Genomic DNA, 144179 nt, shown 5'->3' with positions numbered 1-144179 from the left:
GTGACCATACCTCCTGGTGGACAGATGGTGTAATTACTATTGTTGTTTAGTGACCATACCTCCTGGTGGACAGATGGTGTAATTACTATTGTTGTTTAGTGACCATACATCCTCCTGGAGGACAGATGGTGTAATTACTATTGTTGCTTAGTGACCATACCTCCTCCTGGTGGACAGATGGTGTAATTACTATTGTTGTTTAGTGACCATACCTCCTCCTGGTGGACAGATGATGTAGTTACTATTGTTGATTAGTGACCATAACTCCACCTGGTGGACAGATGGTGTAATTACTATTGAGGTTTAGTGACCATACCTCCTGGTGGACAGATGGTGTAATTACTATTGTTGTTTAGTGACCATACCTCCTGGTGGACAGATGGTGTAATTACTATTGTTGTTTAGTGACCATACATCCTCCTGGAGGACAGATGGTGTAATTACTATTGTTGTTTAGTGACCATACCTCCTCCTGGTGGACAGATGGTATAATTACTATTGTTGTTAGTGGCCATACCTCCTCCTGGTGGACAGATGGTGTAATTACTATTGTTGTTTAGTGACCATACCTCCTCCTGGTGGACAGATGGGGTAATTTCTGTTGTTGTTTAGAGACCATACCTCCTCCTGGTGGACAGATGGTGTAATTACTATTGTTGTTTAGTGACCATACCTCCTGGAGGACAGATGGTGTAATTACTATTGTTGTTTAGTTACCATACCTTCTCCTGGTGGACAGATGATGTAATTACTATTGTTGTTTAGTGACCATACCTCCTCCTGGTGGACAGATGGTGTAATTACTATTGTTGTTTAGTGACCATACCTCCTCCTGGTGGACAGATGATGTAGTTAATATTGTTGATTAGTGACCATAACTCCACCTGGTGGACAGATGGTGTAATTACTATTGATGTTTAGTGACCATACCTCCTGGTGGACAGATGGTGTAATTACTATTGTTGTTTAGTGACCATACCTCCTGGTGGACAGATGATGTAGTTACTATTGTTGATTAGTGACCATAACTCCACCTGGTGGACAGATGGTGTAATTACTATTGATGTTTAGTGACCATACCTCCTGGTGGACAGATGGTGTAATTACTATTGTTGTTTAGTGACCATACCTCCTGGTGGACAGATGGTGTAATTACTATTGTTGTTTAGTGACCATACATCCTCCTGGATGACAGATGGTGTAATTACTATTGTTGTTTAGTGACCATACCTCCACCTGGTGGACAGATGGGGTAATTTCTGTTGTTGTTTAGAGACCATACCTCCTCCTGGTGGACAGATGGTGTAATTACTATTGTTGTTTAGTGACCATACCTCCTGGAGGACAGATTGTGTAATTACTATTGTTGTTTAGTTACCATACCTTCTCCTGGTGGACAGATGATGTAATTACTATTGTTGTTTAGTGACCATACCTCCTCCTGGTGGACAGATGGTATAATTACTATTGTTGTTTAGTGACCATACCTCCTCCTGGTGGACAGATGGGGTAATTTCTGTTGTTGTTTAGAGACCATACCTCCTCCTGGTGGACAGATGGTGTAATTACTATTGTTGTTTAGTGACCATACCTTCTCCTGGTGGACAGATGATGTAATTACTATTGTTGTTTAGTGACCATACCTCCTCCTGGTGGACAGATGATGTAGTTACTATTGTTGATTAGTGACCATAACTCCACCTGGTGGACAGATGGTGTAATTACTATTGATGTTTAGTGGCCATACCTCCTGGTGGACAGATGGTGTAATTACTATTGTTGTTTAGTGACCATACCTCCTGGTGGACAGATGATGTAGTTACTATTGTTGATTAGTGACCATAACTCCACCTGGTGGACAGATAGTGTAATTACTATTGATGTTTAGTGACCATACCTCCTGGTGGACAGATGGTGTAATTACTATTGTTGTTTGGTGACCATACCTCCTCCTGGTGGACAGATGGTGTAATTACTTTTGTTGTTAGTGGCCATACCTCCTCCTGGTGGACAGATGGTGTAATTACTATTGTTGTTTAGTGACCATACCTCCTCCTGGTGGACAGATAGGGTAATTTCTGTTGTTGTTTAGTGACCATACCTCCTCCTGGTGGACAGATGGTGTAATTACTATTGTTGTTTAGTTACCATACCTTCTCCTGGTAGACAGATTATGTAATTACTATTGTTGTTTAGTGACCATACCTCCTCCTGGTGGACAGATGGTGTAATTACTATTGTTTTTTGTGACCATACCTCCTCCTGGTGGACAGATGGTGTAATTACTATTGTTGTTTAGTGATCATACCTCCTCTTTGTGGACAGATGGGGTAATTACTGTTGTTGTTTAGTGACCATACCTCCTCCTGGTGGACAGATGGTGTAATTACTATAGTTGTTTAGTGACCATACCTCCTCCTGGTGGACAGATGGTGTAATTACTATTGTTGTTTAGCCTCTTGGGGCTAGGTGGGACGCTAGCGTGCCACCCGTGGTGCACTCCATCAACAGCAGGTGCATTTCAAGAGCGGCAAATTTGAATCCAAATAAATGTCAAAATTCAAATTTTTCAAAAATACAACTATGTTACACCATTTGAAAGATAAACATCTCCTTAATCTAACCACGTTTTACGATTTCAAAAAGGTTTTACGGCGAAAGCATAAATTTAGAGTATGTTAGGACAGTACATTTACAAGAGTTGTGTGTAATGTTTTGTCAAGTCAAAGACAGGGTCACCAAAACCATAAAACCAGCTAAAATGATACACTAACCTTTTACAATCTCCATCAGATGACACTCCTAGGACATTATGTTAGACAATGCATGCATTTTTAGTTCTATCAAGTTGATATTTATATCCAAAAACAGCGTTTTACTATGGCATTGATGTTGAGGAAATCGTTTCCCTCCAATAACCGGCAGTCAAGTCAGCGTCACAAATTAAATAATTAAAATTAGAAAACATTGGTAAAATATTATATTGTCATTTAAAGAATTATAGATTTACATCTTTTGAACGCAATCAACTTGCCAGATTTAAAAATAACCTTACTGGGAAATCACACTTTGCAATAATCTGAGCACTGTGCCCAGAAAAATACGCGTTGCGATACAGACTAGACGTCATGTTGGGGAGATCTAAAATCGAAAATACTATGTAAATAATCCATTACCTTTGATTCTCTTCATCAGATGTCACTTCCAGGTATCACAGGTCCATAACGAATGTAGTTTTGTTCAAAAAAGCTCATCATTTATGTCCAAAAATCTCCGTCTCGTTAGCACATGATGTAAGCCAGCCGGACTTCTCGTCATGAACGAGGGGAAAAAATATATTTCCGTTCGTTCAAACATGTCAAACGTTGTATAGCATAAATCATTAGGGCCTTTTTTAACCAGAACATGAATAATATTCAAGGTGGACGAATGCATAGTCTTTTATAACGTATTGGAACGAGGGTACCCAACATGAAGTAGCGCGCCAGGTGTCTAATGGGACATCACCGTTCCATGGCTCTTGTTCGGTCAGATCTCCCTCCAGAAGACTCAAAACACTTTGTAAAGGCTGGTGACATCTAGTGGAAGCAATAGGAAGTGCCAAAATATTCCTAAACCCCTGTGTTTTTCAATGGGATAGGTTTAAAGTCAATACAACACATCAGGTATCCACTTCCTGTCAGAAAATGTCTCAGGGTTTTGCCTGCCAAATGAGTTCTGTTATACTCACAGACACCATTCAAACAGTTTTGGAAACTTTAGAGTATTTTCTATCCATATATAATAAGTTATAAATTTTTATCCAGACGTGCAAATGCTGCCCCCTAGACCCAACAGGTTAATGACCATACCTCCTCCTGGTGGACAGATGGTGTAATTACTATTGTTGTTTAGTGACCATACCTCCTCCTGGTGGACAGATGATGTAGTTACTATTGTTGATTAGTGACCATAACTCCACCTGGTGGACAGATGGTGTAATTACTATTGAGGTTTAGTGACCATACCTCCTGGTGGACAGATGGTGTAATTACTATTGTTGTTTAGTGACCATACCTCCTCCTGCTGGACAGATGGGGTAATTTCTGTTGTTGTTTAGAGACCATACCTCCTCCTGGTGGACAGATGGTGTAATTACTATTGTTGTTTAGTGACCATACCTCCTGGAGGACAGATGGTGTAATTACTATTGTTGTTTAGTTACCATACCTTCTCCTGGTGGACAGATGATGTAATTACTATTGTTGTTTAGTGACCATACCTCCTCCTGGTGGACAGATGGTGTAATTACTATTGTTGTTTAGTGACCATACCTCCTCCTGGTGGACAGATGATGTAGTTACTATTGTTGATTAGTGACCATAACTCCACCTGGTGGACAGATGGTGTAATTACTATTGTTGTTTAGTGACCATACCTCCTGGAGGACAGATGCTGTAATTACTATTGTTGTTTAGTTACCATACCTTCTCCTGGTGGACAGATGGAGTAATTACTATTGTTCTTTAGAGACCATACCTCCTCCTGGTGGACAGATGGTGTAATTACTATTGTTGTTTAGTGACCATACCTCCTCCTGGTAGACAGATGATGTAGTTACTATTGTTGATTAGTGACCATAACTCCACTTGGTGGACAGATGGTGTAATTACTATTGTTGTTTAGTGACCATACCTCCTGGTGGACAGATTATGTAATTACTATTGTTGTTTAGTGAACATACCTCCTCCTGGTGGACAGATGGTGTAATTACTATTGTTGTTTAGTGACCATACCTCCTGGTGGACAGATGATGTAATTACTATTGTTGTTTATTGAACATTCCTCCTCCTGGTGGACAGATGGTGTAAATACTATTGTTGTTTAGTGACCATACCTCCTCCTGGTGGACAGATGATGTAGTTAATATTGTTGTTTAGTGACCATACCTCCACCTGGTGGACAGATGGTGTAATTACTATTGTTGTTTGGTGACCATACCTCCTCCTGGTGGACAGATGGTATAATTACTATTGTTGTTAGTGACCATACCTCCTCCTGGTGGACAGATGGTGTAATTACTATTGTTGTTTAGTGACCATACCTCCTCCTGTTGGACAGATGGGTAATTTCTGTTGTTGTTTAGTGACCATACCTCCTCCTGGTGGACAGATGGTGTAATTACTATTGTTGTTTTGTGACCATACCTCCTGGAGGACAGATGGTGTAATTACTATTGTTGTTTAGTTACCATACCTTCTCCTGGTGGACAGATTATGTAATTACTATTGTTGTTTAGTGACCATACCTCCTCCTGGTGGACAGATGGTGTAATTACTATTGTTTTTAGTGACCATACCTCCTCCTGGTGGACAGATGGTGTAATTACTATTGTTGTTTAGTGACCATACCTCCTCCTGGTGGACAGATGGTGTAATTACTATTGTTGTTTAGTGGCCATACCTCCTGGAGGACAGATTATGTAATTACTATTGTTGTTTAGTGACCATACCTCCTCCTGGTGGATAGATGGTGTAATTACTATTGTTGTTTATTGAACATTCCTCCTCCTGGTGGACAGATGGTGTAAATACTATTGTTGTTTAGTGACCATACCTCCTCCTGGTGGACAGATGATGTAGTTAATATTGTTGTTTAGTGACTATACCTCCACCTGGTGGACAGATAGTGTAATTACTATTGATGTTTAGTGGCCATACCTCCTGGAGGACAGATGATGTAATTACTATTGTTGTTTAGTGACCATACCTCCTGGTGGACAGATGGTGTAATTACTATTGTTGTTTAGCGACCATACATCCTCCTGGAGGACAGATGGTGTAATTACTATTGTTGTTTAGTGACCCTACCTCCTCCTGGTGGACAGATGGTATAATTACTATTGTTGTTAGTGGCCATACCTCCTCCTGGTGGACAGATGGTGTAATTACTATTGTTGTTTAGTGACCATACCTCCTCCTGGTGGACAGATGGGGTAATTTCTGTTGTTGTTTAGAGACCATACCTCCTCCTGGTGGACAGATGGTGTAATTACTATTGTTGTTTAGTGACAATACCTCCTGGAGGACAGATGGTGTAATTACTATTGTTGTTTAGTTACCATACCTTCTCCTGGTGGACAGATGATGTAATTACTATTGTTGTTTAGTGACAGTACCTCCTCCTGGTGGACAGATGGTGTAATTACTATTGTTGTTTAGTGACCATACCTCCTCCTGGTGGACAGATGGTGTAGTTATTATTGTTGATTAGTTACCATAACTCCACCTGGTGGACAGATTGTGTAATTACTATTGATGTTTAGTAACCATACCTCCTGGTGGACAGATGGTGTAATTACTATTGTTGTTTAGTGACCATACCTCCTGGTGGACAGATGATGTAGTTACTATTGTTGCTTAGTGACCATAACTCCACCTGGTGGACAGATGGTGTAATTACTGTTGATGTTTAGTGACCATACCTCCTGGTGGACAGATTATGTAATTACTATTGTTGTTTAGTGACCATACCTCCTCCTGGTGGACAGATGGTGTAATTACTATTGTTGTTTATTGAACATTCCTCCTCCTGGTGGACAGATGGTGTAATTACTATCGTTGTTAGTGGCCATACCTCCTCCTGGTGGACAGATGGTGTAATTACTATTGTTGTTTAGTGACCATACCTCCTCCTGGTGGACAGATGGGGTAATTTCTGTTGTTGTTTAGTGACCATACCTCCTCCTGGTGGACAGATGGTGTAATTACTATTGTTGTTTAGTGACCATACCTCCTGGAGGACAGATGGTGTAATTACTATTGTTGTTTAGTTACCATACCTTCTCCTGGTGGACAGATGATGTAATTACTATTGTTCTTTAGAGACCATACCTCCTCCTGGTTGACAGATGGTGTAATTACTATTGATGTTTAGTGACCATACCTCCTGGTGGACAGATGGTGTAATTACTATTGTTGTTTTGTGACCATACCTCCTGGTGGACAGATGATGTAATTACTATTGTTGTTTAGTGACCATACATCCTCCTGGAGGACAGATGGTGTAATTACTATTGTTGTTTAGTGACCATACCTCCACCTGGTGGAAAGATGGTGTAATTACTATTGTTGTTTGGTGACCATACCTCCTCCTGGTGGACAGATGGTATAATTACTATTGTTGTTAGTGGCCATACCTCCTCCTGGTGGACAGATGGTGTAATTACTATTGTTGTTTAGTGACCATACCTCCTCCTGTTGGACAGATGGGTAATTTCTGTTGTTGTTTAGTGACCATACCTCCTCCTGGTGGACAGATGGTGTAATTACTATTGTTGTTTTGTGACCATACCTCCTGGAGGACAGATGGTGTAATTACTATTGTTGTTTAGTTACCATACCTTCTCCTGGTGGACAGATTATGTAATTACTATTGTTGTTTAGTGACCATACCTCCTCCTGGTGGACAGATGGTGTAATTACTATTGTTTTTAGTGACCATACCTCCTCCTGGTGGACAGATGGTGTAATTACTATTGTTGTTTAGTGACCATACCTCCTCCTGGTGGACAGATGGTGTAATTACTATTGTTGTTTAGTGGCCATACCTCCTGGAGGACAGATTATGAAATTACTATTGCTGTGTAGTGACCATACCTCCTCCTGGTGGACAGATGGGGTAATTACTATTGTTGCTTAGTGACCATACCTCCTCCTGGTGGACAGATGGTGTAATTACTATTGTTGCTTAGTGACCATACCTCCTGGTGGACAGATTATGTAATTACTATTGTTGTTTGGTGACCATACCTCCTCCTGGTGGACAGATGGTGTAATTACTATTGTTGTTTAGCGACCATACCTCCTGGTGGACAGATGATGTAATTACTATTGTTGTTTAGAGAACATTCCTCCTCCTGGTGGACAGATGGTGTAAATACTATTGTTGTTTAGTGACCATACCTCCTCCTGGTGGACAGATGGTTTAATTACTATTGTTGTTTAGTGACCATACCTCCTCCTGGTGGACAGATGGTGTAATTATTATTGTTGTTTAATGGCCATACCTCCTCCTGGTGGACAGATGGTGTAATTACTATTGTTGTTTAGTGACCATACCTCCTCCTTGTGGACAGATGGGGTAATTACTGTTGTTGTTTAGTGACCATACCTCCTCCTGGTGGACAGATGGTGTAATTACTATTGTTGTTTAGTGACCGTACCTCCTGGTGGACAGATTATGTAATTACTATTGTTGTTTAGTGACCATACCTCCTCCTGGTGGATAGATGGTGTAATTACTATTGTTGTTTATTGAACATTCCTCCTCCTGGTGGACAGATGGTGTAAATACTATTGTTGTTTAGTGACCATACCTCCTCCTGGTGGACAGATGATGTAGTTAATATTGTTGTTTAGTGACTATACCTCCACCTGGTGGACAGATAGTGTAATTACTATTGATGTTTAGTGGCCATACCTCCTGGAGGACAGATGATGTAATTACTATTGTTGTTTAGTGACCATACCTCCTGGTGGACAGATGGTGTAATTACTATTGTTGTTTAGCGACCATACATCCTCCTGGAGGACAGATGGTGTAATTACTATTGTTGTTTAGTGACCCTACCTCCTCCTGGTGGACAGATGGTATAATTACTATTGTTGTTAGTGGCCATACCTCCTCCTGGTGGACAGATGGTGTAATTACTATTGTTGTTTAGTGACCATACCTCCTCCTGGTGGACAGATGGGGTAATTTCTGTTGTTGTTTAGAGACCATACCTCCTCCTGGTGGACAGATGGTGTAATTACTATTGTTGTTTAGTGACCATACCTCCTGGAGGACAGATGGTGTAATTACTATTGTTGTTTAGTTACCATACCTTCTCCTGGTGGACAGATGATGTAATTACTATTGTTGTTTAGTGACCATACCTCCTCCTGGTGGACAGATGGTGTAATTACTATTGTTGTTTAGTGACCATACCTCCTCCTGGTGGACAGATGGTGTAGTTATTATTGTTGATTAGTTACCATAACTCCACCTGGTGGACAGATTGTGTAATTACTATTGATGTTTAGTAACCATACCTCCTGGTGGACAGATGGTGTAATTACTATTGTTGTTTAGTGACCATACCTCCTGGTGGACAGATGATGTAGTTACTATTGTTGCTTAGTGACCATAACTCCACCTGGTGGACAGATGGTGTAATTACTGTTGATGTTTAGTGACCATACCTCCTGGTGGACAGATTATGTAATTACTATTGTTGTTTAGTGACCATACCTCCTCCTGGTGGACAGATGGTGTAATTACTATTGTTGTTTATTGAACATTCCTCCTCCTGGTGGACAGATGGTGTAATTACTATCGTTGTTAGTGGCCATACCTCCTCCTGGTGGACAGATGGTGTAATTACTATTGTTGTTTAGTGACCATACCTCCTCCTGGTGGACAGATGGGGTAATTTCTGTTGTTGTTTAGTGACCATACCTCCTCCTGGTGGACAGATGGTGTAATTACTATTGTTGTTTAGTGACCATACCTCCTGGAGGACAGATGGTGTAATTACTATTGTTGTTTATTTACCATACCTTCTCCTGGTGGACAGATGATGTAATTACTATTGTTCTTTAGAGACCATACCTCCTCCTGGTTGACAGATGGTGTAATTACTATTGATGTTTAGTGACCATACCTCCTGGTGGACAGATGGTGTAATTACTATTGTTGTTTTGTGACCATACCTCCTGGTGGACAGATGATGTAATTACTATTGTTGTTTAGTGACCATACATCCTCCTGGAGGACAGATGGTGTAATTACTATTGTTGTTTAGTGACCATACCTCCACCTGGTGGAAAGATGGTGTAATTACTATTGTTGTTTGGTGACCATACCTCCTCCTGGTGGACAGATGGTATAATTACTATTGTTGTTAGTGGCCATACCTCCTCCTGGTGGACAGATGGTGTAATTACTATTGTTGTTTAGTGACCATACCTCCTCCTGGTGGACAGATGGGTAATTTCTGTTGTTGTTTAGTGACCATACCTCCTCCTGGTGGACAGATGGTGTAATTACTATTGTTGTTTTGTGACCATACCTCCTGGAGGACAGATGGTGTAATTACTATTGTTGTTTAGTTACCATACCTTCTCCTGGTGGACAGATTATGTAATTACTATTGTTGTTTAGTGACCATACCTCCTCCTGGTGGACAGATGGTGTAATTACTATTGTTTTTAGTGACCATACCTCCTCCTGGTGGACAGATGGTGTAATTACTATTGTTGTTTAGTGACCATACCTCCTCCTGGTGGACAGATGGTGTAATTACTATTGTTGTTTAGTGGCCATACCTCCTGGAGGACAGATTATGAAATTACTATTGCTGTTTAGTGACCATACCTCCTCCTGGTGGACAGATGGGGTAATTACTATTGTTGCTTAGTTACCATACCTCCTCCTGGTGGACAGATGGTGTAATTACTATTGTTGCTTAGTGACCATACCTCCTGGTAGACAGATTATGTAATTACTATTGTTGTTTGGTGACCATACCTCCTCCTGGTGGACAGATGGTGTAATTACTATTGTTGTTTAGCGACCATACCTCCTGGTGGACAGATGATGTAATTACTATTGTTGTTTAGAGAACATTCCTCCTCCTGGTGGACAGATGGTGTAAATACTATTGTTGTTTAGTGACCATACCTCCTCCTGGTGGACAGATGGTTTAATTACTATTGTTGTTTAGTGACCATACCTCCTCCTGGTGGACAGATGGTGTAATTATTACTGTTGTTTAATGGCCATACCTCCTCCTGGTGGACAGATGGTGTAATTACTATTGTTGTTTAGTGACCATACCTCCTCCTTGTGGACAGATGGGGTAATTACTGTTGTTGTTTAGTGACCATACCTCCTCCTGGTGGACAGATGGTGTAATTACTATAGTTGTTTAGTGACCATACCTCCTGGAGGACAGATGGTGTAATTACTATAGTTGTTTAGTGACCATACCTCCTGGTGGTCAGATGATGTAATTACTATTGTTGTTAAGTTACCATACCTCATGGTGGACACATGGTGTAATTACTATTGTTGTTTAGTGACCATACCTCCTGTTGGACTGTTTATGTAATTACTATTGTTGTTTAGTGACCATATCTCCTCCTGGTGGACAGATGGTGTAATTACTATTGTTGTTTAGTGACCGTACCTCCTGGTGGACAGATTATGTAATTACTATTGTTGTTTAGTGACCATACCTCCTCCTGGTGGATAGATGGTGTAATTACTATTGTTGTTTATTGAACATTCCTCCTCCTGGTGGACAGATGGTGTAAATACTATTGTTGTTTAGTGACCATACCTCCTCCTGGTGGACAGATGATGTAGTTAATATTGTTGTTTAGTGACTATACCTCCACCTGGTGGACAGATGGTGTAATTACTATTGATGTTTAGTGGCCATACCTCCTGGTGGACAGATGGTGTAATTACTATTGTTGTTTAGTGACCATACCTCCTGGTGGACAGATGGTGAAATTACTATAGTTGTTTAGTTACCATACCTCCTCCTGGTGGACAGATGGTGTAATCACTATTGTTGTTTAGTGACCATACCTCCTCCTGGTGGACAGATGGTGTAATTACTATTGTTGTTTAGTGACCATACCTCCTCCTGGTGGACAGATGGTGTAATCACTATTGTTGTTTAGTGAACTATACCTCCTGGTGGTCAGATTATGTAATTACTATTGTTGTTTAGTGACCATACCTCCTGGTGGACAGATGATGTAATTACTATTGTTGTTTATTGAACATTCCTCCTCCTGGTGGACAGATGGTGTAAATACTATTGTTGTTTAGTGACCATACCTCCTCTTGGTGGACAGATGATGTAGTTAATATTGTTGTTTAGTGACCATACCTCCACCTGGTGGACAGATGGTGTAATTACTATTGATGTTTAGTGGCCATACCTCCTGGTGGACAGATGGTGTAATTACTATTGTTATTTAGTGACCATACCTCCTGGTGGACAGGTGGTGAAATTACTATAGTTGTTTAGTTACCATACCTCCTCCTGGTGGACAGATGGTGTAATCACTATTGTTGTTTAGTGACCATACCTCCTACTGGTGGACAGATGGTGTAATTACTATTGTTGTTTAGTGACCATACCTCCTCCTCGTGGACAGATGGTTTAATCACTATTGTTGTTTAGTGAACTATACCTCCTGGTGGACAGATGATGTAATTACTATTGTTGTTTAGTGACCGTACCTCCTCCTGGTGGACAGATGGTGTAATTACTATTGTTGTTTAGTGACCATACCTCCTCCTGGTGGACAGATGATGTAGTTACTATTGTTGATTAGTGACCATAACTCCACCTGGTGGACAGATGGTGTAAGTACTATTGATGTTTAGTGACCATACCTCCTGGTGGACAGATGGTGTAATTACTATTGTTGTTTAGTGACCCTACATCCTCCTGGAGGACAGATGGTGTAATTACTATTGTTGTTTAGTGACCATACCTCCTCCTGGTGGACAGATGGTATAATTACTATTGTTGTTAGTGGCCATACCTCCTCCTGGTGGACAGATGGTGTAATTACTATTGTTGTTTAGTGACCATACCTCCTCCTGGTGGAACGATTATGTAATTACTATTGTTGTTTAGCGACCATACCTCATCCTGGTGGACAGATGGTGTAATTACTATTGTTGCTTAGTGACCATACCTCCTCCTGGTGGACAGATGGTGAAATTACTATTGTTGTTTAGTGACCATACCTCCTCCTGGAGGACAGATGATGTAATTACTATTGTTGTTTAGTGACCATACCTCCTCCTGTTGGTCAGATGGTGTAATTACTATTGTTGTTTAGTGACCATACCTCCTGGAGGACAGATGGTTTAATTACTATTGTTGTTTAGTGACCATACCTCCTCCTGGTGGACAGATGGTGTAATTACTATTGTTGTTTAGTGACCATTCCTCCTCCTGGTGGACAGATGCTGTAATTACTATTGTTGTTTAGTGACCATACCTCCTCCTGGTGGACAGATGGTGTAATTACTATTGTTGTTTAGTGACCATACCTCCTCCTGGTGGACAGATGGTGTAATTACTATTGTTGTTTAGTGACCATTCCTCCTCCTGGTGGACAGATGCTGTAATAACTATTGATGTTTAGTGACCATACCTCCTGGAGGACAGATGATGTAATTACTATTGTTGTTTAGTGACCATACCTCCTGGTGGACAGATGGTGTAATTACTATTGTTGTTTAGTGACCATACCTCCTGGTGGACAGATGGTGTAATTACTATTGTTGTTTAGTGACCATACCTCCTCCTGGAGGACAGATGATGTAATTACTATTGTTGTTTAGTGACCATACCTCCTCCTGGTGGTCAGATGGTGTAATTACTATTGTTGTTTAGTGACCATACCTCCTGGAGGACAGATGGTTTAATTACTATTGTTGTTTAGTGACCATACCTCCTCCTGGTGGACAGATGGTGTAATTACTATTGTTGTTTAGTGACCATTCCTCCTCCTGGTGGACAGATGCTGTAATTACTATTGATGTTTAGTGACCATACCTCCTGGAGGACAGATTATGTAATTACTATTGTTGTTTAGTGACCATACCTCCTGGTGGACAGATGGTGTAATTACTATTGTTGTTTAGTGACCATTTCTCCTCCTGGTGGACAGATGGTGTAATTACTATTGTTGTTTAGTGACCATACCTCCTCCTGGTGGACAGATGGTGTAATTACTATTGTTGTTTAGTGACCATACCTCCTCCTGGTGGACAGATGGTGTAATTACTATTGTTGTTTAGTGGCCATACCTCCTCCTGGTGGACAGATGGTGTAATTACTATTGTTGTTTAGTGACCATTTCTCCTCCTGGTGGACAGATGGTGTAATTACTATTGTTGTTTAGTGACCATACCTCCTCCTTGTGGACAGATGGGGTAATTACTGTTGTTGTTTAGTGACCATACCTCCTCCTGGTGGACAGATGGTGTATTTACTATTGTTGTTTAGTGACCATACCTCCTAGAGGACAGATGATGTAATTACTATTGTTGTTTAGTGACCATACCTCCTGGTGGACAGATGGTGTAATTACTATTGTTGTTTAGTGACCATTTCTCCTCCTGGTGGACAGATGGTGTAAATACTATTGTTGTTTAGTGAACATACCTCCTCCTGGTGGACAGATGGTGTAATTACTATTGTTGTTTAGTGACCATACCTCCTCCTGGTGGACAGATGGTGTAATCACTATTGTTGTTTAGTGAACTATACCTCCTGGTGGACAGATGATGTAATTACTATTGTTGTTTAGTGACCATACCTCCTCCTGGTGGACAGATGGTGTAATTACTATTGTTGTTTAGTGACCATACCTCCTCCTGGTGGACAGATGATGTAGTTACTATTGTTGATTAGTGACCATAACTCCACCTGGTGGACAGATGGTGTAATTACTATTGATGTTTAGTGACCATACCTCCTGGTGGACAGATGGTGTAATTACTATTGTTGTTTAGTGACCATACCTCCTGGTGGACAGATGGTGTAATTACTATTGTTGTTTAATGACCATACCTCCACCTGGAGGACAGATGGTGTAATTACTATTGTTGTTTAATGACCATACCTCCACCTGGTGGAAAGATGGTGTAATTACTATTGTTGTTTGGTGACCATACCTCCTCCTAGTGGACAGATGGTATAATTACTATTGTTGTTAGTGGCCATACCTCCTCCTGGTGGACAGATGGTGTAATTACTATTGTTGTTTAGTGACCATACCTCCTCCTGGTGGACAGATGGGGTAATTTCTGTTGTTGTTTAGTGACCATACCTCCTCCTGTTGGACAGATGGTGTAATTACTATTGTTGTTTAGTGACCATACCTCCTGGAGGACAGATGGTGTAAATACTATTGTTGTTTAGTTACCATACCTTCTCCTGGTGGACAGATGATGTAATTACTATTGTTGTTTATTGACCATACCTCCTCCTGGTGGACAGATGGTGTAATTACTATTGTTGTTTAGTGACCATACCTCCTGGAGGACAGATTATGTAATTACTATTGTTGTTTAGCGACCATACCTCATCCTGGTGGACAGATGGTGTAATTACTATTGTTGCTTAGTGACCATACCTCCTCCTGGTGGACAGATGTTGAAATTATTATTGTTGTTTAGTGACCATACCTCCTCCTGGAGGACAGATGATGTAATTACTATTGTTGTTTAGTGACCATACCTCCTCCTGGTGGTCAGATGGTGTAATTACTATTGTTGTTTAGTGACCATACCTCCTCCTGGTGGACAGATGGTGTAATTACAATTGTTGTTTAGTGACCATACCTCCTCCTCGTGGACAGATGGTGTAATTACTATTGTTGTTTAGTGACCATACCTCCTGGAGGACAGATTATGAAATTACTATTGCTGTTTAGTGACCATACCTCCTCCTGGTTGACAGATGGTGTAATTACTATTGTTGTTTAGTGACCATACCTCCTCCTGGTGGACAGAATGTGTAATTACTATTGTTGTTTAGTTACCATACCTCCTGGAGGACAGATGATGTAATTACTATTGTTGTTTAGTGACCATACCTCCTGTTGGACAGATGGTGTAATTACTATTGTTGTTTAGTGACCATTTCTCCTCCTGGTGGACAGATGGTGTAATTACTATTGTTGTTTAGTGACCATACCTCCTCCTGGTGGACAGATGGTGTAATTACTATTGTTGTTTAGTGACCATACCTCCTCCTGGTGGACAGATGGTGTAATTACTATTGTTGTTTAGTGGCCATACCTCCTCCTGGTGGACAGATGATGTAATTACTATTCCTTCAACAGTATAATGATACTGTACTACATCTACACTGAGTGGACAAAACATTAGGAACATATTCCTAATATTGAATTGCACTCCCTTTTGCCCTCAGAACAGCCTCAATTCATCAGGGGATGGACTCTACAAGGTGTTGAAAGCGTTCCACATGAATGCTGGCCCATGCTGACTCCAATGCTTCCCACAGTTGTATCAAGTTGGCTGGATATCCTTTCGGTGGTGGACCATTCTTCATCCACACAGGAAACTTTTGAGAGTGAGAAAAAAAATCAGCAGCATTGCAGTTCTTGACACACTAAAACCGGTTTACCCGTCACCTACTACCATTCCCCGTTCAATGGCACTTGAATCTGTTGTCTTGCCCATTCACCATCTGAATGGCACACAAACACAATCCATGTCTCAATGGTCTCAAGCCTTAAAAAACCTTCTTTAACCCGTCTCCTCCTTGATTGAGGTGAATTTAACATGTGACATCAATACGGGATCAGCTTTCACCTGGTTTCACCTGGTCAGTCTGTGTCATGGAAAGAGCAGGTGTTCCTAATGTTTTGGACACTCAGTGTACATGAGAGATCAGAATGGTATTTTCTTTCCATTTGATATATGACCATCTTGATTTCCCCAACAGACAACCTGATAAGCAGTTTGTAAACAGGAATTGTCATGGAATTCACCAACGCTATATTTACAGAAGAAAGGCTACATTAACGTCAAGTTGAAGGGAACTATCAAATCCACTCCTTCATATCAAATAAAAACCCATTTCACGAAAACAGAACTTGATATGGGATTGTGTAGAATGACTTCAACCCAGCTAATTATTCTGGAAGTGAAGAGTAAACAACTTCAACCGAAGCCAATCAGCTGTTTACATCTTGTTATAAACAAGGCTTTGAAGTCTGGAGATTTGTTCAGTCCTACATTCCATTATATCTCCCATAACAGAGGACAGAGTTACAGAGACATTATATCTCCCATAACAGAGGGCAGAGTTACAGAGACATTATATCTCCCATAACAGAGGACAGAGTTACAGAGACATTATATCTCCCATAACAGAGGACAGTTACAGAGACATTATATCTCCCATAACAGAGGACAGAGTAACAGAGACATTATATCTCCCATAACAGAGGACAGAGTTACAGAGACATTATATCTCCCATAACAGACCACAGAGTTACAGAGACATTATATCTCCCATAACAGAGGACAGAGTTACAGAGACATTATATCTCCCATAACAGAGGACAGAGTTACAGAGACATTATATCTCCCATAACAGACCACAGAGTTACAGAGACATTTTATCTCCCATAACAGAGGACAGAGTTACAGAGACATTATATCTCCCATAACAGAGGACAGAGTTACAGAGAATGCACTGTATGTATATATAACCACTCTTCAGCTACCCTCAACCCCTCCCATCTATCTCTGAACACCATCCAGTCCCATCCTTCAGCTCCATCCAGTCCCATCCTTCAGCTCCCCTCAACCCCTCCCATCTATCTCTGAACACCATCCAGTCCCATCCTTCAGCTCCCCTCAACCCCTCCCATCTATCTCTGAACACCATCCAGTCCCATCCTTCAGCTCCATCCAGTCCCATCCTTCAGCTCTCCTCAACCCCTCCCATCTATCTCTGACCACCATCCAGTCCCATCCTTCAGCTCCCCTCAACCCCTCCCATCTATCTCTTAACACCATCCAGTCCCATCCTTCAGCTCCATCCAGTCCCATCCTTCAGCTCTCCTCAACCCCTCCCATCTATCTCTGACCACCATCCAGTCCCATCCTTCAGCTCCATCCAGTCCCATCCTTCAGCTCCATCCAGTCCCATCCTTCAGCTCCCCTCAACCCCTCCCATCTATCTCTGAACACCATCCAGTCCCATCCTTCAGCGCCCCTCAACCCCTCCCATCTATCTCTGAAGACCATCCAGTCGCATCCTTCAGCTCTCCTCAACCCCTCCCATCTATCTCTGACCACCATCTAGTCCCATCCTTCAGCTCCATCCAGTCCCATCCTTCAGCTCCATCCAGTCCCATCCTTCAGCTCCCCTCAACCCCTCCCATCTATCTCTGACCACCATCCAGTCCCATCCTTCAGCTCCATCCAGTCCCATCCTTCAGCTCCATCCAGTCCCATCCTTCAGCGCCCCTCAACCCCTCCCATCTATCTCTGACCCTCAACCCCTCCCATCTATCTCTGACCACCATCCAGTCCCATCCTTCAGCTCCATCCAGTCCCATCCTTCAGTGCCCCTCAACCCCTCCCATCTCTCTCCGAACACTAGCATCCATTACATTTCTATTTGCCATATTTTCTTTCAACTGTGCTGTGATGTTTCACACAAGTTCTGAAACGTTCTATTCTCATAGTTTCTACAGATTGTAAATGAAAGATAAAACAACGCTTGGCCATACATTAAACTCTATGGTGAATAAAATACTAAAGATGCTAAACAATAAAACGACATGTAATTTTCATTCTTCTGTTATGAGTGTTGCTACTATGTAGCTATACTGACTACTGATTAAAACCATTCACTGACATTCCACACACAGGCTGTACAAATAATTTGCTTACCGCCCCGATAGATCCACAGACGATGCAATCGCCATCACTCTGCCCACTGCCTTATCCCATCTGGACAAGAGGAATACCTAGGTAACAATGCTGTTCACTGACATGTAATTTTCATTCTTCTGTTATCAGCGTTCAACACCACAGTACCCTCCAAGCTCATCATTAAGCTCGAGGCACTGGGTCTGAGCCCCGCCCTGTGCAATTGGGTCCTGGACTTTCTGACGGGCCGCCCCCAGGTGGTGAAGGTAGGTAACAACACCTCCACTTTGCTGAACCTCAACACTGGGGCCCCACAAGGGGACGAGACAGCCTACAGGGAGGAGGTGAGGGCTCTGGGAGTGTGGTGCCAGGAAAATAACCTTTCATTCAACGTCAACAAAACAAAGGAGATGATCGTGGAAACAGCACAGGGAGCACCCCCATATCCACATCTACAGGACCGCAGTGGAGAAGGTGGAAAGCTTCAAGTTCCTTGGCGTACACATCACTGACAAACTGAAATGGTCCACCCACACAGTGTGGTGAAGAAGGTGCAACAGCTTGGCACCTAAAACCCTCAGAAACTTTTACAAATGCACAATTTAGAGCATCCTGTCAGGCTGTATCACCACTTGGTACGGCAACTGCACCTCCCGCAACCGCAGGGCTCTCCAGAGGGTAGTGTGGTCTGCCCAACGCATCACCAGGGGCAAGCTACCTGACCTGCAGGACACCTACAGCACCTGATGTCACAGGAAGGCCAAAAAGATCATCAAGGACATCAACCACCTGAGCCACTGCCTGTTCACCCCGCTATCATCCAGAAGGCGAGGTCAGTACAGGTGCATCAAAGCTGGGACCGAGAGACTGAAAAACAGCTTCTATCTCAAGGCCATCAGACTGTTAAACAGCCATCACTAACTTAGAGAGGCTGCTGCCCTGTATACATAGACTTGGAACACTAGTCACTTTAACAATGTGTACATATCTTGCATTACTCATCTCATATGTATATACTGTATTCAATCCTATTCTACTGTATCTTAGTCTATGTATTACTCATCTCATATGTATATACTGTATTCTATTCTACTGTATCTTAGTCTATGTATTACTCATCTCATATGTATCTACTGTATTCTATTATACTGTATCTTTGTCTATACATTACTCATCTCATATGTATATACTGTATTCTATTCTACTGTATCTTAGTCTATGTATTACTCATCTCATATGTATATACTGTATTCTATCCTACTGCTTTACTCATCTCATATGTATATACTGTATTCTATACTATTCTACTGTATCTTAGTCTATGTATTACTCATCTCATATGTATATAGTGTATTATATTCTATTCTACTGTATCTTAGTCTATGCTGCTCTGACATTGCTCATCCATATATTTATATATTCTTAATTCCATTCCTTTATGTCACGGGTGTCGTAATGTAGAGACCAAGGCTCATCATTATTTATTTAATAGTGAACACGAAAAAACAAGAAGACAAAGAGGCGACAGAATGACAGTTTCGCAGGCTATACTAACAGCAGTGCAAAGACAACTACCCACAAAGGGACAGGTGGAAAACAAGCTCCTTAAGTCTGACTCTCAATCAGAAACAACGATGTACAGCTGTTCCTGATTGAGAGCCACACAAGGCAAACAAAGAAATACACAACATAGAAACCCTAGAATACAAAACAAGAACATAAACCGAAAACCCCGGAACACATAAATCTAACACCCCTCTACATACACACACACCCTGAACCACATAAAACAAATACCCTCTGCCACGTCCTGACCAAACTATAATAACAAATAACCCCTATACTGGTCAGGACATGACACTTTACTTAGATTTGTGTGTATTGGGTATTTGTTGTGAAATTGTTAGGTATTACTTGTTAGATATTACTGCTCTGTTGGAGCTAGAAACACAAGCATTTCGCTACACCTGCAATAACATCTGCTAACCACGTGACCAATAACATCTGCTAACCATGTGTATCTGACCAATAACATCTGCTAACCACGTGACCAATAACATCTGGCTAACCACGTGACCAATAACATCTGGCTAACCACGTGACCAATAACGTCTGGCTAACCACGTGACCAATAACATCTGGCTAACCATGTGTATCTGACCAATTGTATTTTATTTAAAGGGTTCCACCCATAGATCTAGTTTGAGATCAAACAAACATGAACAATCTTATGTTAATAATTTGTCCGTAGCTGTGGCTGTTAATAATCCAGACAGACACGTCTGCTGTCAGCCGTCTACCCACCCTAACCCAGAGATATTACCCAGTGTTCAGACAGACACGTCTGCTGTCAGCCATCTACCCACCCTAACCCAGAGATATTACCCAGTGTTCAGACAGACACGTCTGCTGTCAGCCATCTACCCACCCTAACCCAGAGATATTACCCAGTGTTCAGACAGACACCTCTGCTGTCAGCCATCTACCCACCCTAACCCAGAGATATTACCCAGTGTTCAGACAGACACGTCTGCTGTCAGCCATCTACCCACCCTAACCCAGTGATATTACCCAGTGTTCAGACAGACACCTCTGCTGTCAGCCATCTACCCACCCTAACCCAGAGATATTTATCAGTTCCAGTTTACAGCTGAATTTTCATCTTATTATAACCTCAGATCAACCTGAAGCCTTGTAGTCGGTGTAGATGACAAACAGACGGTAGAAGTTCAGAACGACCACCAGGAAGTTCTTGATGGCGAAGAAGATGAGCATCTGGTGTATGACGTGGAAGTGGAGGACGAGGGTGAGGCGGACCACCAGGAAGGGTCCGTCCTGGATGAAGAGGCTCTCCACCATGCTCCAGATATCTGTCCTTAGTCTGGCCAGCAGAGACACACCCTGATCCCCCTCTGAATATTCATCAGGTCTGGAGGTAGACACTGGGGAGAGAAGAGACATTGGTCAACTGGTCATGTGGGATAAGTTAGTGACATTGAAATCCACATCTGTGTCTAAATATTGCCGCATACATACTGACTGAATAAAATAAATATATTTGCGTTGGGGTCCCAAGAAATTCTGGTGGAAAAATATTGTCATTACCATAATTCCCTGTATAACAGAGCAATAACATTATGGTTACCGTAATTCCCTGTATAACAGAGCAATAACACTATGGTTACCATAATACCCTGTATAACAGAGCAATAACATTATGGTTACCATAATTCCCTGTATAACAGAGCAATAACATTATGGTTACCATAATTCCCTGCATAACAGAGCAATAACATTATGGTTACCATAATTCCCTGTATAACAGAGCAATAACATTATGGTTACCATAATTCCCTGTATAACAGAGCAATAACATTATGATTACCGTAATTCCCTGTAAAACAGAGCAATAACATTATGGTTAGCATAATTCCCTGTATAACAGAGCAATAACATTATGGTTACCATAATTCCCTGTATAACAGAGCACTAACATTATGATTACCGTAATTCCCTGTATAACAGAGCAATAACATTATGGTTACCATAATTCCCTGTATAACAGAGCAATAACATTATGGTTACCATAATTCCCTGTATAACAGAGCACTAACATTATGGTTACCGTAATTCCCTGTATAACAGAGCAATAACATTATGATTACCGTAATTCCCTGTATAACAGAGCAATAACATTATGGTTACCATAATTCCCTGCATAACAGTGCAATAACATTATGGTTACCGTAACCATAAGAAGAGCCAGTATAGAAACACACAGTACCTGACAGGTGGAGAGGAAACTGGATCATGCTCCACGTCCAGACTCCTAGGATGACGTACACCATGCTGGGACTGACATTACATTATTGTAGCCGCAAGCTCAGCAGAATATGACAACATGGAAACAAAGGAAACCGTATTGTAGTCTACATTGTTTCGGTGTACTCTTCTCTTTTACTCTTTTTTTGTTGTTGTACTTTTACCCCTTTTTTTTCCACAGTTTCATGATATCCAGTTGGTAGTTACAGTCTTGTCCCATCGCTGCAAATCCCGTACGGACTCTGGAGAGGCGAAGGTTGAGAGCCATGCGTCCTCCGAAACACGACCCTTGACCCTTGGCCAATTGGCTACTTGGCCAATTGTGCGTCGCCTCATGGGTCTCCCGGTCACGGCCGGCTGTGACACAGCCTGGGATGAAATCCGGGTCTGTAGTCACGCCTTAGACCACTGCGCCACTTGGGAGGCCCTTTTCTTTTCCTCTTTAATTGAAAACATGAGGCATCGGCTGCTTTACAAATTGGAATACATACATTCTCATGTATGTTTTTCTGCACTGCTACTGTAGCCTGGGTCCAGTCTGTTTCTGTTCCTTATGGAATTGTCATGCTACTGTAGCCTGGGTTCAGTCTGTTTCTGTTCCTTATGGAATTGTCATGCTACTGTAGCCTGGGTTCAGTCTGTTTCTGTTCCTTATGGAATTGTCATGCTACTGTAGCCTGGGTCCAGTCTGTTTCTGTTCCTTATGGAATTGTCATGCTACTGTAGCCTGGGTCCAGTCTGTTTCTGTTCCTTATGGAATTGTCATGCTACTGTAGCCTGGGTCCAGTCTGTTTCTGTTCCTTATGGAATTGTCATGCTACTGTAGCCTGGGTCCAGTCTGTTTCTGTTCCTTATGGAATTGTCATGCTACTGTAGCCTGGGTTCAGTCTGTTTCTGTTCCTTATGGAATTGTCAAGCTACTGTAGCCTGGGTTCAGTCTGTTTCTGTTCCTTATAGAGTTGTCATGCTACTGTAGCCTGGGTCCAGTCTGTTTCTGTTCCTTATGGAATTGTCATGCTACTGTAGCCTGGGTCCAGTCTGTTTCTGTTCCTTATGGAATTGTCATGCTACTGTAGCCTGGGTCCAGTCTGTTTCTGTTCCTTATGGAATTGTCATGCTACTGTAGCCTGGGTCCAGTCTGTTTCTGTTCCTTATGGAATTGTCATGCTACTGTAGCCTGGGTCCAGTATGTTTCTGTTCCTTATGGAATTGTCATGGTACTGTTGCCTGGGTCCAGTCTGTTTCTGTTCCTTATGGAATTGTCATGCTACTGTAGCCTGGGTCCAGTCTGTTTCTGTTCCTTATGGAATTGTCATGCTACTGTAGCCTGGGCCCAGTCTGTTTCTGTTCCTTATGGAATTGTCATGCCAAGAGTGCAGAAAGACTGGCATCCAGGCTACATATAATGTCTACTGACTTAAAATATCTACATCAGACAGTATCTCTGAGGTCAGGGGTTAGGGGTTAGGGTTAGGGTACTGACTTGACATCAGACAGTATCTCTGAGGTCAGGGGTTAGGGGTAAGGGGTCATGGGTTAGGGGTTAGGGTTAGGGGTTAGGGGTTAGGGGTTAGGGTTAGGGGTTAAGGTACTGACTTGACATCAGACAGTATCTCTGAGGTTAGGGGTTAGGGTTAGGGGTTAAGGTACTGACTTGACATCAGACAGTATCTCTGAGGTTAGGGGTTAGGGGTTAGGGTTAGGGTACTGACTTGACATCAGACAGTATCTCTGGGGTGAACTCCAGGATGTCAGGTTAGGGGTTAGAGGTTAGGGTTAGGGGTTAGGGTTAGGGTTAGGGGTTAGAGGTTAGGGGTTAGACGTTAGACGTTAGGGTTAGGGGTTAGAGGTTAGGGTTTAGAGGTTAGGGGTTAGAGGTTAGGGGGTAGGGGGTAGGGGTTAGGGGTTAGAGGTTAGGGGTTAGGGGTTAGAGGTTAGGGTTAGGGGTTAGGGGTTAGAGGTTAGGGGTTAGGGGGTTAGGGGGTAGGGGTTTAGGGGGTAGAGGTTAGAGGTTAGAGGTTAGGGGTTAGGGGTTAGAGGTTAGGGGGGTAGGGGTAGGGGTTAGGGGTTAGGGGTTAGAGGTTAGAGGTTAGAGGTTAGGGGTTAGGGGGTTAGGGGTTAGAGGTTAGGGGGTTAGGGGTTAGAGACTCACTTGACATCCAACAGCGTCTCTGAGGTGAACTCCAGGATGTCAGCGGCTGTGCCTACGAAGATGAGGAGGAGCTGGGAAAGTTCATCCCTGGTCACCCCTCCTGCTACAGGAAGCAACCACTTCCCTATAACCAGCAGGATCAACAGGGTCTGGTGGAGGCCTAGGATCCTGTCGTTAGCACACACTGACGACAACAGAGATACTGAACCCTGTTGGGCCAACCAGAGAGACACATAGTGGTTAGTATAACTGATTAGAGGTTATTACTGGCTAGGTAACTCCATCCAGAGAGACACATAGTGGTTAGTATAACTGATTAGAGGTTATTACTGGCTAGGTAACTCCATCCAGAGAGACACATAGTGGTTAGTATAACTGATTAGAGGTTATTACTGGCTAGGTAACTCCATCCAGAGAGACACATAGTGGTTAGTATAACTGATTAGAGGTTATTACTGGCTAGGTAACTCCATCCAGAGAAACACATAGTGGTTAGTATAACTGATTAGAGGTTATTACTGGCTAGGTAACTCCATCCAGAGAGACACATAGTGGTTAGTATAACTGATTAGAGGTTATTACTGGCTAGGTAACTCCAACCAGAGAGACACATAGTGGTTAGTATAACTGATTAGAGGTTATTACTGGCTAGGTAACTCCATCCAGAGAGACACATAGTGGTTAGTATAACTGATTAGAGGATAATACTGGCTAGGTAACTCCATCCAGAGAAACACATAGTGGTTAGTATAACTGATTAGAGGTTATTACTGGCTAGGTAACTCCATCCAGAGAGACACATAGTGGTTAGTATAACTGATTAGAGGTTATTACTGGCTAGGTAACTCCAACCAGAGAGACACATAGTGGTTAGTATAACTGATTAGAGGTTATTACTGGCTAGGTAACTCCATCCAGAGAGACACATAGTGGTTAGTATAACTGATTAGAGGATAATACTGGCTAGGTAACTCCATCCAGAGAAACACATAGTGGTTAGTTTAACTGATTAGAGGTTATTACTGGCTAGGTAACTCCATCCAGAGAGACACATAGTGGTTAGTATAACTGATTAGAGGTTATTACTGGCTAGGTAACTCCATCCAGAGAAACACATAGTGGTTAGTATAACTGATTAGAGGTTATTACTGGCTAGGTAACTCCATCCAGAGAGACACATAGTGGTTAGTATAACTGATTAGAGGTTATTACTGGCTAGGTAACTCCATCCAGAGAGACACATAGTGGTTAGTATAACTGATTAGAGCTTATTACTGGCTAGGTAACTCCATCCAGAGAAACACATAGTGGTTAGTATAACTGATTAGAGGTTATTACTGGCTAGGTAACTCCATCCAGAGAAACACATAGTGGTTAGTATAACTGATTAGAGGTTATTACTGGCTAGGTAACTCCAACCAGAGAGACACATAGTGGTTAGTATAACTGATTAGAGGTTATTACTGGCTAGGTAACTCCATCCAGAGAGACACATAGTGGTTAGTATAACTGATTAGAGGATAATACTGGCTAGGTAACTCCATCCAGAGAAACACATAGTGGTTAGTTTAACTGATTAGAGGTTATTACTGGCTAGGTAACTCCATCCAGAGAGACACATAGTGGTTAGTATAACTGATTAGAGGTTATTACTGGCTAGGTAACTCCATCCAGAGAAACACATAGTGGTTAGTATAACTGATTAGAGGTTATTACTGGCTAGGTAACTCCATCCAGAGAGACACATAGTGGTTAGTATAACTGATTAGAGGTTATTACTGGCTAGGTAACTCCATCCAGAGAGACACATAGTGGTTAGTATAACTGATTAGAGCTTATTACTGGCTAGGTAACTCCATCCAGAGAAACACATAGTGGTTAGTATAACTGATTAGAGGTTATTACTGGCTAGGTAACTCCATCCAGAGAAACACATAGTGGTTAGTATAACTGATTAGAGGTTATTACTGGCTAGGTAACTCCATCCAGTGGTGTTATTATTAAAGATCAGTATCTCAAAATCTCCTTAAAAAACATGAATGAATGTTTTCTAAGAGGTTAAGGGAGAGAAGGGCCCCAGTTCAGACCAGGGGAGGGTACTAAAGCCAGCAGCAGAGTAGGCCAGATGAATAAAAGTCCTGTGTGAGACTAAGCTTGTAATTGTTTTTATTAAGGGTTGTTGTGTTTAAAAAAGCACTTCTGCAGATGTATTTTAGTTATAAAAAAGTCCCAGCTCACAATAAGAGTCTTTGAGGTGCACGAGCAGCATTACTAAACAAACTGGTGTTAATAAAGAGAGCCTCTGTCTAGACAGGCCTGTAGGAAAAACCTGCAGGACACAGGAAACACTGTGGATTCTGCCTACCTGGAATAACGTCTTGCTGCCATTGGTGGAATTCCCTCTCCACATATCACATATCAGGCTCTTTATGTTTTCAGATGAATCCCGTTTGTCACACTGATGAAGATGAACAGACATACAGTACACGAGTTACATTGATACTATACTATGTGTTCTAGCCTACAGTGTGGACAATAGAAAATAAACAACATAATTTACACACAGTATATGATAACATTCAGCATTATTTACACAGAGTACAGTATATGATAACATTCAGCATTATTTACACAGAGTACAGTATATGATAACATTCAGCATTATTTACACAGAGTACAGTATGTGATAACATTCAGCATTATTTAAAGAGTACAGTATATGATAAAATTCAGCATTATTTACACAGAGTACAGTATATGATTTCCGCTCATTATGCAAGTTACAAATAAATGTACAACTAAAGTGAAGGAATAAATGATTAAAAAGCCTAAACAAAACAGAAAATCAAAGCCCTTACCCTGGAATCAGTAGCTTTGTTCTCTTGATGATGTAACTCTAGAATCCATAGAGATGGTATGATACTGATGAGGAACAAGAAGATGGCAGGAGAAAACCTGGAGACATGGAAAGATAAAATGAAAAGGTAAAATGAAAAGGTATTTAAAAAAAAACATATTTTAAGGCTACTAAACTTTAAGAAAAAAGTAATTTCACAGTTGTATGTTATTTAGATTTACCATTTATAATCCTGTAATTTCACAGTTGTATGTTATTTAGATTTACCATTTATAATCCTGTAATTTCACAGTTCTATGTTATTTAGATTTACCATTTATAATCCTGTAATTTCACAGTTCTATGTTATTTAGATTTACCATTTATAATCCTTTAATTTCACAGTTCTATGTTATTTAGATTTACCATTTATAATCCTGTAATTGTTTTCTCTTCAGGGTTAAAATCATCTCGACCACCAGAGGAAGATAAAGGATCGTTAAGAACCAATAAAGAGCATTATTCTTAACCCAGACCACTCTCCATACTCCTATCAGAGAGATGAGGAGGAATAGGGACCGGGTAATAACCGCACAGATAAACTTCACTATCATCTTTTTTTTGTCTGGGTGGGAGAAATCCTATCCAAATAAATTCAGCCGCCACATTAATGGGGCATGTTTCCAGTCTGCTCGCTTTCAGCCGCTTCAACACACCGGTGAAAAAGTGAACGTTTAGACACGCCTCGCACAAGAAATACCCGATGGCTGCTGCCGGTGGCAAAATCCTGCGCTTGACGCGCGACAAATGCAAAGCAATTAGTTGAGTAAAAGTCAATTTGACATTTTTAAGGGAGTTGCATGTAGGAAGTATTATTATACAGTGTATTCGGAAAGTATTCAGACGCTTTTCTACACTTTGTTACTTCACAGCCTTATTCTGAAATTGATACAATTCTTTTTTTTCTTCTCATCAATCTACACACTATACCCCATTATGACAAATCGAAAACAGTTTTTTAATTTTAGCAAATGTATAAAAAATTTAAACAGAAATACCTTATTTACATAAGTATTCAGACCCTTGACTATGAGACTCAAAATTGAGCTCAGGTCCATCCTGTTTCCATTGATCATCCTTGAGATGTTTCTACAAATTGATTGGAGTCCACCTGTGGTAAATTCAATTGATTGGACATGATTTGGAAAGGCACACACCTGTCTATATAAAGGTCCCACAGTTGAAAATGCATGTCAGAGCAAAAACCAAGCCATGAGGTCAAAGGAATTGTGCGTAGAGCTCCATCAAAGCATGTTCACCGAAATTCACAAATTACATTATGCTATAGTGACCTGTGATTATTCACTGTTAAGGGTTTATACACGTTTTCCATGACTTCTCCATGACTTCGAACAACATGTTCATGACTCCCATTATAGCCTACATGAGAATGTAAGCATTACTGACACTGGAAGGCTGCTGTGTGTGATCCCATGTAGACCTACCATCTCCTGCCGTTGTGCCCTTGATCAAGGCACTTAAACCCCCCACAAATCAAATCAAATGTTATTGGTCACATACACATGGTTAGCAGATGTTAATGCGAGTATAGCGAAATGCTTGTGCTTCTAGTTCAGAGAGTGCAGTAATATCTAACAAGTAATCTAGCAATTCCACAACAACTACCTAATACACACAAATCTAAAGGGATGGAATAAGAATATGTACATATAAATATATGGATGAGCGATGACCGATCGGCATAGGCCAGATGCAATATATACATATGAGATGAGTATGTAAAAATATGTAAACATTATTTGATAAAGATAAAGCAAAGCAGTTCGACACATACAACAAAACAGTTACACATAGAATAATCAAACATACAGTCAATAATACAGTGTAAAAAGATATATACATGGGTGTTAAGGGATTTATATGTTTGAATGTAATGATTAAATAATTCTACCCTGAAACTTAACTAGTAGGGATATGGTCTATATAGCATGTAGAATGAGTAACTAAAGGGTTAAGCATAAATCTAACGAGGTTGAACTGGGAAAGAGAAGGATGTGTGTCTGTGTGTTTAAGTAAACACCAAGAACTGTTCAACTGTGGTTGATCTGACCTAGCTTGAACTCTGAGGGTTTAAGATATGAGAGGGAGGACCCCTCAAGGTTTCCCTAATCTCAGAGGAATGAAACTGTCTGCTGGGTAATGATATACAGTGTTAAGAGATCTGGGGCCTTAATGTTTGTGTGTATGTGTGTGTGCTGAGTAAGGAGTGACCTATAAAAATGATGTCTCTGTACAATGGACTTCAGAACGTTCTCGTGAATAAACATTCTGCCTCTTGTAAGCTGGGACCCTGTCTGTGTTATTCAACCAGAATTTTACCAAATCCGGGTTGCAGACTGAGCATTTTAATTGTAGTTAACATTGAGAACATAATTCTCATAACAATGGGACACGACAGGACAAAGACATCTGACTGCTACGCCATCTTGGATCAAAGCTTCAACCCCCAAGCCATAAGACACCTGAACATCTAATCAAATGGCCACCCAGACTATTTGCATTGCCCCTCCTCTTCTACGCTGCTGCTAATCTCTGTTATTATCTACGCATAGTCACTTTAATAACTCTACCTACATGTACATATTACCTCGACACCGGTGCCCCTGCACATTGACTCTGTACTGGTACCCCCTGTATATAGCCTCCACATTGACTCTGTACTGGTACCCCCTGTATATAGCCTCCACATTGACACTGTACCGGTACCCCCTGTATATTGCCTCCACATTGACTCTGTACCGGTACCCCCTGTATATAGTCTCCACATTGACTCTGTACCGGTACCCCCTGTATATTGCCTCCACATTGACTCTGTACCGGTACTCCCTGTATATAGCCTCCACATTGACTCTGTACCGGTACCCCCTGTATATAGCCTCCACATTGACTCTGTACTGGTACCCCCTGTATATAGTCTCCACATTGACTCTGTACAGGTACCCCCTGTATATAGCCTCCACATTGACTCTGTACTGGTACCCCCTGTATGTAGCCTCCACATTGACTCTGTACCGGTACCCCCTGTATATAGCCTCCACATTGACTCTGTACCGGTAGCCCCTGTATATAGCCTCCACATTGACTCTGTACCGGTACCCCCTGTATATAGCCTCCACATTGACTCTGTACCGGTACCCCCTGTATATAGCCTCCACATTGACTCTGTACCGGTACCCCCTGTATATAGCCTCCACATTGACTCTGTACTGGTACCCCCTGTATATAGTCTCCACATTGACTCTGTACCGGTACCCCCTGTATATAGCCTCCACATTGACTCTGTACTGGTACCCCCTGTATATAGTCTCCACATTGACTCTGTACTGGTATCCCCTGTATATAGCCTCCACAATGACTCTGTACCGGTACCCCCTGTATATAGCCTCCACATTGACTCTGTACCGGTACCCCCTGTATATAGCCTCCACATTGACTCTGTACCGGTACCCCCTGTATATAGCCTCCACATTGACTCTGTACCGGTACTCCCTGTATATAGCCTCCACATTGACTCTGTACCGGTACCCCCTGTATATAGCCTCCACATTGACTCTGTACTGGTACCCCCTGTATATAGCCTCCATGTTGACTCTGTACTGGTACCCCCTGTATATAGCCTCCACATTGACTCTGTACCGGTACCCCCTGTATATAGCCTCCACATTGACTCTGTACTGGTACCCCCTGTATATAGCCTCCACATTGACTCTGTACCGGTACCCCCTGTATATAGCCTCCACATTGACTCTGTACTGGTACCCCCTGTATATAGTCTGCACATTGACTCTGTACCGGTACCCCCTGTATATAGCCTCCACATTGACTCTGTACCGGTACCCCCTGTATATAGCCTCCACATTGACTCTGTACCGGTACCCCCTGTATATAGCCTCCACATTGACTCTGTACTGGTACCCCCTGTATATAGCCTCCACATTGACTCTGTACCGGTACCCCCTGTATGTAGCCTCCACATTGACTCTGTACTGGTACCCCCCCTGTATATAGCCTCCACATTGACTCTGTACTGGTACCCCCTGTATATAGCCTCCACATTGACTCTGTACCGGTACCCCCTGTATATAGTCTCGCTATTGTTATTTTACAGCTGCTCTTTAATTACTTGTTACTTTTTTTTTCATATTCTTATTGTTGACAGAAGTGAGCGCTATGGGCAATAATCATTTAGTTGTTGTCTTTGCCTTTTTGGGTACAGGAACAATGGTGGCCCTCTTGAAGCATGTGGGGACAGCAGACTGGGATAGGGAGAGATTGAATATGTCCATAAACACACCAGCCAGGTGGTCTGCGCATGCTCAGAGGACGCGGCTTGGGATGCCGTCTAGGCCGGCAGCCTTGCGAGGGTTAACACGTTTAAAAGTTTTACTCATGTCAGCCACAGTCAATATGGAGTCAACATACAAGAGTAAGTAAAAACAAATGTAAATAAGTAAGAAATTGTGCTACTAATGCACAAACACGTCTCATAAATGTAACAATGTTTTTGTTAGTTTTTATATATATAATATATATATATTCTTTTTTTATAATTATTCTTTAAAAAAAAAAATCTTTTGTAAATTGTAGAAATAAAACATTTTCCTTCATCAGAAGTTCCTGCTAGGAAGTAATTAATTTACTAGTTATCATACAGTAGGCGTATATTAATAATTATATAGTTAATATAAGTAGACATGCAATCATAATTGACTGTAGCGCATATAAAGCGCCCATAAACTACCGGTGGCTGAAAACACTTTCGGCAGGTCCATTTAAAAATCCTTCCTGCCTCCTTCGCCCCTTGACCTGCAAGTGTATACTCATCAGACGTTATGAAACGTTCACTTAATTTGAGGGCTGAGGGGACAAGGTGTGTCTTTTCAGTGTTTGGACCGCAGACCCCTACCCTAAGCAAATATATTTCTACAAAGCTGAATCAGGAAATGAATGTCCACTCTTCATTCCTATTTGATCATTTTTTCACGAAATATAAAAGCACAACATAGATTTAAGCTAGTGTCTTAAGTAGTTGAACATGTTATTACTCCAACCGAGTGAAAGGGAGAAAAATTACACGTTTTCATTTTCATCAAAAACAACATTATATCGAAACGAATGCCTTTTGAGTTGACGGCGTGCACATGCGCAGTTCGGTGCGAGACAACCGGTAACCCGGAGATGTTTCTACCCATGAGGTCAGCCAGGCAACACCATGGCAACGCCTTCAAGTGCTGTGGTCGAGGTTTTCTACTGGAGAAGCAGCTTCTGCCTGTCTTCATACTGGACTTTCATTGACTTTGTTTTATAGAGGAGACGGTATGCAATTCGCCCAAAATTATTAGTATCAAGTACGGCGCTCCGGACATCACTGGTTACAAGTTGACTACACAGATCTAGCACAGTGTTGCCAACTCCTCAGTAAGGAAAGTAGCTATTGGCTATCCTTTTATTTTTATTTTTTTAAATGTGTCGCTAGATGGGGTCTGAATACTCGCAAAATATAGCGACAAAAGTCGCTAAGTTGGTAACGCTGAGATTCTTAGCATCAGATTTATCCATCTCGATAGACCAGACTGACCGGAAGCTGGACGGAAGTGGCCCGTCCACTGCGGAAATGCTGTCATGGTAACGCAGGTGACAATAACATGTCTGCAAAAGCGAAACAAAGCAACAAGTCAGCGGATAAAAATACAAACGACAGAAATGACGCTGCGTCCAAAGTAGGAAGATACGTTAAAACCCTATTAATAGTTGATATTATTTGACATATTTACTACATCATTTGTCTGGTTATTTGGATTATTTGACCAAACCGTTATCATAGCTAGAGCTAACCTAGTTTGGCTAGCTAACCAAACTCACTTGTGTTCTGAATCCAATTATTACAGGAAAATTATGCTGAAAAAGCCAACCCTCAATGGAAACTTATTTCCCATGAACAAATCAACACGCTGTTGGATTTGACAGTGGAACAAGTGCAATTGTAAGTAACAAGGATATATCGGTCAAGTAGCCATTTTATTTTGGAAGTGTTGCATGTATGCTAAACTTTTGTTTTTACTACAGCCAGTTTGAAGAAATACTTGTTTTGAAGAACTACCAGACATGTGTGAAGGAGGCAGCCCTGTTGGACTACTTTGTCTCTGGCTTCTGGTGGGCCAGGGAGATGAACTACAGCTGTCAACAGATCTCATTCGTCATGGCTCTACTGCAGTTGTTACTGGACAATATCAGGGGTATGTCATAAGATCTATAGGTGACAGACAGTATCAAATCACATTTTATCGGTCACATACACGTGATTAACAGATGTTATTGTGGGTGTAACGAAATGCTTGTGTTTCTAGCTCAGACAGTGCAGTAATATCTAACAAGTAGTATCTAACAGATTACACAACATATACCCAATACACACACATCTAAAGTAAAGAAATGGAATTAAGACTATATACATATGGACGAGCGACTTCAGAGCGGAACGGACTAAGATACAGTAGAATAGTATAGAATACAGTATATACAAATGAGATGAGTAATGCAAAATATGTAAACATTATTAAGTGAATGAGATACCGTAGAACAGAATACAGTATATACATATGAGATGAGTAATGCATAGACAGATAGAGTAGAATAGTATAGAATACAGTATATACATATGAGATGAGTAATACAAGATATGTAAACATTATTAAGTGACTAAGATACCGTGGAATAGTATAGAATACAGTATATACATATGCGTTGAGTAATTTGCTGTGCAACCTATAATTTTGATTTGTTACCACGAGTGTGCCCCAAGCAGGGATGGAGAAACTTTGATTGGGGTGGGGGCCACAAAATCTGAACTCATCATGACCGGCCACAGTGGCTCGCAGGCCTGCATATCCACATCTATACCCACACATGCAGACAGCCCTTTTGTGGGCCCTAATTAACATTTCGTTGGGCTCCCACCCCACCTTGCGAGAATTTTTAAGTGGCCCCCCTCTTGACAACAGAGCGAAGAAAATAGACGTTTTAGAGTTCATTTCCTCCAATATTTCACAATCTGAGATAAGGTTGCAGTTTGAAAGTTTGCTGCAATTCTACACATTTTGCCCTTCATTAGGGACTGTGTTCACCACCTAATCATCAATACCTTCATTAGGGACTGTGTTCACCACCTAACCATCTATACCTTCATTAGGGACTGTGTTCACCACCTAATCATCAATACCTTCATTAGGGACTGTGTGTTCACCACCTAATCATCAATACCTTCATTAGGGACTGTGTTCTCCACCTAATCATCAATACCTTCATTAGGGACTGTGTGTTCACCACCTAATCATCAATACCTTCATTAGGGACTGTGTGTTCACCACCTAATCATCAATACCTTCATTAGGGACTGTGTGTTCACCACCTAATCATCAATACCTTCATTAGGGACTGTGTTCTCCACCTAATCATCAATACCTTCATTAGGGACTGTGTGTTCTCCACCTAATCATCAATACCTTCATTAGGGACTGTGTGTTCACCACCTAATCATCAATACCTTCATTGGGGACTGTGTGTTCACCACCTAATCATCAATACCTTCATTAGGGACTGTGTGTTCACCACCTAATCATCAATACCTTCATTAGGGACTGTGTTCACCACCTAATCATCAATACCTTCATTAGGGACTGTGTTCACCACCTAATCATCAATACCTTCATTAGGGACCGTGTGTTCACCACCTAATCATCAATACCTTCATTAGGGACCGTGTGTTCACCACCTAATCATCAATACCTTCATTAGGGGCTGTGTTCACCACCTAATCATCTATACCTTCATTAGGGGCTGTGCTAGTTGTAAGAATCCTACTAGCCGTTTATTACTTCTCTCTGTAGCCGGAGCGGAGCGGTGCCAGAATGTGGACACCAGGGAGCCGGCGTGAGATCTGGCTCAGAAAACGTACCTCAATCCATGAATGGGAGATGGCGCTGTATTCCTAATTATCCCAACTGAAAAATCGAGAAGATTGAAATACTGCTATTTTTTTTTAATGAAACTGCTTTTTTTGTCGGCATGCTAGGCTAGCTAATGCTATATACAATACCCATTGAATTCCATTTAAATGCAATGCCTTGCGTTGTGGCGAGTATCTTACCGAAAGTGTTGTCGAATCTAATGGGTTGCTTTAGCATTAGCTAGCCTAGCATGCTGACGAAAAGCCAATTTCATTAAAAACTAGCAGTATTTCAATCTTCTCGATTTGACACGTCTCACGCTCCTCGCTGTCCTGATCTTGGCACAGCATCCGTTCCTGCTAGAGAGAAAAGTAATGAACGTCCAGTCAAGATTTTTATGGCTAACGTCAATATGGACTGGCTGTGGCTAATATCTGTATTCATATCTGTCCTTCATGTCCCAGAGAAGCAGATGCCATTTGGTGATAACCTGAACGAGTTTGCCAAGTTGATATCAGGAACACGCCAGTCTCTTTCTCCAGAGGTTGACTCACTGTTTGATGCTGAACAGGCCATGTCCATCACTGACTACCTGAAGTGCAGGTAGCAAGACTCTTCTCTATTAGCCTTTTTTTAGTAGGGTCTACATGATTAATATCACATTAACACTGTCCTTACTTACCTGGTGATAATCCATTCAGAGCAGTGAACCTCACTCATAGTGGATGTTGATGTTCTGATCTGTTGGCTACTAATCTTGGTTCACCTGTTTTACGATAGTCTCTTTCAGAACTACCGACTCTATGAGTTTCTCTTCAACCAACCTAGAGAGGAACTGCTCCTTGGAAAGAAGGTGAGGCTGTGTGTTGAGGTTTCCTTAAGGAAGCTAGTGAGTAACTTGGAAGGGTAGTGACCATAAAGAGAGTCCTTTCCTGTCATTGTCCCTAAGAATTTATTTATCTGTCATCTCTGACTAACTCACCATCAGGAGAGCATTTATCTGTCATCTCTAACTAACTCACCATCAGGAGACCATTTATCTGTCATCTCTGACTAACTCACCATCAGGAGACTATTTATCTGTCATCTCTGACTAACTCACCATCAGGAGACCATTTATCTGTCATCTCTAACTAACTCACCATCAGGAGAGCATTTATCTGTCATCTCTGACTAACTCACCATCAGGAGACCATTTATCTGTCATCTCTAACTAACTCACCATCAGGAGACCATTTATCTGTCATCTCTGACTAACTCACCATCAGGAGACCATTTGTTTGTCATCTCTAACTAACTCCCCATCAGGAGACCATTTATCTGTCATCTCTAACTAATTCACCATCAGGAGACCATTTATCTGTCATCTCTAACTAACTCACCATCAGGAGACCATTTATCTGTCATCTCTAACTAATCAGGAGAAGTCAAACTAGTGGAAGCACCTTTCTGTAAATGTACCGGCCCTATACTGCATGTACTGTGCTGAAACAAAAGTCAATCACAACAGTTACATTTACATTTTAGTCATTTAGCAGACGATCTTATCCAGAGCGACTTACAGTAGTGAATGCATATATTTCATACATTTTTTTCCGTACTGGTCCCCCGTGGGAATCGAACCCACAACCCTGGCGTTGCAAACACCATGCTCTACCAACTGAGCCACACGGGACCAGTTCACTCTGTTCCTCTCACAGCATTTATCTATCCTATAATAACATCAGATCTCATTATCACAGCATGTATGGAGCCTATAATAACATCAGATCTCATTATCACAGCATGTATCTATCCTATAATTACATCAGATCTCATTATCACAGCATGAATGGAGCCTATAATAACATCAGATCTCATTATCACAGCATGTATGGAGCCTATAATAACATCAGATCTTATTATCACAGCATGTATGGAGCCTATAATAACATTCAAAATCATTATCACAGCATGTATGGAGCCTATAATAACAGTATATCTCATTATCACAGCATGTATGGAGCCTACAATAACATCAGATCTCATTATCACAGCATGTATGGAGCCTATAATAACAGTGTATCTCATTATCACAGCATGTATGGAGCCTATAATAACAGTAGATCTCATTATCACAACATGTATGGAGCCTATAATAACAGTAGATCTCATTATCACAACATGTATGGAGCCTATAATAACAGTAGATCTCATTATCACAACATGTATGGAGCCTATAATAACATCAGATCTCATTATCACAGCATGTATGGAGCCTATAATAACATCAGATCTCATTATCACAGCATTTATCTATCCTATAATAACATCAGATCTCATTATCACAGCATGTATGGAGCCAATAATAACATCAGATCTCATTAAATAGATTTGTTCAACCAGAGGTATTTTCTAGGAGCTGCAGCGTTCCAGGATGTTACATAATAAACAAACTCATAATTTCCAGACAGAGAGCTGTAGTACAGCGACTCCTCCCTGGCAGTTTGGTTGCCATTATGAGTCTGTTTGATTTCCCATTGATATCTTTACAAGCTCTGTTACCAGGTAATATGATCCTTGTCTTAATATATTCACAAATGTGAAGGCAAACATCCAACATATTCTACTGTAAGATCATGGGTGAGATTACAACCTCTATGTTTCCTGACTAACTGTATTCCAGAGGACCATAGAGGTGATCAGCTCAGCAGACTTTGTAGCTCCGCTGGAAGAAGGCATGAATACTGATGTCTACCTCCATTACATGACTCCTGTTGAACACCATGAAGAGGTACTGTACTGTAGGACTACTGATGTCTACCTCATTAAATGACTCCTGTTGAACAGCAGGAAGAGGTACTGTACTGTTGGACTACTGATGTCTACCTCATTACATGACTCCTATTGAACAGCAGGAAGCGGTACTGTACTGTAGGACTACTGATGTCTACCTCATTACATGACCCCTGTTGAACAGCAGGAAGAGGTACTGTACTGTAGGACTACTGATGACTACCTCATTACATGACTCCTGTTCAACAGCAGGAAGAGGTACTGTACTAAAGGACTACTGATGTCTACCTCATTACATGACTCCTGTTGAACAGCATGAAGAGGTACTGTACTGTAGGACTACTGATGACTACCTCATTACATGACTCCTGTTGACCAGCAGGAAGAGGTACTGTACTGTAGGACTACTGATGTCTACCTCATTACATGACTCCTGTTGAACAGCAGGAAGAGGTACTGTAATGTACTGTAGGACTACTGATGTCTACCTCATTACATGACTCCTGTTGACCAGTATGAAGAGGTACTGTACTGTAGGACAACTGATGACTACCTCATTACATGACTCCTGTTGACCAGCATGAAGAGGTACAGTACTGTAAGACTACTGATGTCTACCTCATTACATGCCTCCTGTTGACCAGCATGAAGAGGTACTGTACTGTAGGACAACTGATGACTACCTCATTACATGACTCCTGTTGACCAGCATGAAGAGGTACAGTACTGTAGGACTACTGATGTCTACCTCATTACATGCCTCCTGTTGACCAGCATGAAGAGGTACTGTACTATAGGACTACTGATGACTACCTCATTACATGACTCCTGTTGAACACCAGGAAGAGGTACTGTACTGTACTGTAGGACTACTGATGTCTACCTCATTACATGACTCCTGTTGAACACCAGGAAGAGGTACTGTACTGTACTGTAGGACTACTGATGTTTACCTCATTACATGACTCCTGTTGAACACCAGGAAGAGGTACTGCACTGTACTGTAGGACTACTGATATCTACCTCATTACATGACTCCTGTTGAACAGCATGAAGAGGTACTGTACTGTAGGACAACTGATGTCTACCTCATTACATGACTCCTGTTGAACAGCATGAAGAGGTACTGTACTGTACTGTAGGACTACTGATGTCTACCTCATTACATGACTCCTGTTGAACACCAGGAAGAGGTACTGTACTGTACTGTAGGACTACTGATATCTACCTCATTACATGACTCCTGTTGAACAGCAGGAAGAGGTACTGTGCTGTTGGACTACTGATGTCTACCTCATTACATGACTCCTATTGAACAGCAGGAAGAGGTACTGTACTGTACTGTACTGTAGGACTACTGATGTCTACCTCATTACATGACTCTTGTTGAACACCAGGAAGAGGTACTGTACTGTAGGACTACTGATATCTACCTCATTACATGACTCCTGTTGAACAGCAGGAAGAGGTACTGTGCTGTTGGACTACTGATGTCTACCTCATTACATGACTCCTGTTCAACAGCAGGAAGAGGTACTGTACTAAAGGACTACTGATGTCTACCTCATTACATGACTCCTGTTGAACAGCATGAAGAGGTACTGTACTGTAGGACTTCTGATGACTACCTCATTACATGACTCCTGTTGACCAACAGGAAGAGGTACTGTACTGTAGGACTACTGATGTCTACCTCATTGCATGACTCCTGTTGAACAGCAGGAAGAGGTACTGTACTGTACTGTAGGACTACTGATGTCTACCTCATTACATGACTCCTGTTGACCAGTATGAAGAGGTACTGTACTGTAGGACAACTGATGACTACCTCATTACATGACTCCTGTTGACCAGCATGAAGAGGTACTGTACTGTAGGACTACTGATGTCTACCTCATTACATGACTCCTGTTGACCAGCATGAAGAGGTACTGTACTGTAGGACTACTGATGACTACCTCATTACATGACTCCTGTTGAACAGCAGGAAGAGGTACTGTACTGTAGGACTACTGATGTCTACCTCATTACATGACTCCTGTTGAACATCATGAAGAGGTACTGTACTGTAGGACTTCTGATGACTACCTCATTACATGACTCCTGTTGACCAACAGGAAGAGGTACTGTACTGTAGGACTACTGATGTCTACCTCATTGCATGACTCCTGTTGAACAGCAGGAAGAGGTACTGTACTGTACTGTAGGACTACTGATGTCTACCTCATTACATGACTCCTGTTGACCAGTATGAAGAGGTACTGTACTGTAGGACAACTGATGACTACCTCATTACATGACTCCTGTTGACCAGCATGAAGAGGTACTGTACTGTAGGACTACTGATGTCTACCTCATTACATAACTCCTGTTGACCAGCATGAAGAGGTACTGTACTGTAGGACTACTGATGACTACCTCATTACATGACTCCTGTTGAACAGCAGGAAGAGGTACTGTACTGTAGGACTACTGATGTCTACCTCATTGCATGACTCCTGTTGAACAGCAGGAAGAGGTACTGCACTGTACTGTAGGACTACTGATATCTACCTCATTACATGACTCCTGTTGAACAGCATGAAGAGGTACTGTACTGTAGGACAACTGATGTCTACCTCATTACATGACTCCTGTTGAACAGCATGAAGAGGTACTGTACTGTACTGTAGTACTACTGATATCTACCTCATTACATGACTCCTGTTGAACAGCAGGAAGAGGTACTGTACTGTTGGACTACTGATGTTTACCTCATTACATGACTCCTGTTGAACACCAGGAAGAGGTACTGTACTGTAGGACAACTGATGTCTACCTCATTACATGACTCCTGTTGAACAGCATGAAGAGGTACTGTACTGTACTGTAGGACTACGGATGTCTACCTCATTACATGCCTCCTGTTGACCAGCATGAAGAGGTACTGTACTGTAGGACTACTGATGACTACCTCATTACATGACTCCTGTTGAACAGCAGGAAGAGGTACTGTACTGTAGGACTACTGAGTCTTCCTCATTACATGACTCCTGTTGAACACCAGGAAGAGGTACTGTACTGTACTGTAGGACTACTGATGTCTACCTCATTACATGACTCCTGTTGAACACCAGGAAGAGGTACTGTACTGTACTGTAGGACTACTGATGTTTACCTCATTACATGACTCCTGTTGAACACCAGGAAGAGGTACTGTACTGTACTGTAGGACTACTGATATCTACCTCATTACATGACTCCTGTTGAACAGCATGAAGAGGTACTGTACTGTAGGACAACTGATGTCTACCTCATTACATGACTCCTGTTGAACAGCATGAAGAGGTACTGTACTGTACTGTAGGACTACTGATGTCTACCTCATTACATGACTCCTGTTGAACACCAGGAAGAGGTACTGTACTGTACTGTAGGACTACTGATATCTACCTCATTACATGACTCCTGTTGAACAGCAGGAAGAGGTACTGTGCTGTTGGACTACTGATGTCTACCTCATTACATGACTCCTATTGAACAGCAGGAAGAGGTACTGTACTGTAGGACTACTGATGTCTACCTCATTACATGACCCCTGTTGAACAGCAGGAAGAGGTACTGTACTGTACTGTAGGACTACCTCATTACATGACTCCTGTTGAACAGCATGAAGAGGTACTGTACTGTAGGACTACTGATGTCTACCTCATTACATGACTCCTGTTGACCAGCATGAAGAGGTACTGTACTGTAGGACTACTGATGACTACCTCATTACATGACTCCTGTTGAACAGCAGGAAGAGGTACTGTACTGTAGGACTACTGATGTCTACCTCATTACATGACTCCCGTTGAACACCAGGAAGAGGTACTGTACTGTAGGACTACTGATGTCTACCTCATTACATGACTCCTGTTGAACACCAGGAAGAGGTAATGTACTGTACTGTAGTACTACTGATATCTACCTCATTACATGACTGCTGTTGAACAGCAGGAAGAGGTACTGTACTGTTGGACTACTGATGTTTACCTCATTACATGACTCCTGTTGAACACCAGGAAGAGGTACTGTACTGTAGGACTACTGATATCTACCTCATTACATGACTCCTGTTGAACAGCATAAAGAGGTACTGTACTGTAGGACAACTGATGTCTACCTCATTACATGACTCCTGTTGAACAGCATGAAGAGGTACTGTACTGTACTGTAGGACTACTGATGTCTACCTCATTACAGGCCTCCTGTTGACCAGCATGAAGACGTACTGTACTGTAGGACTACTGATGACTACCTCATTACATGACTCCTGTTGAACAGCAGGAAGAGGTACTGTACTGTAGGACTACTGAGTCTTCCTCATTACATGACTCCTGTTGAACACCAGGAAGAGGTACTGTACTGTACTGTAGGACTACTGATATCTACCTCATTACATGACTCCTGTTGAACAGCATGAAGAGGTACTGTACTGTAGGACAACTGATGTCTACCTCATTACATGACTCCTGTTGAACAGCATGAAGAGGTACTGTACTGTACTGTAGGACTACTGATGTCTACCTCATTACATGACTCCTGTTGAACACCAGGAAGAGGTACTGTACTGTACTGTAGGACTACTGATATCTACCTCATTACATGACTCCTGTTGAACAGCAGGAAGAGGTACTGTGCTGTTGGACTACTGATGTCTACCTCATTACATGACTCCTATTGAACAGCAGGAAGAGGTACTGTACTGTAGGACTACTGATGTCTACCTCATTACATGACCCCTGTTGAACAGCAGGAAGAGGTACTGTACTGTACTGTAGGACTACCTCATTACATGACTCCTGTTGAACAGCATGAAGAGGTACTGTACTGTAGGACTACTGATGTCTACCTCATTACATGACTCCTGTTGACCAGCATGAAGAGGTACTGTACTGTAGGACTACTGATGACTACCTCATTACATGACTCCTGTTGAACAGCAGGAAGAGGTACTGTACTGTAGGACTACTGATGTCTACCTCATTACATGACTCCTGTTGAACACCAGGAAGAGGTACTGTACTGTAGGACTACTGATGTCTACCTCATTACATGACTCCTGTTGAACACCAGGAAGAGGTAATGTACTGTACTGTAGTACTACTGATATCTACCTCATTACATGACTGCTGTTGAACAGCAGGAAGAGGTACTGTACTGTTGGACTACTGATGTTTACCTCATTACATGACTCCTGTTGAACACCAGGAAGAGGTACTGTACTGTAGGACTACTGATATCTACCTCATTACATGACTCCTGTTGAACAGCATAAAGAGGTACTGTACTGTAGGACAACTGATGTCTACCTCATTACATGACTCCTGTTGAACAGCATGAAGAGGTACTGTACTGTACTGTAGGACTACTGATGTCTACCTCATTACAGGCCTCCTGTTGACCAGCATGAAGACGTACTGTACTGTAGGACTACTGATGACTACCTCATTACATGACTCCTGTTGAACAGCAGGAAGAGGTACTGTACTGTAGGACTACTGAGTCTTCCTCATTACATGACTCCTGTTGAACACCAGGAAGAGGTACTGTACTGTACTGTAGGACTACTGATGTCTACCTCATTACATGACTCCTGTTGAACACCAGGAAGAGGTACTGTACTGTAGGACTACTGATGTTTACCTCATTACATGACTCCTGTTGAACACCAGGAAGAGGTACTGTACTGTACTGTAGGACTACTGATATCTACCTCATTACATGACTCCTGTTGAACAGCATTAAGAGGTACTGTACTGTAGGACAACTGATGTCTACCTCATTACATGACTCCTGTTGAACAGCATGAAGAGGTACTGTACTGTAGGACTACTGATATCTACCTCATTACATGACTCCTATTGAACAGCAGGAAGAGGTACTGTACTGTAGGACTACTGATGTCTACCTCATTACATGACTCCTGTTGAACACCAGGAAGAGGTACTGTACTGTACTGTAGGACTACTGATATCTACCTCATTACATGACTCCTATTGAACAGCAGGAAGAGGTACTGTACTGTAGGACTACTGATGTCTACCTCATTACATGACTCCTGTTGAACACCAGGAAGAGGTACTGTACTGTACTGTAGGACTACTGATATCTACCTCATTACATGACTCCTATTGAACAGCAGGAAGAGGTACTGTACTGTAGGACTACTGATGTCTACCTCATTACATGACCCCTGTTGAACAGCAGGGAGAGGTACTGTACTGTACTGTAGGACTACTGATATCTACCTCATTACATGACTCCCGTTGAACAGCAGGAAGAGGTACTGTGCTGTTGGACTACTGATGTCTACCTCATTACATGACTCCTATTGAACAGCAGGAAGAGGTACTGTACTGTACTGTAGGACTACTGATGTCTACCTCATTACATGACTCCTGTTGAACACCAGGAAGAGGTACTGTACTGTAGGACTACTGATATCTACCTCATTACATGACTCCTGTTGAACAGCAGTAAGAGGTACTGTGCTGTTGGACTACTGATGTCTACCTCATTACATGACTCCTATTGAACAGCAGGAAGAGGTACTGTACTGTAGGACTACTGATGTCTACCTCATTACATGACTCCTGTTGACCAGCATGAAGAGGTACTGTACTGTAGGACTACTGATGACTACCTCATTACATGACTCCTGTTGAACAGCAGGAAGAGGTACTGTACTGTAGGACTACTGATGTCTACCTCATTACATGACTCCTGTTGAACACCAGGAAGAGGTACTGTACTGTACTGTAGGACTATTGATGTCTACCTCATTACATGACTCCTGTTGAACACCAGGAAGAGGTACTGTACTGTACTGTAGTACTACTGATATCTACCTCATTACATGACTCCTGTTGAACAGCAGGAAGAGGTACTGTACTGTTGGACTACTGATGTTTACCTCATTACATGACTCCTTTTGAACACCAGGAAGAGGTACTGTACTGTAGGACTACTGATATCTACCTCATTACATGACTCCTGTTGAACAGCATGAAGAGGTACTGTACTGTAGGACAACTGATGTCTACCTCATTACATGACTCCTGTTGAACAGCATGAAGAGGTACTGTACTGTACTGTAGGACTACTGATGTCTACCTCATTACATGACCCCTGTTGAACAGCAGGAAGAGGTACTGTACTGTACTGTAGGACTACCTCATTACATGACTCCTGTTGAAAATCAGGAAGAGGTAATGTACTGTAGGACTACTGATGTCTACCTCATTACATGACTCCTGTTGAACAGCAGGAAGAGGTACTGTACTGTAGGGCTACTGATGTCTACCTCATTACATGACTCCTGTTGAACAGCAGGAAGAGGTACTGTGCTGTTGGACTACTGATGTCTACCTCATTACATGACTCCTATTGAACAGCAGGAAGAGGTACTGTACTGTAGGACTACTGATGTCTACCTCATTACATGACTCCTGTTGAACACCAGGAAGAGGTACTGTACTGTACTGTAGGACTACTGATATCTACCTCATTACATGACTCCTATTGAACAGCAGGAAGAGGTACTGTACTGTAGGACTACTGATGTCTACCTCATTACATGACCCCTGTTGAACAGCAGGAAGAGGTACTGTACTGTACTGTAGGACTACTGATATCTACCTCATTACATGAATCCCGTTGAACAGCAGGAAGAGGTACTGTGCTGTTGGACTACTGATGTCTACCTCATTACATGACTCCTATTGAACAGCAGGAAGAGGTACTGTACTGTACTGTAGGACTACTGATGTCTACCTCATTACATGACTCCTGTTGAACACCAGGAAGAGGTACTGTACTGTAGGACTACTGATATCTACCTCATTACATGACTCCTGTTGAACAGCAGGAAGAGGTACTGTGCTGTTGGACTACTGATGTCTACCTCATTACATGACTCCTGTTGACCAGCATGAAGAGGTACTGTACTGTAGGACTACTGATGACTACCTCATTACATGACTCCTGTTGAACAGCAGGAAGAGGTACTGTACTGTAGGACTACTGATGTCTACCTCATTACATGACTCCTGTTGAACACCAGGAAGAGGTACTGTACTGTACTGTAGGACTATTGATGTCTACCTCATTACATGACTCCTGTTGAACACCAGGAAGAGGTACTGTACTGTACTGTAGTACTACTGATATCTACCTCATTACATGACTCCTGTTGAACAGCAGGAAGAGGTACTGTACTGTTGGACTACTGATGTTTACCTCATTACATGACTCCTTTTGAACACCAGGAAGAGGTACTGTACTGTAGGACTACTGATATCTACCTCATTACATGACTCCTGTTGAACAGCATGAAGAGGTACTGTACTGTAGGACAACTGATGTCTACCTCATTACATGACTCCTGTTGAACAGCATGAAGAGGTACTGTACTGTACTGTAGGACTACTGATGTCTACCTCATTACATGACCCCTGTTGAACAGCAGGAAGAGGTACTGTACTGTACTGTAGGACTACCTCATTACATGACTCCTGTTGAACAGCAGGAAGAGGTAATGTACTGTAGGACTTCTGATGTCTACCTCATTACATGACTCCTGTTGAACAGCAGGAAGAGGTACTGTACTGTACTGTAGGACTACTGATATCTACCTCATTACATGACTCCCGTTGAACAGCAGGAAGAGGTACTGTGCTGTTGGACTACTGATGTCTACCTCATTACATGACTCCTATTGAACAGCAGGAAGAGGTACTGTACTGTACTGTAGGACTACTGATGTCTACCTCATTACATGACTCCTGTTGAACACCAGGAAGAGGTACTGTACTGTAGGACTACTGATATCTACCTCATTACATGACTCCTGTTGAACAGCAGGAAGAGGTACTGTGCTGTTGGACTACTGATGTCTACCTCATTACATGACTCCTGTTGACCAGCATGAAGAGGTACTGTACTGTAGGACTACTGATGACTACCTCATTACATGACTCCTGTTGAACAGCAGGAAGAGGTACTGTACTGTAGGACTACTGATGTCTACCTCATTACATGACTCCTGTTGAACACCAGGAAGAGGTACTGTACTGTACTGTAGGACTATTGATGTCTACCTCATTACATGACTCCTGTTGAACACCAGGAAGAGGTACTGTACTGTACTGTAGTACTACTGATATCTACCTCATTACATGACTCCTGTTGAACAGCAGGAAGAGGTACTGTACTGTTGGACTACTGATGTTTACCTCATTACATGACTCCTTTTGAACACCAGGAAGAGGTACTGTACTGTAGGACTACTGATATCTACCTCATTACATGACTCCTGTTGAACAGCATGAAGAGGTACTGTACTGTAGGACAACTGATGTCTACCTCATTACATGACTCCTGTTGAACAGCATGAAGAGGTACTGTACTGTACTGTAGGACTACTGATGTCTACCTCATTACATGACCCCTGTTGAACAGCAGGAAGAGGTACTGTACTGTACTGTAGGACTACCTCATTACATGACTCCTGTTGAACAGCAGGAAGAGGTAATGTACTGTAGGACTACTGATGTCTACCTCATTACATGACTCCTGTTGAACAGCAGGAAGAGGTACTGTACTGTAGGACTACTGATGTCTACCTCATTACATGACTCCTGTTGAACAGCAGGAAGAGGTACTGTGCTGTTGGACTACTGATGTCTACCTCATTACATGACTCCTATTGAACAGCAGGAAGAGGTACTGTACTGTAGGACTACTGATGTCTACCTCATTACATGACTCCTGTTGAACACCAGGAAGAGGTACTGTACTGTACTGTAGGACTACTGATATCTACCTCATTACATGACTCCTATTGAACAGCAGGAAGAGGTACTGTACTGTAGGACTACTGATGTCTACCTCATTACATGACCCCTGTTGAACAGCAGGAAGAGGTACTGTACTGTACTGTAGGACTACTGATATCTACCTCATTACATGACTCCCGTTGAACAGCAGGAAGAGGTACTGTGCTGTTGGACTACTGATGTCTACCTCATTACATGACTCCTATTGAACAGCAGGAAGAGGTACTGTACTGTACTGTAGGACTACTGATGTCTACCTCATTACATGACTCCTGTTGAACACCAGGAAGAGGTACTGTACTGTAGGACTACTGATATCTACCTCATTACATGACTCCTGTTGAACAGCAGGAAGAGGTACTGTGCTGTTGGACTACTGATGTCTACCTCATTACATGACTCCTATTGAACAGCAGGAAGAGGTACTGTACTGTAGGACTACTGATGTCTACCTCATTACATGACTCCTGTTGAACAGCAGGAAGAGGTACTGTACTGTAGGACTACTGATGTGTACCTCATTACATGACTCCTGTTGAACACCAGGAAGAGGTACTGTACTGTACTGTAGGACTACTCATGTCTACCTCATTACATGACTCCTGTTGAACACCAGGAAGAGGTACTGTACTGTACTGTAGTACTACTGATATCTACCTCATTACATGACTCCTGTTGAACAGCAGGAAGAGGTACTGTACTGTTGGACTACTGATGTTTACCTCATTACATGACTCCTGTTGAACACCAGGAAGAGGTACTGTACTGTAGGACTACTGATATCTACCTCATTACATGACTCCTGTTGAACAGCATGAAGAGGTACTGTACTGTAGGACAACTGATGTCTACCTCATTACATGACTCCTGTTGAACAGCATGAAGAGGTACTGTACTGTACTGTAGGACTACTGATGTCTACCTCATTACATGACCCCTGTTGAACAGCAGGAAGAGGTACTGTACTGTACTGTAGGACTACCTCATTACATGACTCCTGTTGAACAGCATGAAGAGGTACTGTACTGTACTGTAGGACTACTGATGTCTACCTCATTACATGACCCCTGTTGAACAGCAGGAAGAGGTACTGTACTGTACTGTAGGACTACCTCATTACATGACTCCTGTTGAAAATCAGGAAGAGGTAATGTACTGTAGGACTACTGATGTCTACCTCATTACATGACTCCTGTTGAACAGCAGGAAGAGGTACTGTACTGTAGGGCTACTGATGTCTACCTCATTACATGACTCCTGTTGAACAGCAGGAAGAGGTACTGTGCTGTTGGACTACTGATGTCTACCTCATTACATGACTCCTATTGAACAGCAGGAAGAGGTACTGTACTGTAGGACTACTGATGTCTACCTCATTACATGACTCCTGTTGAACACCAGGAAGAGGTACTGTACTGTACTGTAGGACTACTGATATCTACCTCATTACATGACTCCTATTGAACAGCAGGAAGAGGTACTGTACTGTAGGACTACTGATGTCTACCTCATTACATGACCCCTGTTGAACAGCAGGAAGAGGTACTGTACTGTACTGTAGGACTACTGATATCTACCTCATTACATGACTCCCGTTGAACAGCAGGAAGAGGTACTGTGCTGTTGGACTACTGATGTCTACCTCATTACATGACTCCTATTGAACAGCAGGAAGAGGTACTGTACTGTACTGTAGGACTACTGATGTCTACCTCATTACATGACTCCTGTTGAACACCAGGAAGAGGTACTGTACTGTAGGACTACTGATATCTACCTCATTACATGACTCCTGTTGAACAGCAGGAAGAGGTACTGTGCTGTTGGACTACTGATGTCTACCTCATTACATGACTCCTGTTGACCAGCATGAAGAGGTACTGTACTGTAGGACTACTGATGACTACCTCATTACATGACTCCTGTTGAACAGCAGGAAGAGGTACTGTACTGTAGGACATCTGATGTCTACCTCATTACATGACTCCTGTTGAACACCAGGAAGAGGTACTGTACTGTACTGTAGGACTATTGATGTCTACCTCATTACATGACTCCTGTTGAACACCAGGAAGAGGTACTGTACTGTACTGTAGTACTACTGATATCTACCTCATTACATGACTCCTGTTGAACAGCAGGAAGAGGTACTGTACTGTTGGACTACTGATGTTTACCTCATTACATGACTCCTTTTGAACACCAGGAAGAGGTACTGTGCTGTAGGACTACTGATATCTACCTCATTACATGACTCCTGTTGAACAGCATGAAGAGGTACTGTACTGTAGGACAACTGATGTCTACCTCATTACATGACTCCTGTTGAACAGCATGAAGAGGTACTGTACTGTACTGTAGGACTACTGATGTCTACCTCATTACATGACCCCTGTTGAACAGCAGGAAGAGGTACTGTACTGTACTGTAGGACTACCTCATTACATGACTCCTGTTGAACAGCAGGAAGAGGTAATGTACTGTAGGACTACTGATGTCTACCTCATTACATGACTCCTGTTGAACAGCAGGAAGAGGTACTGTACTGTAGGACTACTGATGTCTACCTCATTACATGACTCCTGTTGAACAGCAGGAAGAGGTACTGTGCTGTTGGACTACTGATGTCTACCTCATTACATGACTCCTATTGAACAGCAGGAAGAGGTACTGTACTGTAGGACTACTGATGTCTACCTCATTACATGACTCCTGTTGAACACCAGGAAGAGGTACTGTACTGTACTGTAGGACTACTGATATCTACCTCATTACATGACTCCTATTGAACAGCAGGAAGAGGTACTGTACTGTAGGACTACTGATGTCTACCTCATTACATGACCCCTGTTGAACAGCAGGAAGAGGTACTGTACTGTACTGTAGGACTACTGATATCTACCTCATTACATGACTCCCGTTGAACAGCAGGAAGAGGTACTGTGCTGTTGGACTACTGATGTCTACCTCATTACATGACTCCTATTGAACAGCAGGAAGAGGTACTGTACTGTACTGTAGGACTACTGATGTCTACCTCATTACATGACTCCTGTTGAACACCAGGAAGAGGTACTGTACTGTAGGACTACTGATATCTACCTCATTACATGACTCCTGTTGAACAGCAGGAAGAGGTACTGTGCTGTTGGACTACTGATGTCTACCTCATTACATGACTCCTATTGAACAGCAGGAAGAGGTACTGTACTGTAGGACTACTGATGTCTACCTCATTACATGACTCCTGTTGAACAGCAGGAAGAGGTACTGTACTGTAGGACTACTGATGTGTACCTCATTACATGACTCCTGTTGAACACCAGGAAGAGGTACTGTACTGTACTGTAGGACTACTCATGTCTACCTCATTACATGACTCCTGTTGAACACCAGGAAGAGGTACTGTACTGTACTGTAGTACTACTGATATCTACCTCATTACATGACTCCTGTTGAACAGCAGGAAGAGGTACTGTACTGTTGGACTACTGATGTTTACCTCATTACATGACTCCTGTTGAACACCAGGAAGAGGTACTGTACTGTAGGACTACTGATATCTACCTCATTACATGACTCCTGTTGAACAGCATGAAGAGGTACTGTACTGTAGGACAACTGATGTCTACCTCATTACATGACTCCTGTTGAACAGCATGAAGAGGTACTGTACTGTACTGTAGGACTACTGATGTCTACCTCATTACATGACCCCTGTTGAACAGCAGGAAGAGGTACTGTACTGTACTGTAGGACTACCTCATTACATGACTCCTGTTGAACAGCATGAAGAGGTACTGTACTGTAGGACTACTGATGTCTACCTCATTACATGACTCCTGTTGACCAGCATGAAGAGGTACTGTACTGTAGGACTACTGATGACTACCTCATTACATGACTCCTGTTGAACAGCAGGAAGAGGTACTGTACTGTAGGACTACTGATGTCTACCTCATTACATGACTCCTGTTGAACACCAGGAAGAGGTACTGTACTGTAGGACTACTGATGTCTACCTCATTACATGACTCCTGTTGAACACCAGGAAGAGGTAATGTACTGTACTGTAGTACTACTGATATCTACCTCATTACATGACTGCTGTTGAACAGCAGGAAGAGGTACTGTACTGTTGGACTACTGATGTTTACCTCATTACATGACTCCTGTTGAACACCAGGAAGAGGTACTGTACTGTAGGACTACTGATATCTACCTCATTACATGACTCCTGTTGAACAGCATAAAGAGGTACTGTACTGTAGGACAACTGATGTCTACCTCATTACATGACTCCTGTTGAACAGCATGAAGAGGTACTGTACTGTACTGTAGGACTACGGATGTCTACCTCATTACAGGCCTCCTGTTGACCAGCATGAAGACGTACTGTACTGTAGGACTACTGATGACTACCTCATTACATGACTCCTGTTGAACAGCAGGAAGAGGTACTGTACTGTAGGACTACTGAGTCTTCCTCATTACATGACTCCTGTTGAACACCAGGAAGAGGTACTGTACTGTACTGTAGGACTACTGATGTCTACCTCATTACATGACTCCTGTTGAACACCAGGAAGAGGTACTGTACTGTAGGACTACTGATGTTTACCTCATTACATGACTCCTGTTGAACACCAGGAAGAGGTACTGTACTGTACTGTAGGACTACTGATATCTACCTCATTACATGACTCCTGTTGAACAGCATTAAGAGGTACTGTACTGTAGGACAACTGATGTCTACCTCATTACATGACTCCTGTTGAACAGCATGAAGAGGTACTGTACTGTACTGTAGGACTACTGATATCTACCTCATTACATGACTCCTATTGAACAGCAGGAAGAGGTACTGTACTGTAGGACTACTGATGTCTACCTCATTACATGACTCCTGTTGAACACCAGGAAGAGGTACTGTACTGTACTGTAGGACTACTGATATCTACCTCATTACATGACTCCTATTGAACAGCAGGAAGAGGTACTGTACTGTAGGACTACTGATGTCTACCTCATTACATGACTCCTGTTGAACACCAGGAAGAGGTACTGTACTGTACTGTAGGACTACTGATATCTACCTCATTACATGACTCCTATTGAACAGCAGGAAGAGGTACTGTACTGTAGGACTACTGATGTCTACCTCATTACATGACCCCTGTTGAACAGCAGGGAGAGGTACTGTACTGTACTGTAGGACTACTGATATCTACCTCATTACATGACTCCCGTTGAACAGCAGGAAGAGGTACTGTGCTGTTGGACTACTGATGTCTACCTCATTACATGACTCCTATTGAACAGCAGGAAGAGGTACTGTACTGTAGGACTACTGATGTCTACCTCATTACATGACTCCTGTTGAACAGCAGGAAGAGGTACTGTACTGTAGGACTACTGATGTTTACCTCATTACATGACTCCTGTTGAACACCAGGAAGAGGTACTGTACTGTACTGTAGGACTACTGATATCTACCTCATTACATGACTCCTGTTGAACAGCATTAAGAGGTACTGTACTGTAGGACAACTGATGTCTACCTCATTACATGACTCCTGTTGAACAGCATGAAGAGGTACTGTACTGTACTGTAGGACTACTGATATCTACCTCATTACATGACTCCTATTGAACAGCAGGAAGAGGTACTGTACTGTAGGACTACTGATGTCTACCTCATTACATGACTCCTGTTGAACACCAGGAAGAGGTACTGTACTGTACTGTAGGACTACTGATATCTACCTCATTACATGACTCCTATTGAACAGCAGGAAGAGGTACTGTACTGTAGGACTACTGATGTCTACCTCATTACATGACTCCTGTTGAACACCAGGAAGAGGTACTGTACTGTACTGTAGGACTACTGATATCTACCTCATTACATGACTCCTATTGAACAGCAGGAAGAGGTACTGTACTGTAGGACTACTGATGTCTACCTCATTACATGACCCCTGTTGAACAGCAGGGAGAGGTACTGTACTGTACTGTAGGACTACTGATATCTACCTCATTACATGACTCCCGTTGAACAGCAGGAAGAGGTACTGTGCTGTTGGACTACTGATGTCTACCTCATTACATGACTCCTATTGAACAGCAGGAAGAGGTACTGTACTGTAGGACTACTGATGTCTACCTCATTACATGACTCCTGTTGAACAGCAGGAAGAGGTACTGTACTGTAGGACTACTGATGTGTACCTCATTACATGACTCCTGTTGAACACCAGGAAGAGGTACTGTACTGTACTGTAGGACTACTCATGTCTACCTCATTACATGACTCCTGTTGAACACCAGGAAGAGGTACTGTACTGTTGGACTACTGATGTTTACCTCATTACATGACTCCTGTTGAACACCAGGAAGAGGTACTGTACTGTAGGACTACTGATATCTACCTCATTACATGACTCCTGTTGAACAGCATGAAGAGGTACTGTACTGTAGGACAACTGATGTCTACCTCATTACATGACTCCTGTTGAACAGCATGAAGAGGTACTGTACTGTACTGTAGGACTACTGATGTCTACCTCATTACATGACCCCTGTTGAACAGCAGGAAGAGGTACTGTACTGTACTGTAGGACTACCTCATTACATGACTCCTGTTGAACAGCATGAAGAGGTACTGTACTGTAGGACTACTGATGTCTACCTCATTACATGACTCCTGTTGACCAGCATGAAGAGGTACTGTACTGTAGGACTACTGATGACTACCTCATTACATGACTCCTGTTGAACAGCAGGAAGAGGTACTGTACTGTAGGACTACTGATGTCTACCTCATTACATGACTCCTGTTGAACACCAGGAAGAGGTACTGTACTGTAGGACTACTGATGTCTACCTCATTACATGACTCCTGTTGAACACCAGGAAGAGGTAATGTACTGTACTGTAGTACTACTGATATCTACCTCATTACATGACTGCTGTTGAACAGCAGGAAGAGGTACTGTACTGTTGGACTACTGATGTTTACCTCATTACATGACTCCTGTTGAACACCAGGAAGAGGTACTGTACTGTAGGACTACTGATATCTACCTCATTACATGACTCCTGTTGAACAGCATAAAGAGGTACTGTACTGTAGGACAACTGATGTCTACCTCATTACATGACTCCTGTTGAACAGCATGAAGAGGTACTGTACTGTACTGTAGGACTACGGATGTCTACCTCATTACAGGCCTCCTGTTGACCAGCATGAAGACGTACTGTACTGTAGGACTACTGATGACTACCTCATTACATGACTCCTGTTGAACAGCAGGAAGAGGTACTGTACTGTAGGACTACTGAGTCTTCCTCATTACATGACTCCTGTTGAACACCAGGAAGAGGTACTGTACTGTACTGTAGGACTACTGATGTCTACCTCATTACATGACTCCTGTTGAACACCAGGAAGAGGTACTGTACTGTAGGACTACTGATGTTTACCTCATTACATGACTCCTGTTGAACACCAGGAAGAGGTACTGTACTGTACTGTAGGACTACTGATATCTACCTCATTACATGACTCCTATTGAACAGCAGGAAGAGGTACTGTACTGTAGGACTACTGATGTCTACCTCATTACATGACTCCTGTTGAACACCAGGAAGAGGTACTGTACTGTACTGTAGGACTACTGATATCTACCTCATTACATGACTCCTATTGAACAGCAGGAAGAGGTACTGTACTGTAGGACTACTGATGTCTACCTCATTACATGACCCCTGTTGAACAGCAGGGAGAGGTACTGTACTGTACTGTAGGACTACTGATATCTACCTCATTACATGACTCCCGTTGAACAGCAGGAAGAGGTACTGTGCTGTTGGACTACTGATGTCTACCTCATTACATGACTCCTGTTGAACACCAGGAAGAGGTACTGTACTGTACTGTAGGACTTCTGATATCTACCTCATTACATGACTCCTGTTGAACAGCATTAAGAGGTACTGTACTGTAGGACAACTGATGTCTACCTCATTACATGACTCCTGTTGAACAGCATGAAGAGGTACTGTACTGTACTGTAGGACTACTGATATCTACCTCATTACATGACTCCTATTGAACAGCAGGAAGAGGTACTGTACTGTAGGACTACTGATGTCTACCTCATTACATGACTCCTGTTGAACACCAGGAAGAGGTACTGTACTGTACTGTAGGACTACTGATATCTACCTCATTACATGACTCCTATTGAACAGCAGGAAGAGGTACTGTACTGTAGGACTACTGATGTCTACCTCATTACATGACTCCTGTTGAACACCAGGAAGAGGTACTGTACTGTACTGTAGGACTACTGATATCTACCTCATTACATGACTCCTATTGAACAGCAGGAAGAGGTACTGTACTGTAGGACTACTGATGTCTACCTCATTACATGACCCCTGTTGAACAGCAGGGAGAGGTACTGTACTGTACTGTAGGACTACTGATATCTACCTCATTACATGACTCCCGTTGAACAGCAGGAAGAGGTACTGTGCTGTTGGACTACTGATGTCTACCTCATTACATGACTCCTATTGAACAGCAGGAAGAGGTACTGTACTGTAGGACTACTGATGTCTACCTCATTACATGACTCCTGTTGAACAGCAGGAAGAGGTACTGTACTGTAGGACTACTGATGTTTACCTCATTACATGACTCCTGTTGAACACCAGGAAGAGGTACTGTACTGTACTGTAGGACTACTGATATCTACCTCATTACATGACTCCTGTTGAACAGCATTAAGAGGTACTGTACTGTAGGACAACTGATGTCTACCTCATTACATGACTCCTGTTGAACAGCATGAAGAGGTACTGTACTGTACTGTAGGACTACTGATATCTACCTCATTACATGACTCCTATTGAACAGCAGGAAGAGGTACTGTACTGTAGGACTACTGATGTCTACCTCATTACATGACTCCTGTTGAACACCAGGAAGAGGTACTGTACTGTACTGTAGGACTACTGATATCTACCTCATTACATGACTCCTATTGAACAGCAGGAAGAGGTACTGTACTGTAGGACTACTGATGTCTACCTCATTACATGACTCCTGTTGAACACCAGGAAGAGGTACTGTACTGTACTGTACTGTAGGACTACTGATATCTACCTCATTACATGACTCCTATTGAACAGCAGGAAGAGGTACTGTACTGTAGGACTACTGATGTCTACCTCATTACATGACCCCTGTTGAACAGCAGGGAGAGGTACTGTACTGTACTGTAGGACTACTGATATCTACCTCATTACATGACTCCCGTTGAACAGCAGGAAGAGGTACTGTGCTGTTGGACTACTGATGTCTACCTCATTACATGACTCCTATTGAACAGCAGGAAGAGGTACTGTACTGTAGGACTACTGATGTCTACCTCATTACATGACTCCTGTTGAACAGCAGGAAGAGGTACTGTACTGTAGGACTACTGATGTGTACCTCATTACATGACTCCTGTTGAACACCAGGAAGAGGTACTGTACTGTACTGTAGGACTACTCATGTCTACCTCATTACATGACTCCTGTTGAACACCAGGAAGAGGTACTGTACTGTTGGACTACTGATGTTTACCTCATTACATGACTCCTGTTGAACACCAGGAAGAGGTACTGTACTGTAGGACTACTGATATCTACCTCATTACATGACTCCTGTTGAACAGCATGAAGAGGTACTGTACTGTAGGACAACTGATGTCTACCTCATTACATGACTCCTGTTGAACAGCATGAAGAGGTACTGTACTGTACTGTAGGACTACTGATGTCTACCTCATTACATGACCCCTGTTGAACAGCAGGAAGAGGTACTGTACTGTACTGTAGGACTACCTCATTACATGACTCCTGTTGAACAGCATGAAGAGGTACTGTACTGTAGGACTACTGATGTCTACCTCATTACATGACTCCTGTTGACCAGCATGAAGAGGTACTGTACTGTAGGACTACTGATGACTACCTCATTACATGACTCCTGTTGAACAGCAGGAAGAGGTACTGTACTGTAGGACTACTGATGTCTACCTCATTACATGACTCCTGTTGAACACCAGGAAGAGGTACTGTACTGTAGGACTACTGATGTCTACCTCATTACATGACTCCTGTTGAACACCAGGAAGAGGTAATGTACTGTACTGTAGTACTACTGATATCTACCTCATTACATGACTGCTGTTGAACAGCAGGAAGAGGTACTGTACTGTTGGACTACTGATGTTTACCTCATTACATGACTCCTGTTGAACACCAGGAAGAGGTACTGTACTGTAGGACTACTGATATCTACCTCATTACATGACTCCTGTTGAACAGCATAAAGAGGTACTGTACTGTAGGACAACTGATGTCTACCTCATTACATGACTCCTGTTGAACAGCATGAAGAGGTACTGTACTGTACTGTAGGACTACGGATGTCTACCTCATTACAGGCCTCCTGTTGACCAGCATGAAGACGTACTGTACTGTAGGACTACTGATGACTACCTCATTACATGACTCCTGTTGAACAGCAGGAAGAGGTACTGTACTGTAGGACTACTGAGTCTTCCTCATTACATGACTCCTGTTGAACACCAGGAAGAGGTACTGTACTGTACTGTAGGACTACTGATGTCTACCTCATTACATGACTCCTGTTGAACACCAGGAAGAGGTACTGTACTGTAGGACTACTGATGTTTACCTCATTACATGACTCCTGTTGAACACCAGGAAGAGGTACTGTACTGTACTGTAGGACTACTGATATCTACCTCATTACATGACTCCTGTTGAACAGCATTAAGAGGTACTGTACTGTAGGACAACTGATGTCTACCTCATTACATGACTCCTGTTGAACAGCATGAAGAGGTACTGTACTGTACTGTAGGACTACTGATATCTACCTCATTACATGACTCCTATTGAACAGCAGGAAGAGGTACTGTACTGTAGGACTACTGATGTCTACCTCATTACATGACTCCTGTTGAACACCAGGAAGAGGTACTGTACTGTACTGTAGGACTACTGATATCTACCTCATTACATGACTCCTATTGAACAGCAGGAAGAGGTACTGTACTGTAGGACTACTGATGTCTACCTCATTACATGACTCCTGTTGAACACCAGGAAGAGGTACTGTACTGTACTGTAGGACTACTGATATCTACCTCATTACATGACTCCTATTGAACAGCAGGAAGAGGTACTGTACTGTAGGACTACTGATGTCTACCTCATTACATGACCCCTGTTGAACAGCAGGGAGAGGTACTGTACTGTACTGTAGGACTACTGATATCTACCTCATTACATGACTCCCGTTGAACAGCAGGAAGAGGTACTGTGCTGTTGGACTACTGATGTCTACCTCATTACATGACTCCTATTGAACAGCAGGAAGAGGTACTGTACTGTACTGTAGGACTACTGATGTCTACCTCATTACATGACTCCTGTTGAACACCAGGAAGAGGTACTGTACTGTAGGACTACTGATATCTACCTCATTACATGACTCCTGTTGAACAGCAGTAAGAGGTACTGTGCTGTTGGACTACTGATGTCTACCTCATTACATGACTCCTATTGAACAGCAGGAAGAGGTACTGTACTGTAGGACTACTGATGTCTACCTCATTACATGACTCCTGTTGACCAGCATGAAGAGGTACTGTACTGTAGGACTACTGATGACTACCTCATTACATGACTCCTGTTGAACAGCAGGAAGAGGTACTGTACTGTAGGACTACTGATGTCTACCTCATTACATGACTCCTGTTGAACACCAGGAAGAGGTACTGTACTGTACTGTAGGACTACGGATGTCTACCTCATTACAGGCCTCCTGTTGACCAGCATGAAGACGTACTGTACTGTAGGACTACTGATGACTACCTCATTACATGACTCCTGTTGAACAGCAGGAAGAGGTACTGTACTGTAGGACTACTGAGTCTTCCTCATTACATGACTCCTGTTGAACACCAGGAAGAGGTACTGTACTGTACTGTAGGACTACTGATGTCTACCTCATTACATGACTCCTGTTGAACACCAGGAAGAGGTACTGTACTGTAGGACTACTGATGTTTACCTCATTACATGACTCCTGTTGAACACCAGGAAGAGGTACTGTACTGTACTGTAGGACTACTGATATCTACCTCATTACATGACTCCTGTTGAACAGCATTAAGAGGTACTGTACTGTAGGACAACTGATGTCTACCTCATTACATGACTCCTGTTGAACAGCATGAAGAGGTACTGTACTGTACTGTAGGACTACTGATATCTACCTCATTACATGACTCCTATTGAACAGCAGGAAGAGGTACTGTACTGTAGGACTACTGATGTCTACCTCATTACATGACTCCTGTTGAACACCAGGAAGAGGTACTGTACTGTACTGTAGGACTACTGATATCTACCTCATTACATGACTCCTATTGAACAGCAGGAAGAGGTACTGTACTGTAGGACTACTGATGTCTACCTCATTACATGACTCCTGTTGAACACCAGGAAGAGGTACTGTACTGTACTGTAGGACTACTGATATCTACCTCATTACATGACTCCTATTGAACAGCAGGAAGAGGTACTGTACTGTAGGACTACTGATGTCTACCTCATTACATGACCCCTGTTGAACAGCAGGGAGAGGTACTGTACTGTACTGTAGGACTACTGATATCTACCTCATTACATGACTCCCGTTGAACAGCAGGAAGAGGTACTGTGCTGTTGGACTACTGATGTCTACCTCATTACATGACTCCTATTGAACAGCAGGAAGAGGTACTGTACTGTACTGTAGGACTACTGATGTCTACCTCATTACATGACTCCTGTTGAACACCAGGAAGAGGTACTGTACTGTAGGACTACTGATATCTACCTCATTACATGACTCCTGTTGAACAGCAGTAAGAGGTACTGTGCTGTTGGACTACTGATGTCTACCTCATTACATGACTCCTATTGAACAGCAGGAAGAGGTACTGTACTGTAGGACTACTGATGTCTACCTCATTACATGACTCCTGTTGACCAGCATGAAGAGGTACTGTACTGTAGGACTACTGATGACTACCTCATTACATGACTCCTGTTGAACAGCAGGAAGAGGTACTGTACTGTAGGACTACTGATGTCTACCTCATTACATGACTCCTGTTGAACACCAGGAAGAGGTACTGTACTGTACTGTAGGACTATTGATGTCTACCTCATTACATGACTCCTTTTGAACACCAGGAAGAGGTACTGTACTGTAGGACTACTGATATCTACCTCATTACATGACTCCTGTTGAACAGCATGAAGAGGTACTGTACTGTAGGACAACTGATGTCTACCTCATTACATGACTCCTGTTGAACAGCATGAAGAGGTACTGTACTGTACTGTAGGACTACTGATGTCTACCTCATTACATGACCCCTGTTGAACAGCAGGAAGAGGTACTGTACTGTACTGTAGGACTACCTCATTACATGACTCCTGTTGAACAGCAGGAAGAGGTAATGTACTGTAGGACTACTGATGTCTACCTCATTACATGACTCCTGTTGAACAGCAGGAAGAGGTACTGTACTGTAGGACTACTGATGTCTACCTCATTACATGACTCCTGTTGAACAGCAGGAAGAGGTACTGTGCTGTTGGACTACTGATGTCTACCTCATTACATGACTCCTATTGAACAGCAGGAAGAGGTACTGTACTGTAGGACTACTGATGTCTACCTCATTACATGACTCCTGTTGAACACCAGGAAGAGGTACTGTACTGTACTGTAGGACTACTGATATCTACCTCATTACATGACTCCTATTGAACAGCAGGAAGAGGTACTGTACTGTAGGACTACTGATGTCTACCTCATTACATGACCCCTGTTGAACAGCAGGAAGAGGTACTGTACTGTACTGTAGGACTACTGATATCTACCTCATTACATGACTCCCGTTGAACAGCAGGAAGAGGTACTGTGCTGTTGGACTACTGATGTCTACCTCATTACATGACTCCTATTGAACAGCAGGAAGAGGTACTGTACTGTACTGTAGGACTACTGATGTCTACCTCATTACATGACTCCTGTTGAACACCAGGAAGAGGTACTGTACTGTAGGACTACTGATATCTACCTCATTACATGACTCCTGTTGAACAGCAGGAAGAGGTACTGTGCTGTTGGACTACTGATGTCTACCTCATTACATGACTCCTGTTGACCAGCATGAAGAGGTACTGTACTGTAGGACTACTGATGACTACCTCATTACATGACTCCTGTTGAACAGCAGGAAGAGGTACTGTACTGTAGGACTACTGATGTCTACCTCATTACATGACTGCTGTTGAACACCAGGAAGAGGTACTGTACTGTACTGTAGGACTATTGATGTCTACCTCATTACATGACTCCTGTTGAACACCAGGAAGAGGTACTGTACTGTACTGTAGTACTACTGATATCTACCTCATTACATGACTCCTGTTGAACAGCAGGAAGAGGTACTGTACTGTTGGACTACTGATGTTTACCTCATTACATGACTCCTTTTGAACACCAGGAAGAGGTACTGTACTGTAGGACTACTGATATCTACCTCATTACATGACTCCTGTTGAACAGCATGAAGAGGTACTGTACTGTAGGACAACTGATGTCTACCTCATTACATGACTCCTGTTGAACAGCATGAAGAGGTACTGTACTGTACTGTAGGACTACTGATGTCTACCTCATTACATGACCCCTGTTGAACAGCAGGAAGAGGTACTGTACTGTACTGTAGGACTACCTCATTACATGACTCCTGTTGAACAGCAGGAAGAGGTAATGTACTGTAGGACTACTGATGTCTACCTCATTACATGACTCCTGTTGAACAGCAGGAAGAGGTACTGTACTGTAGGACTACTGATGTCTACCTCATTACATGACTCCTGTTGAACAGCAGGAAGAGGTACTGTGCTGTTGGACTACTGATGTCTACCTCATTACATGACTCCTATTGAACAGCAGGAAGAGGTACTGTACTGTAGGACTACTGATGTCTACCTCATTACATGACTCCTGTTGAACACCAGGAAGAGGTACTGTACTGTACTGTAGGACTACTGATATCTACCTCATTACATGACTCCTATTGAACAGCAGGAAGAGGTACTGTACTGTAGGACTACTGATGTCTACCTCATTACATGACCCCTGTTGAACAGCAGGAAGAGGTACTGTACTGTACTGTAGGACTACTGATATCTACCTCATTACATGACTCCCGTTGAACAGCAGGAAGAGGTACTGTGCTGTTGGACTACTGATGTCTACCTCATTACATGACTCCTATTGAACAGCAGGAAGAGGTACTGTACTGTACTGTAGGACTACTGATGTCTACCTCATTACATGACTCCTGTTGAACACCAGGAAGAGGTACTGTACTGTAGGACTACTGATATCTACCTCATTACATGACTCCTGTTGAACAGCAGGAAGAGGTACTGTACTGTTGGACTACTGATGTTTACCTCATTACATGACTCCTGTTGAACACCAGGAAGAGGTACTGTACTGTAGGACTACTGATATCTACCTCATTACATGACTCCTGTTGAACAGCATGAAGAGGTACTGTACTGTAGGACAACTGATGTCTACCTCATTACATGACTCCTGTTGAACAGCATGAAGAGGTACTGTACTGTACTGTAGGACTACTGATGTCTACCTCATTACATGACCCCTGTTGAACAGCAGGAAGAGGTACTGTACTGTACTGTAGGACTACCTCATTACATGACTCCTGTTGAACAGCATGAAGAGGTACTGTACTGTAGGACTACTGATGTCTACCTCATTACATGACTCCTGTTGACCAGCATGAAGAGGTACTGTACTGTAGGACTACTGATGACTACCTCATTACATGACTCCTGTTGAACAGCAGGAAGAGGTACTGTACTGTAGGACTACTGATGTCTACCTCATTACATGACTCCTGTTGAACACCAGGAAGAGGTACTGTACTGTAGGACTACTGATGTCTACCTCATTACATGACTCCTGTTGAACACCAGGAAGAGGTAATGTACTGTACTGTAGTACTACTGATATCTACCTCATTACATGACTTCTGTTGAACAGCAGGAAGAGGTACTGTACTGTTGGACTACTGATGTTTACCTCATTACATGACTCCTGTTGAACACCAGGAAGAGGTACTGTACTGTAGGACTACTGATGTCTACCTCATTACATGACTCCTGTTGAACACCAGGAAGAGGTACTGTACTGTAGGACAACTGATGTCTACCTCATTACATGACTCCTGTTGAACAGCATGAAGAGGTACTGTACTGTACTGTAGGACTACGGATGTCTACCTCATTACATGCCTCCTGTTGACCAGCATGAAGAGGTACTGTACTGTAGGACTACTGATGACTACCTCATTACATGACTCCTGTTGAACAGCAGGAATAGGTACTGTACTGTAGACCTACTGAGTCTTCCTCATTACATGACTCCTGTTGAACACCAGGAAGAGGTACTGTACTGTACTGTAGGACTACTGATGTCTACCTCATTACATGACTCCTGTTGAACACCAGGAAGAGGTACTGTACTGTACTGTAGGACTACTGATGTTTACCTCATTACATGACTCCTGTTGAACACCAGGAAGAGGTACTGTACTGTAGGACAACTGATGTCTACCTCATTACATGACTCCTGTTGAACAGCATGAAGAGGTACTGTACTGTACTGTAGGACTACTGATGTCTACCTCATTACATGACTCCTGTTGAACACCAGGAAGAGGTACTGTACTGTACTGTAGGACTACTGATATCTACCTCATTACATGACTCCTGTTGAACAGCAGAAAGAGGTACTGTGCTGTTGGACTACTGATGTCTACCTCATTACATGACTCCTATTGAACAGCAGGAAGAGGTACTGTACTGTAGGACTACTGATGTCTACCTCATTACATGACCCCTGTTGAACAGCAGGAAGAGGTACTGTACTGTACTGTAGGACTACCTCATTACATGACTCCTGTTGAACAGCATGAAGAGGTACTGTACTGTAGGACTACTGATGTCTACCTCATTACATGACTCCTGTTGACCAGCATGAATAGGTACTGTACTGTAGGACTACTGATGACTACCTCATTACATGACTCCTGTTGAACAGCAGGAAGAGGTACTGTACTGTAGGACTACTGATGTCTACCTCATTACATGACTCCTGTTGAACACCAGGAAGAGGTACTGTACTGTAGGACTACTGATGTCTACCTCATTACATGACTCCTGTTGAACACCAGGAAGAGGTAATGTACTGTACTGTAGTACTACTGATATCTACCTCATTACATGACTGCTGTTGAACAGCAGGAAGAGGTACTGTACTGTTGGACTACTGATGTTTACCTCATTACATGACTCCTGTTGAACACCAGGAAGAGGTACTGTACTGTAGGACTACTGATATCTACCTCATTACATGACTCCTGTTGAACAGCATAAAGAGGTACTGTACTGTAGGACAACTGATGTCTACCTCATTACATGACTCCTGTTGAACAGCATGAAGAGGTACTGTACTGTACTGTAGGACTACGGATGTCTACCTCATTACAGGCCTCCTGTTGACCAGCATGAAGAGGTACTGTACTGTAGGACTACTGATGACTACCTCATTACATGACTCCTGTTGAACAGCAGGAAGAGGTACTGTACTGTAGGACTACTGAGTCTTCCTCATTACATGACTCCTGTTGAACACCAGGAAGAGGTACTGTACTGTACTGTAGGACTACTGATGTCTACCTCATTACATGACTCCTGTTGAACATCAGGAAGAGGTACTGTACTGTAGGACTACTGATGTTTACCTCATTACATGACTCCTGTTGAACACCAGGAAGAGGTACTGTACTGTACTGTAGGACTACTGATATCTACCTCATTACATGACTCCTGTTGAACAGCATGAAGAGGTACTGTACTGTAGGACAACTGATGTCTACCTCATTACATGACTCCTGTTGAACAGCATGAAGAGGTACTGTACTGTACTGTAGGACTACTGATGTCTACCTCATTACATGACCCCTGTTGAACAGCAGGAAGAGGTACTGTACTGTAGGACTACTGATATCTACCTCATTACATGACTCCTATTGAACAGCAGGAAGAGGTACTGTACTGTAGGACTACTGATGTCTACCTCATTACATGACTCCTGTTGAACAGCAGGAAGAGGTACTGTGCTGTTGGACTACTGATGTCTACCTCATTACATGACTCCTATTGAACAGCAGGAAGAGGTACTGTACTGTAGGACTACTGATGTCTACCTCATTACATGACTCCTGTTGAACAGCATGAAGAGGTACTGTACTGTAGGACTACTGATGACTACCTCATTACATGACTCCTGTTGAACAGCAGGAAGAGGTACTGTACTGTAGGACTACTGATGTCTACCTCATTACATGACTCCTGTTGAACACCAGGAAGAGGTACTGTACTGTACTGTAGGACTACTCATGTCTACCTCATTACATGACTCCTGTTGAACACCAGGAAGAGGTACTGTACTGTACTGTAGTACTACTGATATCTACCTCATTACATGACTCCTGTTGAACAGCAGGAAGAGGTACTGTACTGTTGGACTACTGATGTTTACCTCATTACATGACTCCTGTTGAACACCAGGAAGAGGTACTGTACTGTAGGACTACTGATATCTACCTCATTACATGACTCCTGTTGAACAGCATGAAGAGGTACTGTACTGTAGGACAACTGATGTCTACCTCATTACATGACTCCTGTTGAACAGCATGAAGAGGTACTGTACTGTACTGTAGGACTACTGATGTCTACCTCATTACATGACCCCTGTTGAACAGCAGGAAGAGGTACTGTACTGTACTGTAGGACTACCTCATTACATGACTCCTGTTGAACAGCATGAAGAGGTACTGTACTGTAGGACTACTGATGTCTACCTCATTACATGACTCCTGTTGACCAGCATGAAGAGGTACTGTACTGTAGGACTACTGATGACTACCTCATTACATGACTCCTGTTGAACAGCAGGAAGAGGTACTGTATGTTGGACTACTGATGTTTACCTCATTACATGACTCCTGTTGAACACCAGGAAGAGGTACTGTACTGTAGGACTACTGATATCTACCTCATTACATGACTCCTGTTGAACAGCATGAAGAGGTACTGTACTGTAGGACAACTGATGTCTACCTCATTACATGACTCCTGTTGAACAGCATGAAGAGGTACTGTACTGTACTGTAGGACTACGGATGTCTACCTCATTACATGCCTCCTGTTGACCAGCATGAAGAGGTACTGTACTGTAGGACTACTGATGACTACCTCATTACATGACTCCTGTTGAACAGCAGGAATAGGTACTGTACTGTAGACCTACTGAGTCTTCCTCATTACATGACTCCTGTTGAACACCAGGAAGAGGTACTGTACTGTACTGTAGGACTACTGATGTCTACCTCATTACATGACTCCTGTTGAACACCAGGAAGAGGTACTGTACTGTACTGTAGGACTACTGATGTTTACCTCATTACATGACTCCTGTTGAACACCAGGAAGAGGTACTGTACTGTAGGACAACTGATGTCTACCTCATTACATGACTCCTGTTGAACAGCATGAAGAGGTACTGTACTGTACTGTAGGACTACTGATGTCTACCTCATTACATGACTCCTGTTGAACACCAGGAAGAGGTACTGTACTGTACTGTAGGACTACTGATATCTACCTCATTACATGACTCCTGTTGAACAGCAGAAAGAGGTACTGTGCTGTTGGACTACTGATGTCTACCTCATTACATGACTCCTATTGAACAGCAGGAAGAGGTACTGTACTGTAGGACTACTGATGTCTACCTCATTACATGACCCCTGTTGAACAGCAGGAAGAGGTACTGTACTGTACTGTAGGACTACCTCATTACATGACTCCTGTTGAACAGCATGAAGAGGTACTGTACTGTAGGACTACTGATGTCTACCTCATTACATGACTCCTGTTGACCAGCATGAATAGGTACTGTACTGTAGGACTACTGATGACTACCTCATTACATGACTCCTGTTGAACAGCAGGAAGAGGTACTGTACTGTAGGACTACTGATGTCTACCTCATTACATGACTCCTGTTGAACACCAGGAAGAGGTACTGTACTGTAGGACTACTGATGTCTACCTCATTACATGACTCCTGTTGAACACCAGGAAGAGGTAATGTACTGTACTGTAGTACTACTGATATCTACCTCATTACATGACTGCTGTTGAACAGCAGGAAGAGGTACTGTACTGTTGGACTACTGATGTTTACCTCATTACATGACTCCTGTTGAACACCAGGAAGAGGTACTGTACTGTAGGACTACTGATATCTACCTCATTACATGACTCCTGTTGAACAGCATAAAGAGGTACTGTACTGTAGGACAACTGATGTCTACCTCATTACATGACTCCTGTTGAACAGCATGAAGAGGTACTGTACTGTACTGTAGGACTACGGATGTCTACCTCATTACAGGCCTCCTGTTGACCAGCATGAAGAGGTACTGTACTGTAGGACTACTGATGACTACCTCATTACATGACTCCTGTTGAACAGCAGGAAGAGGTACTGTACTGTAGGACTACTGAGTCTTCCTCATTACATGACTCCTGTTGAACACCAGGAAGAGGTACTGTACTGTACTGTAGGACTACTGATGTCTACCTCATTACATGACTCCTGTTGAACATCAGGAAGAGGTACTGTACTGTAGGACTACTGATGTTTACCTCATTACATGACTCCTGTTGAACACCAGGAAGAGGTACTGTACTGTACTGTAGGACTACTGATATCTACCTCATTACATGACTCCTGTTGAACAGCATGAAGAGGTACTGTACTGTAGGACAACTGATGTCTACCTCATTACATGACTCCTGTTGAACAGCATGAAGAGGTACTGTACTGTACTGTAGGACTACTGATGTCTACCTCATTACATGACTCCTGTTGAACACCAGGAAGAGGTACTGTACTGTACTGTAGGACTACTGATGTCTACCTCATTACATGACTCCTGTTGAACAGCAGGAAGAGGTACTGTGCTGTTGGACTACTGATGTCTACCTCATTACATGACTCCTATTGAACAGCAGGAAGAGGTACTGTACTGTAGGACTACTGATGTCTACCTCATTACATGACTCCTGTTGAACACCAGGAAGAGGTACTGTACTGTACTGTAGGACTACTGATATCTACCTCATTACATGACTCCTATTGAACAGCAGGAAGAGGTACTGTACTGTAGGACTACTGATGTCTACCTCATTACATGACCCCTGTTGAACAGCAGGAAGAGGTACTGTACTGTAGGACTACTGATATCTACCTCATTACATGACTCCTATTGAACAGCAGGAAGAGGTACTGTACTGTAGGACTACTGATGTCTACCTCATTACATGACTCCTGTTGAACAGCAGGAAGAGGTACTGTGCTGTTGGACTACTGATGTCTACCTCATTACATGACTCCTATTGAACAGCAGGAAGAGGTACTGTACTGTAGGACTACTGATGTCTACCTCATTACATGACTCCTGTTGAACAGCATGAAGAGGTACTGTACTGTAGGACTACTGATGACTACCTCATTACATGACTCCTGTTGAACAGCAGGAAGAGGTACTGTACTGTAGGACTACTGATGTCTACCTCATTACATGACTCCTGTTGAACACCAGGAAGAGGTACTGTACTGTACTGTAGGACTACTCATGTCTACCTCATTACATGACTCCTGTTGAACACCAGGAAGAGGTACTGTACTGTACTGTAGTACTACTGATATCTACCTCATTACATGACTCCTGTTGAACAGCAGGAAGAGGTACTGTACTGTTGGACTACTGATGTTTACCTCATTACATGACTCCTGTTGAACACCAGGAAGAGGTACTGTACTGTAGGACTACTGATATCTACCTCATTACATGACTCCTGTTGAACAGCATGAAGAGGTACTGTACTGTAGGACAACTGATGTCTACCTCATTACATGACTCCTGTTGAACAGCATGAAGAGGTACTGTACTGTACTGTAGGACTACTGATGTCTACCTCATTACATGACCCCTGTTGAACAGCAGGAAGAGGTACTGTACTGTACTGTAGGACTACCTCATTACATGACTCCTGTTGAACAGCATGAAGAGGTACTGTACTGTAGGACTACTGATGTCTACCTCATTACATGACTCCTGTTGACCAGCATGAAGAGGTACTGTACTGTAGGACTACTGATGACTACCTCATTACATGACTCCTGTTGAACAGCAGGAAGAGGTACTGTATGTTGGACTACTGATGTTTACCTCATTACATGACTCCTGTTGAACACCAGGAAGAGGTACTGTACTGTAGGACTACTGATATCTACCTCATTACATGACTCCTGTTGAACAGCATGAAGAGGTACTGTACTGTAGGACAACTGATGTCTACCTCATTACATGACTCCTGTTGAACAGCATGAAGAGGTACTGTACTGTAGGACTACTGATGTCTACCTCATTACATGACCCCTGTTGAACAGCAGGAAGAGGTACTGTACTGTACTGTAGGACTACCTCATTACATGACTCCTATTGAACAGCAGGAAGAGGTACTGTACTGTAGGAGTACTGATGACTACCTCATTACATGACTCCTGTTGACCAGCAGGAAGAGGTACTGTACTGCAGGACTACTGATGTCTACCTCATTACATGACTCCTGTTGAACAGCAGGAAGAGGTACTGTACTGTAGGACTACTGATATCTACCTCATTACATGACTCCTGTTGAACAGCAGGAAGAGGTACTGTGCTGTTGGACTACTGATGTCTACCTCATTACATGACTCCTATTGAACAGCAGGAAGAGGTACTGTACTGTAGGACTACTGATGTCTACCTCATTACATGACTCCTGTTGACCAGCATGAAGAGGTACTGTACTGTAGGACTACTGATGACTACCTCATTACATGACTCCTGTTGAACACCAGGAAGAGGTACTGTACTGTAGGACTACTGATATCTACCTCATTACATGACTCCTGTTGAACAGCATGAAGAGGTACTGTACTGTAGGACAACTGATGTCTACCTCATTACATGACTCCTGTTGAACAGCATGAAGAGGTACTGTACTGTAGGACTACTGATGACTACCTCATTACATGACTCCTGTTGAACAGCAGGAAGAGGTACTGTACTGTACTGTAGGACTACTGATGTCTACCTCATTACATGACTCCTGTTGACCAGTATGAAGAGGTACTGTACTGTAGGACAACTGATGACTACCTCATTACATGACTCCTGTTGACCAGCATGAAGAGGTACTGTACTGTAGGACTACTGATGTCTACCTCATTACATGACTCCTGTTGACCAGCATGAAGAGGTACTGTACTGTAGGACTACTGATGACTACCTCATTACATGACTCCTGTTGAACAGCAGGAAGAGGTACTGTACTGTAGGACTACTGATGTCTACCTCATTACATGACTCCTGTTGAACACCAGGAAGAGGTACTGTACTGTAGGACTACTGATATCTACCTCATTACATGACTCCTGTTGAACAGCATGAAGAGGTACTGTAGGACAACTGATGTCTACCTCATTACATGACTCCTGTTGAACAGCATGAAGAGGTACTGTACTGTACTGTAGGACTACTGATGTCTACCTCATTACATGACCCCTGTTGAACAGCATGAAGAGGTACTGTACTGTACTGTAGGACTACCTCATTACATGACTCCTGTTGAACAGTATGAAGAGGTAATGTACTGTAGGACTACTGATGTCTACCTCATTACATGACTCCTGTTGAACAGCAGGAAGAGGTACTGTACTGTAGGACTACTGATGTCTACCTCATTACATGACTCCTGTTGAACAGCAGGAAGAGGTACTGTACTGTAGGACTACTGATGACTACCTCATTACATGACTCCTATTGAACAGCAGGAAGAGGTAATGTACTGTAGGACTACTGATGACTACCTCATTACATGACTCCTGTTGACCAGCAGGAAGAGGTTCTGTACTGCAGGACTACTGATGTCTACCTCATTACATGACTCCTGTTGAACAGCAGGAAGAGGTACTGTACTGTAGGTCTACTGATGTCTACCTCATTACATGACTCCTGTTGAACACCAGGAAGAGGTACTGTACTGTACTGTTGGACTACTGATGTTTACCTCATTACATGACTCCTGTTGAACACCAGGAAGAGGTACTGTACTGTACTGTACTGTAGGACTACTGATGTCTACCTCATTACATGACTCCTGTTGAACACCAGGAAGAGGTACTGTACTGTACTGTAGGACTACTGATATCTACCTCATTACATGACTCCTATTGAACAGCAGGAAGAGGTACTGTACTGTATACTACTGATGTCTACCTCATTACATGACCCCTGTTGAACAGCAGGAAGAGGTCCTGTACTGTACTGTAGGACTACTGATATCTACCTCATTACATGACTCCTGTTGAACAGCAGGAAGAGGTACTGTGCTGTTGGACTACTGATGTCTACCTCATTACATGACTCCTATTGAACAGCAGGAAGAGGTACTGTACTGTACTGTAGGACTACTGATGTCTACCTCATTACATGACTCCTGTTGAACAGCAGGAAGAGGTACTGTACTGTAGGACTACTGATGTCTACCTCATTGCATGACTCCTGTTGAACAGCAGGAAGAGGTACTGTACTGTAGGACTACTGATGACTACCTCATTACATGACTCCTGTTGAACACCAGGAAGAGGTACTGTACTGTACTGTAGGACTACTGATGACTACCTCATTACATGACTCCTATTGAACAGCAGGAAGAGGTACTGTACTGTAGGACTACTGATGTCTACCTCATTACATGACTCCTGTTGAACAGCAGGAAGAGGTACTGTACTGTAGGACTACTGATGTGTACCTCATTACATGACTCCTGTTGAACACCAGGAAGAGGTACTGTACTGTACTGTAGGACTACTCATGTCTACCTCATTACATGACTCCTGTTGAACACCAGGAATAGGTACTGTACTGTACTGTAGTACTACTGATATCTACCTCATTACATGACTCCTGTTGAACAGCAGGAAGAGGTACTGTACTGTTGGACTACTGATGTTTACCTCATTACATGACTCCTGTTGAACACCAGGAAGAGGTACTGTACTGTAGGACTACTGATATCTACCTCATTACATGACTCCTGTTGAACAGCATGAAGAGGTACTGTACTGTAGGACAACTGATGTCTACCTCATTACATGACTCCTGTTGAACAGCATGAAGAGGTACTGTACTGTACTGTAGGACTACTGATGTCTACCTCATTACATGACCCCTGTTGAACAGCAGGAAGAGGTACTGTACTGTACTGTAGGACTACCTCATTACATGACTCCTGTTGAACAGCATGAAGAGGTACTGTACTGTAGGACTACTGATGTCTACCTCATTACATGACTCCTGTTGACCAGCATGAAGAGGTACTGTACTGTAGGACTACTGATGACTACCTCATTACATGACTCCTGTTGAACAGCAGGAAGAGGTACTGTACTGTAGGACTACTGATGTCTACCTCATTACATGACTCCTGTTGAACACCAGGAAGAGGTACTGTACTGTAGGACTACTGATGTCTACCTCATTACATGACTCCTGTTGAACACCAGGAAGAGGTAATGTACTGTACTGTAGTACTACTGATATCTACCTCATTACATGACTTCTGTTGAACAGCAGGAAGAGGTACTGTACTGTTGGACTACTGATGTTTACCTCATTACATGACTCCTGTTGAACACCAGGAAGAGGTACTGTACTGTAGGACTACTGATGTCTACCTCATTACATGACTCCTGTTGAACACCAGGAAGAGGTACTGTACTGTAGGACAACTGATGTCTACCTCATTACATGACTCCTGTTGAACAGCATGAAGAGGTACTGTACTGTACTGTAGGACTACGGATGTCTACCTCATTACATGCCTCCTGTTGACCAGCATGAAGAGGTACTGTACTGTAGGACTACTGATGACTACCTCATTACATGACTCCTGTTGAACAGCAGGAATAGGTACTGTACTGTAGACCTACTGAGTCTTCCTCATTACATGACTCCTGTTGAACACCAGGAAGAGGTACTGTACTGTACTGTAGGACTACTGATGTCTACCTCATTACATGACTCCTGTTGAACACCAGGAAGAGGTACTGTACTGTACTGTAGGACTACTGATGTTTACCTCATTACATGACTCCTGTTGAACACCAGGAAGAGGTACTGTACTGTAGGACAACTGATGTCTACCTCATTACATGACTCCTGTTGAACAGCATGAAGAGGTACTGTACTGTACTGTAGGACTACTGATGTCTACCTCATTACATGACTCCTGTTGAACACCAGGAAGAGGTACTGTACTGTACTGTAGGACTACTGATATCTACCTCATTACATGACTCCTGTTGAACAGCAGAAAGAGGTACTGTGCTGTTGGACTACTGATGTCTACCTCATTACATGACTCCTATTGAACAGCAGGAAGAGGTACTGTACTGTAGGACTACTGATGTCTACCTCATTACATGACCCCTGTTGAACAGCAGGAAGAGGTACTGTACTGTACTGTAGGACTACCTCATTACATGACTCCTGTTGAACAGCATGAAGAGGTACTGTACTGTAGGACTACTGATGTCTACCTCATTACATGACTCCTGTTGACCAGCATGAATAGGTACTGTACTGTAGGACTACTGATGACTACCTCATTACATGACTCCTGTTGAACAGCAGGAAGAGGTACTGTACTGTAGGACTACTGATGTCTACCTCATTACATGACTCCTGTTGAACACCAGGAAGTGGTACTGTACTGTAGGACTACTGATGTCTACCTCATTACATGACTCCTGTTGAACACCAGGAAGAGGTAATGTACTGTACTGTAGTACTACTGATATCTACCTCATTACATGACTGCTGTTGAACAGCAGGAAGAGGTACTGTACTGTTGGACTACTGATGTTTACCTCATTACATGACTCCTGTTGAACACCAGGAAGAGGTACTGTACTGTAGGACTACTGATATCTACCTCATTACATGACTCCTGTTGAACAGCATAAAGAGGTACTGTACTGTAGGACAACTGATGTCTACCTCATTACATGACTCCTGTTGAACAGCATGAAGAGGTACTGTACTGTACTGTAGGACTACGGATGTCTACCTCATTACAGGCCTCCTGTTGACCAGCATGAAGAGGTACTGTACTGTAGGACTACTGATGACTACCTCATTACATGACTCCTGTTGAACAGCAGGAAGAGGTACTGTACTGTAGGACTACTGAGTCTTCCTCATTACATGACTCCTGTTGAACACCAGGAAGAGGTACTGTACTGTACTGTAGGACTACTGATGTCTACCTCATTACATGACTCCTGTTGAACATCAGGAAGAGGTACTGTACTGTAGGACTACTGATGTTTACCTCATTACATGACTCCTGTTGAACACCAGGAAGAGGTACTGTACTGTACTGTAGGACTACTGATATCTACCTCATTACATGACTCCTGTTGAACAGCATGAAGAGGTACTGTACTGTAGGACAACTGATGTCTACCTCATTACATGACTCCTGTTGAACAGCATGAAGAGGTACTGTACTGTACTGTAGGACTACTGATGTCTACCTCATTACATGACTCCTGTTGAACACCAGGAAGAGGTACTGTACTGTACTGTAGGACTACTGATGTCTACCTCATTACATGACTCCTGTTGAACAGCAGGAAGAGGTACTGTGCTGTTGGACTACTGATGTCTACCTCATTACATGACTCCTATTGAACAGCAGGAAGAGGTACTGTACTGTAGGACTACTGATGTCTACCTCATTACATGACTCCTGTTGAACACCAGGAAGAGGTACTGTACTGTACTGTAGGACTACTGATATCTACCTCATTACATGACTCCTATTGAACAGCAGGAAGAGGTACTGTACTGTAGGACTACTGATGTCTACCTCATTACATGACCCCTGTTGAACAGCAGGAAGAGGTACTGTACTGTAGGACTACTGATATCTACCTCATTACATGACTCCTATTGAACAGCAGGAAGAGGTACTGTACTGTAGGACTACTGATGTCTACCTCATTACATGACTCCTGTTGAACAGCAGGAAGAGGTACTGTGCTGTTGGACTACTGATGTCTACCTCATTACATGACTCCTATTGAACAGCAGGAAGAGGTACTGTACTGTAGGACTACTGATGTCTACCTCATTACATGACTCCTGTTGAACAGCATGAAGAGGTACTGTACTGTAGGACTACTGATGACTACCTCATTACATGACTCCTGTTGAACAGCAGGAAGAGGTACTGTACTGTAGGACTACTGATGTCTACCTCATTACATGACTCCTGTTGAACACCAGGAAGAGGTACTGTACTGTACTGTAGGACTACTCATGTCTACCTCATTACATGACTCCTGTTGAACACCAGGAAGAGGTACTGTACTGTACTGTAGTACTACTGATATCTACCTCATTACATGACTCCTGTTGAACAGCAGGAAGAGGTACTGTACTGTTGGACTACTGATGTTTACCTCATTACATGACTCCTGTTGAACACCAGGAAGAGGTACTGTACTGTAGGACTACTGATATCTACCTCATTACATGACTCCTGTTGAACAGCATGAAGAGGTACTGTACTGTAGGACAACTGATGTCTACCTCATTACATGACTCCTGTTGAACAGCATGAAGAGGTACTGTACTGTACTGTAGGACTACTGATGTCTACCTCATTACATGACCCCTGTTGAACAGCAGGAAGAGGTACTGTACTGTACTGTAGGACTACCTCATTACATGACTCCTGTTGAACAGCATGAAGAGGTACTGTACTGTAGGACTACTGATGTCTACCTCATTACATGACTCCTGTTGACCAGCATGAAGAGGTACTGTACTGTAGGACTACTGATGACTACCTCATTACATGACTCCTGTTGAACAGCAGGAAGAGGTACTGTATGTTGGACTACTGATGTTTACCTCATTACATGACTCCTGTTGAACACCAGGAAGAGGTACTGTACTGTAGGACTACTGATATCTACCTCATTACATGACTCCTGTTGAACAGCATGAAGAGGTACTGTACTGTAGGACAACTGATGTCTACCTCATTACATGACTCCTGTTGAACAGCATGAAGAGGTACTGTACTGTAGGACTACTGATGTCTACCTCATTACATGACCCCTGTTGAACAGCAGGAAGAGGTACTGTACTGTACTGTAGGACTACCTCATTACATGACTCCTATTGAACAGCAGGAAGAGGTACTGTACTGTAGGAGTACTGATGACTACCTCATTACATGACTCCTGTTGACCAGCAGGAAGAGGTACTGTACTGCAGGACTACTGATGTCTACCTCATTACATGACTCCTGTTGAACAGCAGGAAGAGGTACTGTACTGTAGGACTACTGATATCTACCTCATTACATGACTCCTGTTGAACAGCAGGAAGAGGTACTGTGCTGTTGGACTACTGATGTCTACCTCATTACATGACTCCTATTGAACAGCAGGAAGAGGTACTGTACTGTAGGACTACTGATGTCTACCTCATTACATGACTCCTGTTGACCAGCATGAAGAGGTACTGTACTGTAGGACTACTGATGACTACCTCATTACATGACTCCTGTTGAACACCAGGAAGAGGTACTGTACTGTAGGACTACTGATATCTACCTCATTACATGACTCCTGTTGAACAGCATGAAGAGGTACTGTACTGTAGGACAACTGATGTCTACCTCATTACATGACTCCTGTTGAACAGCATGAAGAGGTACTGTACTGTAGGACTACTGATGACTACCTCATTACATGACTCCTGTTGAACAGCAGGAAGAGGTACTGTACTGTACTGTAGGACTACTGATGTCTACCTCATTACATGACTCCTGTTGACCAGTATGAAGAGGTACTGTACTGTAGGACAACTGATGACTACCTCATTACATGACTCCTGTTGACCAGCATGAAGAGGTACTGTACTGTAGGACTACTGATGTCTACCTCATTACATGACTCCTGTTGACCAGCATGAAGAGGTACTGTACTGTAGGACTACTGATGACTACCTCATTACATGACTCCTGTTGAACAGCAGGAAGAGGTACTGTACTGTAGGACTACTGATGTCTACCTCATTACATGACTCCTGTTGAACACCAGGAAGAGGTACTGTACTGTAGGACTACTGATATCTACCTCATTACATGACTCCTGTTGAACAGCATGAAGAGGTACTGTAGGACAACTGATGTCTACCTCATTACATGACTCCTGTTGAACAGCATGAAGAGGTACTGTACTGTACTGTAGGACTACTGATGTCTACCTCATTACATGACCCCTGTTGAACAGCATGAAGAGGTACTGTACTGTACTGTAGGACTACCTCATTACATGACTCCTGTTGAACAGTATGAAGAGGTAATGTACTGTAGGACTACTGATGTCTACCTCATTACATGACTCCTGTTGAACAGCAGGAAGAGGTACTGTACTGTAGGACTACTGATGTCTACCTCATTACATGACTCCTGTTGAACAGCAGGAAGAGGTACTGTACTGTAGGACTACTGATGACTACCTCATTACATGACTCCTATTGAACAGCAGGAAGAGGTAATGTACTGTAGGACTACTGATGACTACCTCATTACATGACTCCTGTTGACCAGCAGGAAGAGGTTCTGTACTGCAGGACTACTGATGTCTACCTCATTACATGACTCCTGTTGAACAGCAGGAAGAGGTACTGTACTGTAGGTCTACTGATGTCTACCTCATTACATGACTCCTGTTGAACACCAGGAAGAGGTACTGTACTGTACTGTTGGACTACTGATGTTTACCTCATTACATGACTCCTGTTGAACACCAGGAAGAGGTACTGTACTGTACTGTACTGTAGGACTACTGATGTCTACCTCATTACATGACTCCTGTTGAACACCAGGAAGAGGTACTGTACTGTACTGTAGGACTACTGATATCTACCTCATTACATGACTCCTATTGAACAGCAGGAAGAGGTACTGTACTGTATACTACTGATGTCTACCTCATTACATGACCCCTGTTGAACAGCAGGAAGAGGTCCTGTACTGTACTGTAGGACTACTGATATCTACCTCATTACATGACTCCTGTTGAACAGCAGGAAGAGGTACTGTGCTGTTGGACTACTGATGTCTACCTCATTACATGACTCCTATTGAACAGCAGGAAGAGGTACTGTACTGTACTGTAGGACTACTGATGTCTACCTCATTACATGACTCCTGTTGAACAGCAGGAAGAGGTACTGTACTGTAGGACTACTGATGTCTACCTCATTGCATGACTCCTGTTGAACAGCAGGAAGAGGTACTGTACTGTAGGACTACTGATGACTACCTCATTACATGACTCCTGTTGAACACCAGGAAGAGGTACTGTACTGTACTGTAGGACTACTGATGTCTACCTCATTACATGACTCCTGTTGAACACCAGGAAGAGGTACTGTACTGTACTGTAGTACTACTGATATCTACCTCATTACATGACTCCTGTTGAACAGCAGGAAGAGGTACTGTATGTTGGACTACTGATGTTTACCTCATTACATGACTCCTGTTGAACACCAGGAAGAGGTACTGTACTGTAGGACTACTGATATCTACCTCATTACATGACTCCTTTTGAACAGCATGAAGAGGTACTGTACTGTAGGACAACTGATGTCTACCTCATTACATGACTCCTGTTGAACAGCATGAAGAGGTACTGTACTGTAGGACTACTGATGTCTACCTCATTACATGACCCCTGTTGAACAGCAGGAAGAGGTACTGTACTGTACTGTAGGACTACCTCATTACATGACTCCTGTTGAACAGCAGGAAGAGGTAATGTACTGTAGGACTACTGATGTCTACCTCATTACATGACTCCTATTGAACAGCAGGAAGAGGTACTGTACTGTAGGACTACTGATGTCTACCTCATTACATGACCCCTGTTGAACAGCAGGAAGAGGTCCTGTACTGTACTGTAGGACTACTGATATCTACCTCATTACATGACTCCTGTTGAACAGCAGGAAGAGGTACTGTGCTGTTGGACTACTGATGTCTACCTCATTACATGACTCCTATTGAACAGCAGGAAGAGGTAATGTACTGTACTGTAGGACTACTGATGTCTACCTCATTACATGACTCCTGTTGAACAGCAGGAAGAGGTACTGTACTGTAGGACTACTGATGTCTACCTCATTGCATGACTCCTGTTGAACAGCAGGAAGAGGTACTGTACTGTAGGACTACTGATGACTACCTCATTACATGACTCCTGTTGAACACCAGGAAGAGGTACTGTACTGTACTGTAGGACTACTGATGTCTACCTCATTACATGATTCCTGTTGAACACCAGGAAGAGGTACTGTACTGTACTGTAGGACTACCTCATTACATGACTCCTGTTGAACAGCAGGAAGAGGTAATGTACTGTAGGACTACTGATGTCTACCTCATTACATGACTCCTATTGAACAGCAGGAAGAGGTACTGTATGTTGGACTACTGATGTTTACCTCATTACATGACTCCTGTTGAACACCAGGAAGAGGTACTGTACTGTAGGACTACTGATATCTACCTCATTACATGACTCCTGTTGAACAGCATGAAGAGGTACTGTACTGTAGGACAACTGATGTCTACCTCATTACATGACTCCTGTTGAACAGCATGAAGAGGTACTGTACTGTAGGACTACTGATGTCTACCTCATTACATGACCCCTGTTGAACAGCAGGAAGAGGTACTGTACTGTACTGTAGGACTACCTCATTACATGACTCCTGTTGAACAGCAGGAAGAGGTAATGTACTGTAGGACTACTGATGTCTACCTCATTACATGACTCCTGTTGAACAGCAGGAAGAGGTACTGTACTGTAGGACTACTGATGTTTACCTCATTACATGACTCCTGTTGAACACCAGGAAGAGGTACTGTACTGTAGGACTACTGATATCTACCTCATTACATGACTCCTGTTGAACACCAGGAAGAGGTACTGTACTGTAGGACTACTGATATCTACCTCATTACATGACTCCTGTTGAACAGCATGAAGAGGTACTGTACTGTAGGACAACTGATGTCTACCTCATTACATGACTCCTGTTCAACAGTATGAAGAGGTACTGTACTGTAGGACTACTGATGTCTACCTCATTACATGACCCCTGTTGAACAGCAGGAAGAGGTACTGTACTGTACTGTAGGACTACCTCATTACATGACTCCTATTGAACAGCAGGAAGAGGTACTGTACTGTAGGACTACTGATGACTACCTCATTACATGACTCCTGTTGACCAGCAGGAAGAGGTACTGTACTGCAGGACTACTGATGTCTACCTCATTACATGACTCCTGTTGAACAGCAGGAAGAGGTACTGTACTGTATGTCTACTGATGTCTACCTCATTACATGACTCCTGTTGAACACCAGGAAGAGGTACTGTACTGTACTGTTGGACTACTGATGTTTACCTCATTACATGACTCCTGTTGAACACCAGGAAGAGGTACTTTACTGTACTGTAGGACTACTGATATCTACCTCATTACATGACTCCTGTTTAACAGCATGAAGAGGTACTGTACTGTAGGACAACTGATGTCTACCTCATTACATGACTCCTGTTGAACAGCATGAAGAGGTACTGTACTGTACTGTAGGACTACTGATGTCTACCTCATTACATGACCCCTGTTGAACAGCAGGAAGAGGTACTGTACTGTACTGTAGGACTACCTCATTACATGACTCCTGTTGAACAGCAGGAAGAGGTACTGTACTGTAGGACTACTGATGTCTACCTCATTACATGACTCCTGTTGAACAGCAGGAACAGGTACTGTACTGTAGGACTACTGATATCTACCTCATTACATGACTCCTGTTGAACAGCAGGAAGAGGTACTGTACTGTAGGACTACTGATGACTACCTCATTACATGACTCCTGTTGACCAGCAGGAAGAAGTACTGTACTGCAGGACTACTGATGTCTACCTCATTACATGACTCCTGTTCAACAGCAGGAAGAGGTACTGTACTGCAGGACTACCTCATTACATGACTCCTGTTCTTTGCTTAGACTCCTGTTGAACAGCAGGAAGAGGTAGTTTGCTATTTTAGTATACTATCTGGATTAAAAAGACAAGTAGATAAATAAATAATACAGATTATATTATTGTCTATTATTTCTGAGTTAGTATCACTCCTTTTCCACAACTCCTGTTCCAAGTCAGTGATCATGCCGTTTCCCATATGACCACAGGTGGGCGCTGTCACAATGTTGAAGACCTCTTTACTGAGAACTAAAGCCTGACTTTATGACTGATCACTGCTAGTACATACTATAACGGTTGATTTAAACATGTAGTAACATAATTTAAGGGTAGGATATTGTAGTTAAATACCATAACGGTTGATTTAAACATATAGCAACAGAATGTAAGGGTAGGAGATGGTAGTTAAATACCATAACGGTTGATTTAAACATATAGCAACAGAATGTAAGGGTAGGATATTGTAGTTAAAGTTGTAATGGTATTCTGAACATGCCAGTAGCTTTGCATTCATCTCGTTCCTATTCAACATGCAGCACCATACACATAATGGAACAATGATGTGAATCTCCCTCCTGGAATATTCTACCTGTCTGATACTGACCCAGGGACAGAGGACCGGCCTGTCTGATAGGTGGTGGTCTGTTGACCCAGGGACAGAGGACCAGCCTGTCTGATAGGTGGTGTTCTGTTGACCCAGGGACAGAGGACCAGCCTGTCTGATAGGTGGTGGTCTGTTGACCCAGGGACAGAGGACCATTCTGTCTGATAGGTGTTCTGTTGACCCAGGGACAGAGGACCAGCCTGTCTGATAGGTGGTGGTCTGTTGACCCAGGGACAGAGGACCAGCCTGTCTGATAGGTGGTGTTCTGTTGACCCAGTGACAGAGGACCAGCCTGTCTGATAGGTGGTGTTCTGTTGACCCAGGGACAGAGGACCAGCCTGTCTGATAGGTGGTGTTCTACTGACCCAGGGACAGAGGACCAGCCTGTCTGATAGGTGGTGTTCTGTTGACCCAGGGACAGAGGACCAGCCTGTCTGATAGGTGGTGTTCTACTGACCCAGGGACAGAGGACCAGCCTGTCTGATAGGTGGTGTTCTGTTGACCCAGGGACAGAGGACCAGCCTGTCTGATAGGTGGTCTGTTTACCCAGGGACAGAGGACCAGCCAGGTGGAGGATGGAGAGGTACCAGGTGAAACAGTTCTGGAGCAAGAGAAGGAGAACAAGGCTACAGAGTTTGAAGAGTACAACGTTCAGGATGTGAAAGACGTGCTGGATGACCTGACCAAAGAGATGCTGAGAAACCTACAGGTGAGATTTCATGATGAATCTGAGTCCTTTAAAGCTTTTTGTTGTATAGTTTTTATTGAAATGAACAACCTTCATGTATACTGGTGTTTATATATACAGTTGAATTGGATCGTTGATCCATCTGGAGGCCAGTTCTCAGCTGAATTCCAATAACCAGTCCAGATATAACCACGCTGACTGCAGCCGAACACAGGCTTTGGGACTGTTGTTGGATGTTTTCATATCTTCCTTGACAAGTTTTCACAAGTTGAATATATTCGATGTTAAACAGGAAACGCAGGTTTTGTTTTATACTAATTGTTGTCATGTTTATAAAACAGTACAGGTGGTTTTCATTATGATGGGTCTAAATAGGACAACAGAGACATGGAGGGTTGTGTTCCAAATGGCACCCTATTTCCCTATGTAGTGCACTACGTTTGACCAGAGTCCTATGGGCCTTGGTTGAAAGTAGTGCACTAAATAGTGAATAGGGTGACAGACGTAAATCACAGTAGACAGGCCCGTGTGATAAAGAGCTGAACAGCTACACTCACTGACTGACTGACTGACTGACTGACGGACTGACGGACTGACGGACTGACGGACGTCCATGTTATTGAGTGGCTCTGCTGTAATGTGATTCTTCATCCCCAACAGTGTGCAGCATCCTGATTCTGAATGATCCACCACCGTACAACTACAGCTATTTCTAACCATTCTCTCTCCTTTCTGTCTGCTCAATGTCAATGACTTTCTCTCTTTTCTGTCTGCTCAAGGTCAATGACATATTTCACTGCTACAATTTACACTTATAGCAGAAGATCCCATTGATCAGATGAGTTAATAGAATGACTCAGTTCCTGTCACAACACTGAGAGAGAGAGATGCAGTGTGGGATACGAACTCTCAGCAGCCTCTCTACCTCAATCTCCTGTTGGTAGTGACGGCTTTAACCTTCATTGTGGATCGTCTCGGGCCAAATCGCCGCTCTCTTGTTAAACGATATTTAATAACATTCATTTTTTTTCCCTCTGAAGGGGATATGTTCCTAGGAGTTTCAACAGGCATGCGGGTCTCATCATACGGCTTTAACCTTCATTGTGGATCGTCTCGGGCCAAATCGCCGCTCTGTTGTTAAACGATATGTTGAAATGATTAAATGTAGGACAAGCTGTGGATGAATTCCATAAGTAGGTTGGAACTGTTCCATTCTCAAGTATACAGCCCAACATACAGCCAGGGAAATGCATACAGCCAGGGGAATACATACAGCCGGGGAAATACATACAGCCGGGGAAATACATACAGCCAGGGGAAATACATACAGCCAGGGGAATACATGCAGCCGGGGAAATAGATGCAGCCAGGGAAATGCATGCAGCCGGGGAAATACACGCAGCCAGGGAAATACAATCGTCTATTGGATGACAACGTTGAAGCACTCTTCATTTGTTAAATAATGAGTAGTTATCCAAACTATTATCAATGTCTTTCCTCTTGTGTTGTTACAGGCTGAATTCACAGAGAAGCTGAGAGTCCAGGAGGAGAGCTTCAGCACCAGACTAGAACCACTGAAACATTCTGCCTGCAAATAGCTACAATAAACCACACAGTCTATAATATATCCACAATACACCACACAGTCTATAATATATCCACAATACACCACACAGTCTATAATATATCCACTATACACCACAGTCTATAATATATCCACAATACACCACACAGTCTATAACATATCCACAATACACCACACAGTCTATAATATATCCACAATACACCACACAGTCTATAATATATCCACAATACACCACACAGTCTATAATATATCCACAATACACCACACAGTCTATAATATGTCCACTATACACCACACAGTCTATAATATAACCACAATACACCACGCAGTCTATAATATAACCACAATACACCACACAGTCTATAATATATCCACTATGAACACAATACACCACACAGTCTATAATATATCCACTACACACCACACAGTCTATAATATATCCACAATACACAACACAGTCTATAATATATCCCCAATACACCACACAGTCTATAATATATCCCCAATACACCACACAGTCTATAACATATCCACAATACACCACACAGTCTATAACATATCCACTATGAACACAATACACCACACAGTCTATAATATATCCACTATGAACACAATACAGTCTATAATATATCCACTATACACCACAGAGTCAATAATATATCCACTATGAACACAATACACCACACAGTCTATAATATATCCACAATACACCACACAGTCTATAATATATCCACAATACACCACACAGTCTACAATATAACCACAATACACCACACAGTCTATAAAATATCCACTATGAACACAATACAGTCTATAATATATCCACAATACACCACACAGTCTATAACATATCCACAATACACCACACAGTCTATAATATATCCACAATACACCACACAGTCTATAATATATCCACAATACACCACACAGTCTATAATATATCCACTATGAACACAATACACCACACAGTCTATAATATATCCACAATACCCCACACAGTCTATAACATATCCACTATGAACACAATACAGTCTATAATATATCCACAATACACCACACAGTCTATAATATGTCCACAATACACCACACAGTCAATAATATATCCACAATACACCACACAGTCTATAATATATCCACTATGAACACAATACACCACACAGTCTATAATATATCCACTATGAACACAATACAGTCTATAATATATCCACTATACACCACAGAGTCAATAATATATCCACTATGAACACAATACACCACACAGTCTATAATATATCCACAATACACCACACAGTCTATAATATATCCACAATACACCACGCAGTCTATAATATAACCACAATACACCACACAGTCTATAATATATCCACTATGAACACAATACACCACACAGTCTATAATATATCCACTACACACCACACAGTCTATAATATATCCACAATACACCACACAGTCTATAATATATCCACAATACACCACACAGTCTATAATATATCCACAATACACCACACAGTCTATAATATATCCCCAATACACCACACAGTCTATAATATATCCCCAATACACCACACAGTCTATAACATATCCATAATACACCACACAGTCTATAATATATCCACTATGAACACAATACACCACACAGTCTATATTATATCCACTATGAAAACAATAAAGTCTATAATATATCCACAATACACCACACAGTCTATAATATATCCACTATGAACACAATACAGTCAATAATATATCCACAATACACCACACAGTCTATAATATATCCACAATACACCACACACCACACAGTCTATAACATATCCACTATGAACACAATACACCACACAGTCTATAATATATCCACTATGAACAGAATACAGTCTATAATATATCCACTATACACCACAGAGTCAATAATATATCCACTATGAACACAATACACCACACAGTCTATAATATATCCACAATACACCACACAGTCTATAATATATCCACAATACACCACACAGTCTACAATATAACCACAATACACCACACAGTCTATAAAATATCCACTATGAACACAATACAGTCTATAATATATCCACAATACACCACACAGTCTATAACATATCCACAATACACCACACAGTCTATAATATATCCACAATACACCACACAGTCTATAATATATCCACAATACACCACACAGTCTATAATATATCCACTATGAACACAATACACCACACAGTCTATAATATATCCACAATACCCCACACAGTCTATAACATATCCACTATGAACACAATACAGTCTATAATATATCCACAATACACCACACAGTCTATAATATATCCACAATACACCACACAGTCTATAATATATCCACAATACACCACACAGTCTATAATATATCCACTATGAACACAATACACCACACAGTCTATAATATATCCACAATACCCCACACAGTCTATAATATATCCACAATACACCACACAGTCTATAACATATCCACAATACACCACACTGTCTATAATATATCCACAATACACCACACAGTCTATAATATATCCACAATACACCACACAGTCTATAATATATCCACTATGAACACAATACACCACACAGTCTATAATATATCCACAATACCCCACACAGTCTATAACATATCCACTATGAACACAATACAGTCTATAATATATCCACAATACACCACACAGTCTATAATATGTCCACAATACACCACACAGTCAATAATATATCCACAATACACCACACAGTCTATAATATATCCACTATGAACACAATACACCACACAGTCTATAATATATCCACTATACACCACAGAGTCAATAATATATCCACTATGAACACAATACACCACACAGTCTATAATATATCCACAATACACCACACAGTCTATAATATATCCACAATACACCACACAGTCTATAATATATCCACAATACACCACACAGTCTATAATATATCCACAATACACCACACAGTCTATAATATGTCCACTATACACCACACAGTCTATAATATAACCACAATACACCACGCAGTCTATAATATAACCACAATACACCACACAGTCTATAATATATCCACTATGAACACAATACACCACACAGTCTATAATATATCCACTACACACCACACAGTCTATAATATATCCACAATACACAACACAGTCTATAATATATCCCCAATACACCACACATTCTATAATATATCCCCAATACACCACACAGTCTATAATATATCCCCAATACACCACACAGTCTATAACATATCCACAATACACCACACAGTCTATAACATATCCACTATGAACACAATACACCACACAGTCTATAATATATCCACTATGAACACAATACAGTCTATAATATATCCACTATACACCACAGAGTCAATAATATATCCACTATGAACACAATACACCACACAGTCTATAATATATCCACAATACACCACACAGTCTATAATATATCCACAATACACCACACAGTCTACAATATAACCACAATACACCACACAGTCTATAAAATATCCACTATGAACACAATACAGTCTATAATATATCCACAATACACCACACAGTCTATAACATATCCACAATACACCACACAGTCTATAATATATCCACAATACACCACACAGTCTATAATATATCCACAATACACCACACAGTCTATAATATATCCACTATGAACACAATGCACCACACAGTCTATAATATATCCACAATACCCCACACAGTCTATAACATATCCACTATGAACACAATACAGTCTATAATATATCCACAATACACCACACAGTCTATAATATGTCCACAATACACCACACAGTCAATAATATATCCACAATACACCACACAGTCTATAATATATCCACTATGAACACAATACACCACACAGTCTATAATATATCCACTATGAACACAATACACTCTATAATATATCCACTATACACCACAGAGTCAATAATATATCCACTATGAACACAATACACCACACAGTCTATAATATATCCACAATACACCACACAGTCTATAATATATCCACAATACACCACGCAGTCTATAATATAACCACAATACACCACACAGTCTATAATATATCCACTATGAACACAATACACCACACAGTCTATAATATATCCACTACACACCACACAGTCTATAATATATCCACAATACACCACACAGTCTATAATATATCCACAATACACCACACAGTCTATAATATATCCACAATACACCACACAGTCTATAATATATCCACTATGAACACAATACACCACACAGTCTATAATATATCCACTACACACCACACAGTCTATAATATATCCACAATACACCACACAGTCTATAACATATCCATAATACACCACACAGTCTATAATATATCCACTATGAACACAATACACCACACAGTCTATATTATATCCACTATGAAAACAATAAAGTCTATAATATATCCACAATACACCACACAGTCTATAATATATCCACTATGAACACAATACAGTCAATAATATATCCACAATACACCACACAGTCTATAATATATCCACAATACACCACACACCACACAGTCTATAACATATCCACTATGAACACAATACACCACACAGTCTATAATATATCCACTATGAACACAATACAGTCTATAATATATCCACTATACACCACAGAGTCAATAATATATCCACTATGAACACAATACACCACACAGTCTATAATATATCCACAATACACCACACAGTCTATAATATATCCACAATACACCACACAGTCTACAATATAACCACAATACACCACACAGTCTATAAAATATCCACTATGAACACAATACAGTCTATAATATATCCACAATACACCACACAGTCTATAACATATCCACAATACACCACACAGTCTATAATATATCCACAATACACCACACAGTCTATAATATATCCACAATACACCACACAGTCTATAATATATCCACTATGAACACAATACACCACACAGTCTATAATATATCCACAATACCCCACACAGTCTATAACATATCCACTATGAACACAATACAGTCTATAATATATCCACAATACACCACACAGTCTATAATATATCCACAATACACCACACAGTCTACAATATAACCACAATACACCACACAGTCTATAAAATATCCACTATGAACACAATACAGTCTATAATATATCCACAATACACCACACAGTCTATAACATATCCACAATACACCACACTGTCTATAATATATCCACAATACACCACACAGTCTATAATATATCCACAATACACCACACAGTCTATAATATATCCACTATGAACACAATACACCACACAGTCTATAATATATCCACAATACCCCACACAGTCTATAACATATCCACTATGAACACAATACAGTCTATAATATATCCACAATACACCACACAGTCTATAATATGTCCACAATACACCACACAGTCAATAATATATCCACAATACACCACACAGTCTATAATATATCCACTATGAACACAATACACCACACAGTCTATAATATATCCACTATACACCACAGAGTCAATAATATATCCACTATGAACACAATACACCACACAGTCTATAATATATCCACAATACACCACACAGTCTATAATATATCCACAATACACCACACAGTCTACAATATAACCACAATACACCACACAGTCTATAATATATCCACTATGAACACAATACAGTCTATAATATATCCACAATACACCACACAGTCTATAATATATCCACAATACACCACACAGTCTATAATATATCCACAATACACCACACAGTCTATAATATATCCACTATGAACACAATACACCACACAGTCTATAATAAATCCACAATACCCCACACAGTCTATAACATATCCACTATGAACACAATACAGTCTATAATATATCCACAATACACCACACAGTCTATAATATGTCCACAATACACCACACAGTCAATAATATATCCACAATACACCACACAGTCTATAATATATCCACTATACACCACACAGTCTATAATATATCCACTATACACCACACAGTCTATAATATATCCACAATACACCACACAGTCTATAAGTCCACTATACACCACACAGTCTATAATATGTCCACTATACACCACACAGTCTATAATATAACCACAATACACCACGCAGTCTATAATATAACCACAATACACCACACAGTCTATAATATATCCACTATGAACACAATACACCAAACAGTCTATAATATATCCACTATACACCACACAGTCTATAATATATCCACAATACACCACACAGTCTATAATATATCCACAATACACCACACAGTCTATAATATATCCCCAATACACCACACAGTCTATAATATATCCCCAATACACCACACAGTCTATAACATATCCACAATACACCACACAGTCTATAATATATCCACTATGAACACAATACACCACACAGTCTAATATATCCACGATACCCCACAGTCTATAATATGTCCACTATACACCACACAGTCTATAATATATCCACTATGAACACAATACACCACACAGTCTATAATATATCCACTATACACCACACAGTCTATAATATATCCACAATACACCACACAGTCTATAATATATCCACAATACACCACACAGTCTATAATATATCCCCAATACACCACACAGTCTATAATATATCCCCAATACACCACACAGTCTATAACATATCCACAATAAACCACACAGTCTATAATATATCCACTATGAACACAATACACCACACAGTCTATATTATATCCACTATGAACACAATAAAGTCTATAATATATCCACAATACACCACACAGTCTATAATATATCATCTATGAACACAATACAGTCAATAATATATCCACAATACACCACACAGTCTATAATATATCCACAATACACCACACACCACACAGTCTATAACATATCCACTATGAACACAATACACCACACAGTCTATAATATATCCACTATGAACACAATACAGTCTATAATATATCCACTATACACCACAGAGTCAATAATATATCCACTATTAACACAATACACCACACAGTCTATAATATATCCACAATACACCACACAGTCTATAATATATCCACAATACACCACACAGTCTACAATATAACCACAATACACCACACAGTCTATAATATATCGACTATGAACACAATACAGTCTATAATATATCCACAATACACCACACAGTCTAACATATCCACAATACACCACACAGTCTATAATATATCCACAATACACCACACAGTCTATAATATATCCACAATACACCACACAGTCTATAATATATCCACTATGAACACAATACACCACACAGTCTATAATATATCCACAATACCCCACACAGTCTATAAAATATCCACTATGAACACAATACAGTCTATAATATATCCACAATACACCACACAGTCTATAATATGTCCACAATAAACCACACAGTCAATAATATATCCACAATACACCACACAGTCTATAACATATCCACAATACACCACACAGTCTATAATATATCCACTATGAACACAATACACCACACAGTCTAATATATCCACGATACACCACAGTCTATAATATATCCACAATACACCACACAGTCTATAACATATCCACAATACACCACACAGTCTATAATATATCCACAATACACCACACAGTCTATAATATATCCACAATACACCACACAGTCTATAATATATCCACAATACACCACACAGTCTATAATATGTCCACTATACACCACACAGTCTATAATATATCCACTATGAACACAATACACCACACAGTCTATAATATATCCACTATACACCACACAGTCTATAATATATCCACAATACACCACACAGTCTATAATATATCCACAATACACCACACAGTCTATAATATATCCACAATACACCACACAGTCTATAATATATCCCCAATACACCACACAGTCTATAATATATCCCCAATACACCACACAGTCTATAATATATCCCCAATACACCACACAGTCTATAACATATCCACAATAAACCACACAGTCTATAATATATCCACTATGAACTCAATACACCACACAGTCTATATTATATCCACTATGAACACAATAAAGTCTATAATATATCCACAATACACCACACAGTCTATAATATATCCACTATGAACACAATACAGTCAATAATATATCCACAATACACCACACAGTCTATAATATATCCACAATACACCACACACCACACAGTCTATAACATATCCACTATGAACACAATACACCACACAGTCTATAATATATCCACAATACACCACACACCACACAGTCTATAACATATCCACTATGAACACAATACACCACACAGTCTATAATATATCCACTATGAACACAATACAGTCTATAATATATCCACTATACACCACAGAGTCAATAATATATCCACTATGAACACAATACACCACACAGTCTATAATATATCCACAATACACCACACAGTCTATAATATATCCACAATACACCACACAGTCTACAATATAACCACAATACACCACACAGTCTATAATATATCCACTATGAACACAATACAGTCTATAATATATCCACAATACACCACACAGTCTAACATATCCACAATACACCACACAGTCTATAATATATCCACAATACACCACACAGTCTATAATATATCCACAATACACCACACAGTCTATAATATATCCACTATGAACACAATACACCACACAGTCTATAATATATCCACAATACCCAACACAGTCTATAACATATCCACTATGAACACAATACAGTCTATAATATATCCACAATACACCACACAGTCTATAATATGTCCACAATACACCACACAGTCAATAATATATCCACAATACACCACACAGTCTATAATATATCCACTATGAACACAATACACCACACAGTCTATAATATATCCACTATGAACACAATACAGTCTATAATATATCCACTATACACCACAGAGTCAATAATATATCCACTATGAACACAATACACCACACAGTCTATAATATATCCACAATACACCACACAGTCTATAATATATCCACAATACACCACACAGTCTATAATATATCCACTATGAACACAATACAGTCTATAATATATCCACAATACACCACACAGTCTATAATATATCCACAATACACCACACAGTCTATAAAATATCCACAATACAACACACAGTCTATAATATATCCACAATACACCACACAGTCTATAATATATCCACTATGAACACAATACACCACACAGTCTATAATATATCCACAATACCCCACACAGTCTATAACATATCCACTATGAACACAATACAGTCTATAATATATCCACAATACACCACACAGTCTATAATATGTCCACAATACACCACACAGTCAATAATATATCCACAATACACCACACAGTCTATAATATATCCACTATACACCACACAGTCTATAATATATCCACTATACACCACACAGTCTATAATATATCCACAATACACCACACAGTCTATAATAAGTCCACTATACACCACACAGTCTATAATATGTCCACTATACACCACACAGTCTATAATATAACCACAATACACCACGCAGTCTATAATATAACCACAATACACCACACAGTCTATAATATATCCACTATGAACACAATACACCACACAGTCTATAATATATCCACTATACACCACACAGTCTATAATATATCCACAATACACCACACAGTCTATAATATATCCACTATGAACACAATACACCACACAGTCTATATCATATCCACTATGAACACAATAAAGTCTATAATATATCCACAATACACCACACAGTCTATAATATATCCACTATGAACACAATACAGTCTATAATATATCCCCAATACACCACACAGTCTATAATATATCCCCAATACACCACACAGTCTATAACATATCCACAATACACCACACAGTCTATAATATATCCACTATGAACACAATACACCACACAGTCTATATCATATCCACTATGAACACAAAGTCTATAATATATCCACAATACACCACACAGTCTATAATATATCCACTATGAACACAATACAGTCTATAATATATCCACAATACACCACACAGTCTATAATATATCCACAATACACCACACACCACACAGTCTATAACATATCCACTATGAACACAATACACCACACAGTCTATAATATATCCACAATACACCACACAGTCTATAATATATCCACTATGAACACAATACAGTCAATAATATATCCACAATACACCACACAGTCTATAATATATCCACAATACACCACACACCACACAGTCTATAACATATCCACTATGAACACAATACACCACACAGTCTATAATATATCCACTATGAACACAATACAGTCTATAATATATCCACTATACACCACAGAGTCAATAATATATCCACTATGAACACAATACACCACACAGTCTATAATATATCCACAATACACCACACAGTCTATAATATATCCACAATACACCACACAGTCTACAATATAACCACAATACACCACACAGTCTATAATATATCCACTATGAACACAATACAGTCTATAATATATCCACAATACACCACACAGTCTATAACATATCCACAATACACCACACAGTCTATAATATATCCACAATACACCACACAGTCTATAATATATCCACAATACACCACACAGTCTATAATATATCCACTATGAACACAATACACCACACAGTCTATAATATATCCACAATACCCCACAAAGTCTATAACATATCCACTATGAACACAATACAGTCTATAATATATCCACAATACACCACACAGTCTATAATATGTCCACAATACACCACACAGTCAATAATATATCCACAATACACCACACAGTCTATAATATATCCACTATGAACACAATACACCACACAGTCTATAATATATCCACTATACACCACAGAGTCAATAATATATCCACTATGAACACAATACACCACACAGTCTATAATATATCCACAATACACCACACAGTCTATAACATATCCACTATGAACACAATACAGTCTATAATATATCCACAATACACCACACAGTCTATAATATGTCCACAATACACCACACAGTCAATAATATATCCACAATACACCACACAGTCTATAATATATCCACTATGAACACAATACACCACACAGTCTATAATATATCCACTATGAACACAATACAGTCTATAATATATCCACTATACACCACAGAGTCAATAATATATCCACTATGAACACAATACACCACACAGTCTATAATATATCCACAATACACCACACAGTCTATAATATATCCACAATACACCACACAGTCTACAATATAACCACAATACACCACACAGTCTACAATATATCCACTATGAACACAATACAGTCTATAATATATCCACAATACACCACACAGTCTATAACATATCCACAATACACCACACAGTCTATAATAAATCGACAATACACCACACAGTCTATAATATATTCACAATACACCACACAGTCTATAATATATCCACAATACACCACACAGTCTATAATATATGCACTATACACAACACAGTCTATTACATATCCACAATACACCACACAGTCTATAACATATCCACAATACACCACACAATCTATAACATATCCACAATACACCACACAGTCTATAATATATCCACTATACACAACACAGTCTATTACATATCCACAATACACCACACAGACTATAACATATCCACAATACACCACACAGTCTATAATATATCCACAATACAACACAGTCTATAATATATCCACAATACACCACACAGTCTATAATATATCCACAATACACCACACAGTCTATAATATATCCACAATACACCACACAGTCTGTAATATATCCACAATACACAATACAGTCTATAACATATCCACTATGAATACAACACAGTCTATAATATATCCAAAATACACCACACAGTCTATAATATATCCACTATGAACACAATACACCACACAGTCTATAATATATCCACTATGAACACAACACAGTCTATAATATATCCACAATACACCACACAGTCTATAATATATCCACTATGAACACAATACACCACACAGTCTATAATATATCCACTATGACCACAATACAGTCTATAATATGTCCACTATACACCACAGAGTCAATTATATATCCACTATGAACACAATACACCACACAGTCTATAATATATCCACAATACACCACACAGTCTATAATATATCCACAATACACCACACAGTCTACAATATAACCACAATACACCACACAGTCTATAATATAACCACTATGAACACAATACAGTCTATAATATATCCACAATACACCACACAGTCTATAACATATCCACAATACACCACACAGTCTATAATAAATCGACAATACACCACACAGTCTATAATATATTCACAATACACCACACAGTCTATAATATATCCACAATACACCACACAGTCTATAATATATCCACAATACACCACAGTCTATAATATATCCACAATACACCACACAGTCTCTAACATATCCACAATACACCACACAGTCTATAATATATCCACTATGTACACAATACACCACACAGTCTATAACATATCTACTATGAACACAATACACAATACAGTCTATAACATATCCACAATACCCCACACAGTCTATAATATATCCACAATACACCACACAGTCTATAATATATCCACAATACACAATACAGTTTATAACATATCCACTATGAACACAACACAGTCTATAATATATCCACAATACACCACACAGTCTATAATATATCCACTATGAACACAATACAGTCTATAACATATCCACTATGAACACAATACAGTCTATAATATATCCACTATGAACACAATACAGTCTATAATATATCCACAATACACCACACAGTCTATAACATATCCACTATGAACACAATACAGTCTATAATATATCCACTATACACCACACAGTCTATAATATATCCACTATGAACACTACACCACACAGTCTATAACATATCCACTATGAACACAATACAGTCTATAATATATCCACAATACACCACACAGTCTATAATATATCCACAATACACCACACAGTCTATAATATATCCACAATACACCACACAGTCTATAATATATCTACAATACACCACACAGTCTATAACATATCCACAATACACCACACAGTCTATAATATATTCACAATACACCACACAGTCTATAATATATCCACAATACACCACACAGTCTATAATATATCCACAATACACCACACAGTCTCTAACATATCCACAATACACCACACAGTCTCTAACATATCCACAATACACCACACAGTCTACAATATAACCACAATACACCACGCAGTCTATAATATATCCACTATGAACACAATACAGTCTATAATATATCCACAATACACCACACAGTCTATAACATATCCGCAATACAGCACACAGTCTATAATAAATCCACAATACACCACACAGTCTATAATATATTCACAATACACCACACAGCCTATAATATATCCACAATACACCACACAGTCTATAATATATCCACAATACACCACACAGTCTATAATATATCCACAATACACCAAACAGTCTATAATATATCCACAATACACCACACAGACTATAACATATCCACAATACACCACACAGTAAATAATATATCCACAATACAAGACAGTCTATAATATATCCACAATACACCACACAGTCTATAATATATCCACAATACACCACACAGTCTATAATATATCCACTATGAACACAATACACCACACAGTCTATAATATATCCACTATGAACACAATACAGTCTATAATATATCCACAATACACCACACAGTCTATAATATATCCAAAATACACCACACAGACTACAATATAACCACAATACACCACACAGTCTATAACATATCCACAATACACCACACAGTCTATAATAAATCGACAATACACCACACAGTCTATAATATATTCACAATACACCACACAGTCTATAATATATCCACAATACACCACACAGTCTATAATATATCCACAATACACCACACAGTCTATAATATATCCACAATACACCACACAGTCTATAATATATCCACAATACACCACAGTCTCTAACATATCCACAATACACCACACAGTCAATAATATATCCACTATGAACACAATACACCACACAGTCTATAACATATCTACTATGAACACAATACACAATACAGTCTATAACATATCCACAATACCCCACACAGTCTATAATATATCCACAATACACCACACAGTCTATAATATATCCACAATACACAATACAGTCTATAACATATCCACTATGAACACAACACAGTCTAATATATCCACAATACACCACACAGTCTATAATATATCCACTATGAACACAATACAGTCTATAACATATCCACTATGAACACAATACAGTCTATAATATATCCACTATGAACACAATACAGTCTATAATATATCCACAATACACCACACAGTCTATAACATATCCACTATGAACACAATACAGTCTATAATATATCCACTATACACCACACAGTCTATAATATATCCACTATGAACACTACACCACACAGTCTCTAACATATCCACTATGAACACAATACAGTCTATCATATATCCACTATACACCATACAGTCTATAATATATCCACTATGAATACAATACACCACACAGTCTATAATATATCCACAATACACCACACAGTCTATAATATATCCACAATACACCACACAGTCCACAATATAACCACAATACACCACACAGTCTATAATATATCCACTATGAACACAATACAGTATATAATATATCCACAATACACCACACAGTCTATAATATATCCACAATACACCACACAGTCTATAATATATCCACAATACACCACACAGTCTATAATATATCCACAATACACCACACAGTCTATAACATATCCACAATACACCACACAGTCTATAACATATCCACAATACACCACACAGTCTATAATATATCCACAATACACCACACAGTCTATAATATATCCACAATACACCACACAGTCTATAACATATCCACAATACACCACACAGTCTATAATATATCCACTATGAACACAATAAACTACACAGTCTATAACATATCTACTATGAACACAATACACAATACAGTATATAATATATCCACAATACACCACACAGTCTATAATATATCCACAATACACCACACAGTCTATAATATATCCACAATACACCACACAGTCTATAATATATCCACAATACACCACACAGTCTATAACATATCCACAATACACCACACAGTCTATAATATATCCACAATACACCACACAGTCTATAATATATCCACAATACACCACACAGTCTATAATATATCCACAATACACCACACAGTCTATAACATATCCACAATACACCACACAGTCTATAACATATCCACAATACACCACACAGTCTATAATATATCCACAATACACCACACCGTCTATAATATATCCACAATACACCACACAGTCTATAACATATCCACAATACACCACACAGTCTATAATATATCCACTATGAACACAATAAACTACACAGTCTATAACATATCTACTATGAACACAATACACAATACAGTCTATAAAATATCCACAATACCCCACACAGTCTATAATATATCCACAATACACCACACAGTCTATAATATATGCACTATACACATCACAGTCTTTTACATATCCACAATACACCACACAGTCTATAACATATCCACAATACACCACACAGTCTATAATATATCCACAATACACCACACAGTCTATAATATATCCACAATACACCACACAGTCTATAATATATCCACTATACACAACACAGTCTATTACATATCCACAATACACCACACAGACTATAACATATCCACAATACACCACACAGTCTATAATATATCCACAATACACCACACAGTCTATAATATATCCACAATACACCACACAGTCTATAATATATCCACAATACACCACACAGTCTATAATATATCCACTATGAACACAATACAACACACAGTCTATAATATATCCACTATGAACACAATACAGTCTATTATATATCCACTATACACCACAGAGTCAATAATATATCCACTATGAACACAATACACCACACAGTCTATAATATATCCACAATACACCACACAGTCTATAATATATCCACAATACACCACACAGTCTACAATATAACCACAATACACCACACAGTCTATAATATATCCACTATGAACACAATACAGTCTATAATATATCCACAATACACCACACAGTCTATAACATATCCACAATACACCACACAGTCTATAATATATCCACAACACACCACACAGTCTCTAACATATCCACAATACACCACACAGTCTATAATATATCCACTATGAACACAATACACCACACAGTCTATAACATATCTACTATGAACACAATACACAATACAGTCTATAACATATCCACAATACCCCACACAGTCTATAATATATCCACAATACACCACACAGTCTATAATATATGCACTATACACAACACAGTCTATTACTTATCCACAATACACCACACAGTCTATAACATATCCACAATACACCACACAGTCTATAATATATCCACAATATACCACACAGTCTATAATATATCCACAATACACCACACAGTCTATAATATATCCACAATACACCACACAGTCTATAATATATCCACTATGAACACAATACAGTCTATAATATATCCACAATACACCACACAGTCTATAATATATGCACTATACACAACACAGTCTATTACTTATCCACAATACACCACACAGTCTATAACATATCCACAATACACCACACAGTCTATAATATATCCACAATATACCACACAGTCTATAATATATCCACAATACACCACACAGTCTATAATATATCCACAATACACCACACAGTCTATAACATATCTACTATGAACACAATACACAATACAGTCTATAACATATCCACAATACCCCACACAGTCTATAATATATCCACAATACACCACACAGTCTATAATATATCCACAATACACAATACAGTCTATAACATATCCACTATGAACACAACACAGTCTATAATATATCCACAATACACCACACAGTCTATAATATATCCACTATGAACACAATACAGTCTATAACATATCCACTATGAACACAATACAGTCTATAATATATCCACTATGAACACAATACAGTCTATAATATATCCACAATACACCACACAGTCTATAACATATCCACTATGAACACAATACAGTCTATAATATATGCACTATACACCACACAGTCTATAATATATCCACTATGAACACTACACCACACAGTCTCTAACATATCCACTATGAACACAATACAGTCTATCATATATCCACTATACACCATACAGTCTATAATATATCCACTATGAATACAATACACCACACAGTCTATAATATATCCACAATACACCACACAGTCTATAATATATCCACAATACACCACACAGTCCACAATATAACCACAATACACCACACAGTCTATAATATATCCACTATGAACACAATACAGTCTATAAAATATCCACAATACACCACACAGTCTATAATATATCCACAATACACCACACTGTCTATAATATATCCACAATACACCACACAGTCTATAATATATCCACAATACACCACACAGTCTATAACATATCCACAATACACCACACAGTCTATAACATATCCACAATACACCACACAGTCTATAATATATCCACAATACACCACACAGTCTATAATATATCCACAATACACCACACAGTCTATAACATATCCACAATACACCACACAGTCTATAATATATCCACTATGAACACAATAAACTACACAGTCTATAACATATCTACTATGAACACAATACACAATACAGTCTATAAAATATCCACAATACCCCACACAGTCTATAATATATCCACAATACACCACACAGTCTATAATATATCCACAATACACCACACAGTCTATAATATATCCACAATACACCACACAGTCTATAATATATCCACAATACACCACACAGTCTATAACATATCCACAATACACCACACAGTCTATAACATATCCACAATACACCACACAGTCTATAATATATCCACAATACACCACACAGTCTATAATATATCCACAATACACCACACAGTCTATAACATATCCACAATACACCACACAGTCTATAATATATCCACTATGAACACAATAAACTACACAGTCTATAACATATCTACTATGAACACAATACACAATACAGTCTATAAAATATCCACAATACCCCACACAGTCTATAATATATCCACAATACACCACACAGTCTATAATATATGCACTATACACATCACAGTCTTTTACATATCCACAATACACCACACAGTCTATAACATATCCACAATACACCACACAGTCTATAATATATCCACAATACACCACACAGTCTATAATATATCCACAATACACCACACAGTCTATAATATATCCACTATACACAACACAGTCTATTACATATCCACAATACACCACACAGACTATAACATATCCACAATACACCACACAGTCTATAATATATCCACAATACACCACACAGTCTATAATATATCCACAATACACCACACAGTCTATAATATATCCACAATACACCACACAGTCCATAATATATCCACTATGAACACAATACAACACACAGTCTATAATATATCCACTATGAACACAATACAGTCTATTATATATCCACTATACACCACAGAGTCAATAATATATCCACTATGAACACAATACACCACACAGTCTATAATATATCCACAATACACCACACAGTCTATAATATATCCACAATACACCACACAGTCTACAATGTAACCACAATACACCACACAGTCTATAATATATCCACTATGAACACAATACAGTCTATAATATATCCACAATACACCACACAGTCTATAACATATGCACAATACACCACACAGTCTATAATATATCCACAACACACCACACAGTCTCTAACATATCCACAATACACCACACAGTCTATAATATATCCACTATGAACACAATACACCACACAGTCTATAACATATCTACTATGAACACAATACACAATACAGTCTATAACATATCCACAATAACCCACACAGTCTATAATATATCCACAATACACCACACAGTCTATAATATATGCACTATACACAACACAGTCTATTACTTATCCACAATACACCACACAGTCTATAACATATCCACAATACACCACACAGTCTATAATATATCCACAATACACCACACAGTCTATAATATATCCACAATACACCACACAGTCTATAACATATCCACAATACACCACACAGTCTATAATATATCTACTATGAACACAATACACAATACAGACTATAACATATCCACAATACCCCACACAGTCTATAATATATCCACAATACCCCACACAGTCTATAATATATCCACTATACACCACACAGTCTATTACATATCCACAATAGACCACACAGTCTATAACATATCCACTATGAACACAATACAGTCTATAATATATCCACAATACACCACACAGTCTATAATATATCCACAATACACCACACAGTCTATAACATATCCACAATACACCACACAGTCTATAATATATCTACTATGATCACAATACACAATACAGACTATAACATATCCACAATACCCCACACAGTCTATAATATATCCACAATACCCCACACAGTCTATAATATATCCACTATACACAACACAGTCTATTACATATCCACAATAGACCACACAGTCTATAATATATTCACAATACACCACCCAGTCTATAATATATCCACAATACACCACACAGTCTATAATATATCCACAATACACCACAGTCTATAATATATCCACTATACACAACACAGTCTATTACATATCCACAATACACAACACAGTCTATTACATATCCACAATACACCACACAGTCTATAACATATCCACAATACACCACACAGTCTATAACATATCCACAATACACCACACAGTCTATAATATATCCACAATACACCACACAGTCTATAACATCCACTATGAACACAATACAGTCTATAATATATCCACAATACACCACACAGTCTATAACATATCCACAATACACCACACAGTCTATAATAAATCGACAATACACCACACAGTCTATAATATATTCACAATACACCACACAGTCTATAATATATCCACAATACTCCACACAGTCTATAATATATCCACAATACACCACAGTCTATAATATATCCACAATACACCACACAGTCTCTAACATATCCACAATACACCACACAGTCTATAATATATCCACTATGAACACAATACACCACACAGTCTATAACATATCTACTATGAACACAATACACAATACAGTCTATAACATATCCACAATACCCCACACAGTCTATAATATATCCACAATACACCACACAGTCTATAATATATCCACAATACACCACACAGTCCACAATATAACCACAATACACCACACAGTCTATAATATATCCACTATGAACACAATACAGTCTATAATATATCCACAATACACCACACAGTCTATAATATATCCACAATACACCACACAGTCTATAATATATCCACAATACACCACACAGTCTATAATATATCCACAATACACCACACAGTCTATAACATATCCACAATACACCACACAGTCTATAACATATCCACAATACACCACACAGTCTATAATATATCCACAATACACCACACAGTCTATAATATATCCACAATACACCACACAGTCTATAACATATCCACAATACACCACACAGTCTATAATATATCCACTATGAACACAATAAACTACACAGTCTATAACATATCTACTATGAACACAATACACAATACAGTCTATAAAATATCCACAATACCCCACACAGTCTATAATATATCCACAATACACCACACAGTCTATAATATATCCACAATACACCACACAGTCTATAATATATCCACAATACACCACACAGTCTATAACATATCCACAATACACCACACAGTCTATAACATATCCACAATACACCACACAGTCTACAATATAACCACAATACACCACACAGTCTATAATATATCCACTATGAACACAATACAGTCTATAATATATCCACAATACACCACACAGTCTATAATATATCCACAATACACCACACAGTCTATAATATATCCACAATACACCACACAGTCTATAATATATGCACTATACACAACACAGTCTATTACATATCCACAATACACCACACAGTCTATAACATATCCACAATACACCACACAGTCTATAATATATCCACAATACACCACACAGTCTATAATATATCCACAATTCACCACACAGTCTATAATATATCCACTATACACAACACAGTCTATTACATATCCACAATACACCACACAGACTATAACATATCCACAATACACCACACAGTCTATAATATATCCACAATACAACACAGTCTTTAATATATCCACAGTACACCACACAGTCTATAATATATCCACAATACACCACACAGTCTATAATATATCCACAATACACCACACAGTCTATAATATATCCACAATACACCACACAGTCTCTAACATATCCACAATACACCACACAGTCTCTAACATATCCACAATACACCACACAGTCTACAATATAACCACAATACACCACACAGTCTATAATATATCCACTATGAACACAATACAGTCTATAATATATCCACAATACACCACACAGTCTATAACATATCCGCAATACACCACACAGTCTATAATAATCCACAATACACCACACAGTCTATAATATATCCACAATACACCACACAGTCTATAATATATCCACAATACACCACACAGTCTATAATATATCCACAATACACCACACAGTCTATAATATATCCACAATACACCACACAGTCTATAATATATCCACAATACACCACACAGTCTCTAACATATCCACAATACACCACACAGTCTACAATATAACCACAATACACCACACAGTCTATAATATATCCACTATGAACACAATACAGTCTATAATATATCCACAATACACCACACGGTCTATAACATATCCGCAATACACCACACAGTCTATAATAAATCCACAATACACCACAGTCTATAATATATCCACAATACACCACACAGTCTATAATATATCCACAATACACCACACAGACTATAACATATCCACAATACACCACACAGTCTATAATATATCCACAATACAACACAGTCTATAATATATCCACAATACACCACACAGTCTATAATATATCCACAATACACCACACAGTCTATAATATATCCACAATACACCACACAGTCTATAATATATCCACAATACACCACACAGTCTATAATATATCCACAATACACAATACAGTCTATAACATATCCACTATGAACACAACACAGTCTATAATATATCCACAATACACCACACAGTCTATAATATATCCACTATGAACACAATACACCACACAGTCTATAATATATCCACTATGAACACAATACAGTCTATAATATATCCACTATACACCACAGAGTCAATAATATATCCACTATGAACACAATACACCACACAGTCTATAATATATCCACAATACACCACACAGTCTATAATATATCCACAATACACCACACAGTCTACAATATAACCACAATACACCACACAGTCTACAATATATCCACTATGAACACAATACAGTCTATAATATATCCACAATACACCACACAGTCTATAACATATCCACAATACACCACACAGTCTATAATAAATCGACAATACACCACACAGTCTATAATATATTCACAATACACCACACAGTCTATAATATATCCACAATACACCACACAGTCTATAATATATGCACTATACACAACACAGTCTATTACATATCCACAATACACCACACAGACTATAACATATCCACAATACACCACACAGTCTATAATATATCCACAATACAACACAGTCTATAATATATCCACAATACACCACAGAGTCTATAATATATCCACAATACACCACACAGTCTATAATATATCCACAATACACCACACAGTCTATAATATATCCACAATACACAATACCGTCTATAACATATCCACTATGAACACAACACAGTCTATAATATATCCACAATACACCACACAGTCTATAATATATCCACTATGAACACAATACACTACACAGTCTATAATATATCCACTATGAACACAATACAGTCTATAATATATCCACTATACACCACAGAGTCAATAATATATCCACTATAAACACAATACACCACACAGTCTATAATATATCCACAATACACCACACAGTCTATAATATATCCACAATACACCCCACAGTCTACAATATAACCACAATACACCACACAGTCTATAATATATCCACTATGAACACAATACAGTCTATAATATATCCACTATGAACACAATACAGTCTATAATATATCCACAATACACCACACAGTCTATAACATCCGCAATACACCACACAGTCTATAATAAATCCACAATACACCACACAGTCTATAATATATCCACAATACACCACACAGTCTATAATATATCCACAATACACCACACAGTCTATAATATATCCACAATACACCACACAGTCTATAACATATCCACAATACACCACACAGTCTATAATATATCCACTATGAACACAATACACCACACAGTCTATAACATATCTACTATGAACACAGTACACAATACAGTCTATAACATATCCACAATACCCCACACAGTCTATAATATATCCAAAATACACCACACAGTCTATAATATATGCACTATACACAACACAGTCTATTACATATCCACAATACACCACACAGTCTATAACATATCCACAATACACCACACAGTCTATAATATATCCACAATACACCACACAGTCTATAATATATCCACAATTCACCACACAGTCTATAATATATCCACTATACACAACACAGTCTATTACATATCCACAATACACCACACAGACTATAACATATCCACAATACACCACATAGTCTATAATATATCCACAATACAACACAGTCTTTAATATATCCACAATACACCACACAGTCTATAATATATCCACAATACACCACACAGTCTATAATATATCCACAATACACCACACAGTCTCTAACATATCCACAATACACCACACAATCTCTAACATATCCACAATACACCACACAGTCTACAATATAACCACAATACACCACACAGTCTATAATATATCCACTATGAACACAATACAGTCTATAATATATCCACAATACACCACACAGTCTATAACATATCCGCAATACACCACACAGTCTATAATAATCCACAATACACCACACAGTCTATAATATATCCACAATACACCACACAGTCTATAATATATCCACAATACACCACACAGTCTATAATATATCCACAATACAACACAGTCTATAATATATCCACAATACACCACACAGTCTATAATATATCCACAATACACCACACAGTCTATAATATATCCACAATACACCACACAGTCTATAATATATCCACAATACACCACACAGTCTATAATATATCCACAATACACCACACAGTCTATAATATATCCACAATACACAATACAGTCAATAACATATCCACTATGAACACAACACAGTCTATAATATATCCACAATACACCACACAGTCTATAATATATCCACTATGAACACAATACACCACACAGTCTATAATATATCCACTATGAACACAATACAGTCTATAATATATCCACTATACACCACAGAGTCAATAATATATCCACTATGAACACAATACACCACACAGTCTATAATATATCCACAATACACCACACAGTCTATAATATATCCACAATACACCACACAGTCTACAATATAACCACAATACACCACACAGTCTACAATATATCCACTATGAACACAATACAGTCTATAATATATCCACAATACACCACACAGTCTATAACATATCCACAATACACCACACAGTCTATAATAAATCGACAATACACCACACAGTCTATAATATATTCACAATACACCACACAGTCTATAATATATCCACAATACACCACACAGTCTATAATATATGCACTATACACAACACAGTCTATTACATATCCACAATACACCACACAGACTATAACATATCCACAATACACCACACAGTCTATAATATATCCACAATACAACACAGTCTATAATATATCCACAATACACCACAGAGTCTATAATATATCCACAATACACCACACAGTCTATAATATATCCACAATACACCACACAGTCTATAATATATCCACAATACACAATACCGTCTATAACATATCCACTATGAACACAACACAGTCTATAATATATCCACAATACACCACACAGTCTATAATATATCCACTATGAACACAATACACTACACAGTCTATAATATATCCACTATGAACACAATACAGTCTATAATATATCCACTATACACCACAGAGTCAATAATATATCCACTATAAACACAATACACCACACAGTCTATAATATATCCACAATACACCACACAGTCTATAATATATCCACAATACACCCCACAGTCTACAATATAACCACAATACACCACACAGTCTATAATATATCCACTATGAACACAATACAGTCTATAATATATCCACTATGAACACAATACAGTCTATAATATATCCACAATACACCACACAGTCTATAACATCCGCAATACACCACACAGTCTATAATAAATCCACAATACACCACACAGTCTATAATATATCCACAATACACCACACAGTCTATAATATATCCACAATACACCACACAGTCTATAATATATCCACAATACACCACACAGTCTATAACATATCCACAATACACCACACAGTCTATAATATATCCACTATGAACACAATACACCACACAGTCTATAACATATCTACTATGAACACAGTACACAATACAGTCTATAACATATCCACAATACCCCACACAGTCTATAATATATCCAAAATACACCACACAGTCTATAATATATGCACTATACACAACACAGTCTATTACATATCCACAATACACCACACAGTCTATAACATATCCACAATACACCACACAGTCTATAATATATCCACAATACACCACACAGTCTATAATATATCCACAATTCACCACACAGTCTATAATATATCCACTATACACAACACAGTCTATTACATATCCACAATACACCACACAGACTATAACATATCCACAATACACCACATAGTCTATAATATATCCACAATACAACACAGTCTTTAATATATCCACAATACACCACACAGTCTATAATATATCCACAATACACCACACAGTCTATAATATATCCACAATACACCACACAGTCTCTAACATATCCACAATACACCACACAATCTCTAACATATCCACAATACACCACACAGTCTACAATATAACCACAATACACCACACAGTCTATAATATATCCACTATGAACACAATACAGTCTATAATATATCCACAATACACCACACAGTCTATAACATATCCGCAATACACCACACAGTCTATAATAATCCACAATACACCACACAGTCTATAATATATCCACAATACACCACACAGTCTATAATATATCCACAATACACCACACAGTCTATAATATATCCACAATACAACACAGTCTATAATATATCCACAATACACCACACAGTCTATAATATATCCACAATACACCACACAGTCTATAATATATCCACAATACACCACACAGTCTATAATATATCCACAATACACCACACAGTCTATAATATATCCACAATACACCACACAGTCTATAATATATCCACAATACACAATACAGTCAATAACATATCCACTATGAACACAACACAGTCTATAATATATCCACAATACACCACACAGTCTATAATATATCCACTATGAACACAATACACCACACAGTCTATAATATATCCACTATGAACACAATACAGTCTATAATATATCCACTATACACCACAGAGTCAATAATATATCCACTATGAACACAATACACCACACAGTCTATAATATATCCACAATACACCACACATTCTATAATATATCCACAATACACCACACAGTCTACAATATAACCACAATACACCACACAGTCTACAATATATCCACTATGAACACAATACAGTCTATAATATATCCACAATACACCACACAGTCTATAACATATCCACAATACACCACACAGTCTATAATATATGCACTATACACAACACAGTCTATTACATATCCACAATACACCACACAGTCTATAACATATCCACAATACACCACACAATCTATAACATATCCACAATACACCACACAGTCTATAATATATCCACTATACACAACACAGTCTATTACATATCCACAATACACCACACAGACTATAACATATCCACAATACACCACACAGTCTATAATATATCCACAATACAACACAGTCTATAATATATCCACAATACACCACACAGTCTATAATACATCCACAATACACCACACAGTCTATAATATATCCACAATACACCACACAGTCTGTAATATATCCACAATACACAATACAGTCTATAACATATCCACTATGAATACAACACAGTCTATAATATATCCACAATACACCACACAGTCTATAATATATCCACTATGAACACAATACACCGCACAGTCTATAATATATCCACTATGAACACAACACAGTCTATAATATATCCACAATACACCACACAGTCTATAATATATCCACTATGAACACAATACACCACACAGTCTATAATATATCCACTATGACCACAATACAGTCTATAATATGTCCACTATACACCACAGAGTCAATTATATATCCACTATGAACACAATACACCACACAGTCTATAATATATCCACAATACACCACACAGTCTATAATATATCCACAATACACCACACAGTCTACAATATAACCACAATACACCACACAGTCTATAATATAACCACTATGAACACAATACAGTCTATAACATATCCACAATACACCACACAGTCTATAATATATCCACTATGAACACAATACACCACACAGTCTATAACATATCTACTATGAACACAGTACACAATACAGTCTATAACATATCCACAATACCCCACACAGTCTATAATATATCCACAATACACCACACAGTCTATAATATATGCACTATACACAACACAGTCTATTACATATCCACAATACACCACACAGTCTATAACATATCCACAATACACCACACAGTCTATAATATATCCACAATACACCACACAGTCTATAATATATCCACAATTCACCACACAGTCTATAATATATCCACAATACACCACACAGTCTATAATATATCCACAATACACCACACAGTCTATAATATATCCACAATACACCACACAGTCTCTAACATATTCACAATACACCACACAGTCTCTAACATATCCACAATACACCACACAGTCTACAATATAACCACAATACACCACACAGTCTATAATATATCCACTATGAACACAATACAGTCTATAATATATCCACAATACACCACACAGTCTATAACATATCCGCAATACACCACACAGTCTATAATAATCCACAATACACCACACAGTCTATAATATATCCACAATACACCACACAGTCTATAATATATCCACAATACACCACACAGTCTATAATATATCCACAATACACCACACAGTCTATAATATATCCACAATACACCACACAGTCTATAATATATCCACAATACACCACACAGTCTCTAACATATCCACAATACACCACACAGTCTACAATATAACCACAATACACCACACAGTCTATAATATATCCACTATGAACACAATACAGTCTATAATATATCCACAATACACCACACGGTCTATAACATATCCGCAATACACCACACAGTCTATAATAAATCCACAATACACCACAGTCTATAATATATCCACAATACACCACACAGTCTATAAAATATCCACAATACACCACACAGACTATAACATATCCACAATACACCACACAGTCTATAATATATCCACAATACAACACAGTCTATAATATATCCACAATACACCACACAGTCTATAATATATCCACAATACACCACACAGTCTATAATATATCCACAATACACCACACAGTCTATAATATATCCACAATACACCACACAGTCTATAATATATCCACAATACACAATACAGTCTATAACATATCCACTATGAACACAACACAGTCTATAATATATCCACAATACACCACACAGTCTATAATATATCCACTATGAACACAATACACCACACAGTCTATAATATATCCACTATGAACACAATACAGTCTATAATATATCCACTATACACCACAGAGTCAATAATATATCCACTATGAACACAATACACCACACAGTCTATAATATATCCACAATACACCACACAGTCTATAATATATCCACAATACACCACACAGTCTACAATATAACCACAATACACCACACAGTCTACAATATATCCACTATGAACACAATACAGTCTATAATATATCCACAATACACCACACAGTCTATAACATATCCACAATACACCACACAGTCTATAATAAATCGACAATACACCACACAGTCTATAATATATTCACAATACACCACACAGTCTATAATATATCCACAATACACCACACAGTCTATAATATATGCACTATACACAACACAGTCTATTACATATCCACAATACACCACACAGTCTATAACATATCCACAATACACCACACAATCTATAACATATCCACAATACACCACACAGTCTATAATATATCCACTATACACAACACAGTCTATTACATATCCACAATACACCACACAGACTATAACATATCCACAATACACCACACAGTCTATAATATATCCACAATACAACACAGTCTATAATATATCCACAATACACCACACAGTCTATAATATATCCACAATACACCACACAGTCTATAATATATCCACAATACACCACACAGTCTGTAATATATCCACAATACACAATACAGTCTATAACATATCCACTATGAATACAACACAGTCTATAATATATCCACAATACACCACACAGTCTATAATATATCCACTATGAACACAATACACCACACAGTCTATAATATATCCACTATGAACACAATACACCGCACAGTCTATAATATATCCACTATGAACACAACACAGTCTATAATATATCCACAATACACCACACAGTCTATAATATATCCACTATGAACACAATACACCACACAGTCTATAATATATCCACTATGACCACAATACAGTCTATAATATGTCCACTATACACCACAGAGTCAATTATATATCCACTATGAACACAATACACCACACAGTCTATAATATATCCACAATACACCACACAGTCTATAATATATCCACTATGAACACAATACACCACACAGTCTATAAAATATCTACTATGAACACAGTACACAATACAGTCTATAACATATCCACAATACCCCACACAGTCTATAATATATCCACAATACACCACACAGTCTATAACATATCCACAATACACCACACAGTCTATAATATATCCACTATGAACACAATAAACTACACAGTCTATAACATATCTACTATGAACACAATACACAATAAGGTCTATAAAATATCCACAATACCCCACACAGTCTATAATATATCCACAATACACCACACAGTCTATAATATATCCACAATACACCACACAGTCTATAATATATCCACAATACACCACACAGTCTATAACATATCCACAATACACCACACAGTCTATAACATATCCACAATACACCACACAGTCTACAATATAACCACAATACACCACACAGTCTATAATATATCCACTATGAACACAATACAGTCTATAATATATCCACAATACACCACACAGTCTATAATATATCCACAATACACCACACAGTCTATAATATATGCACTATACACAACACAGTCTATTACATATCCACAATACACCACACAGTCTATAACATATCCACAATACACCACACAGTCTATAATATATCCACAATACACCACACAGTCTATAATATATCCACAATTCACCACACAGTCTATAATATATCCACTATGAACACAATACAGTCTATAATATATCCACAATACACCACACGGTCTATAACATATCCGCAATACACCACACAGTCTATAATAAATCCACAATACACCACAGTCTATAATATATCCACAATACACCACACAGTCTATAATATATCCACAATACACCACACAGACTATAACATATCCACAATACACCACACAGTCTATAATATATCCACAATACAACACAGTCTATAATATATCCACAATACACCACACAGTCTATAATATATCCACAATACACCACACAGTCTATAATATATCCACAATACACCACACAGTCTATAATATATCCACAATACACCACACAGTCTATAATATATCCACAATACACAATACAGTCTATAACATATCCACTATGAACACAACACAGTCTATAATATATCCACAATACACCACACAGTCTATAATATATCCACTATGAACACAATACACCACACAGTCTATAATATATCCACTATGAACACAATACAGTCTATAATATATCCACTATACACCACAGAGTCAATAATATATCCACTATGAACACAATACACCACACAGTCTATAATATATCCACAATACACCACACAGTCTATAATATATCCACAATACACCACACAGTCTACAATATAACCACAATACACCACACAGTCTACAATATATCCACTATGAACACAATACAGTCTATAATATATCCACAATACACCACACAGTCTATAACATATCCACAATACACCACACAGTCTATAATAAATCGACAATACACCACACAGTCTATAATATATTCACAATACACCACACAGTCTATAATATATCCACAATACACCACACAGTCTATAATATATGCACTATACACAACACAGTCTATTACATATCCACAATACACCACACAGACTATAACATATCCACAATACACCACACAGTCTATAATATATCCACAATACAACACAGTCTATAATATATCCACAATACACCACAGAGTCTATAATATATCCACAATACACCACACAGTCTATAATATATCCACAATACACCACACAGTCTATAATATATCCACAATACACAATATAGTCTATAACATATCCACTATGAACACAACACAGTCTATAATATATCCACAATACACCACACAGTCTATAATATATCCACTATGAACACAATACACTACACAGTCTATAATATATCCACTATGAACACAATACAGTCTATAATATATCCACTATACCCCACAGAGTCAATAATATATCCACTATAAACACAATACACCACACAGTCTATAATATATCCACAATACTCCACACAGTCTATAATATATCCACAATACACCCCACAGTCTACAATATAACCACAATACACCACACAGTCTATAATATATCCACTATGAACACAATACAGTCTATAATATATCCACTATGAACACAATACAGTTTATAATATATCCACAATACACCACACAGTCTATAACATATCCGCAATACACCACACAGTCTATAATAAATCCACAATACACCACACAGTCTATAATATATCCACAATACACCACACAGTCTATAATATATCCACAATACACCACACAGTCTATAATATATCCACAATACACCACACAGTCTATAACATATCCACAATACACCACACAGTCTATAATATATCCACTATGAACACAATACACCACACAGTCTATAACATATCTACTATGAAAACAGTACACAATACAGTCTATAACATATCCACAATACCCCACACAGTCTATAATATATCCAAAATACACCACACAGTCTATAATATATGCACTATACACAACACAGTCTATTACATATCCACAATACACCACACAGTCTATAACATATCCACAATACACCACACAGTCTATAATATATCCACAATACACCACACAGTCTATAATATATCCACAATTCACCACACAGTCTATAATATATCCACTATACACAACACAGTCTATTACATATCCACAATACACCACACAGACTATAACATATCCACAATACACCACATAGTCTATAATATATCCACAATACAACACAGTCTTTAATATATCCACAATACACCACACAGTCTATAATATATCCACAATACACCACACAGTCTATAATATATCCACAATACACCACACAGTCTCTAACATATCCACAATACACCACACAATCTCTAACATATCCACAATACACCACACAGTCTACAATATAACCACAATACACCACACAGTCTATAATATATCCACTATGAACACAATACAGTCTATAATATATCCACAATACACCACACAGTCTATAACATATCCGCAATACACCACACAGTCTATAATAATCCACAATACACCACACAGTCTATAATATATCCACAATACACCACACAGTCTATAATATATCCACAATACACCACACAGTCTATAATATATCCACAATACAACACAGTCTATAATATATCCACAATACACCACACAGTCTATAATATATCCACAATACACCACACAGTCTATAATATATCCACAATACACCACACAGTCTATAATATATCCACAATACACCACACAGTCTATAATATATCCACAATACACCACACAGTCTATAATATATCCACAATACACAATACAGTCTATAACATATCCACTATGAACACAACACAGTCTATAATATATCCACAATACACCACACAGTCTATAATATATCCACTATGAACACAATACACCACACAGTCTATAATATATCCACTATGAACACAATACAGTCTATAATATATCCACTATACACCACAGAGTCAATAATATATCCACTATGAACACAATACACCACACAGTCTATAATATATCCACAATACACCACACAGTCTATAATATATCCACAATACACCACACAGTCTACAATATAACCACAATACACCACACAGTCTACAATATATCCACTATGAACACAATACAGTCTATAATATATCCACAATACACCACACAGTCTATAACATATCCACAATACACCACACAGTCTATAATATATGCACTATACACAACACAGTCTATTACATATCCACAATACACCACACAGTCTATAACATATCCACAATACACCACACAATCTATAACATATCCACAATACACCACACAGTCTATAATATATCCACTATACACAACACAGTCTGTTACATATCCACAATACACCACACAGACTATAACATATCCACAATACACCACACAGTCTATAATATATCCACAATACAACACAGTCTATAATATATCCACAATACACCACACAGTCTATAATACATCCACAATACACCACACAGTCTATAATATATCCACAATACACCACACAGTCTGTAATATATCCACAATACACAATACAGTCTATAACATATCCACTATGAATACAACACAGTCTATAATATATCCACAATACACCACACAGTCTATAATATATCCACTATGAACACAATACACCGCACAGTCTATAATATATCCACTATGAACACAACACAGTCTATAATATATCCACAATACACCACACAGTCTATAATATATCCACTATGAACACAATACACCACACAGTCTATAATATATCCACTATGACCACAATACAGTCTATAATATGTCCACTATACACCACAGAGTCAATTATATATCCACTATGAACACAATACACCACACAGTCTATAATATATCCACAATACACCACACAGTCTATAATATATCCACAATACACCACACAGTCTACAATATAACCACAATACACCACACAGTCTATAATATAACCACTATGAACACAATACAGTCTATAACATATCCACAATACACCACACAGTCTATAATATATCCACTATGAACACAATACACCACACAGTCTATAACATATCTACTATGAACACAGTACACAATACAGTCTATAACATATCCACAATACCCCACACAGTCTATAATATATCCACAATACACCACACAGTCTATAATATATGCACTATACACAACACAGTCTATTACATATCCACAATACACCACACAGTCTATAACATATCCACAATACACCACACAGTCTATAATATATCCACAATACACCACACAGTCTATAATATATCCACAATTCACCACACAGTCTATAATATATCCACTATACACAACACAGTCTATTACATATCCACAATACACCACACAGACTATAACATATCCACAATACACCACACAGTCTATAATATATCCACAATACAACACAGTCTTTAATATATCCACAATACACCACACAGTCTATAATATATCCACAATACACCACACAGTCTATAATATATCCACAATACACCACACAGTCTATAATATATCCACAATACACCACACAGTCTCTAACATATTCACAATACACCACACAGTCTCTAACATATCCACAATACACCACACAGTCTACAATATAACCACAATACACCACACAGTCTATAATATATCCACTATGAACACAATACAGTCTATAATATATCCACAATACACCACACAGTCTATAACATATCCGCAATACACCACACAGTCTATAATAATCCACAATACACCACACAGTCTATAATATATCCACAATACACCACACAGTCTATAATATATCCACAATACACCACACAGTCTATAATATATCCACAATACACCACACAGTCTATAATATATCCACAATACACCACACAGTCTATAATATATCCACAATACACCACACAGTCTCTAACATATCCACAATACACCACACAGTCTACAATATAACCACAATACACCACACAGTCTATAATATATCCACTATGAACACAATACAGTCTATAATATATCCACAATACACCACACGGTCTATAACATATCCGCAATACACCACACAGTCTATAATAAATCCACAATACACCACAGTCTATAATATATCCACAATACACCACACAGTCTATAAAATATCCACAATACACCACACAGACTATAACATATCCACAATACACCACACAGTCTATAATATATCCACAATACACCACACAATCTATAACATATCCACAATACACCACACAGTCTATAATATATCCACTATACACAACACAGTCTATTACATATCCACAATACACCACACAGACTATAACATATCCACAATACACCACACAGTCTATAATATATCCACAATACAACACAGTCTATAATATATCCACAATACACCACACAGTCTATAATACATCCACAATACACCACACAGTCTATAATATATCCACAATACACCACACAGTCTGTAATATATCCACAATACACAATACAGTCTATAACATATCCACTATGAATACAACACAGTCTATAATATATCCACAATACACCACACAGTCTATAATATATCCACTATGAACACAATACACCGCACAGTCTATAATATATCCACTATGAACACAACACAGTCTATAATATATCCACAATACACCACACAGTCTATAATATATCCACTATGAACACAATACACCACACAGTCTATAATATATCCACTATGACCACAATACAGTCTATAATATGTCCACTATACACCACAGAGTCAATTATATATCCACTATGAACACAATACACCACACAGTCTATAATATATCCACAATACACCACACAGTCTATAATATATCCACAATACACCACACAGTCTACAATATAACCACAATACACCACACAGTCTATAATATAACCACTATGAACACAATACAGTCTATAACATATCCACAATACACCACACAGTCTATAATATATCCACTATGAACACAATACACCACACAGTCTATAACATATCTACTATGAACACAGTACACAATACAGTCTATAACATATCCACAATACCCCACACAGTCTATAATATATCCACAATACACCACACAGTCTATAATATATGCACTATACACAACACAGTCTATTACATATCCACAATACACCACACAGTCTATAACATATCCACAATACACCACACAGTCTATAATATATCCACAATACACCACACAGTCTATAATATATCCACAATTCACCACACAGTCTATAATATATCCACTATACACAACACAGTCTATTACATATCCACAATACACCACACAGACTATAACATATCCACAATACACCACACAGTCTATAATATATCCACAATACAACACAGTCTTTAATATATCCACAATACACCACACAGTCTATAATATATCCACAATACACCACACAGTCTATAATATATCCACAATACACCACACAGTCTATAATATATCCACAATACACCACACAGTCTCTAACATATTCACAATACACCACACAGTCTCTAACATATCCACAATACACCACACAGTCTACAATATAACCACAATACACCACACAGTCTATAATATATCCACTATGAACACAATACAGTCTATAATATATCCACAATACACCACACAGTCTATAACATATCCGCAATACACCACACAGTCTATAATAATCCACAATACACCACACAGTCTATAATATATCCACAATACACCACACAGTCTATAATATATCCACAATACACCACACAGTCTATAATATATCCACAATACACCACACAGTCTATAATATATCCACAATACACCACACAGTCTATAATATATCCACAATACACCACACAGTCTCTAACATATCCACAATACACCACACAGTCTACAATATAACCACAATACACCACACAGTCTATAATATATCCACTATGAACACAATACAGTCTATAATATATCCACAATACACCACACGGTCTATAACATATCCGCAATACACCACACAGTCTATAATAAATCCACAATACACCACAGTCTATAATATATCCACAATACACCACACAGTCTATAAAATATCCACAATACACCACACAGACTATAACATATCCACAATACACCACACAGTCTATAATATATCCACAATACAACACAGTCTATAATATATCCACAATACACCACACAGTCTATAATATATCCACAATACACCACACAGTCTATAATATATCCACAATACACCACACAGTCTATAATATATCCACAATACACAATACAGTCTATAACATATCCACTATGAACACAACACAGTCTATAATATATCCACAATACACCACACAGTCTATAATATATCCACTATGAACACAATACACCACACAGTCTATAATATATCCACTATGAACACAATACAGTCTATAATATATCCACTATACACCACAGAGTCAATAATATATCCACTATGAACACAATACACCACACAGTCTATAATATATCCACAATACACCACACAGTCTATAATATATCCACAATACACCACACAGTCTACAATATAACCACAATACACCACACAGTCTACAATATATCCACTATGAACACAATACAGTCTATAATATATCCACAATACACCACACAGTCTATAACATATCCACAATACACCACACAGTCTATAATAAATCGACAATACACCACACAGTCTATAATATATTCACAATACACCACACAGTCTATAATATATCCACAATACACCACACAGTCTATAATATATGCACTATACACAACACAGTCTATTACATATCCACAATACACCACACAGTCTATAACATATCCACAATACACCACACAATCTATAACATATCCACAATACACCACACAGTCTGTAATATATCCACAATACACAATACAGTCTATAACATATCCACTATGAATACAACACAGTCTATAATATATCCACAATACACCACACAGTCTATAATATATCCACTATGAACACAATACACCACACAGTCTATAATATATCCACTATGAACACAATACACCACACAGTCTATAATATATCCACTATGAACACAATACACCGCACAGTCTATAATATATCCACTATGAACACAACACAGTCTATAATATATCCACAATACACCACACAGTCTATAATATATCCACTATGAACACAATACACCACACAGTCTATAATATATCCACTATGACCACAATACAGTCTATAATATGTCCACTATACACCACAGAGTCAATTATATATCCACTATGAACACAATACACCACACAGTCTATAATATATCCACAATACACCACACAGTCTATAATATATCCACAATACACCACACAGTCTACAATATAACCACAATACACCACACAGTCTATAATATAACCACTATGAACACAATACAGTCTATAACATATCCACAATACACCACACAGTCTATAATATATCCACTATGAACACAATACACCATACAGTCTATAACATATCTACTATGAACACAGTACACAATACAGTCTATAACATATCCACAATACCCCACACAGTCTATAATATATCCACAATACACCACACAGTCTATAATATATGCACTATACACAACACAGTCTATTACATATCCACAATACACCACACAGTCTATAACATATCCACAATACACCACACAGTCTATAATATATCCACAATACACCACACAGTCTATAATATATCCACAATTCACCACACAGTCTATAATATATCCACTATACACAACACAGTCTATTACATATCCACAATACACCACACAGACTATAACATATCCACAATACACCACACAGTCTATAATATATCCACAATACAACACAGTCTTTAATATATCCACAATACACCACACAGTCTATAATATATCCACAATACACCACACAGTCTATAATATATCCACAATACACCACACAGTCTATAATATATCCACAATACACCACACAGTCTCTAACATATTCACAATACACCACACAGTCTCTAACATATCCACAATACACCACACAGTCTACAATATAACCACAATACACCACACAGTCTATAATATATCCACTATGAACACAATACAGTCTATAATATATCCACAATACACCACACAGTCTATAACATATCCGCAATACACCACACAGTCTATAATAATCCACAATACACTGCACAGTCTATAATATATCCACAATACACCACACAGTCTATAATATATCCACAATACACCACACAGTCTATAATATATCCACAATACACCACACAGTCTATAATATATCCACAATACACCACACAGTCTATAATATATCCACAATACACCACACAGTCTCTAACATATCCACAATACACCACACAGTCTACAATATAACCACAATACACCACACAGTCTATAATATATCCACTATGAACACAATACAGTCTATAATATATCCACAATACACCACACGGTCTATAACATATCCGCAATACACCACACAGTCTATAATAAATCCACAATACACCACAGTCTATAATATATCCACAATACACCACACAGTCTATAATATATCCACAATACACCACACAGACTATAACATATCAACAATATACCACACAGTCTATAATATATCCACAATACAACACAGTCTATAATATATCCACAATACACCACACAGTCTATAATATATCCACAATACACCACACAGTCTATAATATATCCACAATACACCACACAGTCTATAATATATCCACAATACACCACACAGTCTATAATATATCCACAATACACAATACAGTCTATAACATATCCACTATGAATACAACACAGTCTATAATATATCCACAATACACCACACAGTCTATAATATATCCACTATGAACACAATACACCGCACAGTCTATAATATATCCACTATGAACACAACACAGTCTATAATATATCCACAATACACCACACAGACTATAATATATCCACTATGAACACAATACACCACACAGTCTATAATATATCCACTATGACCACAATACAGTCTATAATATGTCCACTATACACCACAGAGTCAATTATATATCCACTATGAACACAATACACCACACAGTCTATAATATATCCACAATACACCACACAGTCTATAATATATCCACAATACACCACACAGTCTACAATATAACCACAATACACCACACAGTCTATAATATAACCACTATGAACACAATACAGTCTATAACATATCCACAATACACCACACAGTCTATAATATATCCACTATGAACACAATACACCACACAGTCTATAACATATCTACTATGAACACAGTACACAATACAGTCTATAACATATCCACAATACCCCACACAGTCTATAATATATCAACAATACACCACACAGTCTATAATATATGCACTATACACAACACAGTCTATTACATATCCACAATACACCACACAGTCTATAACATATCCACAATACACCACACAGTCTATAATATATCCACAATACACCACACAGTCTATAATATATCCACAATTCACCACACAGTCTATAATATATCCACTATACACAACACAGTCTATTACATATCCACAATACACCACACAGACTATAACATATCCACAATACACCACACAGTCTATAATATATCCACAATACAACACAGTCTTTAATATATCCACAATACACCACACAGTCTATAATATATCCACAATACACCACACAGTCTATAATATATCCACAATACACCACACAGTCTATAATATATCCACAATACACCACACAGTCTCTAACATATTCACAATACACCACACAGTCTCTAACATATCCACAATACACCACACAGTCTACAATATAACCACAATACACCACACAGTCTATAATATATCCACTATGAACACAATACAGTCTATAATATATCCACAATACACCACACAGTCTATAACATATCCGCAATACACCACACAGTCTATAATAATCCACAATACACCACACAGTCTATAATATATCCACAATACACCACACAGTCTATAATATATCCACAATACACCACACAGTCTATAATATATCCACAATACACCACACAGTCTATAATATATCCACAATACACCACACAGTCTATAATATATCCACAATACACCACACAGTCTCTAACATATCCACAATACACCACACAGTCTACAATATAACCACAATACACCACACAGTCTATAATATATCCACTATGAACACAATACAGTCTATAATATATCCACAATACACCACACGGTCTATAACATATCCGCAATACACCACACAGTCTATAATAAATCCACAATACACCACAGTCTATAATATATCCACAATACACCACACAGTCTATAAAATATCCACAATACACCACACAGACTATAACATATCCACAATACACCACACAGTCTATAATATATCCACAATACAACACAGTCTATAATATATCCACAATACACCACACAGTCTATAATATATCCACAATACACCACACAGTCTATAATATATCCACAATACACCACACAGTCTATAATATATCCACAATACACCACACAGTCTATAATATATCCACAATACACAATACAGTCTATAACATATCCACTATGAACACAACACAGTCTATAATATATCCACAATACACCACACAGTCTATAATATATCCACTATGAACACAATACACCACACAGTCTATAATATATCCACTATGAACACAATACAGTCTATAATATATCCACTATACACCACAGAGTCAATAATATATCCACTATGAACACAATACACCACACAGTCTATAATATATCCACAATACACCACACAGTCTATAATATATCCACAATACACCACACAGTCTACAATATAACCACAATACACCACACAGTCTACAATATATCCACTATGAACACAATACAGTCTATAATATATCCACAATACACCACACAGTCTATAACATATCCACAATACACCACACAGTCTATAATAAATCGACAATACACCACACAGTCTATAATATATTCACAATACACCACACAGTCTATAATATATCCACAATACACCACACAGTCTATAATATATGCACTATACACAACACAGTCTATTACATATCCACAATACACCACACAGTCTATAACATATCCACAATACACCACACAATCTATAACATATCCACAATACACCACACAGTCTGTAATATATCCACAATACACAATACAGTCTATAACATATCCACTATGAATACAACACAGTCTATAATATATCCACAATACACCACACAGTCTATAATATATCCACTATGAACACAATACACCACACAGTCTATAATATATCCACTATGAACACAATACACCACACAGTCTATAATATATCCACTATGAACACAATACACCGCACAGTCTATAATATATCCACTATGAACACAACACAGTCTATAATATATCCACAATACACCACACAGTCTATAATATATCCACTATGAACACAATACACCACACAGTCTATAATATATCCACTATGACCACAATACAGTCTATAATATGTCCACTATACACCACAGAGTCAATTATATATCCACTATGAACACAATACACCACACAGTCTATAATATATCCACAATACACCACACAGTCTATAATATATCCACAATACACCACACAGTCTACAATATAACCACAATACACCACACAGTCTATAATATAACCACTATGAACACAATACAGTCTATAACATATCCACAATACACCACACAGTCTATAATATATCCACTATGAACACAATACACCACACAGTCTATAACATATCTACTATGAACACAGTACACAATACAGTCTATAACATATCCACAATACCCCACACAGTCTATAATATATCCACAATACACCACACAGTCTATAATATATGCACTATACACAACACAGTCTATTACATATCCACAATACACCACACAGTCTATAACATATCCACAATACACCACACAGTCTATAATATATCCACAATACACCACACAGTCTATAATATATCCACAATTCACCACACAGTCTATAATATATCCACTATACACAACACAGTCTATTACATATCCACAATACACCACACAGACTATAACATATCCACAATACACCACACAGTCTATAATATATCCACAATACAACACAGTCTTTAATATATCCACAATACACCACACAGTCTATAATATATCCACAATACACCACACAGTCTATAATATATCCACAATACACCACACAGTCTATAATATATCCACAATACACCACACAGTCTCTAACATATTCACAATACACCACACAGTCTCTAACATATCCACAATACACCACACAGTCTACAATATAACCACAATACACCACACAGTCTATAATATATCCACTATGAACACAATACAGTCTATAATATATCCACAATACACCACACAGTCTATAACATATCCGCAATACACCACACAGTCTATAATAATCCACAATACACCACACAGTCTATAATATATCCACAATACACCACACAGTCTATAATATATCCACAATACACCACACAGTCTATAATATATCCACAATACACCACACAGTCTATAATATATCCACAATACACCACACAGTCTATAATATATCCACAATACACCACACAGTCTCTAACATATCCACAATACACCACACAGTCTACAATATAACCACAATACACCACACAGTCTATAATATATCCACTATGAACACAATACAGTCTATAATATATCCACAATACACCACACGGTCTATAACATATCCGCAATACACCACACAGTCTATAATAAATCCACAATACACCACAGTCTATAATATATCCACAATACACCACACAGTCTATAAAATATCCACAATACACCACACAGACTATAACATATCCACAATACACCACACAGTCTATAATATATCCACAATACACCACACAATCTATAACATATCCACAATACACCACACAGTCTATAATATATCCACTATACACAACACAGTCTATTACATATCCACAATACACCACACAGACTATAACATATCCACAATACACCACACAGTCTATAATATATCCACAATACAACACAGTCTATAATATATCCACAATACACCACACAGTCTATAATACATCCACAATACACCACACAGTCTATAATATATCCACAATACACCACACAGTCTGTAATATATCCACAATACACAATACAGTCTATAACATATCCACTATGAATACAACACAGTCTATAATATATCCACAATACACCACACAGTCTATAATATATCCACTATGAACACAATACACCGCACAGTCTATAATATATCCACTATGAACACAACACAGTCTATAATATATCCACAATACACCACACAGTCTATAATATATCCACTATGAACACAATACACCACACAGTCTATAATATATCCACTATGACCACAATACAGTCTATAATATGTCCACTATACACCACAGAGTCAATTATATATCCACTATGAACACAATACACCACACAGTCTATAATATATCCACAATACACCACACAGTCTATAATATATCCACAATACACCACACAGTCTACAATATAACCACAATACACCACACAGTCTATAATATAACCACTATGAACACAATACAGTCTATAACATATCCACAATACACCACACAGTCTATAATATATCCACTATGAACACAATACACCACACAGTCTATAACATATCTACTATGAACACAGTACACAATACAGTCTATAACATATCCACAATACCCCACACAGTCTATAATATATCCACAATACACCACACAGTCTATAATATATGCACTATACACAACACAGTCTATTACATATCCACAATACACCACACAGTCTATAACATATCCACAATACACCACACAGTCTATAATATATCCACAATACACCACACAGTCTATAATATATCCACAATTCACCACACAGTCTATAATATATCCACTATACACAACACAGTCTATTACATATCCACAATACACCACACAGACTATAACATATCCACAATACACCACACAGTCTATAATATATCCACAATACAACACAGTCTTTAATATATCCACAATACACCACACAGTCTATAATATATCCACAATACACCACACAGTCTATAATATATCCACAATACACCACACAGTCTATAATATATCCACAATACACCACACAGTCTCTAACATATTCACAATACACCACACAGTCTCTAACATATCCACAATACACCACACAGTCTACAATATAACCACAATACACCACACAGTCTATAATATATCCACTATGAACACAATACAGTCTATAATATATCCACAATACACCACACAGTCTATAACATATCCGCAATACACCACACAGTCTATAATAATCCACAATACACCACACAGTCTATAATATATCCACAATACACCACACAGTCTATAATATATCCACAATACACCACACAGTCTATAATATATCCACAATACACCACACAGTCTATAATATATCCACAATACACCACACAGTCTATAATATATCCACAATACACCACACAGTCTCTAACATATCCACAATACACCACACAGTCTACAATATAACCACAATACACCACACAGTCTATAATATATCCACTATGAACACAATACAGTCTATAATATATCCACAATACACCACACGGTCTATAACATATCCGCAATACACCACACAGTCTATAATAAATCCACAATACACCACAGTCTATAATATATCCACAATACACCACACAGTCTATAAAATATCCACAATACACCACACAGACTATAACATATCCACAATACACCACACAGTCTATAATATATCCACAATACAACACAGTCTATAATATATCCACAATACACCACACAGTCTATAATATATCCACAATACACCACACAGTCTATAATATATCCACAATACACCACACAGTCTATAATATATCCACAATACACCACACAGTCTATAATATATCCACAATACACAATACAGTCTATAACATATCCACTATGAACACAACACAGTCTATAATATATCCACAATACACCACACAGTCTATAATATATCCACTATGAACACAATACACCACACAGTCTATAATATATCCACTATGAACACAATACAGTCTATAATATATCCACTATACACCACAGAGTCAATAATATATCCACTATGAACACAATACACCACACAGTCTATAATATATCCACAATACACCACACAGTCTATAATATATCCACAATACACCACACAGTCTACAATATAACCACAATACACCACACAGTCTACAATATATCCACTATGAACACAATACAGTCTATAATATATCCACAATACACCACACAGTCTATAACATATCCACAATACACCACACAGTCTATAATAAATCGACAATACACCACACAGTCTATAATATATTCACAATACACCACACAGTCTATAATATATCCACAATACACCACACAGTCTATAATATATGCACTATACACTACACAGTCTATTACATATCCACAATACACCACACAGTCTATAACATATCCACAATACACCACACAATCTATAACATATCCACAATACACCACACAGTCTGTAATATATCCACAATACACAATACAGTCTATAACATATCCACTATGAATACAACACAGTCTATAATATATCCACAATACACCACACAGTCTATAATATATCCACTATGAACACAATACACCACACAGTCTATAATATATCCACTATGAACACAATACACCACACAGTCTATAATATATCCACTATGAACACAATACACCGCACAGTCTATAATATATCCACTATGAACACAACACAGTCTATAATATATCCACAATACACCACACAGTCTATAATATATCCACTATGAACACAATACACCACACAGTCTATAATATATCCACTATGACCACAATACAGTCTATAATATGTCCACTATACACCACAGAGTCAATTATATATCCACTATGAACACAATACACCACACAGTCTATAATATATCCACAATACACCACACAGTCTATAATATATCCACAATACACCACACAGTCTACAATATAACCACAATACACCACACAGTCTATAATATAACCACTATGAACACAATACAGTCTATAACATATCCACAATACACCACACAGTCTATAATATATCCACTATGAACACAATACACCATACAGTCTATAACATATCTACTATGAACACAGTACACAATACAGTCTATAACATATCCACAATACCCCACACAGTCTATAATATATCCACAATACACCACACAGTCTATAATATATGCACTATACACAACACAGTCTATTACATATCCACAATACACCACACAGTCTATAACATATCCACAATACACCACACAGTCTATAATATATCCACAATACACCACACAGTCTATAATATATCCACAATTCACCACACAGTCTATAATATATCCACTATACACAACACAGTCTATTACATATCCACAATACACCACACAGACTATAACATATCCACAATACACCACACAGTCTATAATATATCCACAATACAACACAGTCTTTAATATATCCACAATACACCACACAGTCTATAATATATCCACAATACACCACACAGTCTATAATATATCCACAATACACCACACAGTCTATAATATATCCACAATACACCACACAGTCTCTAACATATTCACAATACACCACACAGTCTCTAACATATCCACAATACACCACACAGTCTACAATATAACCACAATACACCACACAGTCTATAATATATCCACTATGAACACAATACAGTCTATAATATATCCACAATACACCACACAGTCTATAACATATCCGCAATACACCACACAGTCTATAATAATCCACAATACACTGCACAGTCTATAATATATCCACAATACACCACACAGTCTATAATATATCCACAATACACCACACAGTCTATAATATATCCACAATACACCACACAGTCTATAATATATCCACAATACACCACACAGTCTATAATATATCCACAATACACCACACAGTCTCTAACATATCCACAATACACCACACAGTCTACAATATAACCACAATACACCACACAGTCTATAATATATCCACTATGAACACAATACAGTCTATAATATATCCACAATACACCACACGGTCTATAACATATCCGCAATACACCACACAGTCTATAATAAATCCACAATACACCACAGTCTATAATATATCCACAATACACCACACAGTCTATAATATATCCACAATACACCACACAGACTATAACATATCAACAATACACCACACAGTCTATAATATATCCACAATACAACACAGTCTATAATATATCCACAATACACCACACAGTCTATAATATATGCACTATACACAACACAGTCTATTACATATCCACAATACACCACACAGTCTATAACATATCCACAATACACCACACAGTCTATAATAAATCGACAATACACCACACAGTCTATAATATATTCACAATACACCACACAGTCTATAATATATCCACAATACACCACACAGTCTATAATATATGCACTATACACAACACAGTCTATTACATATCCACAATACACCACACAGTCTATAACATATCCACAATACACCACACAATCTATAACATATCCACAATACACCACACAGTCTGTAATATATCCACAATACACAATACAGTCTATAACATATCCACTATGAATACAACACAGTCTATAATATATCCACAATACACCACACAGTCTATAATATATCCACTATGAACACAATACACCACACAGTCTATAATATATCCACTATGAACACAATACACCACACAGTCTATAATATATCCACTATGAACACAATACACCGCACAGTCTATAATATATCCACTATGAACACAACACAGTCTATAATATATCCACAATACACCACACAGTCTATAATATATCCACTATGAACACAATACACCACACAGTCTATAATATATCCACTATGACCACAATACAGTCTATAATATGTCCACTATACACCACAGAGTCAATTATATATCCACTATGAACACAATACACCACACAGTCTATAATATATCCACAATACACCACACAGTCTATAATATATCCACAATACACCACACAGTCTACAATATAACCACAATACACCACACAGTCTATAATATAACCACTATGAACACAATACAGTCTATAACATATCCACAATACACCACACAGTCTATAATATATCCACTATGAACACAATACACCATACAGTCTATAACATATCTACTATGAACACAGTACACAATACAGTCTATAACATATCCACAATACCCCACACAGTCTATAATATATCCACAATACACCACACAGTCTATAATATATGCACTATACACAACACAGTCTATTACATATCCACAATACACCACACAGTCTATAACATATCCACAATACACCACACAGTCTATAATATATCCACAATACACCACACAGTCTATAATATATCCACAATTCACCACACAGTCTATAATATATCCACTATACACAACACAGTCTATTACATATCCACAATACACCACACAGACTATAACATATCCACAATACACCACACAGTCTATAATATATCCACAATACAACACAGTCTTTAATATATCCACAATACACCACACAGTCTATAATATATCCACAATACACCACACAGTCTATAATATATCCACAATACACCACACAGTCTATAATATATCCACAATACACCACACAGTCTCTAACATATTCACAATACACCACACAGTCTCTAACATATCCACAATACACCACACAGTCTACAATATAACCACAATACACCACACAGTCTATAATATATCCACTATGAACACAATACAGTCTATAATATATCCACAATACACCACACAGTCTATAACATATCCGCAATACACCACACAGTCTATAATAATCCACAATACACTGCACAGTCTATAATATATCCACAATACACCACACAGTCTATAATATATCCACAATACACCACACAGTCTATAATATATCCACAATACACCACACAGTCTATAATATATCCACAATACACCACACAGTCTATAATATATCCACAATACACCACACAGTCTCTAACATATCCACAATACACCACACAGTCTACAATATAACCACAATACACCACACAGTCTATAATATATCCACTATGAACACAATACAGTCTATAATATATCCACAATACACCACACGGTCTATAACATATCCGCAATACACCACACAGTCTATAATAAATCCACAATACACCACAGTCTATAATATATCCACAATACACCACACAGTCTATAATATATCCACAATACACCACACAGACTATAACATATCAACAATACACCACACAGTCTATAATATATCCACAATACAACACAGTCTATAATATATCCACAATACACCACACAGTCTATAATATATCCACAATACACCACACAGTCTATAATATATCCACAATACACCACACAGTCTATAATATATCCACAATACACCACACAGTCTATAATATATCCACAATACACAATACAGTCTATAACATATCCACTATGAATACAACACAGTCTATAATATATCCACAATACACCACACAGTCTATAATATATCCACTATGAACACAATACACCGCACAGTCTATAATATATCCACTATGAACACAACACAGTCTATAATATATCCACAATACACCACACAGACTATAATATATCCACTATGAACACAATACACCACACAGTCTATAATATATCCACTATGACCACAATACAGTCTATAATATGTCCACTATACACCACAGAGTCAATTATATATCCACTATGAACACAATACACCACACAGTCTATAATATATCCACAATACACCACACAGTCTATAATATATCCACAATACACCACACAGTCTACAATATAACCACAATACACCACACAGTCTATAATATAACCACTATGAACACAATACAGTCTATAACATATCCACAATACACCACACAGTCTATAATATATCCACTATGAACACAATACACCACACAGTCTATAACATATCTACTATGAACACAGTACACAATACAGTCTATAACATATCCACAATACCCCACACAGTCTATAATATATCAACAATACACCACACAGTCTATAATATATGCACTATACACAACACAGTCTATTACATATCCACAATACACCACACAGTCTATAACATATCCACAATACACCACACAGTCTATAATATATCCACAATACACCACACAGTCTATAATATATCCACAATTCACCACACAGTCTATAATATATCCACTATACACAACACAGTCTATTACATATCCACAATACACCACACAGACTATAACATATCCACAATACACCACACAGTCTATAATATATCCACAATACAACACAGTCTTTAATATATCCACAATACACCACACAGTCTATAATATATCCACAATACACCACACAGTCTATAATATATCCACAATACACCACACAGTCTATAATATATCCACAATACACCACACAGTCTCTAACATATTCACAATACACCACACAGTCTCTAACATATCCACAATACACCACACAGTCTACAATATAACCACAATACACCACACAGTCTATAATATATCCACTATGAACACAATACAGTCTATAATATATCCACAATACACCACACAGTCTATAACATATCCGCAATACACCACACAGTCTATAATAATCCACAATACACCACACAGTCTATAATATATCCACAATACACCACACAGTCTATAATATATCCACAATACACCACACAGTCTATAATATATCCACAATACACCACACAGTCTATAATATATCCACAATACACCACACAGTCTATAATATATCCACAATACACCACACAGTCTCTAACATATCCACAATACACCACACAGTCTACAATATAACCACAATACACCACACAGTCTATAATATATCCACTATGAACACAATACAGTCTATAATATATCCACAATACACCACACGGTCTATAACATATCCGCAATACACCACACAGTCTATAATAAATCCACAATACACCACAGTCTATAATATATCCACAATACACCACACAGTCTATAAAATATCCACAATACACCACACAGACTATAACATATCCACAATACACCACACAGTCTATAATATATCCACAATACAACACAGTCTATAATATATCCACAATACACCACACAGTCTATAATATATCCACAATACACCACACAGTCTATAATATATCCACAATACACCACACAGTCTATAATATATCCACAATACACCACACAGTCTATAATATATCCACAATACACAATACAGTCTATAACATATCCACTATGAACACAACACAGTCTATAATATATCCACAATACACCACACAGTCTATAATATATCCACTATGAACACAATACACCACACAGTCTATAATATATCCACTATGAACACAATACAGTCTATAATATATCCACTATACACCACAGAGTCAATAATATATCCACTATGAACACAATACACCACACAGTCTATAATATATCCACAATACACCACACAGTCTATAATATATCCACAATACACCACACAGTCTACAATATAACCACAATACACCACACAGTCTACAATATATCCACTATGAACACAATACAGTCTATAATATATCCACAATACACCACACAGTCTATAACATATCCACAATACACCACACAGTCTATAATAAATCGACAATACACCACACAGTCTATAATATATTCACAATACACCACACAGTCTATAATATATCCACAATACACCACACAGTCTATAATATATGCACTATACACAACACAGTCTATTACATATCCACAATACACCACACAGTCTATAACATATCCACAATACACCACACAATCTATAACATATCCACAATACACCACACAGTCTGTAATATATCCACAATACACAATACAGTCTATAACATATCCACTATGAATACAACACAGTCTATAATATATCCACAATACACCACACAGTCTATAATATATCCACTATGAACACAATACACCACACAGTCTATAATATATCCACTATGAACACAATACACCACACAGTCTATAATATATCCACTATGAACACAATACACCGCACAGTCTATAATATATCCACTATGAACACAACACAGTCTATAATATATCCACAATACACCACACAGTCTATAATATATCCACTATGAACACAATACACCACACAGTCTATAATATATCCACTATGACCACAATACAGTCTATAATATGTCCACTATACACCACAGAGTCAATTATATATCCACTATGAACACAATACACCACACAGTCTATAATATATCCACAATACACCACACAGTCTATAATATATCCACAATACACCACACAGTCTACAATATAACCACAATACACCACACAGTCTATAATATAACCACTATGAACACAATACAGTCTATAACATATCCACAATACACCACACAGTCTATAATATATCCACTATGAACACAATACACCACACAGTCTATAACATATCTACTATGAACACAGTACACAATACAGTCTATAACATATCCACAATACCCCACACAGTCTATAATATATCCACAATACACCACACAGTCTATAATATATGCACTATACACAACACAGTCTATTATATATCCACAATACACCACACAGTCTATAACATATCCACAATACACCACACAGTCTATAATATATCCACAATACACCACACAGTCTATAATATATCCACAATTCACCACACAGTCTATAATATATCCACTATACACAACACAGTCTATTACATATCCACAATACACCACTAAGACTATAACATATCCACAATACACCACACAGTCTATAATATATCCACAATACAACACAGTCTTTAATATATCCACAATACACCACACAGTCTATAATATATCCACAATACACCACACAGTCTATAATATATCCACAATACACCACACAGTCTATAATATATCCACAATACACCACACAGTCTCTAACATATTCACAATACACCACACAGTCTCTAACATATCCACAATACACCACACAGTCTACAATATAACCACAATACACCACACAGTCTATAATATATCCACTATGAACACAATACAGTCTATAATATATCCACAATACACCACACAGTCTATAACATATCCGCAATACACCACACAGTCTATAATAATCCACAATACACTGCACAGTCTATAATATATCCACAATACACCACACAGTCTATAATATATCCACAATACACCACACAGTCTATAATATATCCACAATACACCACACAGTCTATAATATATCCACAATACACCACACAGTCTATAATATATCCACAATACACCACACAGTCTCTAACATATCCACAATACACCACACAGTCTACAATATAACCACAATACACCACACAGTCTATAATATATCCACTATGAACACAATACAGTCTATAATATATCCACAATACACCACACGGTCTATAACATATCCGCAATACACCACACAGTCTATAATAAATCCACAATACACCACAGTCTATAATATATCCACAATACACCACACAGTCTATAATATATCCACAATACACCACACAGTCTATAATATATCCACAATACAACACAGTCTATAATATATCCACAATACACCACACAGTCTATAATATATCCACAATACACCACACAGTCTATAATATATCCACAATACACCACACAGTCTATAATATATCCACAATACACCACACAGTCTATAATATATCCACAATACACAATACAGTCTATAACATATCCACTATGAACACAACACAGTCTATAATATATCCACAATACACCACACAGTCTATAATATATCCACTATGAACACAATACACCACACAGTCTATAATATATCCACTATGAACACAATACAGTCTATAATATATCCACTATACACCACAGAGTCAATAATATATCCACTATGAACACAATACACCACACAGTCTATAATATATCCACAATACACCACACAGTCTATAATATATCCACAATACACCACACAGTCTACAATATAACCACAATACACCACACAGTCTACAATATATCCACTATGAACACAATACAGTCTATAATATATCCACAATACACCACACAGTCTATAACATATCCACAATACACCACACAGTCTATAATAAATCGACAATACACCACACAGTCTATAATATATTCACAATACACCACACAGTCTATAATATATCCACAATACACCACACAGTCTATAATATATGCACTATACACAACACAGTCTATTACATATCCACAATACACCACACAGTCTATAACATATCCACAATACACCACACAATCTATAACATATCCACAATACACCACACAGTCTATAATATATCCACTATACACAACACAGTCTATTACATATCCACAATACACCACACAGACTATAACATATCCACAATACACCACACAGTCTATAATATATCCACAATACAACACAGTCTATAATATATCCACAATACACCACACAGTCTATAATATATCCACAATACACCACACAGTCTATAATATATCCACAATACACCACACAGTCTGTAATATATCCACAATACACAATACAGTCTATAACATATCCACTATGAATACAACACAGTCTATAATATATCCACAATACACCACACAGTCTATAATATATCCACTATGAACACAATACACCACACAGTCTATAATATATCCACTATGAACACAATACACCACACAGTCTATAATATATCCACTATGACCACAATACAGTCTATAATATGTCCACTATACACCACAGAGTCAATTATATATCCACTATGAACACAATACACCACACAGTCTATAATATATCCACAATACACCACACAGTCTATAATATATCCACAATACACCACAATACACCACACAGTCTATAATATAACCACTATGAACACAATACAGTCTATAATATATCCACAATACACCACACAGTCTATAACATATCCACAATACACCACACAGTCTATAATAAATCGACAATACACCACACAGTCTATAATATATTCACAATACACCACACAGTCTATAATATATCCACAATACACCACACAGTCTATAATATATCCACAATACACCACAGTCTATAATATATCCACAATACACCACACAGTGTCTAACATATCCACAATACACCACACAGTCTATAATATATCCACTATGAACACAATGCACCACACAGTCTATAACATATCTACTATGAACACAATACACAATACAGTCTATAACATATCCACAATACCCCACACAGTCTATAATATATCCACAATACACCACACAGTCTATAATATATCCACAATACACAATACAGTCTATAACATATCCACTATGAACACAACACAGTCTATAATATATCCACTATGAACACAATGCACCACACAGTCTATAACATATCTACTATGAACACAATACACAATACAGTCTATAACATATCCACAATACCCCACACAGTCTATAATATATCCACAATACACCACACAGTCTATAATATATCCACAATACACAATACAGTCTATAACATATCCACTATGAACACAACACAGTCTATAATATATCCACAATACACCACACAGTCTATAATATATCCACTATGAACACAATACAGTCTATAACATATCCACTATGAACACAATACAGTCTATAATATATCCACTATGAACACAATACAGTCTATAATATATCCACAATACACCACACAGTCTATAACATATCCACTATGAACACAATACAGTCTATAATATATCCACTATACACCACACAGTCTATAATATATCCACTATGAACACTACACCACACAGTCTATAACATATCCACTATGAACACAATACAGTCTATATTATATCCACAATACACCACACAGTCTATAATATATCCACAATACACCACACAGTCTATAATATATCCACAATACACCACACAGTCTATAATATATCTACAATACACCACACAGTCTATAACATATCCACAATACACCACACAGTCTATAATATATTCACAATACACCACACAGTCTATATTATATCCACAATACACCACACAGTCTATAATATATCCACAATACACCACACAGTCTCTAACATATCCACAATACACCACACAGTCTCTAACATATCCACAATACACCACACAGTCTACAATATAACCACAATACACCACACAGTCTATAATATATCCACTATGAACACAATACAGTCTATAATATATCCACAATACACCACACAGTCTATAACATATCCGCAATACACCACACAGTCTATAATAAATCCACAATACACCACACAGTCTATAATATATTCACAATACACCACACAGTCTATAATATATCCACAATACACCACACAGTCTATAATATATCCACAATACACCACACAGTCTATAATATATCCACAATACACCAAACAGTCTATAATATATCCACAATACACCACACAGACTGTAACATATCCACAATACACCACACAGTCTATAATATATCCACAATACAAGACAGTCTATAATATATCCACAATACACCACACAGTCTATAATATATCCACAATACACCACACAGTCTATAATATATCCACTATGAACACAATACACCACACAGTCTATAATATATCCACTA

At 39.0% G+C, this 144179-nt stretch overlaps 1 protein-coding gene and 1 long non-coding RNA gene across 2 annotated transcripts; one reads left to right on the top strand and one right to left on the bottom strand.

Annotated features, from left to right (window-relative positions):
- Window positions 1–19951: 19951 nt before the first annotated feature.
- On the bottom strand, window positions 19952–29064 carry LOC106592998 (transmembrane protein 26). The gene is made up of 6 exons (XR_006756902.2): window positions 27717–29064; window positions 27313–27409; window positions 26820–26912; window positions 24455–24663; window positions 22265–22335; window positions 19952–21422 (listed from the first exon to the last, which is right to left on the bottom strand). It is a non-coding gene; the product is annotated as a transmembrane protein 26 (long non-coding RNA).
- Window positions 29065–32571: 3507 nt separating this feature from the next.
- On the top strand, window positions 32572–97063 carry LOC106592999 (ciliary-associated calcium-binding coiled-coil protein 1). Its single transcript, XM_045687387.2, has 8 exons — window positions 32572–33091; window positions 33260–33354; window positions 33438–33607; window positions 35782–35920; window positions 36098–36170; window positions 37983–38090; window positions 83639–83797; window positions 85291–97063. Exons 1-8 carry the CDS (start codon window positions 33017–33019, stop codon window positions 85372–85374), a joined length of 903 nt encoding a protein of 300 aa, XP_045543343.1. The 5' UTR covers window positions 32572–33016; the 3' UTR covers window positions 85375–97063.
- Window positions 97064–144179: the final 47116 nt, after the last annotated feature.

This window comes from Salmo salar, chromosome 01 (genome assembly GCF_965601325.2).
Source record: "Salmo salar chromosome 01, fSalSal1, whole genome shotgun sequence".
NCBI lineage: Eukaryota > Metazoa > Chordata > Actinopteri > Salmoniformes > Salmonidae > Salmo > Salmo salar.
The sequence above is the reverse complement of the archived record's forward strand: the minus strand, read 5'-3'. Positions and strand labels throughout refer to the sequence as shown.

Excerpts from the sequence above, each read along its gene's own strand:
- LOC106592999 (XM_045687387.2), top strand. The coding sequence starts at position 33,017 with ATGTCTGCAAAAGCGAAACAAAGCAACAAGTCAGCGGATAAAAATACA. Across the intron at positions 33,092-33,259 it reads GAAATGACGCTGCGTCCAAA|GAAAATTATGCTGAAAAAGC; the intron begins GTAGGAAGATAC and ends CAATTATTACAG. Across the intron at positions 35,921-36,097 it reads ACTGACTACCTGAAGTGCAG|TCTCTTTCAGAACTACCGAC; the intron begins GTAGCAAGACTC and ends GTTTTACGATAG.